A 144,179-nucleotide genomic window follows, 5' to 3' on the forward strand; every position below is an offset into this window, starting at 1 on the left:
CAAATATTTTTTTATTTTGTTACATTAAATATTAGTTCATAAGAATTATGCATAAACTTGCCTTTTTTTTTAAATTTTGTGTTTCTGCGATGCATTTTACTGTCAAAAAATTGGGGTGTTCATTATATATATAAAGATATTATAATTATATTTGAAAACTAAAAATTTTATCTAGATATAGACTAAAAAATACTGAATTTGCAACTTTTTTGTCGAATAAAATCCTTTAATTTAGTTTTATTCTTATTTAACGCATGGGATATATATAAGAAACAATCGTACATATAATTTTTCGTTTTCAATAAAAATATATATACAAACTGCATAGAAAAAGTTTGATTGGTTATTATCGTTCTACAAATGCGGACAATGATATTTTTTCGATTTTCTAAACCATTAAGACTTCTCATATAAAATTACTTTTATACACGTGAAGAAGATAAACCTTACCTTACATTATATGATAAGATTATGACCCATATACGAATATATTTATTTTATATTAGGTTACACGTTTTTTTTTCAAGATTGAAAACGTTAAAATACGTTCACTCATTGTAAAGTTATATTTTATTGTATATTACTTTTTTGTTTAACTGAAGATTGATCCACACTAAAAGCTTCTTTATACAATGTTGAAGCCAAAAAAAAATATCAGAAAATTTTCTTGCTAATGCGATATAATAAAGAAAGGGGAGTATTCAACTATGGAGTGTACAAACACGTAAATATTGTCTTAAAAACCCAAGAATAAATTCTATTCTAATCTGATATTTTTTATTCAACCATCATGAACTTCCGATAACTCTAATTGATATAAATGTTTAGAAAAATCAAATATTCGATCAATAAAAAAAGCGGGTAAATTTCTTGTTTAATTAAAGAATATTTACGTTTTCAAATATAAAATAAAAAAATGTATGTCACATCGAGTGTTTCAATTGAAAATGTATTTTATTAACATATGAATAATTCGATAAAATTAGGTGCACAATTTGATTAAATTTTAAATGGTAATATTATATTTATATAGAGTTTATTTTAACGGAGTAAACTTAGAATTGTAGTAGCCCCAACAACAGGCTTTCCTTGCCGACCCGTATTACAGTAGCCATAAAATCACTAAACCTTTAGTTAATTATTTCTGGCTTAATCACAAGAGGAACAAATACATTTCCATTAAAAACAATAATACTATTGACGACCAAAGAAGGTAAAATGATCATATAACATGCATGTATCTTATTAATTATACGGTTCTTCTTCTGGATCCACACATGCTTGTTTATCAATAAGTATTTCTTGATTAATATGACTTCTATTGGTGAAAAAACACACTTAAAATGTTGTCTTAACAATGATGATAGAAGATCTGTAAACGTTAATTTTGTAAAAATTTGAATCTCTTTAAGATCAATTGCTCAGTAACTGTATTTTCCAAATACTCGGCGTTGTTCATCCAAATTATTTGACATTTTGGTAAGGGCTCTAAAAATAGAAAGTATAGATTCAAATATCGTAAAGAAAATAACAAATATTTTAGAGATTAAACGACCAGAAGTTACAGTTTATGCTTTTAATTTACATATTAAATGTATGCTTAACTGTTATTCGCACAACTCATTTTAATTTTTCTTTTTTCTGAAGTATTATTAATCTGAGTTGTAAATAATTTATATTTAGAACACTGCGGTATTTAATTTAAGTACAAGAAACCAACACAAAATTATATAATATTCTTCGAAAATTCGCTGTAAAACATCTTAAAAAAATTATTCTTCTGATTTTATAATACACAACGAATCGCCGTAAAATTAAATATAATGATAGAAAACAAATGCGATATTAAATATTAATCTTCGCAAAAAACAATGTAAACATTGAAGGCATTATTCTTTTATTTATATAATTTAAAGATGAAACTGATGTATTAAAACTTATCATGTAAAATTAAATATGGTTTTTACAAAAAAAAGATTAAAAAACTCAGAAGAAACTATCTTTTCGCCTATAAGATGTATGATATGAAAAATCTATCTAAAGAAATCACAAGGAATATAGTTGAAATCATATAATATAATTAAAATAGGTGGTAAAAAAATCTTTATGCTAAGTTTTTATTTATTGGATATAAATATATTCTTCGAACCATCAAAAGTCAAGTATTCGCCTGCTAGAAATTACATGAATTGGACCCCACAATCTATCGCAATTTACATATTAAAATAATAGAAGATCAAAAATATATTGTATTTAAAAAATATGCTATTTAAAACCAATAAAATCCGAAACAATGCTCTACTAAAAATAAATCGATTTGCAAGTACCATAACTTTTAGAATCAGAATGCTTTAAAATCACATATAAAAATATATCTGCAATCTGAAGTTCTATTATGAAGGTTTAGCTGTTTACGAGAGAAAGTGATAACACCAAAAAAGAGGATAACAGTATTTGCCTTGCATGAAGCCATCTATTTACATGGATTTTCTTCATATTTATAATCCAGAAAAGAGAAAATATTACATTAGACACCAAGCCATGACATAAATTTGAATCTATAACTATGTAGTATACTAATTGATAGCTGAGATATATTCCAATCATTAATTTCCAAAATAAAATTATCGATTTTATGCTAGGTTATATTTATCAGGGGCTAAAAATATTAAAAACACTTATAAGCCTTAAAATAAGCCTATACTGTACTTACTATACATTTAAATCCCCATAACATTTACATGCATCTTGATTTATATAAAATTTTTATCAAGTTTTGTATTTTATTCCACTATTTATAATTCATTTTGTTTCTACAGGTTCCACCCGATCATATACATTTTTACTTGTGCTTAACTTTCACCTTATAGTGTACATTAAATTTATATTGGCGTATCTTAAAAAGTTTTCTCGTATATTTGAATATTTATTTATAGCTAGAAAAAAGGCTATTTCTATAGCCTATGTTAAAATTAGGAATATCAATATATAATATTTTTACAAGTATATTTTATAAATATTTATCTTTGAATGATATAAACAAAAATAAAATAATTCACTATATTACAGATCATAAAATATTGTCATTTATTATGATCCTCAATAGAAACAATTAGAAATATCTATGCGCGAAGCCATATAATAGACAAAACATTATAAATAAGATTTTTTTTGTCGTGATTTACCATAGGTGTATATTAAGAATCTAGGAAGAAGCGAAAGATACACAATTAGAATAAAACAAATAAAAGACTTGAATAAATAAGTCTTGCAAGAAGATTCATTCGGGAGATCGTAAATATGATGTGCATTAGGAATTATTAAGCTATTTATGTAATTATATAAAAATCAATATTGTTGCTAAAGAAAAGTAAAATAACATAAAATAAAATTAATCTATGAATAAAAATTAGCACTGCATGCCATATTTAAGGATAGATTTAACAGAAAAGTGAATATTTCATATTTATAAATTAATACATATCAAATAATGATAAATATCTTAATATTTATTGTTTTGACATTATTAACATTGTTCTACTGTTTTTAAATGTATTTGAATTAATTTATAAAAATCATCCGGCCATAATAAAGATAATTTATTTTTTCCAAGTATTAAAACTCAGGCTTATAAATATCTAGAGAAAATTTTAATCATGAAAAAATTATAGTATAATCATTAAAAAAAAGATTTATTTTTAAATTTTTAGCGTTTTTCCGTCTTAAGGCACCTGGAGGGTAGAAAATTGAAAACTTACAATTAGAGTAACCTTTCATAATCTAGTGCTGAGGTGCAACAGGCCAATCATAAGTTTCAGGTTTAAAAACTAGGCTGCAAAAAAGTTTTATTTACAATAAAAAAGATAGGTTAAAGAATGAACTACAAAATCAAAAATTGCAAATCTATGATTTAAACAGTAAATTATATAACAAAAAAAATTTCATGGGTTTTTTTACACTTATATAATTACATTAGAGAGAGAATATTTTATATTTTTATTGTGATCTTTGTGCATAAAGTTGACCATTTATCCTTTTATATATTTATTATCTAAATTTATAAAATCTTTTTTATCGATCTATATATAAGTTATAAATATTCATACACACAAAAAATTATTTAATTTATTTTAAAATTGAATTTTAGTTTATACAAAAGATTTATCTGGAATTAAAATTTTTAATCAATCAACCAAACCCAGTATAATTATATTGTTTTTTAACAGTCAATTTTTATAGACAAAATACTATTATGATCCTTTATTAATATGATACTCCTGTACATATATCTTAATTTTGTGTAAAACATGCTTGTGAACCACTTATGGACTAAATATGCATTCATCCTTTGTTAAAAAGTAGAGACTGCTATGCTAGCTCAAATTCAATATCCATTAGTAGATTATCATAACTTGAATCTGACGCATATTATACATCCATTAGGTGATCGGTATCCATTTAGGTTTTTTTGATGTCAGAATTATAGCTAAATCTTATGGCACGAATTTAAAAATCAAATCAGGGCTATCAGAGTGTTTTTTTATTATATGTTTTAACTATACACCATAAAGTACACGCACGAATATTTCTCGAAACAAAATTATATTAGCATCTAAAATACCTTATTAATAAAAATAAAGTCGAAAACTTATATAAATGATTCTTGGTTTATTTTTTATTTTAAAATACAAAAAAAAACTTTGAAATACGATTGATTCGTAGCAACATAAATGCATTCATGCACACGAATCAGCCATAAAAAACCATCAAAAATAGTAAAAAAATTAAATATGAATAATATTAATTTATTATCGAATTAATATTCACATATTCTTATATGTGTTAACTTACGTTTTGAAACATTCCTGGAGATTCGGGACTTGCTTATAATTGTATATTTTTAGACAAATAAAATAGTATGTAAACTTAAACTTAAACTTAAAATTTTATGTTACTTCTAACATAGTGAATGTGTATATATTCACATATAGTGATATCAAAAGATCTAATAATATCAAAAAAAAATTCAATAATTTTTTAGATGCCTATTAACTTCATCTTATTTTAAAACAAATTATTTAATTAATAAAAAAAATTCGATTGTATGTTTTAAAATTATAAAAAATTACTTTAGTTGAAAAATTGGAAAATAATAGTGTATATACTGAAAATCTGCTTTAGAATTAAATTTATTTTTATTGAATTTGATTTCTATCCTTTTAAATATATATTTTATATTATGTATCCCCAAAAAATGTTTATTACTATTACAGACCACCATAGTCAAATTATAAGAATCCGATTATTATTGAAACATCCCAAAATTTGACTTTTTTATCCTTTTTCTATCACATATTATCCAGGAAAAATATGCAGATTTTTGATTTTCAAACAGAAAGAATTCATGGTATAGTAACGTTTGAATAGATATATATTCAAACATGCAATACAGTGATACAGTTGGTTTAGAAACACTTATAGGATAAACTTGTGATATAACCGCAAAGAAATGTGAATTCATATAAATTTACTCATAACGAGCAATAGCAGCGAAAATGCGGTCTGTCAAAACAGAAAGTATACTCTGAAAAACCCGATAACCGATAATAAATTAAATATTTTGTGTAAGACGCCCAAAGCTAGCAATTGCATCATATGAAAACTACTACTTCAGCAAGGATATGGGTAATTGGAGAGTGGTGGTGGTATCATAATCAAACTGTGACGAAAAGTAGATAAAATACCGTTCCCTTCCAAAATAAAATACCGCATTAAACAGAACTAATATACGGAGAATTGAATGGTAATGGGAAATGTGAAAATCTACATGTGGAGGAGAGTTGGCTAATCAAAAATTTCTAAAAGTCATAAATGAAATTCCTGAAAAGAATATATGTACGAGTAAATACGAAATAAAGTGAATTCACCTGGAATTTCAAAATAATTTGTTTTGGAATACTTCTAAGTATTGGATTACGCACAAACAATAAGATCTAGGAAGACACTCGAAATAATAAATATTAAGATGAGAAGATGAATTGAAAAAGAAGGTGAAGATGATATAACAGAATTAAGTATCAGTCAAGTATATTCCAATGAGCATTATAAAGTTTTCTACGAGCATTATTAAAAAGCTAAACATTAAATAAACTTATAAATAATAATTTTTTTATATCATCCTTATCTGAAATATTATAGGATTTTACTCTGATTCACAAATAAAATTTATATAGCGACATGTCAAAATATTTCAGTCGGGTGTCGTTGATTATTATCTCCTATAAACATATTAATTTGTGCTTCTTAATATCCACATTTTTTTATTTTTTCTTTTCATTGGCATATAAACAGCTTAAAGTCTGGAACGCATAAAGTTATTTAATGAATCTATATGTTCATTCTTTCCCAATAAATAGATCAATTAAAAAAATAAAATTCGCTTCGATCTGGATTTAGAATAATATTCTGATCACATAAATTTAATAATTTTGAGTACAATATAGATCTGTATTTTTTGTCAATATCAATAAATTATTTGCATGGTTTGTTATTAATACAGCTTTAAACTATTTTATTTAATTTAAGAATTCATTATTTATCACAACATCCATAAATTACCCTTGGTAAAACCTGAACAGCAGAAAAAATCGTTTCTTCATTTTTTACCTTATTACAATCAATTATTAATGCATCAATTCCAAGTAAAGCGAAGCCATTCTATCCTTAAACAAGGATATTTGTTCGTGGTTACTATCAGATATCACATATATATATTTTTAAAAAAGCTATATTTATCGGAAAACCTAATTCCAAAAACTTAAAGCGACACACTAAAAGAAATGTTTCATGATGCAATGCAGAGTATCCAATTACTCTATTTTTTATATTGATGCAAATATGAAACCTTCTTTTTCCCCATATTATTGGTAATTATAGCTTTATAGTATAATTTATGTTTTAAAGGTAACAAATTAACGTAAGTCAGATGATAATGTATAAAATCGTCAAATAGTTTTAGAAACTCAAATGAGCAAAATATAACAGAAAAAAACCATAAAAAATGTTTAAAAATCAAAATACTACCGTAAAAAAATATTGCTGTAATTATAGATAGTGCTTAAATTTTTCTATAGTTGTATAGATAAATATAAATCAAGAAAATGTCCAACTCTTTATACAATGAACTTAAATCCATAAAATAATATTTAGAAATAATATAAGAATCCTAACCATCTATGTATTTAACTAAAAGACTTTTTATTCATGTGTGGTATGATATTTTTTAGGTGTATTGTTCAAAAATAAAATTAGTGTATTTGAAAATTATTTTGGCATATAGAATATGTTTTAAGTTCAAAAGGATTTCTAAAGAATTATGAGAAAGATAGTATAAAGAAGAATGTAGTTTGAGTCAATTAATTATATTTTACACTAGTTTTTTAAAATTATATAACTTTCTCTGTGCATTCTATAATGGCATATTTTTATGGGGGTTATGATAAAAAATGAATTGAGCTTTAGATATCATTTAATATATTCTGTATTTTATACCACTCTTTTATAAATTAAAATGAATAATTGCTTAGGCTCTAAAAAATTTGATAATTCTACAAGATTATTTATATTGAGAATACTTATTTTATATGATATGGAATAAAGCTAATTTTCGAAATATTATATTAAATGGCTAAATTCGTTTACAAAACACAATTTATCAAGATTTTACAAATTTAAGCAATTGTATTTTTATTATATTTGATCATATGCAGTTTTTCTTTTAAATACATTTAACTTAATATATCATTTTTTTAATCGAATATTTCTGCTACTATATTTTAAAAAACACTTAATTTATCAAATATATATGTTTTTTATATTATATTTGCCTCACGCTATTTAAAGTTTGCTTTTTAAAATAAAAATCATTGATCATTGTTGGCAACATTAAAAAGCAAAAAAATGGCATGTCTACAATCAAAAAAATAGATCAGATTTACATGATTTAATTTTTATCATTTAACCTATTCTGTAATTTTCATAATTCAAGGATTTAATTGTTGCAAATCGCTTCATTTGTTATTTACCATAGAATATTTTTGATTTATTAAGCAAGTAGTTGAATATAGATGAAAATAATACCACATGTTCATAAATTGTTTTTATACTATATTTCAATATATGACATACAAAGCTTTCTACTATCGCCATCATCAAATTATCACTAGGGTATGTATAGAAACACTTTTTATCGAATGTAATCTATATATTTTTTAATTAAGAAAAGCAATTATTTTGATTTTTCATATATTCATGAGAATAAATTTGATCTTAAAACAGATTCGAACTGAATGAATATAATATACATGAATGAAAAATATGATAGATAAGAAATTTCAATAAATAAGGTACGGAGGAATATAAATTCGAATAAAAAATAAAGAAAATGCATATGTTTTTGTATATAGAAAATATTTCTTGCTATTGTAGTAAATTTGTATAATATAATTATTGGATCTATCAAAAAGAAAAATTTACTGTAAAACCGAACTAAAATCCCTTAATCGGTCTATAACAAATTCAATGTATATATCATCTAAGTCAAGTTTTTGATGTTAAAGATTCAATTTATATTTTTCTTAATGTTGCCCGCATTTTCATGATAAAAATAAAAATAGATATATATTTTTTTTTCAAATGTTTTACTAAATTACAAACTCATTATATGCAATCGTAGTAACATTAAGAGAATTATATTGAAAAAAAAACTAGCCTGTTCTTTGTGTTATAAACCAAACAGAAATGTACCCAAGATGGAAAAGTGATCAAATATAAATATAATATGTCAAATAAAATAAAAAAGACTCAATGGCTAAACACTATCTTGAAAATCACATATATCATTATATCTTTATTTAAAATAATAAATCGAGCTGTAAAATTACAAAAACCCAAAATAATAATTTCATTAAAATTCTAATAAAGTCTTTATGTACATGTGAAGCCTCTGAAAATAGTCTGTTTAAAATTTAGTTGCTCAAAAAGCCAATTTGATTGAGCTAAGCATGTTCAAAGTTTTTTGGTTGTTTGAATTATAAAATTTGTGCTGCCAAAATTAGATAAGTCATGTCGAAAATAACAATTTTTCAGATTATGAAAAAAATCAAAAATAAAATTTATGTCATGCAATATTCAAAATTACCTTAACAGTATATTATATCGAAAAAATCTGTGAAAGGTATCACACCTAAAAAAATATAGAGTACTAAACTAATCTTGTTACTATTTTTGTTTCTTATGTATTTTTATAAATAGAGAATCTAGAATTTTGCCAAGTTATGGTTCAAAGACTATTTTTTTAAATAAATTTACTTGTTTGGTTTATAAAATTAAATACCATAAAAATTTTATCTATCATATTCATTTAAAGATATATTGAAGAAGAAAATTTAGTTAATTTTTTTTATAATTCAATGATCAATATATTGTGCAGGTATAAATTGCTCCAAAGTAAATCACATCATGATTAAGAATATAAATTTCATGACTATATTACGCAAGTAAAAGATAAAAAGTAAATTTTATAATACCGCTATACAAAAAAGCAAATTTATTATAAAAAAACAAGAATTAAATAAGCTTGACAAAGGAACTTCATCTTTTAATTTACAATCATACGAATTTATTTGATTTTGTGTAACAATAAAAATCTTAATATTTTTTTTTAAGATCTAATTTTACTATTGCTAGAAAATAAATATAAATTTTTATTTTTGATTTGCATATATGTACATCTGAAATACTGCTACTCTTTTTTGTTGCTTGAGTAATTGGAAATAAAGTTTATAATGCATAATTCAGCGTATATAGGCTGTGTAAATATGTTTCTAATAGTAGCGTGTTTTATTCGTGAATAAAAATATACATGGGAATTACTTTTTGGATTTCTAATACTCAATAAATTTTCAGACTATCTTAAGTGCTGTCTCATGATACTATAATCACACGAATCTAGATTTCAGGTTATGATAACTAAAAGTATACAATTATCACATTATTATTCCAATCTACTATTTTATATGTACTTTAAATCAGACTAAGGTTCGCAAGGTAGGATAATTTAATTTTGAAGGATACCAAAGATCATTTTAAATATAGAGAATATTTAAAAAAATACAAGTCACAGGAAATATCTATATTTATGATTTACAAAAATTGTATAACATAGGTATAAAAAGTTTATTTATTATATATTTATATTATGCCGCAAAGTGGAATTTAGAAATTTATAAGATAGATAGTGCGACTGTGCTGAAATACACCCTATATTGCAAAAAAAATAAAAAAATGCATTCTTTGTATATGTAAACATCATCTGAGTGCAATATAAGATTTTAAAATATTTTTTTTTTTACATTTAAATCACAATTGACATATAAGCATGAATAAAAGAAAACAAAAAATATATTTTTTTACTTATAAATATTCTTTTTATAACAATAACTTGTAAGTTTCACTTCTAGTATTTTATTTTTTAATAATTTATTAATCTCAAAAATTGTTTTTGTATTTTAAATATACAAATTGAAATATAAAAGTGTTATCCATATTAAAATAGAAAAACGTGCTGCAATTCTAGGAAATTCTTTAAAAAATTATGTTACGCAATTCTATATATATTAAAAGCGATATTTTTATTTTCTATGCATACGTTTGACACCATGGGAACACTTATATGCTTTGTGTGCATATAGCTATATAAATAGCACGAAATCCATCTAATATTATATATTAAAGATAGAAATTATGCAAAAAAAATCTTAATGGTTGAATCCTATAATCTTTATACTTTCTATTTTTAATTGCAGCTAGGTTCTATCGTCACTGGTTATAATATTATTTGGAACAAAAAATACAAAAAAAACAAGCAACTGCTTACATATATCCGTACAATGTTTCTTTCTCATGGTTTTTATGGCATTTGAATATAAAGATATAATAATTACTACATGATTTCTCGATAATTGTTTTTTTTTAATCTAAAATTATCCATTTACATCAAAAATCATATATTTATATTTATAATTAGTAGATTGTAGTTTAAGTGTCATTTTTTTATGCTTTACAATATATTTTAAAACTTTTTCTAGCAGCTTATGGACGGTTATTGTCTGTTTAGACGATGGCCTAAATGAGATTCGTATTTTAATATGATTGGCAAGCCCTGATTTTATATACGATTATCGTTTTTACGGCAATGGCTTGACTTACATCTGCAAATCAATTATATGATCTTTATTTTTAAAATGTAATTTATTTTTCATGTGTTTTATTCTATTTTTCAGGTACTCTTTAGTTATCATAGAAGCAACAAAAAAAGATCGAAAATTTTCACCTTATACTGTTATGAATTGGTAATTATTCAATGCTTTGGATATAGAAGACAGTATTTATTACACACATATTTTCTAAAATTAAACCTAGACAATATTTATTCTTCTTTCTATCAATTTATCATTTCAAATTTCAGCTAACTATAAAATTATCTTCAACGATATAAATTCACTTTTTCTTTTTAAAAATGTATTGGTGATATTTATGTGTGTAATAGCACTATAATCAAGTATAATTGTTTTAAAAAAATAGTCGGAATCGAACGAATGTTTCTGATTGCGATTTTATGTTATCTTAAAATAAATAAAAAAAAGTCAAAGCTTAATCAACTAAATTTAATTAGTTCAACTTAATAGTAAAATTTTTCGAAAAATATATGATTTTCATTTACTATTGGAATGAAAAAAATTCCATTAGTGCAAAGAATACAATTTTAAAAACCCAGACAATTTGCAAATAATTCACAATAAATTTTATTAAACTATTTAATGTAATTAAAAGAAATGAGCTAGTATTTCGACATCAAATTGTATCTATATAGAAAAATATAAAGATAAAGCTGTAATAAATCGTTCCAGTTAGAATTTTATAAGACAGGAAAGCTATGAGAATCATGAAATAATATATTTTCGTGGCGTTTAGATGCAAAAAAAATATTTTTTTCTTTTCTCCGGTAATTTTTTATTAAGTATTTTATTTGCTAGTTGATTTAATTAATATGTACGTTTACAATATAAATTAAAACATGATAATTTTCCTACAAAAGTGAAAAAGGTATTTCATCTTTTTATGGTGAAGTCGAACATGTGATAATAATTATAATAAAAAATGTATCGAAATATTTTAGCCGTTTTATTTTTGCAAGTGAAATTATATTAGCGATGTTCCAATCAAAATGCATAAATACGCTTCTATTTAAAACATATTTGTGACACATAGAAGTGTAAGAGAAGCGATACATTGACATAAGAATTTCATTCTATAAAAACCAGAATAAATACACATTCAATAAATTTCTCTTATATGGGCTGATTTGATGCTTATCTCCATATGTGTTTCTAAGATATTTATTACTCAAAATATTAACAGAAGATCATTTTTATTCAATGTTTAGGCCGAAAATACATATTTAATATATCATTTCGCAATATCAGAAAACAAAATTAAATTCAATTCACACAGAAACACTCGTAAAAACAGAAAATAGTTCTATATATATGAAAGCTGCCACTTATACTAATAAAATAATATCGGAGTCTACAAAAAATGTGTGATTTTATTTGAAATTTTGTAGCGTTGCAAGTAAAAGGCCTTAAATGAATTTGAGTTAGTATACTATATTAACTTGAAATTATGAACCGTGTAAAACCTATGAAGTCTAAGCGAATCAAGCCTATTTCATCTAAATTTTCAGTAAAAAAAGGAATTTTAAGGATGTGGAAGAAAAAGTTTTGCGGGAATGTTATTATTTTTGGCTGTAGAAAACCATATAATTAAATGAATAAACGCTTTTTGCGTTTTTAAGATAGTATAGACTTTTTTTATGAAAATTTTATGAAGATATTTTTTTATCCACCCTGATAATCTTTTTTTTAAATACACTTCGATCAGTTCTAAGAGTATCAGAAAGCTTGAAAATTAAAACTGCTTTATAATTTCATTTATTTTTTGTCCCTATGATTTAATGATTTCCCGATGCTACATTGCTTTTAAAATAGAATTAGTGAAGATAAACCATAGCATATAAATCTTTTCAATTTTTTATAATGTTTTTAAAATGTAAATTATAACATTGTCTAATATAAACTGTTATTGAACTTGAATTTATATTTCATATCAAATTCTTTGACTATAGAATTTTGACTATATATAATTATACGTAAAAAAGATCTGTTACAAGAGAAATAATTTATTATCGATATTACAGCGTTATATTTACTAAAAACAATGATGAAAATCAATATGAATCGGAAGTATCTATTGCTTCTTTTTAGATTGAGCAATGCGTAAAAAATACAAATATAATAAACAACTTACGGGTATTTCTTGCATATTAACTGAAAATATACAAATTTAAAACCTCGAATTACGTCATTGAAGACTTAACAAATTTGAATAATATTTATAATCTAAAAATGTAGGTACTACTGGTTGATTTAAAAAAATGAAAACTTATGATTTTCTGATGATTATTAAGAAATAGGATTTTATCAAAAGCAAAAATACAGCTTAAAATGAATTCGTATTTTACTACAATAAAATCATATTAATGTATTTATAAACAATAGAATTGCTTATCTTAATAAATAGAATATCCTAATTGAAACCGAGCCACAGTTTATTTTGCATTAAATAAATATAAAAAACTATAAATAAGTTGTTTTAATAAATCATTTATTTTTATTGTCGAAAATAAGAATCAAACTATACGATAATATGTCATTAAATCGAATTTTTTTCATGCAAAAAAAATTAAATTTTTGCAGGTATTACAAATTTCTCGATTTATAAAATTTTCTTGTATACAGTTCAATTTAATTAAAAATATTTTGCACAGGAATTTTTAATTATCAGTATAATGATTGAATTGATATAAATACCAGAAAAAAATTGTTAAATTTTTTTTTTTATTGATAAATTATCCATTTGACTTAAGCATAGCCTAGGAAAAACTCGGTTCTTAAGATATGATACTTATAGATTGATTGTCGTAAGATACCTCATAAGTAACGGATAATTGTTTATAAACAAAGCAATAATATGAAATATACAAGCATAAAATCACATGTTGTATAAAAACAAGTGTTATTAAATAAATGGATCATTCATATACTTTGTAATAATTTTGCACTTTAAATTTGTTTCAGTTGATGAGTAAGATTATAACTATATAAAAATTCTGGATTATATAACTAACAATAAAACAATTATGCATATGTATTTAATGCTAAATGCAAAATATACAATTCATCTGTTGATTGTGAAATATTATGAAAATTTCTTTTTATGGACTTGCAAATTAATCTAGAGCTCTAAGCTGATCTAATTTACCATCCTTTTTTTGCAATGCAAACTTAAATTTAATTTTAATAAATTTAGCTATTAAATATAAATTTATGATAGAAATTTTATAAAATTTCAGAATTTCATTTTTAAGCAGTAATAATGTTCTATTGGGCAAAATGATAAAATTTATATACATTTGGTGGATTGTATTTATTGCTTTATTTGCCCTTTAGTTATATAAAAGCGTCCAATGCAATTTTAAGATTTAATTCATACAGTAAGGATCATAACTTCTATCAGACACATCATATTTTGTCTTAATCAATCTATATGTTCAATCAAAATATTTATTTTCATTTTTTTCTTAATCCTATTGTTTTAGTTCGGCATTGGCTATAGCTTGGATTTTTACATTGGTGCTTTTAATTTTTATTGATTATAAAACAAACATTCAACATATCACCATATAATGTTCTTGATTGTCTATGTTCGTTTAATTGTTTTTGTCTTATTAATTCATGCTATAATCAAACTTTCATACAGTTAAAAACATTAAATTCATATATAAAAATTTTAAATCATAGATTTTATTTATTATGCGCAACCTGCACACGTAAATTTGGACGGACCAAAACTTATTGTCTACCCCTACTACGTAAACAATATCTTTTACTATAATACTCAAATTATTTTCATATTTTTCTAATTCATAGGCGTAGTGTGAATTATTAGAAAATAAATGTTTGCGACAAAACAATTAATTGTAATTGCCAATCATAATGTTTTGTGTGTTTATATGGATATCTTAAATTAATAGTTTTTCAATAAAAAGCTTTATTTAGTTGATAAATGTTGATATATTTTTCATTCTTCAAAACTTACACGTAAGCATGATAAAGTGTATAAATTTATCGATTTGTTTTCAATTGAATATTATCTTGATTTAGCATACTTTTAAATACCCATTATTATAGTTATAGTCTACTATTTACATTCCTTCTTGGCCCCATTGATTGTGTATAGTAACATATAATAAATATCAAAAGCTGGTGATTGGTTTCTAATCTTATATTATAAATTTTTAAGGTATGTGTAGTGTCGAAGTAAACACAATCCTATTCAATAATTTAGGGTTAAATATAGTATTTGCAAATTCCAGCACATGTTCTGTTAATTAAATCTTGAATTTTCTCTTTCCCATGCTCTATTGCTATAGATATTTTATGTATTAAATACAAGATAGCCGATACGTTTAATTTTGACCAGATGTTTTCATCTAAATAGCCACATTACGTCTTTAAAATATTTCATCTATTTGTAAACTTTTTAATAATTAATATGATCAAATGTGTCTTCAAGCAATCTTTTGCAATATAAAAATTTAATTTTATAGATCAAAATGATATTAAAGCTTATGCAATGTTTTGATTTTTTATATTATAAAAAATTTAAATAAATACGTTTTATCGATTTATTTTATTTAATTAAATAATGTTTTAAATAAACAAAAATACATATTCGCTTCAAACATTTCTTAAATTAAATATCAAAGCCTGATAAACCCGCCAAAGAAATAATTGCATAATATCATCAAAGTATATTTGACCATGATAGAAACCAAAATACAGTGAATATAATTATCTGATAAATTTTTCTTATGTTTATTAATAAAAAATTTAATATAGTAAGGTTTAGTGATAGTATACAATTAAGAAACATATAGCATATTTGTTTTATAATGAAAATTTGTTCATTGTATCTTTTTCATTGTTAGAATACAAAAAAAATTGTGAGTGTTTGCATCTAGATTGTTTTAAAAATTTTAATACAGATAGGGAAAAAAGGATGTTGTATGAAGCTCCATAGTTATAGTTTTTACGTTAAGATTGAAGTTTACACGCAACAACATTTGATTGATTGATATTAGGTTAAATAAGATTTTTTTACTAAAATAATAATGATAACAATAAAATTTGAACTAGATAAATAGATATCTATAAAACATGACAAAATTAATATTTGGTTTTTCACTATCATGCATTTATTATACACGGAGATAAAGCATGTTTTAAATGTAAAATTGATATTTATAATTTTCCTAGATTGTTTTAGTTAAGGTTTAATCTTTTTATGAATTTTCATTTATAATAATTTAATTTGTATTTTCAAAATTAATTCAGCAAACCTAAAATTATTGCAGCCACGTAAGATTTTTTTCTTACAATTAAAAATTTATTGGATTGCTATCTTACGTTTTCAAGGATACATTTTATGTCTAGCTATAATTCTTTTTTACAATCCAAATTAAAAGCGAATCTTTGTTTTACGCGTCTATTATATGTAGATTCCCTTGAATATTACATATTGGTGATATTAATTTTTGTAAAAATACGTTATTTCTATTTAATATTGGTCTTGTACACAGTTCTAGTTTTAAATTATTCATAGATTTAAAATCAAGATTCCTTCGCATTTTAAAAGCCTTTGATATCTAAAAACAATTGATTTTACAATATTCCATTAAATATAAAAAATTGTGATAATCACTGCAAAATGTGGCTATTTAAATCTATATTTGTATTTTTCTGCTCTTTTACAGTAAATTCAAAGCTTAAAAAAATAATAATTATTGGATAATAAGTGAGCAGAATCGCTGCACAGAAGGACTTATTCACAATAATAATGCTTTGTAACAAAAAAATGAAGAAAATCCCGTTGCCTAATATAAAGTTTTGCCTTAAACAGGATCGCATCAAGATTTAACTGCCAATCACAGTGTTTATAGTCCGAATTTAGTATCGCAAGATATAACTACAAAATTCTATTAATATATGCTAACGATTATGATCTATGTATAAATAAATCGTTTGAAACATATTATCAACATGAAATGATATTCATTTATAATAAAACAAATCTTTGGGTATAGCATATATTGATATGCGACTAAATGATAGCATTAAAAAAGTAAATTGTGAAAGTTTTGCATATTATGCTGGAAATTTCGATCTTTAATCTTATTACACCATACGAAGATTTATTATATTATGATAGTGCTCCATTTTGTAAAATAATATATAGCCCATCTTTGAATTTTAAATTACATGATTTTTATATATTTTCGGATACCATATAATGCATTTCTGTATGAATTTTATACAAAAATTGTTTTTAGTATAGTGGAAGTAATTTTAGGATATGATGAAATAAATGTAAGATTTTTATCCAAATAAAATTACAAATTCCATCTACATTATCAAATTTCAAGGTTTGAAAACAAGAATAAAGTATTTACATCCAAAAATCTCCATTCCTAAAGTAACGTTTATTTGGTTGATTTCTTATATATTAATAGATGTAAAATAATTTTTTTTTATCGTTTCACTGCAAATTTATATTGAAATATAATTTTATTAAATAAAAAATTTGTATTTATTTTACTAAATAGAGAAGATAGAAATTCTTATTATTTTCATAAGGAAAATTATGCACATATTCTACATATTTTTTTCGAATCATATGAAAATGTTACGATTTTAAAACTAGTTTATTTGTGTTGAATTACTGTAATATAATACCCTATCTTATGTTTATATTGCAAAAACTGGAAAATCTAGAATACGATAAATTACTCGTATTTAAAATAAAAAGCTTAAAAAATACTTTATGTATTATAAATCCGCTTGATATTCTATCTTAAAAAAAAATTTTTTTTAGGTCACTAGATAGAAAGATTTCGATTATTTTCGGCATAGCTGTATTACAAAATGTATAAGAAATATATTTTCGGGATATAATATACAAATAATAAATGTCCTATTGCATCAATATATGCAAAAAGATTTTAGAACTTACTAGATGGGTTTATATTATGTCCATTGCAGTTAAATATGTTTTACTTTTTGTATCAAGTGTATTTTCTTCAGCTAAAATAAGTTTTTAACGCCCGATGAAGACGAAATTCTATCTTAATGATTTGAGTCTAATTATACCAAAGTATACTATTTTGCTTTGAAAGGACTTACGAAATAAATATACTAAAATAAGTGAAATTCTACGATTACAGAGGCTTTATGGGAAATTAAATTTTTCCTGGATAGTAAATTTTTGTTTATTAGTTGATTTTTATGCAATTAAGCTATTTAAAATGCAAATTACAGACTTTATGTTCATAAATGAAATAAATATGCACATAAAAAGAAGATAAGTGTATTAAAAAAAAGCAATAATAAGCGTTTCTCTGCAATAACAGCTTGATAAAACCTTTATATAATTATATAGATGATATATAAATATTTAAAGATGTTTTTTTTGTCATATAATCATGTCATTACCTAAAACTGTATATTTTGTTAAAGTAATCATTATAAACATTCTTTTTGTGTGTTAAATTTAAATTCCAGAAGCTCAATATTTCTTTGCTTGATATCGTTTTGTTATCCATGGTTTAATTTTAACCTAAAATAATTTAAAAAATAATTAAATCAAAAATTATTCCAAAACGGAAGATTGATAAATATATCAATTTCACAGCACTATTTATCCATAAAAGATTAATTTATGATTTATATAAAATATTTTTCCTTTTAGTTGTTAAAATTGAGATAATTTTTTATGTTTTTTTAAATTTTTTATGCAAATTCTGCCTAAAAAATAAGCTAGCTTACGCTTTGCACGGTTTTGAACTTCGAATATACTTTTGTTAAAGATCAGGTGCAAAATATATTTTTATATATTTTATGTCGATATTTTTATAGAGATATATCAATGTTTGTGATGAAATGTAGTATTATGATTCTAAGAATTTCTTGTGAGAAAAAAGTATTGACCCTGAAAATTTATATTATATAAAATCACTAATTTTATAATTTCTTAAAATTTTTTTTTAAAATTAAAAAAGCCACTTATCCTGAATATAAATAGTAAATATGATTGAAAGGTTTACAAGATTTCCAACTAAACATAATAATTATATAGAAAGTATATAAACACACATAAAATTTATAATCGATTGAAAATATTTTTATTTGAATTTTATTGCATCAAACTTCATAATTTTACTATCTTATTTTCTCTAAAATAGAAGACATTAATTGCATGGATCCATAAAAAAATAATTATTACATGAAAATAAATATTTAGTAAGATAAAGTAATCCATATTTTTATATAAATAATTTTTGAACTGTATTTTACATGTATTATTATATATAGCTTAAATATATATCTTTTTATAGTCTTTTTATATTAAATATACTATCAATTTTGAATTTATATATTGTTTATGCTGCAACCTCTTTATAGGAAAAATTATATATATGAAAATGTACAAAATTAATGTGTAGAAATCGTAACCTTGTATCCTAAAATTATAGAAATACAATATGATATTATCAAATTTACATATATTCTTGTATAAATCTAGGGAATGGGTATATTAGTTATTCCAAATGATCCGTGGTATAGTTTAATATGGTTTTTATTCTATAATAAATCATCGATTTTTCTTTATAAATTCAATTAATGATTTTTTCGACTCTTTGTTTGTATTTATTTGAGATTTTACTCCTTAAATGTGCTTATAAAACCCTATAATGAATCACAGATCTACAAATATGGGTAAAATATAACTTAAAATATAATTAAATATATATACACAAAATTATTATAAATTTTTTTTGGCTTCAGTCACCTTTTTATTGCAGTTAGAATATTTTATTTGTTGTATATTGAATTTATATAATCCTATTATTTTTTAATATTAAAAGCATTTATAAAAAATTCATAACGTTTATTGTTTGTATATTTAACGCGTACATTCTACAATGTCTAATATTGCAAGGATGTTACGACATGCTTTGATTATTTTACTAATAATTAAACATCTAAAACAACATATATTTGCATTTTAATTTCTAAAAACCCCAAAATACGATTTTATAAGTTGGTTAAGCTGTTTAGTATAAGAAATAACGCCATAGGTTAAAAAATATATTATTACGACTTCTCAAAAAAAATCGCCTATATTTATACACATTTAAAATAAAATCAACGTCTTTGCGCGTCTTCATATAATTCATTATTATTTTTTGAATAAAACTGAATAATTTGAAAAATATCTAGTTTATAAATTATATACGTAAAGATTGTGACATATCTCTTAAATATGTATTTTTTTTTACACTGCTATATTTTATATTCTTTAGTTTTATAGTTGTTATTGTTCAAACTTGCAATGCAATATAACTAATAATAGACTCTTTGATGTTTTTTAATTACTCGAAGTTCTGTTTTTTGTTTGGTGTTAAGAAAAATCACATACTTTATTGTGTCAAAATTTCGACCATTTTATATGTGCAATAGATATTTTACATGTAAATAACAATATTAAAGTTCAAAAATACACACTTTACAAAGTATATTTGTGTACTTTAATAAAAAAGACATGTTTTATATTTATTTGGATTCCTTTACATATAAAAACTAGATTATATCAGTTTCTTGTTCTATTTGATCTCATATTTAGCCAATATAATAATTTAAAAAAACCAAGAAACGTTTTTAGAGAAGAAAAAGGTTTTTGTTATAAGATAGGTGTATCTGACACGATTAAAATTAGAATTAAAGCTTCATTTTACATAAGTTATGAGCAGTATAGAAAAAAATATAGAATCCCGTGTTTATACAATATATAAGTAAAAACCAAGTTTCTGGCGCATTTTGTCATTTCATATTATATAATTATAGAAAAAATGTATGTCATCTATCTAAATCAATTTTTTTTTTAAAATTAACTAACCGTATATAAATGCTCTTACTATTTTTATTTCCTTTAAAATGCCGTGAAAATTAAACCTAAGATCAATCCAGGTCAACCAATGAATATGTTATGAATGATTTATGATGTATAGAATGTATTGAAAAAGCAGAACATACCAAGTTCACGAGAAAAATAGGCAAATTTACATAATTTTGATGAATACATTACTAAAATGGATTTTATAGGTATCCCTGTAAATCGATAACACCAAAAATATAAAATTGCATAGTTAAAACTATAAAACTGATTTATATGCATTTAAAATAAAGGATTGTTCATAAAAAAGAGATTTAGTAGAATTATCGTTTCGTGTATTGCATGTTTCATCAAATATTTTATTGCAATGAATTATGTTTTCAAAAAACTTGAAAAACAATATTTCTGATTAGATTCTACTAACAAAATGTCTCTTTAGATATTTTTATAGTGACATATGTGAAATAGAAAATATCTTTTTATATTTGTAAAATATTTAATTTAAACAGATATTTAAAACCCTTATTCTATTTTTCAAGAATCATAAAACAAGATATTGTATCTATGTGTGAGAAAGAATTCTATTTGATACATTCTAGCTGTAATCTGACATGCGATATTTTTATCTATCTTTATAAGAGAAAAATATATTGCTTGATTCTAATTCATTCGATAAAGAAAGATTTGATGCTGACATCACGTTATATGTTCTCTTGAAATGATATTCCTACATAAAAATTCAAAAGCTTTTTTTGCAAATGTTATAAGGTAATCATGTAATAATTTACGTTGATTTACTTAGATTGATAGAGTTACTAATATCTATATTTGATGTTCTGACATAAATTTCATCTGAAAGCATCTGAATTCAATTGTAAAAGATTCCTTGATTTTTAAGAATTAAATATATAAGATATTTTATTACAAAGTACCATTGTATAATTTGATATTGTTGTTTGATTCTTAATTGATAGATATTTTATTAGATAGAAATGTTGAACCAAAAAACATGCTTGATCGTGAACTTTTGCACATCAAAAAAGAAAGTACTACAAAAAAAATTTAACAGAACATTATGATCCATATAATTTCTTATTTGTGGTTTTTAAAAGTTATGAAAACATATATAAACGAAAACTATAGATATAAGACATAGAGTTACAAGAAAAAATTGAAATCTTATTAGATTGTCGGTTAGTTTAAAATATTCAACCTAGTATTATCAATGACTTAATTTAAATCTGAAAAAAACATATGAATAAATATTAACCTTAAAGACACAATAATAGTAATGATAGATGATTGAATAATATTGCCATTCTATATCAATCTAGAGTTAGTATTATTCACGTATTTTTTTTCCAAAAAATAAATCACGATATTAGATAAAATAAAAAAATAATAGAAGATGTCATTTATGTATAAATTTTATTAAATATATATATTTTTTTTATTAGTAATTCACCGGTTTTATCATATCGCCTAAAAAAGCATTAACAGTCGCCAAATACATTAATATAAGTGATATGATGCTACGAAATTGATGTAAACGTGTGTGGCAAAATATAAATTTTCGCACAAATAAAAATATATGAATCATTGAAAAACTTTGAAATAAAATAATAAAATAAATTTATCCGAAAATTGGGAAATAAATATCTAGATGAAATAGAAATTAAAAAGTAACTAACTAGCATTTTTCTAAGATAATATTGCTTTAATATGTATCAATTGAACATAAGACTTCTTGGTAAAAGAAAATTTCGAATTCGAACTCCAATGCATGTATTAATTAAGTTTGATATATTTTATATGATAATATTTAGAAATGAAGATAATAGAATCTCATTGGAACTATAAACACAGATATATTAAATTTGCCTTATTCAACAAAAAAGGCTTTTACAAGCAATAAAACTTTATAGATTTAAGAAAACAACGTTTGATTTGGTCTTTTAAACATAAAAGTCAATATTAAATCGCGTTCGATTTTTGTCTAATAGATTTTTTTATATTCTATATAATTATCAAGGAACCAATTTTTTAAATTTTATGATCATTATCAATGAACTAATTATTAATATTGTTATCTTACTGCTAAGAGAACAATAAAAAAACAAAAATTTAAGATTTTTAGATAACCATATAATTTCGTAAAATTATTTTTTCCAAACTATAAAAAATTAATATACTGTATTTTTTACATTTAATCATATACTCTAGTGGTAAAAATTATTAAATCACAATATTTTTACCCAATATGTAAGTAAATTAACAAACAAATTAAAACAATCCTATTATAAGTCTTTAATCAAAATTAAACCCAATATAAGAATATTTTTTTTATAGTTTGTACTTATAATGTGCATTAGCTCAAAAGAAAATTAAACTAATAGGATCAAAAGTTATAGCTCGAGAATTTATAAAAAATAACTTTTTATTTTTTTATTATAAAATAGAGAAAAAGTTTACATATAACACATAAAAAATTCAAAACAATTATATATCGAAAGAATTGCATTATAAATTAAAAAGTAAAATAAATATTCATCGCCAAGCTTCATAAATATAGTATATCAAAATATATAACTTTTCAAATAAAATTTTGAAAATTCTCTACGAACTTGATGACTTTTTTTTTGTTTTTTATTGTTCGTATTAGTGCATGAATGATTGAATATAGCATAGGAGCTAAAAATATGAAAAATTTTTGCTTGTTTTCTTATAGATTAATTCATTTACAATAAAAAAAATAAAATTAGAATACAATTTATAACGAAAAGCAAAAACCTAAAACATTAGATATATTGTTACTTTCTATAACAAAACAATTGTTTTTATATGATTGAAATTTTTACGTTATGACAAAATTTCTATAGATTTATAGTTTTCATAAATGGGGTATGTAACTTCTATATTTAAATTCCACCTGCTGAGACATAGAAAGCCTACAAGAATATTGCACAACTCTAAAATGCCTCCCTGGCCCTTCCCCTCTAATCTTTCTTGACCGATTCTCTTCTTCTAGCAGTGGATATTTATTAAAGTGCCTTAAAAAGTATGAATTTTTATAGATATGATAGATTAAAGTTAAATATATAACATTTAGATACAATTTGTTTGTAATTTACATGACGCATTGTATATCAAGATAAAGAAGTTACATGAATGAATTATTATGACTATTTCATCATATGAATAACTGAATAAAATGGATGCTTTTGCCTTTTTGTTGTATTATAAGCGTAAAAAGATTCATTTTGTAGCTTTTTAATATAAAATAATATCTTTTACTTATATTCTTCTTCACTATAATTTATTTTAATTTAATTTGAAGTCTCATATTATTACTATAAATAATTTTTTTTTTGATTATTTAAAATGTGTATTTTTTGTATTAAATTAGTGTGTTCTATAAATGTTAGTTGTTTTAAGATATAAAAAAGTTTAAATGTTACGCACCAATTATTATCAATATTTTCGTATATCAAAAGTTTGTTTAAAAGAACCTTTATGGTTTAAATATACGTTTACTTATAATATAATTTAAAGAATGATGGGTTATTATGTATTTTACGGTTTTTATTTTATCTTAATATATATCGTATGGATGTGTACGTTTATAATTTTGTTTCGTTTATTTATTATATTTTTAACCTATATAATTTTTAAATACGATATTTATGTTTGATTTGCTACAAAACTACCAGAATTAGATTCCATGCTATTTTAAATTAAATTAAAACTGACCATATATATTTTACAAGCGTACTTCAAATAAAGAGGAATAAATATGGCACAAGAGGAGAGTGTATAGATAAAAAAAAAGTTAAATTTCATATAACTAACATCATATGTGTGAAATCGAAACGCGATACCACGTTTCCATATACTATCAAACGAGTCATGTATCACACTCGATGTAACAGAAAATAGAAACACATAGGATTGATCAATAGATTCTTGTGATGGAGAACTAAATTCTAAAAATATTCCAAAGGATCTTGTAAAGTACGGGTAAGATTTCTTTGGAGGCAAGAATGTTATTTAGTTTGCAAAACAAGAATTATCCATTTAAATCATTATCATAAAATTTTTGAAGACAATGACTGGTACATAGAGAACGGTCATATATTTTAATGAGCAATAAAAGTAAAATAAGCTCGAGTATATATATAAAAAAATCCAAATGTATTTAGTGATCCTGGAGAATCTATAAAAAACGATAAAGAAATAATATTTAACCATAGAAAAATGTCGTTATCTTACCAAGCAATAATATCCTATGAGCTAGAATATCACAAATTATGTAATAAATTATATATAATTTATGTATTCAATTTCATTTTGTTATGCCTGAGTATTATTTTTAGATTATTACAAGTTCTTTAAAAAAGTTATTTCTGTCATGTAGCAAAAGTCAGCACAAATTAAAAACTAAAAATATTGCAATTTAAAGAGAGAAAAGCATGAAGAAAATATATACCAAAATTAAATAACATCATATGGTCTAGTTTTTGGAAAATATATGGAGAAAGAATTTAGAGAAAAATAATAACGCTGACTATATAATCAAAGATAAAAAAAGAGCATACCAGCTAAAAATGTAGAGAGGAGAATACTTGAAACCAACGTAACATATAGATTAAACCGATAGTTATTTTTATCGATTTAATGTTTCATTTCAACATCTGAATATTTTACAACATCAAGGATGAAACTCAACTAGCCTTTGGCAGAAGGAAATACAAAGTCAGTTTTTTTTTGTTTGAATTTTCTAATAAAACAAAAAAAACTTGGCAAAAAGATAAATAAAAGCGAAATTGCTACGAAATTTATATGTTTGCAATAGCTGCATCATAAAACAAAGTCTTTCGAGATGCTAAACAATTTATAAGATTTAAGACATTTTTTTAAACGATATATATGAATAATTTTAAAATAAAATACTTTTACACTCACCGATGATTACCATTAAGCCATATGCAATGGCATAAAAATGATGTCGAACTTTACCGGTTATATTCTAGCATAACTTATGCTGTTTTAAAATAATTATAAATTAGCCGAATTCATGAGCGCTAACTATTAAAAAACCATTGAAGTGATATCTATTCTCCAGCAATTTATCAAAGCTAATATGGGTATTTTTATTCTTTTCTTATTTGCTATATGTAAAATTTGCAGCTATATAGCCATGATTACGTTGAGTTGAAACGGAATGCATAACATAAAAGTCAGTGAATTGGTGAAAAAAGTATAAAAAGAGCAATTTTTGTTTTTTTGTTGGCGAATAGCATTGCCTTATTTCAAATTTAATTTATATGAGCCATATCAAATATGAATTGCCGGCTACCAGATACAGTAAAAATGGTATAAAATCACAAACTAAAATATTTTGTTGGTCTAGTGCATTATACATATAGTCTCTGGTAAATATTTTATCAAAATAAAAAGAAAGTTTAAAGTATTGCTCATATAATACAAGTTAGGCGCCTAAGTTGAATTTTTTTTTTAAGGAAATATACGTAAATCTGATAATACTAACTTCATATTTCTAAGGATAACAAAAGAAAAAGCTTACAATAATTTTCAAATCAAAATTATAGTGATTAAAACGCTATAAATTACAAGAATAAACATTGAGACTATTTGTTAAACAATTTTATTTTCAAATTTTCAATAGCACAAGAATTATATATTTCGTAATAACGTTAATGGAGCGATAATAAATCACTTAGGTTCTCTTGATACTATTAAAATATGCTTGTGGAAATATAAAATTTTCAAGCAATAGGATTATATATAACCACATTTTTTTAATCATATGATGAAGACATATGGGGGATGGAAATGTAAAAAAATATTTTAAATATGATAAAAATGGCTTTTTATACAGTACAATTAAATAATTCGATTTTTGTAGGGGAATAATACGTCATAAGAAAAGAATTGTATATAAAGAAAATTTAAAATTATATTTAGAATTTACAAACATAGCATTTTAAAAAAGCAAAAACTGATGATGCATTATGTTCTATACATGCAAGCAAGCAAAAAAATATTTACTCCGTAAGCAGATGTTTATATTGAATAAATTGATCTATGAATAATTTCATTAGGAATATGTTTGATTTTCTGAATTTATTTGAATATTTATTTGCTAAAAAATGCAATTGAATGATTCAAGAATGAATTTAAGAAATAAAGCATTTTACAATACTAAGGAATATATCATTAGATATGATTTTGTATCTAATAAAAAAGAATTGATTATAGTTTTCTAAGTGATATAAAAATTGCATATAGCAATAGAAAATATTAAATGAACGTTAATAATCACTAGATCAGGGGAGGGTAAACTTTTTGGCCCTTAGCACGTTTCTTGTTTTGAAGAAGTCGCGAAGCCACATTATAAGATAATTTATAAACAAAAAAATATAAATTACCTGAACATATAAAAAATGCAAAAAATTTTCTAAGAACATTTTATTAAGTGCGTTAGTCGGTATTGCTTTTTATATATCTATCTCAAATTCACACATTTATTATCTTAATTAATCTTCGTGTAAATTATTCTCAATTGTTTTCTTAGTCGACCTTAAATTTAAGTATAGTGAAAATAGTAAGACCTACATTACGTACTTTAAAAACATTAGAATAAACGAAAAAGGTTTTTTGAAATAGAGATACACCATTATATTTTTTTAGATATATAATGGATCTGTCTTATTGCTGTGGCGTGATTTAGTTATATCATCTTCTGTTAATGTAGGTAGCTCAAATGAAATCTCACCAGGTACCAGCATTATAACCTAAAGATGGGGATACGCAAGATGCATGCTTATCACATGTTCTAAAAGAATCTTAAATCTTTTATCACATTTAGTTTCAGAAACAAAATCTATAGAATATCTTCCCATATCCGCTATTTTCGTATATTCTGAAATAGTTTGGAATTTATTTCTTAGATCTTTCACACTAAAATGATATCCCCTAAAAATCATATTTTTTTCGAAAAACTTTATATTTTTCCACATATAAAATTTTTTATTATTATTTCCTAATAGCGACAAATTGTGTTCATTTTGTTTATATTTAAATCACAAAAAAAGCAAGGTCGTGACGGAATTATTCATCTTTCAATCGACAAGGCTGATCCATTTTACTTACAAACAATATAATGTTTTCTTGTAGCTCAAAAACTTACTGATAACATACACCCTTACGATTGCAAACAAATTTTTAAAATGATAGGTAAGATAAAACCCCTTGTTTCTTTTCTTCTAAAAGTAGAAATTTTTAAAAATAAACGTTTTGTGCTCACTTTTTATGATATAATTTACGATTTTAACACCGTCTTTTATATATTTAATTATATATATTTTTTCATATCACAAATAACATTTTCATTTAAAATGCAATGGAATATAAACAGATTATATATCAAGATTCTTTTTTTTTACGCATGCAATATATCCCTTATTTTTGCCTTTCAGTGCAGGTGCTACATCAGTACGTTTACCTATAAATATAATATACTAATATATGATTATTACATCATCTCCTTGTCTTTAAAAAAATTAAACATCCGTGTTCTCCAAAAAAAATCTATTGGACAAAAAAATTTCACAAGGGGAGATTCTTTAGTAATTATGCTTACAAAATAAAGAATCTGACACAATATACATTTTCAGCCCGTCCATCGACAAAAGTGAAAAATTGATATCAAGATTATACAAAATATAAACTAATGATTTTTTAAGATATATTGAAATTTCATCTGTCTTTTGGTAATGGTACCATATAAAAATGTGGCATAGCTAGCCTTCAAACTAAATCAGAATTAATGTATTTTACTGTTTTTGTTGTCCATCCTGATTAGCTTAATATTGCTGACTAGTTTACCCTGTCTTTTTCTAGACTAGCTACTCAGATATTCGCGATTGTAGAATTTTTACTATTCCTAACAAAGTAAATATATAGCTTGGTTTGCTAGCGTTTGTCTAATAAATTTTAACAGCTTATGTTTACATACTCTCCTACTAACGCAAAGTCTTTATGTTCTTTATAGGAAGCATAAAATATATTTGTATTTTGCTTCTTTAACGTAGAGCGAATACTACCAAAATCAAATGTTCCATCTTATCTTGTACTGCTACGATAAAATAGAAAGTATCAATCAATTTTAAAATTATCTTTTTAGTAAATATATAGTATAGGGGGAGTTATATTTTTTTTAATTTTTTATGTAAATCAAAATAAACTGAATAAGCTCATGAGGCCACAAAATTTACCTCTAAAGGCATTCTTTACCTAAATGCCCCAGGTCGCGCACACCTAGTTTATTCTAAGATAAAATTATACATTGGTATATGTCTAATATCACCAGAACATAAAAAATTACAATATTATAAAAACAGTATAAAAATCTGTTACAATTGTATGTTTTTTTGCCAAGCTTACTTTAAACTGTATAAAACATATGGCAAGATTAGATATTCTTGTAGGTTTTATGATTGTAAAATAAAAAACTTGAAAAAAAATCACAAATTAAAATCGATTTGACAAATTATTGCGGTTTTAAGGTTGAATAAAAAAAAGTTTAGCAACTGTATGCTGCATTGTGTTTATTTTAGATGCTTATTCTCTGTAGAAGTTTTTAATATGCATAATTAATGTAAATTATGATTGAATTTGCGTTTACGGAAAAAAAACAGATAAAAAGATAATTATAAATAATAAATTACCACAGTTATTAATGTTTTTCTATTAAATAGCAAAATCATGTATGCAAAACAACCAAATTTTGGTTATCACAAAAAATGTGTTATTCTATTTACAAAAAAGCAATAATAATGATCAATTTTATCGGTTCTGTTTCCAAAGATATGAATTAAATTTTTTGTAAACTTTTGGTTATAAATTTATAAATTAATATGAATCGCATATTATTCATAATAAATACAAAACACAAAAACAATTATTCATGATGTATATAAAAAATTTTAGAATCAATGCAGGATTTAAGCAGTAAATTTAAAAAGAACATGCAGATTTTTTTATAGTGAAATGAAACTAAGTTATAGGTAGTCAACTTGGTATTAAACAATATAAAGGGATGTATTAAGGCATAAAATTCCTGGTTTAAAGTTACTCAAACCTGATTATTATCTATAAATCCCGATAATATGACATACTACATGTATTTTTTGCTTCTCATAATGTGTAAATATTTTTAAAAGAAAATTTAATAGAAAAGAAATAAATTATGATTAATCTTAATTTTTTCGTAGATTTATAAAAATTGTTCAGTTTGTTCTCAAAAAGAATTTTAATTATCTTTTAAAAAATGTCATTATATCTTTGGAAGATTGACATCGCTACAATTACATCAGAAATATTAAAGTGTTAGACAATCATATCATAGTAATTTCGCCAAAAATAAATGTTTTAAAACATTGGAAAAATTCCCATATGTTTAAAAGCATATGTATTTTACTCCTTTTTTTTCGAGGGTTAAATCTTTTATTTATAGAATCTAATTATTTTTATTATGATATTTTTAAATTTGCGTGGTTTTTCATCCTCATATAAATACATATACTATCTCTAAAAAAAACCTTTTTATTTTCCGTAAATGAAAGGATTTCGGCATACTTTAATATCCATTTTACAGATTGAAATTAATGCAATTATGCTCGTGTTTTAATCTGAACATTTACACTTATTCGGTAAGAAATTTTATTTTTTTTATAATTATAAATCACTATACCAAACCTTAATATAAATTAATTTTTGATATTTACATCCATCGTGTCTCTTGGTTTTAAATATTATTCAACGTAGAGTATTACAAGTCTTTTTTTTTATCATTTATCAATTTTTTCTTCCGGAAATTTATTTTAAATTTACAGTAATTTTTGTATATTCGTTTATTATGCAGTTATATATGTTTCTGTAATTAAAATATTTTACACAAGCATATAATTGTCGCTTCTAATCTGAATTTTTGCATTTTTGTCTATCCTATGCTATAATATTTGGTGATTTAACTGATCGTTTGTAATATAAGATAATTAGACGATAATAATCTGATCGCTTATCATCTTAAATATATTTTAGATGTTTTAGCGGCTCAAAAGAATAACAAAGGTTTGTAGACATTGGCCATACAAATGAATTAATGCGTTCGATTGCTATTATATAAGCAACTAAGTAAATAACGGTTTTGATAAATGTTTTCATATTTATTCATCATTTATCATTTATTTGATCATGGTTAAGCTAATCGCTTATACAGTTATTTCTAACAAATTTTAAGAAATATAATAATACAGCATCAAAAAAAAATTAAATGTGCGATTTATTTGTAATGCATTTGTGGATCTGTGCATTGATGAAAAAAAATAATAATAATATGTTTAAATTTTACATGTATAGCTTAAATATGTTTTTATGCAAAGATGAGAAGAAATTTCGCCTTGCATAATTAATTTGTGTGTATTTTTATATTAAAACAGAGCAACAAACTGCATCTCTATTAATTTCCGTTTTCACACATATTTGTCACAAGATATGTCTTTTAGATCCCCAATAAAACGTCAATTGTATATTATTAGATCATGATAAAAATCATGCAATATTTTCACATATTTTTTTTCACATTTTTAACATTTTTAACATTTTCAAAAATCTAAATATTACCACATACAAAAAAAATATCCCAGTTTATAATAATTCTGATACGTATATAGCTACTTTCTCATGCGATAGTTCGTAATATATAGAATAAAAAATTAAATAATAGTTTAGGTCAATATTTTACAGAATCTCTTAGTGATATCAGAGTCTGAAATCAACAATGCATAATTCAGAAATCCATTAAAAAAGTATATACGAAATTTGGCTTCTCAAATTTAGCTATCATGTAAAATATTGATATAAACACAATTTAGCTTCTTAAAATATTGATATAAAAACAATTTAGCTCCTTAAAATATTGATTTGCGAGCACATTTTTTTCTACTATCGTTTCTAGGAACCAGTCTATATTTTTTTATGAACTTATATATCTTTTATTCTTTCTAAAATTATTATTATACGATTACGTTGAACACTTTTTTAATTTATCACAATATATCTTATATATTATAATCGTATGTGGTGTGTATTCTCATGTTTAGATGTTATATCCGTAATAAAAAAAACATATCACCTTATTAACAAGCTTCCACTCATAACTTAAACCACAAATTTTCATAAACAAGTAAGTTATATAGAGGATACTAATTTATGATGTTTGATCAGATCCATCTACTATTGTTTATAAGTTTTCCGCACCTGAAATCATGTTAATATTCTAATTTAATCATTTTTACGATGTTGCATGTTGATAATTTGAAATCCAATATTTATGCTATAAATATAAAGGATAGATTTAATTATATAGCGTCTAATTCATGAGAGAAAGCAAAATTCAAGATTAAATATCTGGAATCAAATAATGATATTTTTTCGGAATATGTTGACGTTTTTAAATTTCTATCGGTTTTAATATTTTTTCACCCACTAGTTTGAGCTTTTTAAATTCGTGTAGATTTCGAAATATCCATATTTGCAAAAATATGTTTTTGATTATTATCAATGCCATCTTTATATTTATATTTTATGCATTGGATTTCTTTTAATCAATTGAATAAAAAACAATATTCCTGTTTTATTCATGTATAGTTTATTGAACAAATCAAAACTTGAAACCAGGTTTATCTTAATATTGGGAAAATTATTATATTTATTTGCTACTTTAAAGTAAATGGTACATTAATTAATTCTAAAGCATAAAACCTAGGCATAGAATTACATTTAAAAGATGATCGTGAAAGATCTATTTTATATGGTAGTTGCATATATGATCACATCTAAAAACCAAAATAATTATTTTTACTGTACGCTTCGGCCACTATTTTATGTTATTATATAATAAACTCAGTAAATAATTGATCTTAGCTTTTATATTAATCTTGGTGTTTATTTTATGCTACTGGTCTCATTCGATGTTAAAAGCATAAGAACATCCAAAATTCAATTAAATCAAAGTGATGTCTTGATTTTATTATCGAGTCAAAGTAATTTTTTTATTATAAAACTTTCGTACAAATAATTTAGCTCTTAGGTACAAAAATAAATCATCATATTTTAAAAAAGTTTTACTTTGAATAAGCTTAGGTCTATGTATAAATATTCAGGTAGAAAGCAATAAAATATATTATAACGGAAGTAAGATCGTAAATAAAGTTGATATTAATATATTAAACAGTTACTTCTAAAGACATATATTCGCAAACTTCATATGTTTTGTAGTAGAGCCTTTGTTCAATTCATTTTTAGGTTATATAAATAGTATCCGAGTATATTATCATCAAGGCACATTCAAAATGCAAATACACAAAAAAAAAGAATATCGATGAAATAAATATTTGTTTTTTTTAGATATTATAAGATAATTTGATGGAATAAAAAAGATCTGGAGGGTTTAAATTTAAGCAAACTAACAATTAAAAAGCTGATCTTCATTTTTCTAACTGATATTATTAGAGATTTTAAATAATATAAAAAATAGATTAGAATAAATATTCTCTTCTAGCTTGTTCAAACTTATTTTTTTAAAACAAATTGTTCAAAAATAATCAATTTAATAAATTTTTTTTATTATTAGTCTTAAAAGATGTAACATAAAATTAAAATAATTATAATTTTTTTATAAAATCACCAGAAAGTATAGTTCATCTATTTTTTCTTCAAAAAATCTGATATTTTAATATTGGATGATATATTTGTTATTTTAAATATTATAGAATTTTATTAATCACCTATTAATATATCATTTTTATCGGCATATGTTAGTTCAATCTATGGCATAAAAAACAAGCAATGGAAAAAAGATATCAATCCTCTGGAAATATTATTATTTGTCTATAATTTTAAATTCAAATTAAATGGTATTATAATCAATAATATATTTTTAATAATATATATTGATTGCTATATATACTTTAAATTCAAGCTAATTTATATTGTAAATATTTTGTGCAAACAATAATTAAAATCCTTTAAACCCGTAATTATTACCATAAAACCTTTTAGGTTTAAACTATGTATTTTATGCTATTGTGTTGGTTTTAAATTATACCAAAAATCTTGGGTATACAAATTGAAATTATATTATATCTAGAATTTATTTATACGCTCATTATAATGCATTTAGTTTTTCTATTATTTTATTCACATAAAGACGGAAATTTTTTTCTTTTCATAAATCCTAGCTTGATCAAATACAAAATAAATAAACAAAATTTTTTAGATATAATTACATTCATTTTCATCCTTATGTGATGGCTTGGGATGGGTGGTCACAAAATATCGTACAAAATATGTTAAGAGTTAAAAATCCCGGACTAAGTATTGGCACACATGCAACTCTCACACACCGCAAGGCACTTAACTCGTCTCATTTGAGAGAAGGAAGGCAGTGATGAAGATGAATCAGGGGACGGTGTCAAAACTGGCATCAAGGAGTTGAAATATTCCAAACCCACTGACCACGTCTAACTGCATAAAATCTATAAAAAGAAAGATAACCATTAATAAATATTAATATTTCTATCTTTTTCGTTAGTTCAAAAGTATATCTTATATCTATTTTATTTTTCATGCTTTAAAAATTTAAAATTCTAATCGAATTTACTTTATTTATTTATGTTTTACTTCTATTGCTTTTTAGGAAGTTCGCTTTATATACATAGGAACTATTGCTTAACTGCTGCGTCTCCCCATGGGACTCCTCCAGCACTTCTTGTCACGCGTAATCACCGTGGATTGGGCCCTTTCTCATAGGTGGCAGTCATTATGTGGAGGGAATGAGATTCTATCTACTGTTCGTCACTACAAGTTACAAGCTACAACCACACTCTACACTTACCTATATCCTTGCTGAACAATGTAGGATCTTTTTCAATACTGAAGGCACAGTTTAACGGGTTACACAGCAACCTCCTTTTTCTCATGGCTTGTCAGTGCTTTATGGTTCACTGGCCGCCCCCTTGGGTATTTATCTTTAGAGTAAATGTGTTTCGAAATTAGTGGAGTGGGTGGAAATGGAACCCGCGACCCCTGACCTAGGGGTCAGACTTGTAAACCACACAACCATACCACCCCTTTCATGCTTTAAATATATATATAAAAATATTTAAAGGATTAACTTATGAAAATATTTATTTATACAAATACTTTACTTGCGTGATATTTATATTAAAATTTGACTCTATTTACAATCACAAGTTGCTCTTCAATGTTGCTTAAGGCCATTATAATTTTTTGTGTATTTTTATTAAGCAAAATAAGTTAGATTTCTTTTTTTAAAAACAAGATGTTAGATATAAATTGAAATTTTTAGAACTTTAATCGTTCGTGGGAAAGAAAATTCAATCACATAATTAGTTTTGTAAAATATAATGCTGGTGATAAATAAGAAATATAAATTATGCTTATATTATTTAAAAAAGATTTCGCAAATACATTATAATGAATCATAAAAAGTTTAAACGGCTTGGAATGTAATAATTTGTCATATGTTTTAAATAGAAATTTTATCGATCTCTTTCTTTTACATTATTGACATAAATATAATTGCTAATAAGTGTGGATGTGTTTTAAATTACACAACGTACACTTATATGTTGTTGCATTTAATTTTGTATTCTTTACCGATTTTTACATCTAATCATAGCACATTTATTTTATAATTTGAATACTTGTGTTATTAAATTATATTATTTACTTTTGTAGCGTATTCGAAAAGCAACAGTAAAATTTTATTGTTACAGCAGAATTTAACGATTAACCATTAAATTTTAATTGATACTTATTTTGGAAAATTAAAGAGGCGAAATCCAGACTATTGAAAAAACGAACGTTATATATACTCTTCTCAAGACTTAAGAAAAAGATTTTGTGCTGTATATAACTTTTAAAAAATTAGCATCATTTCAAAATAAAAAACCCAATTAATTAAATGGATACAAAATATCAATTTTACAGCTCTTAGGAATTAAGAAAAAACAAAATTTCCTATAAATAAATTTAAAATCATAAATTATTATATTAAAAAGTCTTCTATTTTAATTTATTCATTTACGTGATACACTATGATAAATAAAACAAAAAAACAATCAATAATATTTGCCAATTAGAGGTTTCTATTGAAATATATGAAGATCTTTATATTTATAGATAAATTTTAGACAAGTATATAATTTCAAAGAAATATAGACATAGATATTAACACCTTGTAGATGCTAAAAGTTATTTTTGATATAAAATTCTTAATTGGTCGAACAATGTTTTTTACTGATAAAATTACTATCTGTTATATTTTCATTACTAGCTCAAATATTGCATAAAGTTATTTGTCTTTTTTTAGTTTCGAATTGATCAAGAAATATATTATATTTGAATTCAATGCATCAAATAAAAGTTACCCTTTGTGCTATATTTCAGCCCAATAAATTTTCCAAAAAATATGGAAATATACCATACGTCACAGTATCAATTTATTATGATGTTGTTCTGCGTTGATGCCCGGATTCTATTTTGACACATTTAAAGTTCAAAGATGCTATAGAGTTTTAATAATTTTAATTGTATTAAAAAGCAAAGATATATAGATAAATACGAAACATTATATATATAACTAAACTTTGCGTTAGTAGATATTTCGAAGCATGAAAGACGTTATATAGTTATATCTAGCTAGGTGTGTGTAATTTAAACATCTGAATACAGTTTTTCTGTTTACAGATAAAAATAAAATAAAAACATCAATAAATTCTAGTTTACAGTGTTGTTTTATTTATTCAGTTGGTTTATAAGCTATTAGATAGTCAATTTAACGATTAAACATAAGACATATTTTTTTTACCTATTATTGTTAATATTCATTTCATCATATAGAAGAATCGATTTATATTCTTGAGTTATATGTATTATATGGATTAAATATTACTTTACTTTTAAATAATCATTAATATATATTTTATAACAAATTATAATTATTTCTTACATGGAAGCTGGTTGTCATACATATCGAAGCAAAAATAAATATCCAGTATGAAATATTTTCGAATCTGTGAAGAATAGCTATAGATACAGCATATAATTAAACATTTATGTGTATAAAAAAGAATAGAATATATTCCACTCCCATAGATTGACCGTGAATCGTATGACGTATCATTTAAAAAAGCATATAGAATTTTGAGATGCAAAGAATCCAAATTTAACTTCTTGTTTAGTAAAAACCGCTCATCATACAGTGTAATTCTATTTCCCCCCTAATTTATATAATATATGCATATTTTTAACGATGTTTGTGACTATAAAAATTTCGTTTATGTATTTAAATTATAACAATCGATAGTGCAATGAATTGATTCTTTCTTTATGCCAGCAGTATAGTTTAAATTGGCAAGTGCAACAAAAAGGTATAAATGCCCTCTATACCATATTTAAAATGATGACACATTATTTTTTGATGTTTATTTTATGAAATTTCACTTATGGTTTTTTGAAGAAAAAATTACGGATATATGTTAGAAGCTTTGTAAAAAACGAAATATATAGATGTGGATGAAAAATTATTTGATCGTATAAAAAACATCTATTAAAACGTAAAAGCGCTATGGACATCAACTCAATTTTTTTTTCCTATAATAAAAAAATATCAACTAATTTATATTAGGAACTTCAGATCAAAGTAATGACGCATGTTCAAAGTTTGAAAAAATCTATCTATTATCAAAAAATTGAATTTCAACGTAGTATAGTTATTTTCTTTTCAAATTTAAATGATTTTACAAAGGTTTTTAAAAATAAATATAGTTTTATGTGTCAAAACATATATATCTAGGATATTACGATGATAAAGGAATTTTTATTATGATTTCTTGCACGGATTTTAACATAAGATATAATGATATATTTATAGCAAATTTTTTTCTATTGCGATGAAACAACGAGATCAATAAATGTTACATATTTATGAAAATTTTGAAATTTAGTCATATTCTGAACTTATTAAGATAGAAAAAATTAATTGAATGAAGTATATGAAAATATTGTACGGTTTATTTATAGAATAGAAAAAGAATTGATTCTCGAATAGATTATTATTTCAATTAAACAAACTTGGCATATCGTAGGTTCGCAATATTATGACGCAAATAGCTTGAAACTGTTAAATCATTAAAGATGGGATTTTCATACTTTAGATTATAATACTAACAAAAAAAAGTGCAAAGATCACACAAAAATTTTATTTCAGATAAAATTATTTAGTCAAGTTATATATTCAAATTTAAAGTTTTTAGATCAAAACACTAGAAATAGGTTTTTTATAATAAAATAAAGCAAATCGCATAAGGACGCTACTCATCGATAAATATATTTATTTGGGGATAAAATGGATTTCAACCCAGAACTAAGTTAAAATGACTGCAGTATACTAAAAATAATGACAAAGTATTTATATTTTCTATAAGATATTGTATTTTTTTAGATACCAGGATAGTTTTTTCGTAAAGTATTTTTGTAAAATAAATATGGTGCCGTTTATTGAAGCTAGATATCCACAAAAAAAATTAACCTATGTTCTGTAGTTTATTCTAGAATTTGATTAAAGATTTGCAACAAAAAGTAAACTGTTGCTTTTCGAAAAAATCAAAAATTTCATAAATTTTAGGAAAAAACTGATTCAATTAAGATTTATGTGTGAAGTACTGGCATTATAAACTTTACATATAATCTATACTCATACCTTTATTAAGATAAAAACCTTCTATCTTTATTTCATTTTCTTATCTTTAATATATACATATATCAGACTTTATGTTTCTAAAATGGTATAAATTTATTTTTTCTTGCTCTTAATATTAAATAAAAACGTATATTATAGAAAAAAACAAATAATAATGATTTACAAGGAAAATAAACGTATGGTCTTAATTTTTTATATGTAATTTCAGAATTTAATATATGATTATAAATACGAAAATTTTTCGAGTTTATATAACAATAGTGTTTTTGATATGAAAATAAAAAATACTTTTACACATTTTACAATGCTTATGTTACATATAATTTTTTCTTAATTTTAATAATTCTCATTTTGCATATTTTCCCAAATGCACGATTATAAATATCATTTAAAATCTAAATTTATTGGTTTTTTGTCTATCACATTTATATTCTACATATAAAACACATATCTTGCTAATCTTTATAATAAGCAAAAATATTAAACCACATGTATTCACTTCTGTAATAAAGTCAATTGGTTTTTTAAAATCATTTTAGATATCATATTAATACTGCTTATGTAATTTTGTATGGATGCAATTTTATGAAAAACTTTGTGATGCTAAAATCATATCAATATATACTAAAATACACGATTTTCACACATATTTGATCATCCAAGAACTTTAAAATCTACCAATTAGTATAGCTTTGTGCGAGTACTGTTTAAAAATGTCGTTGCTATGTCATAAAAAAGTTCACAAACTATCGTGATAACATTTTTTTGCGCTGTCTTTTCTATTTTATTGCATAATTTGCAATATTATATCGATACATTTGCAAATGTAAAAATAAAAATAAATAACCTTTCATTATTTTTATTCTCTTTGTTACATCCAAATCAACTGTATTTTCTAATTTTTTTGCGCCAAAAAATATCCAGATATGTACTATATTTATATTTTCATAAAATTTTTTTTCGTATCAAATCCGATTATTGATTTAAATTTATTTAAATCTGGCATGAAATGTTTTAAATGTGTTTTAAATAAAAAAGAACCGAAAGACACCAATAAATAAGTCTAACATACATCTTAGAATGCTTGCTTTAAGATATTTTTAGATAAGTGTTACTTTTTTTACATTTTCTATAATTTTATTTAATAATAGACCCTAATCATTTAAATTGGTATAATGCAAATTAAATTAAAATTTCCTAAAATTCCAAATCTTCCAAAACAATGTTTCTTAATGCAATAATTTATTTTAGGAAATGTTCTTATTTAGAAATTTATCCATACTTAAAAAACACATTCTTGTTTTTGTTATAATCCTCGGCACCAAAAAGAGTTAAAAGTTTTATTTCAACTAAATTTTGTTGGGATATTTCACAGATTTAAACTCAAATCAAAATCTTAAAATTAATGGTAATTTTAATAATGATCAATAATGGCTGTTGAGTGAACAAAAGATTCTAATTAGTGGCCGCCAAGCGCAGTGATTTTTTTGTAATAGAATATTCGAATACGTAGGTACATGAAAAATAATTCAGTAAAAAATTTAGCTAGAATATTTGAGATTATTTATTGTTTAATGCAAACGAATTCCCAATTAGAAGAAAACAGATAAAAATTTCATAAATATACTAATTATACACAAAAATAAATTGAACTATTGAATAATTTGAGTAAATTTCTAAGAAGACATACATATCTGTATTATAAAAATAGCTTTATTAATTGCAGAACTAATTCAGAGACAAAGGGTACATAAAAAAAATTGTCAGCATTCAATAATTTACAAAATTATATTCTCTAACATCGCCAGAACTAACTTTTGTTATTAAAAGAATATTTTTTGAATATATTTATGACATATGAGGATTCCCGGCTATGTTTATTTTATAAATATATTAGATTTAGGTTATTAAATGGCTTTTCGATTTTTTTATTTTTCAATAACCCGCATTATTATGAAATATTGAGTTATATAGACTTTAAGTTTACCTAAGAAATATTATATTACATTTAAGATCAAAAAAAAGGATTCAAGTATATTACAAATAAAAGGTATACCAGATTTCTAATTATCATGCTTAGATTTTAGAAATAAGTGTCATTTTGAAGGTTTCTTATTTATAATAATATGTCAAGAGATACCATGGATATATATAGGCTTATATATTCTATATTTTTATAATATTGAAATCATAGAGAATAAAATACAAATGTGTTTTTCTGGTTTCCTTATTTAGCCGAAAAAATATATGATCATAAAAATAAAATTGCATTTCGAATCAAAATAATAAAGATGCACTTTCTTTTACAAAAATACCAGTTTAATAAATGAACATATATTGCAAAGCACTATGTATATAAATTTTTTTATGTCAGTATATACCAGAAAAATAAATATCATAAAAATGTTGACGAGAATAGAAGTTTTAAAGTTCGAAAAACATTAAAGCCTGTTAATTACTATTTTCTTATTATCTTTTTGTGAATTTTCACTCCATCCAAATCGATATAAAATCAGAATATTCAGTATTTTGATGGTTTAAAAGTAGTATACTAGGTCAATAAAATATATAAAATTCCAGTTAATTATGCCATATAAAAATATAAATTATTTCGATGCTATATTTTTATTTGTACGATAATATGTGATAATAATTTATAAAGTTGAGATTTCATATATAAGAATTGGTAACTAACTAAAAAATATGAAACTTATTCAAACAAATTTAACATTTTTTATAAATCTTATTATCAAAAACATTTTTTAAATCATTTAGCACCACTGGTTCATTTCTTTTATTTTTAAAGTAAAATTTTAAAGTTTAAATTTATTTTATATCGTTATATATGCATTGTCTGCAAAAAAAAATGTTACTTTAAAATCGTATTTATTACCTTTTTCTTTATATATCTATTTTTTTAAGCTGAATTTTTCTGTAATCGCGCTGGCTACTGTACAAAAATCAATAAATATCAATAGATTCATAATTTAATATAAAAAATAGATAATTTTCTATTTCCAGATATTATATAAGCATCGCCTTTATAATATAAAAATAAGGGGAATATACTTATCATTGATCACAAATTATGATTTTTTTTATTTACTTTACGATATATATATTATAATGAATCTTTAAAAATATGACTATGTTACTATAATATCAACAATTTATATGTTCAGTTCTGAACAATATGTTAATAATTCCAAATATAATATTTTATATTTATGAGTTAAGTTTCTTTTTATCAATTTAATCTATTTAGACGTAGTCAGTCTATTGGGAACATTATACAATTCCTTGAACCAACACTTGAATCCTACCCCTGATCTATCAGCATAAGCGCTTGTGTTCTCTCGAATGGGATGAGTTCAAGTATCTTTAATTTTGTTATAAATTATTTTGAACTATAATTCAAAGCAATATAAACCCTACTATTATATTAATATTTATCTTTTAAGAGTTATCGAATTTATAGAAAATTGATTCAAAACGCCTAATTATTAGTGATTTTATAGGTTTGTGTGGTTTAAAATGGTTGAATAAGTTCTCTCAAATAATCTTACTATTCATTTATAAGAATTAATGGTATTTTAGACACATAAAAAAATTTGAATTAAATATTACTATCATATTTTATTTTAATGGAGATTTATTTATTATTTACAGTTTTTTATCAATAAATAATCTTCTAAAATATGAATTTTCAAATAAGAAAAGATTGATAGTTCACAGTCTCAGTCGTTTTATTATATTTCAAATATAATCTTTGTATAAAAAACGACTCTAAAAAATTATTGGTTGCATTTCGATGATTTTTTAAAAGTAATATCGGCATTTTTATTGTATAAAAATACAAAATTTATGATTTAGAGAAATACTAATCGTCGAATCATTGATGAACACTTTTCATTTCTCCATAATTAGAATTATAGCCTATGCTATATTTTTAACAAAAAATATGAAATATTATTTTATGGATATAATTATATACAAACATCTAAAAATACCAATATCCGTTTATATAGAAAATTAATTTCAATAAACAATTTATAATATTTTTTAGTTAACTGATAGTTGGCTAATTTATCTAGATTCTTATATTATCAAAAATATAGAGCTAATGAATCACATAAAAAACATACTTTCATAAAACTTATCAATAAAATAAATTTTTATAATTTTTAGTATTTTATTGTAATTATGCAGAGGTAAAATCACTAATATTAAAAAATTTAAAATCTTTATTCGTTACCCTTTCTGTACTCTAATTATGATCAATATGAATCAACCGTATAAAAATAATAAGAATAAATCTATGAAAAAAACCAAACATATAAAATCTTTTTTTGTGTTCATTATTAACTGTAGGTTTAAAGTTTTTTTTTAAAATGATATTTAAGGTTTTAATATATTTGATAACAAAAATATATTATATTTTTCATCTATTGTTTTGATGCACATAACTTTAGTTTTACATAGTTTACACATCATAAGTCCACAAAAATGTAATCGTGCTCTTTATTGGGTGAAATTTTGTTGCGAACATATAAAGGATATAAAAAAATACCGTAAATAGCCCCTATACTAGGAATAATATCAAAACAGTTTAATATAAATATTTGTTATATAATATAATAATATGATTTTGCTACATTTGATTACAATAATTTATTATTTATCATGAATAATGGCAGTTATGTTCTAGATATATTATAATAAACGTCAATTGAATATATTGTAAGATAACAGCTCAAAATCTGTTTTTTATGGCAAAGCAAATTTTATATTTAAAGGTGGTAAATATCTTATCTGCACATTTTCTGAAAATACAAGCCTAAAAATAAAAAATTTAAAGATATATCGGAACTAACTCTATAAATATTAATTTATATTATTTCACATTATCTTTCGGACGTATAGCATACTATTATAAAATAATATACATTTTAAATCGAGATCCGCTAGACATTAATTAGATCAGATCGATGTTAAAAAAATATGAATATATAAAATAAAGTAAGATTTGTTTTTAGTCTAAGAAAGAAATTTACTGATATGATGATTTAGGATTATATATTGCAATGTATATTTTTTTAAGATTAAATTTTTTAATACATTTTTAATTCACATTGGTATTTAATGATTATAAAGTTTTTAAAATAATCCAATTTTTTTATTTTAAATTTGTGATTCTTAAAAATCATGATCACATATCTTTTTCGTATGAAGTATAAAATTTTATCTATAAATAACTTTTTTTTTATCAGATCAAGAAATTTATTGGCACTTTATTTGGCTTATATTAAATAATGTCTTGATATAAATCTGATTCGGAGGATATAGAAAAAAGCATAAAGCAATAGGATATCTAGGAAGAACAATCGACTATTTATGTATCAATCTTACTTACATAAAAAGTGGATTTATATGTTCAAATATATTTAAATCTGTAAGTGGGTATTTTTAATTTTTTTTTTGCTAAGTATTTATATGATCAACTTTTATTTTGTATTACAGTTGGAATAAACATCTAAGCTGTAAATTAACTGTTTTTTGTAGACAGACTGTGTTAAGATATTTTTCTAGGTTGCTTATCAAAAAAAATTTTAATATACTTTTAGAATGCTATTTCCTAGTAATAGATAAATATAATTATATTCTTTCATTTTATGCCTTTGATTGCACTTCTGATTCAAAAGTTGGTACAATAAATAAATAAAAATTGCTATATTTATTTTATGCGAAAATAACACGCAGGTAGATCTAGGGGTAAATGTTATTGTCGATTTTTTCATATAAAATATTTTTTTTTATATTAAATAATTTTTTTTGTCTAAAGTTGATAATATATTTGATAATTTTTATTGGATTTTCTCGGCTCAAATAAAAATTATTTCATAAGCGACATACCGCTATTTTTATATTATGCGTTTATATATATATTTTCAATTTTCTCATGCATTTCTGTTTTTATCATAAATATAATGAAAAAAATTCATATTTCTTTGAAAGGATTTTTTTTATAAGCTAAATTCATGGTTATGATTTATGTTTAGTTTTGACCTAATATTTCTTGATTCCCTGCATGCACAGCGTTTTTATACTTTTAGTTATCTTCACTTTTTATCGTATTATTCAATATTTCACCTTTTTCAAGACCTATTCATACAACGGTTTTTCTCAATCCCAAGGTTTGTATATATGTCTCAACCTGGTTCGTGACGTCAAATCCTTCAGATATAGAAATTTTTTACATATAATAAATATAAATTAATGTAACATTTCTTAATTTTTAAAATATTTTTTATTACGATTTAAATATATATTTGATTCTAGAAACATTAATAAAATTATTTTTACGTTTTAAATCACCTTCCCCAAGCTTTGCTTCGATTATAATTTAGAGTTAGAATACTTCTATCTACTATTTAGCTAAAATGTCGTTAATAAATTATAAATAGATTTAACATTTATTTATATCTACATATCTAAAAATCATATTTTTGATATCAATCCCATTTCACAATCTATAAATTAAAGTGCATAATTTCACCATCTTTTGTCAGTTTTAATATTTTATTGCCCTATTATCATCACCATTGCTTGTGACTCTAATTTTAATTAAAGCAATACCTTTCAGTGTTTAGATAAAATATGTTTCCGGTTATTATTCGATATACCAAAATATATTAAAGATGATATATTTTTTTAGTTTTGATGAATTAATATTGTATAATTGACCATAAATTTATGATTAAAGATTGAACTTTCAGATATTCTTCGGTATGAGCATTTTCAAACCATCAAACAGCTATTCAATCCAGACCATCTGCAAGAATTAGAGCATACATCTGTAAACTGCCTCACAGCATATAGCATTTAATCCGTAACATGTATGTTTATCACGCCGAATAAATTTGACTCATTTATCATGCGCAAAAACACGTGATCTAAAACAATTTTTACGGTTAAATGGAAATTTCAGATGTGAAATTCCATGATTGTGAAAAGATATAAGATCATAGATCAATTTGCCAAAATTGGCCTGAAACAATTGGCTTAAAGATAAAAATCCCGAGACTTCAATTATTGCCTTTATAACGAATTAATCTTTTATTAATACCAATCCTGTTTTTATTAGAATTGTTTGTTATATATTACGTAAATATTTATATTTTATCGGTTTTAATATCATTTGACTTAATTTTTACCCTTTCATATAAAACAGAATAATTCTTGCTGTCCACGTGTTCAAATTACATTAAAATAGTAAATGTAAAATTAAAGTTATCAATCAAATTTTAAAAAATTAAAATAAACTTATTATTTTGAAAAATCACAATATACTTAACTGATCGAATATATAAATTTTAGATTTTATATCAAAATAAAGAACCATAGTTAATACCAAATTCCTCTTTATATCTATTGATCACACATAGAATCGTATTGTTATATTATCGAATTAAAATTTTCTGGCTACAGAATTATGATGAAAGTGAAAGTATACTTACATGAGATGCGAGTAATATAAACATGCAACATATCGTTTGTTAAATATTGTTTACAATTATATGTTGATTTTTACAGTTTTGTTTTAAAATACATTTTGTGTCTTTGTATGAGTATGTGACTGATTTATCGAATAAGTTTATATAAAATTTTAGAAAATCACTTAGAATAACGAGTTATCGAAAAAATTATTTTGGTTTATTTGCAATATATACACAAGAGTTTTAGAATAAAGTTGTAAATTTTTTTGAATGTGTTTACTAATGTATGTCTACAGGAATTTTTTTAATATAAATATGATAGAAATGTTTTTCATGCAAGACTTTATAAATTTATAGCTATAGTTACTTTTAATGATCTGTGTTCAGCGAATAATTCTCTTTTTATATATTTAAACGCTGTTTTATTTATTCTTTTTTCTATTCCAATATCACATTATGTTTTAGTAGAAATACATAGAGCATATCGTGGTTTATAAACACACGTGAGCTGTGCATATTTTACATGTCAAATGTCTATTCTTTCTGTCAATTCATATTTGATTGGCATGTTTTAAACGTTTCTTATGTATTTAATGCACATGCATAGCATAATGTATCCAATATTAAGTTCAAAATCCTGGATTTTCTCAAATTAAAAAATCTAAATTATATAAGCAATAACGGTTCATATCACAATTTTAGATAGTTCACATGTATAGGGAATTTTCAATAATTAATTTTACAGCTCATAACACTGCTTCTATGTCTAGGAATGACTCAAAATTCATGCTGCTCAATAATATGCAAAGCTTACTTGAAAATCTTTCTGATAATATAGGTCACATACTCGGATTTTTTTTAGTTCCTTGCACATAAGCAGCATTTAAGAGATTTTTTCCATTTCTAGAATGCCCTTAAATTTGATCATTTATACCTTTGCATGTGTAAGAAAATATAATTCAGATATGTCATATTTATGCATGGTTAATTTTTGATTATTATAAATTTCGTAATGAGTACCAAAAAAGAATTTTGATGCTACTATTTTATCAAATGAAACACAGAAAAAATTAAAATTCATCAAATATACATTTTCTATTTTTAGGGTCTTATTAAATGTCAAATATACACAACATGTTGAAAAAAATTCAATGTCAACGGACAAAATATTTACATAATGTAAGTTAAATTTTATGGTCTAATGATATCTAGATATACTTTTTATTCAAGTTTTATACTTAAAATGTACTCATGTGCTTAGTAGTTGTGCGCGTGCATATTTCATGTAAATTTTTGTTGTTTTTATCGATATCGTGTATTACAACTGAAAGGACAGTCATAGCAAGTGAATTAATAAAATTTATAAGCTTTTGGACACATAACTTAGCCTTAAGTTATTAATAGATGTAATCATTTTTCTATTTTCAATGTTTGTAAAAACATTTCTTATTATTAACGACCCTTCGATATTATAATACACTTTATTATAAGGCACAATTTATTACAAAATTCATTTATATTATATCGGTTATAAATCAAGACTTATATTTTAAATCATATTTTTAACTTGATGAACTTTACAGAACCTTTATTTTTTATATACTAAATTTTTTAAAATATATTTCTGCTAATATATAGGCAAAAATATTATAAACAACCAAATTCATGGATTTCTAATTTGTAAATATAACTTATACGCCAAAGATACTAACATGAAATGGTAATAAAAGAATTATAACATAAATCTAAATTATATATCTTTTATTTTAGTTTTCTATATAAAATAATCGATATTTTTCTTAGTATATAAGAACATATTACATGTATCTTAATGAAATCTTGGTAATTTAAGATTTTAAAAGGCTTTTAATAATGTTAATCACACAAAAATCCGATTTTATATAATATTCGTCGAAAAAAAATACATTTTATCATTATAAAAAATTATTTTATGTTGATTTAGATTAAAAGAACATAACAAAGCATATTATATAATAAAATTAAATGTAAATAATTATAAAGGTATTAATTAGAATGCATATTTTTTTTAAAAAAAGTTAAAGAAGTTCACATTCAGATATTATTGGATCTTTTAAGTTAAATATTGTATTATAAGTTAGGCTCTAGGCTTTTAATTACAAAAAATTAAATTTGAATCTCACTAACATAAAAGAATCCATAAATACAATCCGTCAAAATATTATATTACTTAATATTTTTTACATTATACACAATTTTAAAAGATTGCATTGCTTTATACGAAGAGTTTGCATTGTCTAATTAAATTGTATGATAAAATCCATGCAATAATTACTGCATTCTAATATAATACCGAAAAAAAACATACATACAAAATTATTACCATAAATTAGTATATTTTGATAAAATACCAAGGTTCTATGGTAAAACCAAAAAAATAAAATTAAAAGAAATAAAACTTGTAATCAAATCTCGAGCGTGTTCAAAATTTTAATTTTGCAATTTATTTTTATGTGCTTAAAAATGCATAAATTGTTTTATATTATATATCTGGAGTGTAATTTCGAATTTAAAAATTAAAAAACAGCATTCAGAAAGATAGATGCAAGATTTAAACCAATAAATAAAGAAGCTATTTTATATGATAAAAAATAAATCATGTATATAATAAGTTCAAAAAAGCCCAGAAAATAAAATATTTTCTTTTTTATTTTTATTACTCTTGCCATGGCCTTCGATTTAATCAAAGTATGAAACCTTTTTCTTACGCAAATGAAATTATAATAAACTTGAAAAACTGATTCTGGCATAAAAATGGATATCATGGCTGTAAAGTATTAAAAAAAAATGTTATTACATAATATAGTTTTAATAACAATAATATTCTTATAAATAAAGAGACCAAATATGCGATTTTTGTGTCTATTTAGTTTTTATTTTACTTTAATATTTATTTTTATTGTTTTTGCATTTTTTATATTCGCTTTTTTATTTTCGAAGCTTGTATAGTATAACAAATTTTGCTCAACATATTATTGTTTGGAAATGTATAGAATTTTAGGATACTAAAGTGCTTATGGAAAAATTTTTGAAATTGGTAAATATTACTTATAATAACACGAGAAAGATTGTTGATCTATTTTTAATTGGAATTGCAATTTGAAATTTTATATTTTTAGGTATGATTGAATATTATACAAAAAGAGATATATTTCATATGTATCGCAGATAATTGTGGAGCTTTAATTATCGTCAAATGAATCATTCTGGAAACGTTCTGATTTTTACCGTGAAAAATATAATTTTAAGGAACGTTAAAATATACATAAAATCAAATTAAACATATAAGATAATTCTTATTCTTTTTACATGCATTCCCCATGATATAGACTTAGCGTAGCTCATAAAAAAATATCTATTCAAAGGGATTATAAAATTTACAAGCAATTTTTTTTCGCAACTTTAAACTTTATTAGTGCATAAAATAATAATTATTTTGATCTTAAAAGAATTTTAAACAAAATATATGTTTTAAAGCAAGTGTCATATTATCTATATTCTCTTTTACTAATATTTTCAATATGTTACAAATGCATGACATTCCGATGTTAATAAAAATTGACATAATTAACCCTAATATTCTGGATTTTTTTATTGAAAATAAAAAATAAAAAGCATAATTTGACAATATGTGTTTTAGAAAAATTTTCAAATGCGTTCAATCTTTCTATAGATAATGAAAATATTATAAAAATGTTTTGTTTAAAGCATATTATATGCATCATAGGTAATATCAAAGACAAATAAAAAAGGTCTATTTTATATTTGAAACTTAATAATCTACCAAATCAAACTGTGATATACAACCCGACTAAACAATCATTTGGGTATTAAATACAAATGCATACAAATAATTGTTCCGTAAAATATATTTTGAGCACCGAAAATATTATATCTTACTTGAAATTAGATTTTTTTTGCTTAGACTTCGTTTAACAATTATTTTAACACTTACGGGCATGACTTGCATACTAAGCATAGTTCTACTAGAAAAAATTATATTAGATAATTGTAAATTTATGCTAATATTCCTTATATAAATCTATTTTTTTATCGCGATGTCGTGTAAATACACATGAATTTTTATTTAATTTATATAAAATTCTCTTTATTTACCTTTGTTATCTAAGCTAATTTAAGATTAAACTCACCAAAAATCTACTAGTTTAAAATTTTCAACAATAAAAAAATTTGTTTTTTTTATCAAATTAAATGCAGCGATTATTTCAGAAATGATTTGCTTTATAGATATGCATGTGATTAGTAATACACTAAATTCTCATATTTGTTAACCCAATTTATAATAATAGTATATGACTTTATTGATAGTGTCTATTTGAATATCTTCTATGTATTATATATAAGTATAAACATAAAAATTAATTTTTTTTTAATACCTCATAAGAATTCTTACTTTAAATGTGTGTTCACATAAAATATATTCAAAAATAAAAACACTATTTTGAGTGTTAAATTATTATTATCGTAAGAAGTATATTGTTTAATTTTGTATAAAATACGGCATGAATAATGATATCTATTCAATAGTTGTTATATATATGCAGTTTACATATTAGATCTAGTATAAAGCATATATTTTAACTAAAACTTGCACATGGAATACATAGAATTTATGCTTAATAAGATGTGCTGTTTATATCAACGCGTTTTTATTATAAGTTTATTGGTGGGACCTGTAATAGTTCTGTTCATATCAATATACTTATACATCCTTATAAAAAATTCGGAAGAATACACATAAAAACCGCAAATTTTAATGTTAAGAAAAGAAGAATAAAGCTACGTATTTTTAATGGTATATATTTTTATATTAAAGCACACATACCTTAAAGTTCTAATATAAAATATGGAACATATTTATTAACAAAAAAAATATATTTTTACGTGACTATGACAGTAAAACATATGCACTGGAAATCTTAGATTAATAAAAAACTAACTAAATTGTTATGTTAATATTCTTAAAAGCAGAAAGAAGTTTTGCATAAAAATTGAAGTTTATTGCACGGATATAAGTTGTATGGTTTAAATATGAAATAACTTGACTATTACATCTGAACTTTTCGTGGAATAGCTATAATGTCTATAATATAGTTGTACCTATACCAACAGTGAATTTTTTTTCTAATATATCAGCAAAAATAAAAAACGGTTTTATAAATTAGATATCAGTATCCGAAATCGCTTAAATATAAACATTTCATTTTATAAGCCCTCTTACAAGATTTCAATGCTTGATTACATCATATTTAAAATCCACTGCAGATAATAAGTTAGATTAAGAAACCAATAAGCAAACGTTGCCGTAACATATAAGAACAATATAACAATCTGGGTGCATTTTTTAAGCGATTAGACAATGATTAGCTTAAAATTTCCCATCATCGAGAAAAAGAGTTAAACAATAATACTTAATTCACAATTATTGTAGAATCAAGTGAAAAAGATGTCTTAGGATTAGATTCAGTTCTTATTATCACAAACTAAAACTACAAATAAGAATTCTATTTGAAAAGTATCACAAAAGGATACTTAATGTACATACGAATGAGAAGACTAAGAAAAAGAATCATCAACCGACTCCAACATTATAAAATCACGGAAAAAATATATTTTATACTAGATTTTTCGCACCATGACAGCGTATTCAGCCACACAAAAGCAAGCTTAAGTAAAGCCTTTTAATCTACAAGATGATTGAAAAACAAAATGGTTAAAATCAAAAGATGCTATAATTCAGATTATAATACAAGTTAGGCTGTATTTATGTTCGCTCGACCTTATTAAATATGAAAATATAATTTATATTACTTTACATATCACATAAATTTATAACTATAAACATATGTTTTTATTCTAAGCTTGCATAAATTTAATTTGATTTAAATTAATTAAATCGACCGATCTGATTTTCTGTGGATCTAATATGTTTATGTGACGTATCATCCTGACGACTATTTTTTTCGTATATAGCTTTAAGACTGAATAGAAATTATAAGTTCACAGTGTTTAAGCTATGATAAAATCAATTATTATCTTAAAATTTATCTTTACGTGATTTGAATTCATATTGCATTATTTAACATATGAAATAAATTTTCAAAAAAAGATAATTAAATACCAAGTGAACCATTAGAATAGACAAATTGAAATATAAATATTGGAACATTACAGCAAATAATTAATTTTTTAATCCAGATTTATGAAAAATAAATTTATGTGTAGATTTAATGCTACTTTTTCCATATAAGTGCATAAAAAAAATATATTTTTTGCAGATGATAATGTTTATTCTACTTTAAAAAGCCTTTATTGGCATACAATATAATATAAAACAAATAAATAAATTAAAGGATATAATATTTATATGCTAAATCGTTTACTTTATTTATGCAAATTCCAATATGGATTATAAAATATTTCTTAGTAAGTTTAATAGGCTATTCAAGATACGACATTATACATAAATGAGTCGATTGGGAATTTTACATTAATAAAAAAATTTATCTTTATTTAAAAAGTATAAATAAGTGGGAATTCAATAGTTTTATTGCAATTATGTCCAATTGATATAGATACAGCATCTTAACAGTCATATCTGGAACGGTATTTCATGTATTAAAATCTTGAATAAATCCACTTAGATGATTGGTAAACTTGCATATTAATATACGATGAACTATTTTAACAGAAAGAGTTGAATATTTAAAACATTAATAAATTTTATTGAACTTTCCTCGATATTCATGAGGCCCATAAACGCATTGCAAAATTTTGTTTATAAAAATCAATTGATGGAATTACTGTACGATTATGATATCGAAAGATAAAAAAAATATATCTTTTGAGCGTTATAACGCTAAGATACCCAATAAACATTATTTATCATATAATCAACGAGATTTTAACGCCTCAAATCAAATAAAAAAAAGATTAATCGACATTATTTGAATCCATTTATTTTAAAAATGACATCAAGATTTTATCTAAAATTTTAATTTATTTTTTATACTCTTCAATCTGGCCTTTTTATGAAACCATTTCTTATGCATTATCGATTTACATGAACAATTACTGTTAAAAAAGTTACAAAATTGCGTGCACTTTTTAAATTTGTTTTATATTCATAGAGGGCAAAAAGTTATGGGTTAAATAAAAAAAAATAATGATATAAATTTGACCCTTGAAAACTATAATTTTTTACCATTATCTATAATATGTTAATAAGATAATAGGCAACATAAAGTACATGAATTAATCAGAAAGTATAGCTGTTAAAGTCTAAAAAGTAATATTAAAGATATGTTCGGGCAATAAAAGATATGTTTAGAGAAATCGTGTAGTTTTAAGATCGAATATGTATTTTCATGTCGTAAAAATATAAATATACAGCCCAAATTCTGCATAAAATTCAAATATTATATAATTATTGTCCTATTATTGACCATTTATATGATGACTAGAAAATATCTGAATTATAAGTTTAGTCTATCTGATAGAACGAAAAAAACGTTTCTGTCCAAAAAAATATGTAGCTTTAGACAGATCACTTATATTATAGGACTTTTCTTATGTAAAATTAAAAATTAGAATATGAATTTTATGATAATAGAGTTGTCATTTTGGATGCATATTGTATAAATTATTATAGATATAAAAAAAAGTAAAATTTTATGAGCTTAGATAGCTTCGTTAAAATTATATTCTAACCCATAGAAGCGCAAAAAAATTAAAATAAAATCTTCATTGTGGATAAGACTACAAATTGACACGAAGATGGGCATCATTAATATAAATAATCATATAAAAGTATAAAAACGAAATAGACCTGATATTTTTCTATACGATAAAAAAGAAAATATGATTACGCTGATCGAAATAGGTATAACGAGCCTTGATAACTTGACTGAAGTTGAGAATGAAAAATATAGAAAATATGACATCTTGGCGAATGAACTTGGTTTAATTTACAAATGCAAAACAAGAATAATACCATATGGGATGACTTGGGATGGGGTGGTCACAAAATATCATAAAAAATATGTTAAGGAGTTAAAAATACCGGACGAAGTAGAAGCATACATGCAAGCTCTCACACTCCGCAAGACACTTGAACTCATCTCATTTGAGAGAAGAAGAGCAGTTGATGAAGATAGATTAGAGGGGGGTGTCAAAAGATGCATCAAGGAGTTGTGCAATATTCCCAACACGCTGAACACGTCTAAATAGATATTATCGATAAAAAGAAAATTAACCCATAAATAAATAATAATTCATTGCGTAAAAGTATAAAAATGCATGTTTATATATTTATAAATAATAGAAAATCAAAATTAACTAAATTTGTATATCTATTATAAAAATGACTTTTATAGAGTCTACTATATGAATTCTTATGTGACGACTAAATCTGTTTTATTTAAAATTTACCTGCATGAACATTTGATTTTGTAATATTTTAAGATTAACATATAATAAAAATATAGGATTTATTATATGATCATATAAGTAAATTTTTCTATTTATATTGTATTTTTGCTTGTATTATCAAGCTGGATCTTAATCACACACTGTCTAATATTATAAAACATTATCTAGTTAACATAAAAAGACTATACAAGCATAATTATGATTTTTTAAAAAAAAACTACCTGCTAACATAATTACGATAGCCCAAATTATATCTTATGACTTAAAAAAAACCATATTATTTATAATAATAGCGCATTGTGAATCTATATGAGTTGAGCTTTAAATTTTCCACCAAAAATGCAAAATCTCTGAATTTCTGATATATAATATTCGTATTATGTATCTCATATTTATCCATTATACTTTATATATTTTTTTGTTTTTCTTTAAAATTTGTAATTATTTATGCATAAATACGGTCCAATTGAAGTGTAAGTAAGATTTATTTTTATGCCTACCAAACCATTTTTAATCCTAATACTAATTTTTTGTAAAATTTCAAATTAGTAAATATGAAAAAAAAAACTATATATGACGTATTCTTGTCATTTTTTATTTATAGAAAGAGTATAAGATAATAAATGTATTTACCAAAATTAATCCGCCATAATAAAATAAAACCCGCATATAAATAGCATAAAACAATTTTATATACAGGAAAATATTGATATCTTATTAGATTCAGTTTTATTGCAAAAACAATTTTTTTATAAATTAGAAAAAGAAAATTACATTGGGATAATATAAAATTAAAACCTGCAATCACCTTAAAATTTTACGAAATTTACAATTGTATTGCCATAAGTATTACATTTTATTGCAGGCACTTGGACATATCTCATTCGAGAGAATAGAGCTGTTGATGAAGATAGATCAGGGGAAGGTGTCAAAGGATACATCAAGAAGTTGTGCAAAGTTCACAATAAACTTACTATGTCTCAATCTACGTAAATGATAAAAGAAAATTGATCCATTAATAAAAAATAATTTTAAAATTTAGCCCATGAATAAGAAATCTGCAAGTTTTGGAAACGACACACATAGATTCAGGTATGCCAATGGGACTTTTAATTCCAAAAAATTAAGTTTGAATAATTAGCTTAATATATTGCAGCACAGGGAATATAGCTTTTATCAAAAGACATTTATATAAATGTATTTTTCACATTGAAAAGATTTAATATAATATTGAGAGCCCTTAAATTAAAAAAACACATACAAATATTTGTTCTGTTTTATATTTTTTTTTGAATCTAAACCCCAAAGATCGGAATATATGGCTAAGATATCTTATTGGTAAACTAGATAAATATATACATTTGATTTCATAATTTTTACATAAAAATTGTACCTTAAAACCCTGTATATTCTAGTTTTTTATTTTAAGTATAAAACACAATTTACATGCATCTTAAAATTATATGTTATATAATATCATGTCATATTATGATCAAAAAGTACTACAAACATCATATTATCGCAACTAAAATGCATTGATATGCAGTCATATAAATCTAACCGTGTTAGAATAAATATAGAAAATAGCTTTTATTAACACATCTATATATGAGAATCATAAGATAAATGAAAAGTATAGCATATTCATAAAAAAATGCTTTTTAATATGTTTATATGTTCTGATGGCAAAATTAGAATACTAAGGATTAAAAAGCAGCATTTATGATCTATAGATATTCATATAAAAATAATTGTAATTTTTTGATTTTATGCGAAAATCAACTCCATGGAAAATAGATATTGATGGTTGATTTGAGTGTTTAGCCTATAAAAGAATTTAGAATGCATTCTTATACATGTTATACGAACTAAAAATACCAAGCCTATTAAATTCATTATAGCATACTTGTTGGGAATACATACGCAAGTATTTATGAAATATAAGTAGATTCAATTTTTCGTTGAAACACATTTTTTATAGCTTATTTTACTTGCCTTAAATGGTAATGTTTATGATTCACGATCTCTTAAAAATTTGTATTTATATAAATTATTGAAAATCAAGTGAAATAGAAAAAAATACATATTCTCAGTTTACTTCAGAGTAAAATAAAAAATAAAAAATTTTATATTTTATATTTTACGTTTATGAACTAATATCAAAATTAAAAATTCGAAATACAAAATTAAATTTGCCTCAAATTACATTTTACCTTCATTTTCAGAGTATTTCTATTAAATTTAACATCATGTCTTAGCATAGAAAAATATCAAATTTTCGTTCTGTCATTTTATATAGATTTTTATATATGATATATTTATAAGTTTGTTTTAATTATTCAAATTTGCTTTTTATATTTAAGAATTTTGCTTATCATATAAATAATTATATACTTAACAAAAAAATAATTTAGAATATTTATTATGCTTAATAATATAAAATGCCATTTTAATGTTGTTTTTAATTGCAAAGTAAACCTTTTACACCTATATAGTTGTGAAGAAAAATATTTTAGAACTATTATCCATTTAGTTACTACAATGGCATAAATTAATTACAGATTCTAATTGTTAACTAAGAATCTTATATAGAACCAAGGAATCTTTTTGATAATATGATTTATATCATAAAATATAAATTCAGAATATGATACATATTGTACTAGATATCAATATATCTTCAGGTGATTGTCAAACCAAGGAAGGTCGTCTATATATTATGTATATGAAAAATATTTGGCCAAGTTATTGGTAAATTTACAGAAATATTTTGCACTATATACGAAGTTTTGACAACTATACAGATTAATGTATAAAAAAAGAATATATTCATGCATTTTTTAGGAATATATAAATAAACCTACAAAAGTCACATAAAAACTAAAACCAGGCAGTGAAAAAATACCTTTACCAAGAAAGCATCAAAATTATCCTCAAAAAATATAGAATATTCTCATAAGCAGAAATTATAAAATCCGAAATTTTCTTGCTGATTTCGTTCTTTAAATAATTTAATTTTTATCCATAATTCCAGAAGAATTAATTATAAAATTTTACTAAATGTAATCATACATTTGCTTCAATTATTTTGAATAAAAACATTGTTTGGTGTACAAATAATCTGATTTATTGTAGTTATATTTACAAATTCAATGTTTTGTAGTTTATATAGAGTCTAAACACTCGTACGAACCGTCTTTGTTTCTTTGCATTATATATAATTAAGTATTTTATAACTATTAACGATATAATTTACATTTATTATATTAATTGATACTTTTATATATCTTGAAAGATTAAATATCGAAGGATTTTAACAGATGCGATAACAAGAACATGTGAACACAAAGAAAAAATGCGCGGCTTTATTAACTAGAAAATTAGCTTTATTCTTATATAACCTTTTGTTATTGCCAGAACATTAATATAATCTGTTCTTAAACTTTTTTAACAATCATATAGGTACTTTGGAATTTTAGCGTATTTATCTATGAGTTTAAACGATTATTATGGTTTGATCTTGATCCTAGGTGTTTTATGGCAATAATTCAGTCGCAAGTTACGATGAAGATGTATTTACGGACCTCTTGTAAAATTACGATTTAATTGTTCTATTATATTATTATCAAGTTATATGTTTTTTTCTACATATTTGATCTTTTTTTTATGCTTTGCTCCATAATTATCTATTACCTATTATATTCGTTATTTTTAAAATTTTCATAACATTTAAGAATCGATATATCTTCTATTACAAGTGATTATTAAATATTTCTTATTTACCTTAATTAATACTAAAGTATTTTTTTCTTTTAAGTTTTCATTATAATTAATATTATGTATTTAAAACAAGACTTTTTTATTTAATATGCGTAGATCAATCCATTGTAAATTTCACAACCAAAAGGGAACTCTTTGAATTCATTCACAGAGTTAATTTTTTAAATGATCATTTAAATATGTTTGTAGTTCCATAATACAAATTTATATATACGTGCTAAATTCGTTTTTATTGCTTGCAACCTTATCCAAATAACCATAGTTTGTTATCCTGACATCTGTATGTGGAAATATTTGTACTATGGTGGGAAATAACCATATTGCTTTGTGCTAATAACTTTGCAGATAATTCCAATATTATCAGTTGAGTAAGTATAAATTTTTGAATAGTTATAGTCTTTTTTATTTTGGCCAAACTTTCTTTCTTTAAATCATAAAATATATAATCTGGATCTTCTTTAACATATTAAACTTTTTGTGCTTATCACTCTTTCTATTTTATGTTAATTTGATAATCTTGAGTGGCAATATATTTTGAAATCTTGTGTCAACATTTAATATAAATAGAATATTTCGATGTTTCTTGTATTGAACAATATCTATTTTATTTTACGATGCCATCTTATTGATATTAAAATAAAAAGTCACTGTTGCAGTTTACACAATTTAATCCTTCAGGTTATACTTATTCTCATAGATACTTCAAAAAACAGCTATAGATATAGTATTTTGTATCTTTATTATGAAAAGATAGCAATTCTGGTTATAACCCGATGGCACGAAAATTTCTTTAAAATGACAACAAGATTGATTTGGCATTTTATGCAATATACCAAATGCCAAGACATCCCTAAACCTTTTTCAATATAAATTTATATATTGCGGTTTTAAACACGAGAAAAATTTTATTTCTTCAAATTGCATTTTTTATAAAAGAATATTTCAATATGATGGGTTTTTATATTTAAAAGTTTATAGGTTTAATTTATGACACTGGAACTCATCATATTTGAGATAAGAAGAGTAATTGGCGAAGATAGATCAGATGAAGGTGTCAAAAGATGCAATAAGAAGTTGTGAAATATTTCCGATGGGCTGAAAACGTATAAATAGATAAAATGATAAAAAGAAAATCAAACCCATAAATAATATATACATGTGATTTATTATATTTTATACTTTAAAAAAGAACATAAAAAAATATGTATCCGAAATATAGGAAGAATTCATAAAGGTGATTTATTAAAATAAAAATATGTTCATTAAGGGAAAATGTGTATAAAAATGCAGACATGAGTAAATATAAGTAATAAGTCTATAATTGCACCCAGTATAATACCATAAATTCAAAATAAATGAAAAAACGTTATAAAGATATTTTTTAGCATATTATAGAATAATTTAGTAACTTGCATTTATTTACTATATATTATTTTATTCTAGAGCCACAAGTTACGTATATTAGAAAATCGAATTCGACTCAACATATCTTTTTTTATATTTCCTATATTGCTTGGTTTTAAGAAATTGCCCTCAATACGACCCCGATAAAGATAAATACAAATGTTTTTCTTTACACTTATATATGTAAGCATTTACCAGTATACGTAAAATAAACTGGTCTTTGATGGTTCTCTTATATTAATTCGGTTGTGATTTCTCTTTTTCAAGTCATATAATAGATAGACTTAGATGGGTTTTATAAATTTTTCAAAATCGTAATCTCGACACGAAATTTCATTTTTTCTACTTTTCTTATCGTAGACCGCATATTTTGGACTGCCTTAGTTATCTATATTCCTTGTTTGCGTTTACACGTTCGTCGTCATCACCAAAGATTTAAAATGGGGTATAGGTAAATAATAATAGGATTACATAAGAACTGAAGACACGATATTTCTAGAACTAATTTTTTTACATTTTTTAGTGGTATATTATTTAATATTTAGATTAAATAATTTTATAAAGAGAAATAAGTTTAAGAAGATCAACGAAGGCTAGACTGTAAAATAATACTTTATATAATATACATCACCATATGGAACATTTATTCTGTGCATTTCAAGTTTAAGATAATATAAGTACAAGAAATTTATTTTTTTAATATTTCTTCAATTCAATGTTCTGATTAAGAATATGTAGAGCTTGAATTAAATTCAATTTATATTTATTAAATAACAGCTTCTATAAATACAATACAAAATATCTTATTTTTTTTATTATCATCTTAATACAAAAACAAGATCAATTATACATCGAAATAAGAAACTGATATTTATATTACATTAACTTTTTCTAAAAGTAAATTTTTATATGCTGCTAACGGGTGAAGGAATGTATAAAATGTCGTCTAATATTGTTTTAAAATATTTACCTACCGAAGACTGATGTGCAATTTATATGTTAAAAAAACTTTCACAGGTTTTTAAAATATTTATCACTTGAATTGCTATCTCTATACAAGTAAAGAAAGGGATAAAATTATTAAGCTTTGAAACAATTCATGGTGAGCGAAATGCTTTTATAGCTAATTATAAATGATTTATCTCATTAAAAGGACTTCTTTGACGTTGATAGGCTGTAAATAATATCATTTTTTCGTAATGAGACAGAGATCTAATGTTTTTCTTAAAAATCTCCTGATATTATAAATAATTGATCATGGGGTGCGATATAAATAATTCAACTTGTTTTTATCCTAATAAAAAAGCACTTCAATATTGATATAATAACATTTAGAACCATAATCTGATCTTTTATATATATAAAAAAATTCACGAAATCAACACACGAAAAATATATAGATCTCAGGTATTCCTACAGTATTTATTGTTTTTTAGTATTTTTATTTTATCTTTAGTTTTTTTTTCTGTCAATTAAAGACACATAAAAGTACTTTTTCCTAACAAAATTATTACAGGAGCTCATTTTAGACATATACTAAATATGGCAATAATAAGAATTTATTTTGGTCATGTCAAGTAGATTTAATTTCATATTTCTCTCTATGTAAAGTTCAAGCAATCTAAGCAACACAGGCTTAATTTTAATCATTTTTAAAGTACCCTTTGTTATGGTTGCAATGCAATTACTCAGACACATATGTTACAGATGCACAGAGAATGATATTTGTAATACATATGACAGAGTTTAATAACCTAAAGATGATGCTTACATCATCTGCCTCCCCACTTTGAATTAACAACAGCTTTTGCACTTCTTTCCAAAATTTAAGGGTGGTTTCATGAGAGGTATTTAATATCCGACTATTTTTTAATTTAATTAAGACAATACATATATCGCCATAAATTTAAAATTTATAATTTAATAGAATTTCAGCTATTAAAAATAATAACCAAGATTTACGATAATAAAAGCACCCATCACTTGCTGTATTTGTGTGGAATCAAACATTTACATTTACATAAAATTCAATTTTTATGAGTTTAGAGACAGATTATCTCAGATTAAAATTAAAGTTTAAAATTATGGGCATTATAAGCTATGAATAATTAGAACAAACCATAGAAACTAACTAAAAATTTTAGAGCTAAATTCTAATCTAAAATCGCATGAAATTATTAGAAACAATATTTAAAATTGACCTTTAGGGTGGTAACGATTTTTTAGATCCAAAGAAATGAATTTAAGAAACAATATTTTTTTATTAACAGAATTGAATAAAAATAAACCATGAGAAAATTCAATAAGATGACGATGAAATTTTTTATTGTGAATTGAACTCATATATAAGTACTTTTTCGCGTATTTATCCTTCCATTTTAAAATTTTAAATATTTTTAAGAAAGATGTTTATTATATACATGGAATTTTTAATAAATAATAAAAATATGTGTGGTTATACCAAAAGATGATTTAGAGTGCATAGTGATAATTATGTTCATATAAAATAGAACTATGAACCCGTAACCAGTTAATTCTTTTATAGTATTGATAAAACCAGAATAGTGTTATATAGTGCCGCAAAAAGCTTTTTTCATTATAAATATGTAAATATATATTTTAGAAAAAACGGGAGAATCAGAATTTGTAAAGATATAACGATTGTCATTTGTAAAGCTTAATCTGGTATTTATATTTTGAATGATCTACTTTATGGTTATAAGAATAGATTTTTTTTAAATATTTAATATTTTATATGCAACTTAATGCGATTCCCAGACACAAAGAATCAACCCTATTTATGAATTTGTATGAAAAATATATTAATGCTACAATTTTCACATATTTTTGACATTTTCGTACATGAAAATCAAACAATCTGGATATTTTTTTTACAAATGGTGTACAAAATATATAGACGTGATTAACATTTATTTGACTTATATGTAACATGTTTTTAAATATAAATATAACAAGAATATTTTATGTGTAAGTGAAGTTTTTGTCAGATGATTAGCTTATTTTTGCAACAAATTACATAAAAAGTGTTTAACTGTACACAGTGCATTTGAATTTTTAAATTTATTTATGCTAATTGCATTGTGATTTATTATTTCAAATCTTTTATTTTCTGCGTGAAATTATCAACATTCGCCCTTTTACTCTTCGGTATTTTTTTCATACAATATAATTTCTAAATTTGAATAATTAACTTATTGTAACAGCATTTAGAATTCGATAAAAATTCCTTCAATATTATTATTTTGCCTGATAATTTGTTTATAGTTGGATATTTTTTATAGTAAAAAAAAAATAACTACAAAGGTAAAACATCTAATGGGTTTAATGCTAATTGATGTTGGATTTTTTTTATCTTTCTAAATATACATTAGAAAAATATATATTATATTATCTTTTGCGAATAATAATAATAAATCTTTTTATCGATATAGATTGAGTTTTTAAATCTCAACATTGAATATTAAGAGGCTTTTATTTTGTAAATAGAACAGATAAAAGCGTTTTAGTTTGATTCCCGCTTTATTTACATTTTTTTTAACTTATTAATAGCCCGTCATTTTAATTCAAGTGTTTTCTTAATGAAATTGCTGTACGTAGAATTCTGCATATGAGTTATGTTAAAATCACCATTTTGGAGCCATTAGTGTTTGTCACCAAAGATTTTTTTATTTGTTTTTATACTATTATTAACTGCTAACATAGTGATATGATGCAATTTTAGCCAATAACTTAATTTTTTTATTTACTTACATTAATTAAAACTGAAAATATTCACCGTAGTATAGAAAAAACCATTTCGATAGTATCCTTTAGAGTCTCAAATAATCTTTATATCAGGATACACACCAGAACAGCAACAAAATTGGTTGAGGATAATATTAAATTTAAATATATTAATAAATATAGACATAACTTTACAAAATAAATCGTCATATTGATAATTAGATGGCTGTTTTTATATTGGTAATTTTTGATACAATTATAATAAATTTTTACCAATTTACTACTTAAATTAAATTTCAAACATTTATGATGACCGACAGTGCATCGGGTTAAACTGATGATAACAAAATACATATTTCGATCTATATTTTCCCGAAAATAACTCGTTAAGTGTTCCTACCAGTGTCCTATGTATAAACATTGAAATATAGATAGACTACAGAATATATAGGTTTCTTTAAGAAGAGATGTGTTGATACAGTCTTCGAAGAGAAAAAATAGCCGAAAGTATAAATATGCAGTATACACTGAATAATCAAGCAAGTTTTGCCTTTTGGGAAATACTAGTATAATTGCATATGAATTATAGCAATATAGATTTAATCATTAAAACTGCATAGTTTGATAACATTATGAATTTTTTAAATGATGTTTTATACTATTTTTATTTTTATATATTTAGTCCATGTTGTTTTGTATTCTTACATTGAACAGATAGCATAGATTTCCGATGACACTGGTAAATTTATAATAAATTACAACTCTGCTTCACTTTCCAGATTCAAAAAAAGTTAATTTTTTCATTACCCATTCTGTTTGCTTCTAAGATTCAGCTATTTTTAATATAAGACAATTAAAAATAAACTTAAGTTATTTATTGATCCAATCATTATCTTAGTGAAATGCTGAAATTCAGAACTTTAAACTTATAAATGTCTTGTTGAAAAATCCAAAATATCAAACGAAATGAGTTCAATATAAATTCACATATATATCAATTCTATAGAGACTTATATTTCGATGTCGATGTTAAGTATTTTAAGTTTTCTGTAAATCGAAAATTATACCAAATACTCTTTAATGTATGAATTTAAAAATGCATAAGATGCAAAATAGCTCTAAAAATTAAATAACAGCTAAAAATAAATTATTAAAGTCTTAAAGGAATGATTTTATTTTTAATGACAATTTTAGTTCAAGAAATAAAATCAAAATAAAATTTTGCATTTCCATATTGTTCAAAAGATTCCTGCCACTTTATTAAACAATTATACTCGAGTTTAGAGCATTTTATATATATTTACTAAGATGAAAGGATATGATTCTATCTATAATGAATGCATGAAGAAATAAATTTTTAATACTGATTGATATACGATATTGTATCTGAATTTTTAAATAAGTTAAATAGTAAATTCACTATAAAACTTTCTTGAATGATGCTTTAGAAAAATAGGTTTTATATACAAATCCAAAAAATGCATTTTCATAATAAGACTTATACATATAGTCGTCATAAAATGCAGTAAAATACAAGTTTAATATTTGAAACTCTTATTATTAGAAAAAAATATAAGATCATTTTTTCTATCAAAGATTGTCAAAATCATACCTTTTTCAATACCTTGTTCAATACCTTAGGACGAATATTTTATATTTTTTTGTATCTCCTTGACAAAATTTAATCTATAAAAGATTTAAAGAACAAAATTATAGGTTAATCACATTTAAAACCCACATACAAACATTATAATAATGCATTGTTCCACGAAGTATATGGAGATTTACTAAAATTACACCATAACAAGCGATATCTGTTTATGATTATAAGAATTCAAGCGTAATTTTGTAAACAGAAATTTAACATCTTTTTAAACACACATTTAACATTTAATTGTCATTTTTGATTTTATGGTACATCAAATCATCCATTTTATTTATATAGACATATTTATTCACATATGCAATCTGAAATTGTAGAAAAATGTGAGCTTGATGGTTCTAAAAATCTTAATAAGCTAGAAATATAAAAAATATGATATCTGCATACATATCATAAACATTTTTAAATACATGTTGAAGGTTATATGTTAGATTTCTATTAATACCCAATTAAGAAAATTAAATTTTATTTATACGAGTATATAATCAAAATTGTAAGAAGAAAAAAATTACTTTTTATAAATCATCTTTACTATATTTTTATAGATAACCACGCAGAACAAATAAAAACTATTTACCCTAATTACTTATTCATAGTCTACTTGCTCTTTAGATAAAATATCAACATCATAAATACCAAAATAAGATATGACAATATCTTTCTAATATTAAACATTTTAGATAAGCAAAAGCTTTGTTTCAATTAGTTTTTGGCAATTTCTTATATAATTTCAGGAGATTCCTAAGTAAAGAAGCAAAATACGCCATAAAATCACATTTAAAATATTCTTTAATATGCTATATAGCCATTTTTGCATAAAAATTATTTTAATTGTAATAAAAGTATCAATATTTATTTCTTTATAGTCAATCTATTGACATTACAGCGCATTTTTAAATATATGAGCACAAAAACTCTTAAAAAACGCATTCTTAGTTCGTAAATTGGTGATAAAAAATCACATTTATTGAAAATGTAAATTTATTAGATATTTTATATGCTTTATGTTTTATGTTTTGATTTTGCTCATATTTTTTTTAATTTCCATAAATCAATAAGGTACTATAGTTTTATTTCCATCATATCGAATATTCGTAGCATCGAACAATTTTTGCAATATTTATGTAAAACATAAATTGTTTATTAATCAATTCAATAAATTTTAAATTTTAGAATATAATGTATTTTATACTGTATTAATCTCTATAAAATGAAATTTTGACTTTTTTAACTGAGGCTTTAAATGAATAGGGCTAGTGAAAAGCATTTTTATCGTGATTTTCGTTACTTTTTAATACAATAATTTCATATAATATACAATGAAATATGTAATCTAGAAACATACATTAATGAAAATGCTACAAAACGCATCATATAAAGAAATAAGTCTGTTTATTTAGATATGATAAAATAACATAGATCAGAACAGATCTTAAAAAGGAAAAACAAAAATTTTGTTGATCTATAAATAAATATAAATTGGTTTTATACCTATTTATTTAATATAATCAATGAGAATGCCTAATATTAGGATCATTATGACTAAAGTGATGTACCAAAAACTGTAAAAGTTCTTTCTATTTACGAAGGAGGCAGAATCTTTAACAGAATATACATATTTTAGAGCTGGAATCGATTCAGGAGGTGTGACAATAACTTATAACTTTTTATTGAGCTTATATGCCATATATGTGTTTATAGGCTTCTAAGAAATACATTTGAAAAAATAAAAATATATAACATTTAGGATAAAAGACAACCTTTAATACTACTAAAAAAACTTAAACTGCTTTAATAAAATTGTAAGATGTCAGTTTCTTATTCACGAAGCATATACAAATTGCATATTTGATCGTAAATGAACACTTAGGGTAATTCTTTTGTAAATTCAGTTAAAAAAAGTATATTCTGAGTAATTACGAGTAAATATTTTATTCTTATAATTTTATTCTTCAATCTGTAAATTTACTAAATGAAAGTTCGTGTGAACCAATAAATAACATTTTCAATATTATATATGGATATCTGCTCGTCTTGTATGTTTTTCTAAATAAGTATGTATAAATATTGCTTCTTAGTTTGTATTTTTATAGTGTTTATGCAACAGAAAAGCTAGAAAGCTTTCTATCTATACTTTTTATAAATTTTTCATGTATTATACAAACATTTTGTTACATTTCATGGAAAAATCTATGTTTAAATATATTATTAAGATTGTCTATTTTCTGTGGTTAAAAGCTGTTTTCCCTTGTTAAAATATTATAAAAAAACAATACTTAAACTGTTTCTTTTTTGTACATGAATTTGGTTTCAGAAAATGAATTCTATGACCCTTTTTACAAATGAGGATTGAGTTATATTTTTTATCTCCATTAGTTTGTTTTCACAGGAAAAAATATTATTTTAATAACAATAACTAATATTTGCTATAGATTAATTTTAATTATCTTTAAAATACACACATTTATGAATTAAAAAAAGTAAATTAAGTTCTAATGCCACTTTTATCCAGAAAATATTCCACAAAAAATACTGCTATAATCATAGTTTATTGAACAGTAATCATTTATAGTAGAAGTTCTATATAAAATTTAACTTTTTATTGATAAATTTATATTGAAAAATGTCACGATATAGGTTTATATGTCATATAATTATATCAGGCAATATTTTATTTAACAGCGTATTTGAACAAAAGAAAGAGAATATGCCATTACATTTACCAATAATTATACGATCATATGTGATTTACAATGAAATAAATACACAATAAAACAAAATTGTAAGATACACAAATTTTAAAGGTCGTTCTTTTACAAAACTGGGTTGTAATGCACGATAAAATGCAATAAATGACAAAGAAATTATTTTAAATTTTTATACGCACCGAACACAATTTTTTTGCTTATTGTTTGTTTTTAACATAACTTTTTTATGTCAATATTAGATATTAGAATTATTGTATGGATTCAAGAAATTTTAATTAAAAATGCTGTACTGAGATTCTATATTTATAGTCAAACAAATTAGCTTGCCAAGCAGATAATTTAACACATAAAAAAATAGGCATCTTTATTTTTAAAAACGAAGAATTTCATATAATCAAAATTCATAGATATCCGAAGATTCTAAGATAAATACATAAAAATTCGCACTTTTCATAACCAAAATTGATAGATTTTACTTTATGCACAATTGCCATTTACATTTAGTTGTAAACGGTAGATGATTTATTTATTGCATATTTACATATTTTAATACATAATGGTATTTACATAGATCATAATATTTTTTTTGGCACATGGCGCAATAAAATTCATCAAAACTATTGAATAATATAATAACGCCTTTTCGACTTTTTATAAGCATAAAGATAAAATAAAACAATATTTCATGTAATATTTTTTATATATAATATAAGCGTAAAAATATTTTGTCACTAACATCTTTTGACTTGGATAACTAATTTCTAAATAGTTCAAATTTTGTAGATTATAGAATTTATATACGGAAAATAAAAGTTTGCGAAAGGCTTTTTTTATTCTGTAACATCTTTGCTATATATCCTAAACATTCTAATTATTCAATGCTTAGTTGTTCATTTGTTTTTCATATTGAAAAAATTTGTGCATGTGTTTTTACTAGCTTTCTATGTATTGTTCTTCGAGTATTTATTTTCATAGATGATATACTTATTATGAAAAGTGAAAGTTTGAACGCATATATATTTTTCTGATGATTGGAATCTGCACGCAGTATTTATGAGTGTCAAAGCTATGAACTTATAATTTATACTGTTCTAACTATATAATTACAATTTTAAATCTAACACGAGCTATAAAGATGAATACAAAAACAAGATAATATCTTTTATATAGAATTAATTGTTGAAACCAGATAATTCAATATCAAAACGTCGGATTTAATCTTAAATGCATAATCTATGTGGTATATATTATATAGGCAATATATGATAAATGTAGGATGCCCGTATAAATAAATAAAAAGATGAAAAATCATTTCAAATAAATCCAGCTAAATTTCATGTAATTTGTTTTAAGCTTAAAATATCGATCGGAATCGCATCCGAGATAATAATAATATACGCTAAATATAGGTTTATATAAAATAGAGTTTTAATTTATGCACGAATTACTTCAATCGTTAGTTGCTGGATTATTATTTTTGTAATATTATTACATTTTTTAAAAAAATAAAAATAAATTTCTATTAATTTTAATATATTAATAATTTATTTTTAATTTCGTATGTTATTAGCTAAAGCTATTTAATCTCTATCTTTGAAAGTTTCGGTTTATTTATTCGGATATAGTATTTATGTAGAAAATTATGTCTATCATATATATTAATAGCTTTTTATCTGATATTATGTGTTTTGTATATAACATGTTAAAATTAAAGACACAATTTTAGCCTTAAAAGTTTCTTTTAAAATCCCGTGAAAATAAATAAATTTCGTATAAATCATATAAGTCAAGTGTAGTATACATATTGGCAACAGAAATAATATTAATTCATTCATTATAAAAGAATATTATAATATAAAGACCTTTTTTTTTGGTATTGAATAATTATGATATTACAATAAGTAATGTGTAAAATTTATATGTTTTTGAATGATAAAACCCTTATATTATCACACGAATAAAACAAATTTTTATGTGTTACCGAAGTTTGTTTTCATACAATTGATATTTTTTTTAAGAAATACACCCAATCAAGCTTATTACCTTCTTAATTATTTTTAATAAGATTTTATTGAAATTCATTGAATTTTAATTATAAATGATTCAGATACAGATTAAAATATATACAATTTTTTCTATATCAATAAAATAGGTTTAAAGGTTTCTTAGAATTCATAATATAAAAAAAAGTATTATATTTACGATTTAACCTATATGCTTTATATCTTAATTGAAATTTTTCTAAAAAAATTAAGTTTTTTAACCCTTAAGTTCTTCTGATTGATTTAATATGTTGATTTTAAGCGTAATAAATATACACGAAGCTATATTTCACATATAATTACTATTAACTTTAGGGCTATTTTTATACAATCACTACAATATATAAACCTTAAAAATAAATAGAAATAACATAAGATAAAAATACATAAAAATTTATTGTAAGCAAACAATATTATGCTGAATTCTTTGTTAAATTACATTTTATTTAGCATATTATATGAAAACGGATTTCTTTCGATTAACATAATTTTTTTATCAGTGAATCCATTTTTTATTTCGCATTTTATGTAGATTCGATCTTATTTTTGTACATATATAAATAAGCGTTTACTATAAGAATAACAATCTACAGTCATATGTAATTGATCAAAATATATTTTTATTGATTATCAAAGATTATAATAACAAGAAAACTAAAAAATTATGTAATAAAATTTAAAGATAAAAAAATTACGTGATAAAAGATATAAAATAACAAAATGACATAAATTATTAGACCTTTTTTTGTTTTTATTTGTAAATCATTTCAAAATCTTGTTGGTGAATTCTTTTTGTAACTTAGCTTATATTTACTAAACTTTTTTTGCTAAAAAGAATTTAATATTTTTTAGTTTCTGTAAAAATCGCAAAACTATTTACATTGTTTATCTATTTCTTGATAAAATACTTTCATCTCATTATATTAACAAAAATTAAATATCAAGAAATATATTTCAAGGATAATCCTGACTCTAATACACATAAAAAGTATGGTTCTTATATGATTTTAGTAAAATTTTATCACCAAAATAATTTAAGAATTCATAAATTACTAACTCTATATTTATTTATGTTCGCATGGCGATATTCAATCAAAAAAGTACCTATTAGCACTATAACTATTTTTCTACCATAATACTGTTATAAACACTAAATATTTACTACAATATTTGTAATATTTAAATAAATTGTGTTATTTCATCTTTTTTTGTTTACATAAACTTTTTTTTACAAAAAAAACACAATGCTGTGCGATACTTATGCGCATTGAATGTTTTTTATCCTTTTTTTTACGTAGTACATTTCCCTACTTGACAATTTAATATCGTATTTTGTTTTTATTTTATTGGGTATAATACATAATCTATTATGTAGATTGCAGGATTTTTTTATCAAAACCATTTAATAACATTATTTGGACTTTATATTTTATTGGCCTGAAATTTTCCCATTGAATTATCGGCATATCTTCTATTTCTAGAACACACGGCCGTAAGGAATAATCTAAATTTATATAAGCTCTTTGTATATGTTGATTTCAATATAATTTAGCAATATTTAAATGATATAAGATATAAGATAAAATTCGTGTAGTAGTATATCAAAAAATATATGTTTTTTTTTCTATAAACAATTCATATTAATCCATTATCATACATATAATACTATATCTCGGATATATTTTTTAGGAATCTAAATATTTGATAAAATAGTAGTTACAAGATCACAAACAAATAATATCTTCTATATGTAATAATATCAATTTATTACATCATAAAAACAATAAAACATAGATTTTTAGTTTTAAATATCTTCTTTTTTTGCTTGAAAAAATTTATTATTATTACAATATAGCATATTTTATTTATTTATGGGTTAAGTTTCTTTATATCGATTTTATCTATTTAGACGTAGTCAGCGAGTTGGAATATTGCAAAACTCCTTGATGCATCTTTTGACACCCTCCTCTGATCTATCTTCAATAACTGCTCTTCTTCTCTCAAATGAGATGAGTTCAAGTGTCTTGCGGAGTGTGCGAGCTTGCGTGTATGCTTCTACTTCGTCCGGTATTTTTAACTCCTTAACATATTTTTTATGATATTTTGTGACCACCCCATCCCAAGTCATCACATGTGGTATTATTCTTGTTTTACATTTGTAAATTAAACCAAGTTCATTTGCTAAGATGTCATATTTCCTATATTTTTCATTCTCAACTTCAGTCAAGTTATCAAGGCTCGTTATACCTATTTCGATCAGCGTAATCATATTTTTTTTTAATATAGAAAAATATCAGGTCTATTTTGTTTGATTAAAATATCTGTTTTAATTATTACAATATAGAATTATTATTTTTATATAATACTAGCGCATGGGTTTTTAGAATTTATGCTTGGATATTGACACTAAGAGGAGCAGCGTCTAAAAGAGCCCTAGAATACACAAAAAAAATTGAAATAAATTGTGATAATCAATTTGCGAAAAAGAATCAAGCTATTTCTTCCAAAGAATCATATAATTTAGTTTTTAATTAATTTTTAAAATTTATTTAAAAATACGATTCATTGTATACACTCTATTTACAATATTGCGAACCAAAATATTCTACAAATAGTTTTTCTTTTGACTATTGTTTTATTTTCGTACTAAAACCGCAAAAAAAATATAAATCTTACAAAATAAAGGTTTTTAAGCGTTTCAAATATAAAAATTACTCTCAAAAAGTATTTCTGGAAAATTGTAATCGAAAATATTTGTATGATCTAGTTTTTATGTTAATCTTTTAGTGAAACCAGCAAATACGCATCAATTGGATCATTATTTTTTTAACATGATTGTCATGATATGAGTGCATAACGCTGGAATATCAATATATTAAATCTAAAAGTAAATATATACAAAAAAATACCATCTCTATTTGTTAGAATTAATATATAAAAATGGCTTAGATTAGCGCTGCTCATAAATCGGCATATATGGAATTTCCATAATGCCACCTACACCTTTCAAAATGAAAGAAAATATAATGAAAATTAACATGTGTTTGAATGTTCTACAGACAAAATATGACACTCTAAGTATTGTAAAATCTGATTTCTATATTCATAGATAATATTATAAAAAAATAGTTTTAACGATAGATTGCAAAAAAAAGGAGGAATAGAAAATAGTTATTGTGGTTTATTTGTGTATTGCATCTATGATAGAATATAAAATTCATTTGTATATATGATATACGCAGCAGAAAGATCAAACTTATCTAATCAATATAGTATACTTGTTGAGAATGAAGGGCAAATTTCTATACAAATACAAGTTTATGCGCAATTTTATGTTTAAACATATTTTATAGCTTTTTAAAACATCGCTAAAATGGCAAGTTCATGATTCACAATTTCTCAATTGTTTTATTTTATCATAAATTAAAAAAACAGCGAACATAAAAGTTCGGTGTGCTAAAATGTAATATAATATATATGAAATTATATATTTTACGTTTATAGATAAAATTTTTTGCAATAAATATATAATGTTCCTATACATGTACCATAAATTACATTTTTTCTTTTTTTTCTACAGAAAGTCTATTGAATTCGACCATATGAAGATGATTAATATGTTAACGTGCCAGAAAAAATCAGATTTTAAAAACTAAATACAATGCCTTAGCATGAAAAAGCATTTAAAATAAATCTATTTGTATATAAAGATTTTGTAATAATGAAGACACATAGTTTTGTTGAAAATATTTCGGATTTTCTTTGCTTATATCAGAGTAGCGCTTAATTCAAAAATAAAAAAAAAGTTGGATCTAATATAAAAAACCTTTTTTTATAATTATAATTTGCGTAAGAACAGACAATGAAGTTTTAAGTGCTATTAATCATGTGATAACAATTGAATTTACGTATGAGGTTGGTAATTACGCTTCACCGAATCTCGCTTCCAGTATACTATGCAAAGGGTGCAATTGAATATCTGTTTAAATTTTAAATGTGAATATATTTATTGCTAAGAGATCTTTTTTGATAACCTGATACATACTAAAAAATATAAATTAAGCATAAAACCGTATAATTAAAGATATAAATTGATATTCAGGTGGTTTGTGAATAGGTAAAGCTGGCTAATATAATATGTGCATATGAAATATTTGACTATTTTGATAGTAAATAATATACAGATTTTATATATCGTGTATGGTTTTTCAACTTTACAGATTCTATTGCAAGAATATATATTAAATTTTCGGGAATATATAAACATATAATTTCATAAAGTCTAAAATGGAATATATCTAAGTCCAATAAAATCTCTTTACAAAAAAATACTAAATATATCTCCGATAAATAAGAACAGATTATAAAAAGAAATTATAAAATTTATAATTTCTTCTGAAATTTGTTCTGAACAATATTTCAGATAATAAATATATAATCGTCTTGAGAATGCATTATCAAATTGTAGGAAAAAGGTATTTACTCATTCGCATTAATTATTTCAAATAAAAAATCCATTTTTCTAAAAATATCGATTTAATTGCAGTATTTTGCACAAATTCATGGTTTTGTTGTTTAAATATTTTCTAAACACACATAAAAACTGTATTTTTTCAATCCTATATAATAAAGAATTTTAGAACTTTTATAAGTTTATTATTATATTATTTATATGTATTGATACTTATAGATAGTTTATATAAATTTATTCGGATGGAACAACTGATTCGGTAACTAGAATTAAGTGAATACACAAAATAATTATGACCATGCAATATAAACCTTTAAATTAGCTTGTTTTATATATTAATATCTTTTTGTACCATTAGATTCTGAAAATTGATCATTGACTATTTTTAAAAGTTGTATAAGTGCTTTGTGATCATCTCGTATTTATATATAGAATATAGACGATTATTAAAGTTTGATCCTGGTTTCTTAGAGTTTTAAACCAAGAATTTGGCAACATACTAAAATAAAAATAAAAATAAAATATGTTTAGACCTCTTCAAAACTTTTAGACTTTATTATCTTTGTATATTATGTTAAACAGTTTTATTTTATTTAAAATAGTAGAATATTTATTTGAGCTATGTTCTATGGCAATATATATTCTTATTTAAATGCGATATTAAAACATTTTAATAACATATTATCATCGTACGATCTTCTATGTCTAGTGATTTAAAATTTTTCTTATTTATCTTAATTAATGCTAAAACATAAATTTCTTTTGAGCTTTCGTTATTATTATAAATATAAAAAACACAATTTTGTTTATAATGCGTAAACTAATTCATTGTAAATTTGATTGAAAATATGACTCTGTGAGTAAATCACAGATTTATTTTTTAGATGTGTTTAAAATTGGATAATAAATGTTTAAAATATGAACCAAATTCGTTTTTGAAGCTTGAAATCAAATCCAAATAGCAATAGCATTATATTTTGAAATTTCTGTGCGGAAATATTTATACTATGGTGAGAAGTAATCATATAGCTTTGTGCTGATAACCATGTACATGATTTCAATATTTTCATTTGAGTAAGTACAGATATTTGAATAAATTTATATCTTTATATTTCGATGATTATTTCTTTCTTTAAATCAAAAAATATATAATCTGGGCCTTCTTTGGCTTTCCAATCTTTTATTGCCCAAGACGCTTTCTATGGTATATTAATTTCATAATCTGAGCCGCAATATATTCTCGTATTAAAACATCATATATTTTATTTTACATAGTCATTTTATCTATATTAAAATATAAACATCACTATTGCTGTTATCTGAATTTTATGCTTTAATTTATTTATTTTGCAATAAATACTTCAAAAGCAGTCATAATCCAGTATTACATGCATTTTCTATAGAAAAAAAAGATACCTGATTATAATCCGAATGCAGAAATTTGTCTTTAAAATATAAAACAAGATTAACTATTAATTTTTGGTAGCTTTCAATTCACGAATACAAATCCGTACTATTCTTGCACTATATTTCTGTTTAGTTCATTAACAAGCCAAAAAATATTTTTACCTTACATCACATTTTTGTCGTAAGAATAGCTAATTATAATGGATTTTATACGTGTTTATGTTTATGGGTTTAATTTATGCCTTATACTATAAAGTTGATATAATGCTACGCTAATAATTTTATTCTTAAATTTTACGTCTTATAAATATAGAAGATATGAAAAAAATGAAAGTAGGCTTAACTTTTTTGTTTAAATATAAATATACTACATTTCTTAAAGTAATAGGAAGTATTACATCTTGGCGAATGAACCTGGAGTAATTTACAAATGTAAAACAAGAATACACCATATGTGATAACTTGGGATTTGTCGGCATAAAATTTCATAAAAAACATGTTAAGGAGTCTAAAATCCCAGACGAAGTAGAAGCATTCATGTAAGCTCTCACACTCCGCAAGACACTTGAACTCATCACATTTGAGAGAAGAAGAGCAGTTGATAAAGATAGAATAGGGGAAGGTGTCAAAATAAGTATCAAGAGTTGTGTAATATACTCAACACGCTGACCACGTCTAAATAGATAAAATCGATAAAAAGAAAATTAACCCATAAATAAATATTAAATTCTTCCTATATACAAATTAAGGCAATAAAAAACGTTTCAGACTTAAATGTATACTATACAAAGTCTAACCACTAAAAAAACCAGTCCTATAAATGTTCGAAATAAATTGTGTAAAAATATTATTTTTCATCAAATTTTATATGATTTATGCCAGCTTTTTTAAATCAAAACAATTTTAATGTTTTTCGATGCTAGTAGATACTAAACATTAAGAAAAAAAGTATCAAATTTTATATATTACGAATTAAATTTTGAAACGAACATATCGACTATTTCAATAAAAAAAACAGACTAATCATATCATAGCTTTAAATAGTGTAGAAAATCCCTTATAATCTTAATTGAAAAGCAAAAAAAAATTACAGGTTTCATTTATGTAAATTAGAATCTATTTATAACGCATATAATAAAAAGTAGTGGTGCTTTCACCCAATTAGAAGCCGGTTGAATATAAAAAAAAATATTCGACATTCTATCTTACAAGAGATGTTTCTACGGCTATTTTTATAAATAGAAAGTATTTTATTTCAGCCTAGAATATGTGTGATAAAACAAATTCGCATTATAATTACATCCAGGTGTATATTGAATTTAAAAAATAAATGTTTTCTTCTGCCCATTTATCTAACGTCAAAAAAATATCTAATAATGTTATGTTTAAATGAAACAAAAATACATAGACTAATGTTTTAGTTGCTTTTTTTAAACACTAATATAATAATGAGCTAAAAATAATCTTCTAATTATAATAGAATGCAGAGACACTTCAAATAAGATTTTCGATATGTTCTTGGTATATTATCCAACATAAAAAAAAATATCAATATTATATATATGAAAGAAAGATATATAGAATAATTTAAAAAACATTTGATTGTAGAAATATATACTGACACATTAAAAAAAATCATTTTAGGAAGTATAATGAGTTATTTTTTTATATACATAATTAAAATATGACATAAAAAAGGGGTAAAAAAAATACAGGAACACCTTCAGTGAAATACGCCGATAATAAAATTCAAAATTTATTAGTAATTTATAAAAATCAAGAAATCATAATCTTAACAATAATTAATAATTAAAGCCACAGACAAATTGAATAGCAGCAGAACTTGGATTATTTCGAGTTGTTCAACGGTATCCAGTAAATCAATTTCATGAAGATAGAAAAAATGAGAAAGAAAACAATTTTTTTTATGGAAGCTTTCAAAATTTATAAAATTTTAGTATTTCAAAAATAATTGCTAAGATGGTATCTCTAACGTGTTTAGCAAATTTAGTTGATTCTACGTTTATTATAAATAATTAAGAACGAATAGGCAAAATAAAGAGCTAAAAATAAAAGGTGTTAAAAAAATAGAACAGAATCAAAAGATCAAAGATCAAATATATCTGATTGCATATGTATTCTATTTAAAATATAATCGGCCCTTTAATTATTATTTCGTTATACCGAATTATCTTTATAAATTTATGGCTTAATTTCTTTTTCAATATTTTTATCTATTTCGACAGCTGAGTTATATCTGTAAATTTGCAGACTATATTATATTATATATAAGTTTACCAAGCATCGATAATACTCTCTATACAAATTTAAAAAAAACAATTTCAATTGACTTTAAAAATATATTTTATCAATTTCGTCGTGTAAATAGGTCCTTGTTATGATTCAAAAAATAAATTAGACCAGAAAAAATAAAACATAAAAATTATTCTTATTGATTAGATAAATCTAAAAAAATTGCTGCGAGAAAATGATATAAAGAAATAAAAATCGTTCCATAGTGTTTTTTTCATGTATATAAGCATAAATTTAATATTTGCATATATAAGTCTTAAATATTTTTCAAATAAACTGCCTCCTTCCACTTTTAATGGTTATATCATCAACGTGTTTTTATAGCGCAAAAATGTATAATAGAATTTCTATTGGTAAGATATAAAAAAATACAATCTTACAAAATATTAATCGTAGGAATGGATATAAATAGGTTAATATATTTCTTTTAATAAATATTTTGTTTCCTTGATTTTTTATAAATTGAAACAAGAAACAACAATAATTTTACATACTTTTTACTATATGATCAAGCACTATATTTTCATTGCATTTTTAATTTAAAAAATTAATTTTTTCTTTTATGCATTTAATTAAGACAAAAATAAAATTTTTATCTTTATTTACTGTTTTTCACACCATCAAAAATTTATCTACAGGGTTTTTATAAATTTTTTATATTTTTATTTGACCTAGCTTTTTGGATTTGATCTGTAATATGTTTTAAAGAAATTGTATAATTTTTTAAAAATTTTCACATGAATTTTGCTAGTAATTCATCATCTTAATTGTATCTTGAATGCTTACTTTATAATTTTTTCTTAGAAAAAAAGGCACAGATCGTTAGCTCTCTTTAAAAAATATAAATAATATGCGAAATAAACTATAAAAAAGTTCTAATTTATATTTTTGATACAATTTAGAATCTTATTAACATTTTGACACCTCAAATTTGCTTGTATACTTATTATTATACTATTTGCACTGTTCGATTTACTTATATGCTGATTCTAGTTTTCCGAGGTTTCGTACCTATAAAAGCATAAATTTTCATGACTATACCATTAACGTTAAATTATACTTTCTATAAAAAAATCAAATGTTTTGATTTTTAGTGTAAAGGGTTTGGTATACAAAAGTACACATAAAAGAAAAGGTGAATAAAATTACATAATACAATATTTAATTCTTGCATGTATAATCTATATGGCATATGTGTATAAATTCTATACTTAAACTAATTTTTTATCTAAAATAACAATAACACTTACTTTTATATTATTTTTATCGTATTTGGTGTCTTACAAAGAATAATCTGACTTTTAATTGTTAAAAAAACTTTCAATAAACAAAAGATATAAAAATTTTAAAGTCTTAATGCCCTGTAATTTATCACATCTTACTGAATCTGATTGTGGTTTAAGAAAAAAGACCTATCATATTATTACATTTGCAATATTTAGAATGATATTTAGTACATCTAAAAACATTAAAATGTGCAAATCCAATGCCTAAAACCTTTTAAAATATATTCTTTTGTTAATATACCGCTTTTTTAACTTTCTATTTCATAGTTTGAATTTATAAAAAATTGTAGGCATTTAATGTGTAAAATTTAATTCATAAAAAAAAATATATAAATTCTTGCTATTTAAATTTTGTATTATACAAGCTTTTTTTGCTAACAATCTCAGAAAGTTTTCCAAACAAAATTATAATGCCATGGTGAACAAATACACAAAAAACGCTATTAAAACACTTATATCTATGAACTAAGGAAGGAAACATAGCAGATAAATGATAAAATAAGCCTAATTTGTATAATATATACCAAATTCTTCTAAGTAGTAATCAATTGTATTCCAGTATAAAAAAAGCATATAAATTTCATACTCTATTAAAAAAATCATTCTAGTGATATATTAAATCAAGACCAAGTGATTTTAGGTCTAATAAAAATGATTGTATAATTGCGCAAAAAATCTAACAAAAAAGTCTGCTGGCATATTTATACAAAACCTTTGTATATAACAGGCTTCTATGAGCATCTAAAAGACTTTCATAAATCAATTATAATATTGATTTATTTCATTAAATTTATGAATGCATAATATGATTGGATTTTATTATGTTTATATACATATGTACAAAATTTTCGTTCTCATATAATCTGGCTTAATTTATAGTATCATTAATATGCAGTAGATATTAATTTATTTTATGCAAGAAAAAAAAGGAATATGTCAAAATTATGAAATGAATATTTTACTATTATCGAAAAAAATCTTCAAATAAGAGAATGTAATATTTTTTTGTTTTTTCGGCAATCTAATATTTCTAATTAGTAAAATCAAAAAAAAATTATTCAAAATTTTATATAAGATTATAAAACAAGATGTAATGAAGCAACAAAAAAGGTTTTATGCAAGGATGTCTAACTTTATGAATCTTTTAAAAAATTATAAACATTTTGTACAAAAATCGTTGATCTGATTGTTGCATGAAAAATACACACACAATTTTAATATTCAATGATCAAAGCATACGACTTGGCGGTAAATCGTGCGTTTTAAAAACACAAAAGCTTAGAATTTTAGTGATAAATTGCTATTTGATGATTAAATTAGAATAATTAAAGGTTTTATTTAAACATAAATGCCCATATCTTTTTTTGATGCATCTTTGAGATTGAAATTATGGCATACAAATTTAAAATTATGAAGGTAATAGCATTGATTTTATGCTGTAATTTTGTTAATGATCATAAAAATTTTTAATATTTTTCGCTTTTGTAGCGGACAATAAACTTAATGGGGATTTATATACTATTAGAATCTAGTAATAGTATTTAAAAGATTATTATTTTTATATAGACGAAAAGCTTATATAATTTCTATATATTATAATTTTTTAGCATTGAATAAATTGGAATTTTTATGTACAATGAATGTAGAAAATTTTTACCCAACTACAAAATATGCCTAAAAGTCATTGGTTATTTTTAGTGAAAAAGGAAACAAAATGCTACCAAAAGCAAAATATACGCAAAAAATGAAGTTTTTTGACCCCTGGAGTAATTTAAAATATAAAATGTTTTAATCGTGCAGAAAGCAACACCTGTATTATTCAACCGCCTCAATAGATATAACAACCTCATTATCATTCAAAAAACAAAATATCCAAAAAATGAAAGATCATAAATTTTATAGCACATTTTGTAAAATAAAAATTTAATTTACACAATAAACCATCATTTTACAATCTAAGAAGTAATTGTTAATTTTCACAAATCTACGAACAATTGATAGATGTACATCACTAGATTTTGTATCTATGTTTAAAGTATTTATATGTAAAATATTGCTTCCATATATTTATCAGCTAATTAATTTAGTCCGGAATTTATTATATATAAATCATAAGATTGGTAATTTTTTTTATATTGTACATAAAATAAATATTAGCATCATTGATTATCTATCCAAAGCGTATATATCATGTCTATTATTATTATAGAAAAGGAAAAATCAGTCAATCAATATTTTTTATTCTTACAATGGAATTGCGCAAGGTTTAATATAATATATTCTTGCTTTAGAGAAATAAATTTCGCGCTTGAATTTATTTATTTGCTCATTATATATTTATTGCAAGACAAAACCGCTTTATTTTATTATATTATATTTCGACAGATTAAAAATTTTCATATAAATGTTAAGAACAAATAATAGCAAAACTATTCTTTTAAGATACCAAATTTTTAATTCAATATTCTTTAAATAAGTCGCATATTTTCTAATTGCTATAGTTTAGCACTAAATATATAATAAAAGATGTCTTGATATTTATGCAACTAGTTTATTTTTAAGTTAAAATTTATGCGTCCTAAAATCACAAAAATAACATTTTAGGCATTATAAAAAATTATTTACGTATACATAGGATACCGATGAAATTCTATGCAAGAAAAAATAATATCATTCACATTACGACAAAGCAATATTCTTTTGGAAATTATTAGAATAATTTTTATTAGATACTCTAAACAGAAATTTATATCATTCAAATAATATAAATGCATCTTTGTACATTCCTGTTCTTCAATTATAAATTTTTACATCTATTTATTTTTTTGAAATCATTAAATCTTCTTTTAAAAGCATATTTTTTTTAATGCTTTTAAAATATATATTTTTTATCTAGACTATTTGAATATTGCATTTCAACTTATTATACAAAATTTACACGATAAAACTACAAGTTAAACATATAGGTTACCTATTCTCTATATTTTGACAAACACAGAATTTATTCCAAACTTATTCGATCGAACATAAAATTTACTAGTTTGTTAACACCTAGATTTCGCTGAATATAACATGCTCTTATTATTTGAAGATTAAGCAAAACTTTTTTTGCATAGAATAAGAATTATAATATACTTTACAGCGGTAGAATGCATCTTTATCTAAGATACAATTTATAATAATTGTATGTTTTATATAAAAAATAACTTAAATAAGCTTTTTGAGTTAAAATAACAATCACAATTTATTTGTAGTTCTTAATCACTAAAAATCAACAAAATTGAAGCTCCATGTTGCAATGGCTTATTAAATACAAAATAATTGTAAATATTTATATATACACGATGAAAAATGTCTAAAAAATCGCATGATAAGATATAAATGTTCAAAAATATCTTAAAACTGTTTTTATATTGAAAGTACAATTCAATAGATATATAATGAATTGTACAATTGATATTTAATTTATATACATTTCCCTGCTTATAAAAAAACAACATGATCATAAATTTAAGATAATCTTCATAATTAAATATTAAATATTGAAAAATTTGAAATATAGAAATGATACACAAAATACTGATAATTCTATGCCTAAAAAAATTATAGCGTAAATCTGATTTCCTATAATAAGTGCAATAATTTTAACGATAGCTATAAATTCTGTAAAGTTTTTTTGATCTTTTTATATTTTTTCTCTATTATATCACATGAGTATATAAAAACGTCATAATTCAAATAAAACAATATATTGTAGTTGCATTTAGTTTGAAATAACATAGAAAGAACAATATTTATTGTTACTTTAGTTTTTACATCGCCCTATGTGGATATTTAAACACAAAATCATGAGAAAACAAAAGTGATATGCATACTTGATGAAAGTTAAACACAGAGCAATAATATGTTTATCTATATGTTCCCAATACTAATAGTATAATATTTTTCATTGGTAAATGTGATATTTAAATTATATACCAAACGTTGAGGTATAAAGGTTTTCTTTCATTTTTATATGGTACATTATAATATTAATGTAACTAATACCACATGATTTTATGTACCCATAAAAACATGCATAGCACCTTAAATATAAATTAAACCCGATCATTGCACATTGTGAGTGTTTAAGAACTATATAAGTAAAATTTGAGTTTTTTACAATAAAGCCTATTTTTAAACACAGCTAACGTTTAACTAGGCCTGAAGCCCATTCATTTCTATTGAAAATTATTTATACAAATGTAAGTTATTTATATTTATTTATTACAAATTAAAACCATTATTTATATAATTTAGATACCTTAAAGAACACAATTGCTGATTTTCTCTAAAAAGATTTGGATATTTAGATAATTATACAAATCCATTCGTTTTTCAACCACAAAGATTTAATTTGTGGATATTAGAAAGAGATGATCGTAAAATTATCTCCTTTTAAACTATATTTTCTCGTTAGTATGAAATGTCAATATACTTGATATTAAATTTTGTTTTAACCTGATAATATTCAAATTACGATCCTATTGGATAAATTGATCGTATTTTACATACAAGCTTGTAAATTGAAAACCATCAATATATTTACTAAATTGTATGTTCAATATCATCGGTTCTGGTAGAGGATAGTGTCAATATTAAACAGAAGATATAAAAAAGAATTGATCGATGTGTTATTCAAACTTTCTTATTCCAGCGAATCGTCGTCAGATAAGAAAAGATGGCAGCCCATTTCGGTCAATGTGTGCATTGCTTAAAAAAATCTGAACCTCAAGATTTTGTCAGAAAATCGGGAATAGCTTAGTCATCTTTTTGAGCATAAAGACTTGGAAGCAGTATCATACTTTTCGGTTATAACCGGACAGAAGCCTTATTTACCATCCACTGCAGAAAAAATGATGTTAAGATGTATATTTAATTAGAATTATATACTTGTCTTGGCAAATTTGGTTTTATAATAAAATTTTTATATACAGCTAAAAATCAGTTTTGGAATCTGTTGATCTCTTGTGTTTAAGAAAAGCTCTATTCTAAAAAATATCTAAAATACCCTTGAGCGATATAAATATAGATTTTAATGATCTGAAAATAAGAAAACGAAATTGTATACATAATATCGTAGATTGAATATGAAATATATGGATAGATGTTTCTTGTAGAGCAGGTTTGTAACATTAAATTAGATTTTGCCTTGATTAAAAAAATGAGAAATATTAGGGTATCTACTTAGCAAATAAATGAAAGGCTTTTTAGAAATTTCTGCACTACAAAAAATTATTTAAAAAATTAATATATATCACAGAGATCATTAATTTAAAAATATAAGTTTGTAAATGAAAAAAAATACCAAATAAATTTTTTTCTCTATTTATAGCAGTACAAGTGAATCCCATGTATATCTCAAAATTGTAGATTTAATGAAAAACAAACAAAAAGGTAAAAATATCTCAATAAAATTGCAAATATGTTATAAGTTAATTCAAATTCTGTTCCTACAACTTGAATTGTAATTTAAAATGGTCAAAAATATTTAATATAACAGATGCAGTTTATGTTTATTTGATAATTACATCCATTAAAATTAATTTAATTGTTTCTCATTTAAAAAGGAAATTAATTTATCAATTAATGAAACGCATCAAAATATGATAATCGTAGAAAAAAATATAAAAAAAGATATCTTATTTTCAGATTTGAATTTATAATAATTTACATTTTTTTATTAAAAAGACAATTTTTTTTGTAAAATAAATTATAAATTATATTTATTACTTCTGTACATCAATCAATTTATTGCATATCCAATGATAAAATTTAAAAACAAGATAAAAATATATATAAAAAGGGAAACGTATATATCTAAACTTTTTAAAAGGCGGATGATCTTATATAGTTTCTTTTTAATAAAAAAAAAATCGATTGATAAAAAAGCCGTTCTAAATAATATCTACTTACATGCATTCATACTACATTCAAAAATTATATAATAGACAAAAAACATAGGTTTATGTTGCATTTCATAAATAAAAATATAATAATTAAAATAAAAATGTTAAACACTAGAAATCCAATGTCGGTATTAAATTAATATGACGCCTTATGATATTTTAGCCATACCTTATTCGTAAATTCAAAAGAAAGCTATCATATATATCAGTACAGTTTAATTGATTGTACATAAAAAATACACATTAAAACCATAAAAATATCGAAAAAATCGATACATGTATTAATAAGGTGTTGTATACTTACAGCGAATTTTATCTAGCTTAATATAATAGTAAGTATCACAGAAAGATTTGTATATAATACTTCTGTAGCTTAATTAAAATTTAAAAATATATAAATAACTTTAGAAGCAAATAAAACATAAATCATGTGCTTTGATATTTTATATGTAATAAAAAACATGTTTTTAATTTTTCACCAAGTGCCAGAGTTAAGGGGCTTTTATAAAGATGTTTTTGAATCGTATGGTGAGTATTAATTTGTCATAAATTGACTTTTTCTGTTAATAAATACATAAAATATATACACTATTGTATAGCAAGGTTATTTTGTATAATATTACATATTTAAGCACTCGGTATATATTAGTTTATTTTATATAGATATAATCGATATTTGGATTATTTTGCTTAAAACTTATACCATTTTTTTCTATAATGCGATGATATGGTTGCTGTTTTCTATCGTTTAGGTACGTTTTTTTTTACAAATCACATCGCTTATGATATTGGACGTGCCAAATATTTAGCATTTTTAAAGCACAGAATATACATACATATTTAACGAAATATACTTATTTTGATACCTAATTAAAAATCGGTTCTTTTTGTGCCAAAATTATCGGTTAATGGATGATATAACTTATATTATTAGAAATACGGATAATTCGTTTTTATAGATTGTAAAATATATGTTTGTAACATTTCTCCCTTATTAAAATTTTACTTATAAAATTTGTTGCAAAATATCTTATAATTTTAATCCACATTAGTCGTTAGGGGTAAAAATAGTGTTTTAAATACTATAAAAATTTAGTCTTCCAGAAAATTATCTATTTACTGCATTCTTTGTTGTACCCGAATCATTTATGTGTCGCAATATTTTATCATTAGCTAATAAAGATTTACTTAATTACAATTAAACTGAACATGGTCGGAACGGATTACAGATAAACTTTTTAAATGGAAGGAAAAAAGCGAAACTGTTTGAGTCACAACATTTCCACATATTGAATCGCATAAGAAAATTTCAATCTATTTGCATTTTTATTTCATAATAATGATAAGAGGGATGATATTTGCTCTTCTTAAAGATCCTATTTCCAATTTTTTTGATTCTCTTTTATTCATGATTATTTATCGGCGTTTCATTTTTAATCGTTCGTTCATGGATCACATTTAAAAAAAATAGTCCTTTTCGCCTAAATAATATTCTAGATGAATATCAACCGAAAATTATAAAATATTTATTGAGTATTTAAATATTGTGTGTATAATATAGCCGATTATATGGTCTTTTTTCCATGAATGTATATATTTTATCACTGTTAGCTTTAAAAAAATCGAAAGAGTTTGATTTTAAGCAAATAATTTTACTTTTGTATTATTAGCTGTCAAAAGATAGATCAAAGAATAATTTGAATTGTAGGAATTATTTTTTTTATATTTATAACATCATATAAATTTTTAGATGATAAAAAAGTAGATATACGTAAAGATAGCAATAATTTTATTGACTCTTGTAAGAATAACAATAATGCTTTTCGATTTTTTGTTTTATGTACCATTTAATATTATTTTACACGTTTTCAAAATGTTGATTTTTTATTTGTAAAAAATCTCTGCTGTATCGAGTCACAAATCAAACTCCTGATTTATTTAAGACCCTTGAAATTAATTTTCTAGCAGAATAAGAGGAATTCATCATGATTTAGCAATCAATGTGATAATATAATGAATTTATAAAGCACTTTCTAATGATTGAAAAACAAATTATGTTACTCTGCAATTGTAGTCAAATAAAAGCTAGTCTGTATTTTAATTTTAATCTTGAATGTATAAATTTATCCCATCTGATTAAAAGATTGTGCTAAAAAAACACACTCAATGCAAGATAAAACAAAAAAATTTACCATCCGTTCATAGATTTTGTTGTCTATACTTTTCTATTGTGTATAGAATTTTAAAACATCTAGAAAACAACATTAAAGATGATCCTATGATAGAGCAATAAAAAAAATACTTTATAAAGAAAACAAAGATTTTTCTGATGATGTTTGACTACTAATAAAACAATATAATCAACCCATCAAATATAAAAAGGATTTTATTGAGCCAAGATGCTGGAATAAGAATGTAAAAAAATGTTATTAAGTATTTATCTAATGTTCTATGTCTATTTCCATTGACCCAAAAAAAAGTAAAAAATATGCTTGTTAACTTAATTCGTAATTGATGACATAATAAGATCGTTGTCGTATATAAAAATACACTGATTCAAATATAATTCTAGATCTTTTTAGTGTAAAAGATAATTTTTATCATGAATCCTATTATAAAAAAATATCGATCAGATATATGTGTTTATATGAAAATCAAGCGAAAGAGTTATATTTTTATAATTTCTTATAATGTAAAAATTGACAAAAATGTTATTTAGATCAACCTCGTTCGTTTACCTTAAAAAATATTATTACAAAAGCTGCTTCAAAAATTAACCATAAATAATGGAGATACATCTATCTATTTTCGAAAACTGATACGCAATTTAAATAAAGGTTTAATAAATAAAATACATGCTATTTTAAATTTCAATTATCTATAGAACGTCTGAATATTCTAAATTAAACTTAGAATATTGAAAGTAATCATTCCACACGCGAAGATACACTTTCACCGGCATAATTTTACGTAATACTTACAAATTTCTACATAAAATTAATTTTTAATTCTTTATAAAACACGTAAATACACTACTTTGTCTTCTTCTGAAGTAAAGAAATCTTAAAAAAATTTATAAATGCTAACATACTGTTTGGAGAAAGCCTGTTTCTGTTCTTTGTTATTTGTATTTATAAGTTGTAGTATAAACACAGTGGATGCAATTAGTGGGTAGGCGCAGTAAAAAAAATAAAAACATCATGCGAAAAAATATAAATTTTGATTATAAATGAACTCGAACTTATGATTAATACTGCGTAATTGCTTAAGCATACGACGTATTTTACGTCACACATAAAATACAATAGACCTTTATATTTACAAAAATAAATTAGCCCCTAACAATACAATATGCGAAGATGAGGGAAATTTTATTGAGGCACTGGCCGCATATGATCATTTTAAGTAATTAAGTGTAACAAAATGACGTAAAACTAGAACTTGTTATTTTATAAAAATTAAATGATAAAAGATTAAGAAATTGATCTAAACTAAACAAATGTAAAAATTTATTTAAGTTTTCATATTAACATGCATAACTGCTTATAAATGTTATAAAAGAAAAACCTAATAAAAACCGTTTGTATACAATCGACTGTATCATAAGAACAAAAATGTTGTCAAAAAATTGTTATCTTCTCCAGCCTAGTTAAATATCTAAAAAAAATTAATTGGATCTTATCTATGTAATATTGAATTGTAAACGAAGAAAATTTTCTAGAAGCTAAATATAACTGACTTAAATGAGTGAAAACAGTCTGGTGAATATATCTAACAGAAAAATTAAATGAAAACAGCTCTCATAATGTAAAAATGTCTTTTTAACTAATTTTATATCGACATAATCGACTAAGGAACTGAAAAAAAGCTACAAGAAATGACATTTAGTGTAAAAAAAGAGAGAAATTATATGAAAAACTTTTTATAACTGAGAATAATTTGCCTTATTGTCTTTGATTTGATTAGATGGAAATAGAATGGATCAAAAAAATAAAAGATGTAGCCAATGTTGTTTTAGACAGATGGAAATGAATTCTTTGTTGATAGGAAAGTGTTCATTTTGCTACGAAGCAATGATAAAATAGATAATCTGGCATAAAAATACACTGGAATATTGGTCTCTGATTACATACGAATGTAAAAAATCGTTGTATGTATAAAATTTTTCCTTGCAAGATGCGTGAACTTTAAGAAAACGTTTAGGTTTAGAAACAACATAATATAAGAGATTTTCTTAAATAAAATGAAGAAATAAAATAGATCTAAAAATATGTACATATTTATCTACTTAACAGAATAGACTTTTTAGGTTATCATACGCTATAATTAAAAATTTATTGCGTTGATTAAAATAAGTATAGCCTATAAAACTTAATTGAATCTGAGAATAGAAAATATACAAAGTATGAAAATAATACAAAAGTACTTGGTTAAATTTTTACTTTTAAAACTAAAAAAATACAATTTGCTATGTCTAAGACATGGTTGATCTAAAATTTCATAAAAAAAATTACTAGGAGCTCAAAATCCCAGTGAAGTAGAAGCATGCATACAATCTTCAAACTAGTTTAGAAAATTGAACTCAAAACATACAAAAGAAGAACAGCAAGTAAGGTTTCAAAATATGCGATAAATAGGCGTGTAATATTATTGTTATACTATCTATTTTACCATATGATTACATTAAAAGCAGAAACCTAACATCAAAAATGAAAAAAAATATCACAATTGTGGCTTTCATATATAAACAAAAAATATAATAAGAAATCGTAGAAAAAAATGAATATTATATGTTTATAACCATAGACTTTAAAAATTTTATTTAAATATATATAGATTTATAGAGACTCGAATCAAGATGTTATCAATATCTCTGTCATAAAAAAAAGTGAATTCCGTATTTTTAAATGATGTGTGGTTAATTGTGATTGTGGTGTAATAAAATTCGCATTTTAGTATTTTCATTGTGCTAAAAGCATTAATTGAGAGCTACTAAAAATAAAATTCTGAAACTTTTACTATATTTTAATTATTAAAATGTATTCCACTGTATTTTACTTTTATCGGATTTTAAAATTTTTATTTTTTGTAGTTTAATCTTGTAACACATACAAAACATCAAATTTTGTATTTTGATGGTTCTAGTAAATAATATCTGATATCAATTAACAATTTTTCTTTTAAGAAATTATAATTCTTGCATATGTAATTTTAACAATAATTTTATCTATTCCTTCATTTTACTTAGAATTATTACAGTTAAAACTTTAAAATAAATATGTAAAACATGTTAAATTCAATTATAATGCGTATTAATACCCCTTATAATTTTCATTTTGACCATCATATTGTTTGTAGACCACGAACAATATTTTACAATAAAAATATAGCCGTGTATATAGTTACAAGATCTAAATCAAATCTATTCCAAATTCATTTCGAAGCGTAGAATAAAATTAGTATAACCTTCATATTACAATTTAAATTTCGAGCTTTATTTAATGATCTTTTCCTATAAACATATGTAATTTTCTTTGTAATGCTTACAATATATAATATTAGCAATTATAATTGCTAATAAGCAATATTTTAATGGGACCCATGAATATTATAGATTAAAAAATTTAAATTCGACACATATACTCTCTATGACCATTGAACATATAATGTAAACTGTTCTTTGATCTTTCAGTCTTTCTGACCGCTGTTATTTCCGTCGTAGAATTGTGAAAGTATTATGATCCGATATATAGTTAAAGGCTCGTTCCTATATATGTATATTGTTGTACAGATGAAACACACATTTTTAATAACTTTACAGCCACATCGGAAACTGTAAATTAGAGTATATAACGGACCAATGTATCAATTTATAGCATTTTTTGACACCTTATTTCCATTTTAGTTTAAAATGAATTTGATGTAATGCAATACTTTTATTACTTTTGGAAAGAATATTTCAGCCAGGTTATCACTCTTTATTAGACAAAAATTATAAAAAACACAAAAGCCATGCCAATTTAGTAAGATTTTATTTTATTAACTATATATATTAAAATGATTTTTTTTTGTTTTGAATACTTGTACTTAGTTACATGAATCTAATACAAATGGGCAATGAATATTCTCCAACACCAAGCAATATACCAAAAATGGTGTACTATAACCAAGTGGAATATTTTTTTTGGATCAACACAGACAGTAGTGATTTCTCAGAAGTATCTTTCCCGTTTTTAAAACTCAAATTTAATCAATCAAAGCCTTTATTGCGATGATATGAATATTTATCCTAAGAAACACTCCAGCGAATGGTCAAATTTAAACTATAAATCACAATATTGAGTTTTTGTGAATATAACGGCTCATCAAAATGAATTAGTATTCAGGCTTTTGTTATAATAAAATTGAGATTTCGTAAAACGAAGATAAAAGATGAATCCCTATTTTACAGGCATCTCACGTAAACTTAATAAAATAAAAAATATAGATTCTTTTAGAAATTTCTTTCATATGTGTTTTTTTTTGCCATTTAAAAAAATAATTATATCATATCTTATATCCCATATTAAATAAATTTGTCAAAGAATTTAGAGACGAATTTACATCTAGAATGCTTAAAGATACGATATCACAGTTAAAAACATTCATACTGTGTGTATCATTTAATCATTTTTTTAAACTTCTTCCCCTAAAAGAAAAAACTAATCTGTCAGTCTATGTTATAAAGATAAACATAATGAATAAATAAATTATAAATTATTTTATTTATTTATGAGTTTATTTTTATTTTTTTCATTTTATATATTTAGATTGGTCAGAACATTGGGAATATTGTACAACTTCTTGTTGTATCTTTTGACACCTTTCCCTAACTCAGTATCATAAACTACTCTTCTTCTCTAAAATGCAATCTTATCAAGTGTCTTGTAGAGTCTGCGAGCGTGATGCATGCCATCCCCTTCTTGCGGGATTTTTAACACCTTAACATATTTTTAAAAAAACTTTGTGACAAAAACATTAATGAAAAATTTATTTTTATATATTTTGCAGAAATAATCGCAAAAAAATATATAAAACAACATTCGTAAGTAGTGCATGTAAATAAAAGCAAACATATTGGTTTAAAATTCGACAACTTCTTAATTTTTAGTTAATAAGTAAAATTAAGTGATTTTTAATGCTATGCAGTTATATAAAAATTTTTGAACTATATAATATGGCTAATACTATTTGATATATGAACATCCACGAACTTTTGTGAATTTTGTTTTATTATAAAAATTAAATAGCATCTATTTATCGCTTTTTATCCTCAAATACTACTATGGATGTCTAAAAAACCTGATAAAAAATTAAAGTGAACTTATAAAATCTTAAAACAATATATTTATGTCAACATTTTCAAATAACTTTTTATAATCTTTTCAAAAAAAAAAGTTGACCGTTATTTTTTTTTATGTCTGTTATTCATAGATTATATTTTAAATTTTAGTATCATACATTTTCTGAATATTCAAACATTTAGTTTTCTGCTAATTATTTCATATGACGAAATATAATATATATTTCTGATTTTTAAGTCTGTCTTTTTTATTCGATATCTTGAGGTCTGTGTGAATTCACATGCTTTTTGTAATATGTTTCTCGGATTTATATGTTAGTCTATTTTTATATTTTCTGTATCCGATAAATTTATTATAATATATGTGTCATTGTTGTCTGTCATTTTATACTCGTAAGGCGTGTAATAATAATATATGATCATTATCACTACACCGGATTCCCAAAAAAAATCCATAAATGCACGCTCTATATCTATTATGTAAATTCGAAATTTAAACCAAGTATATAAATAACACACCTATATCAATTCTGATTTTTTATGCCTTATAAAATTTGTATTTATCGTTTTTTTACAGTGAATTTAAGAATTCAATGTCTCTTCTCTGTCATTTATTCGTATTTTTATGCGATTTGAATATCGTAGATCTATAAATATTGCATTTTTCGTATCTGTAAATGCATAATACTTTCATAGCATTCAATTTTATATGCAGTATATAGCTTGCGGAGCAGCTCTTAGTTCGTTTTCATTCTGCAAAAGCGTATGAAATGATTGTTATGTTTTTGTTAGTAGAAATTATAACTCTTTTAAACAACCCATTATGTTATGTGGGACTGATGAATCAGTTTTTATATAGTTTATGATGTGACAATTAAATATCTTCAATAGATTTTTATTGTGAATTCAGACCGCTATCTGTTAATTTTATATCGGGGGTCTAAATTGCGTCAACAAAGTGGTTTTTAAGGCATAAAATATGATCTTCTGTATTATAGTTTATAAGCTTGTATAAATATATTTTTGGCAATATCTTCAGCCAAGAAATAAATATGCATTATATACACTAAGGGACAATTTCTCTATAAATTACATTTCTAGTATTCTCTAGATTTGTTGATGCAAAGATTAATTTATTTATGTATACATTTTAAGATATGTTTTTTGGAAGTATTACAGCTATTCTACTATTCTCTATTTCTTGTATGGTATTTGTCGAATTAGATTTTAAAAATACAAAGTAAAGAGTTTTATACCTCTGTTGTAAGTGTTAATATAAAAATTAATTTGCATGAAATTTTATATTTGCAGTTTTTGTCGAATTTGTTCTAATTGGTCGGCTTTACTTCCACTAAATTGCTTTCTCCGCTTCTTATCTTGGATAAAACTGTATGACTTATATCATCAACAATAAAATATATGAATGTGGTATATGTTTTTTGTTTCTACACGTTTGAAAATCCTTGTAGTCGTTATGAAAGCATATTTATTTTTGTTGATCAGCATCCAAATCCCTGATTACTTTCTAAGAAACTCTAAACTCGTTAAATAAATACTTCTAAGTCTTTTTGCGTGTTCAGTTTTAGCCTAAAGATCGCTAATCATTAAAAAAATATATTTTTTGCTTGTAATAGAACTGAAGGTATTGCAAAATTAGAGGGGTCAATAGTCAATATACATTTATATCGACGTTCGTTTGATTTATTTGTGTAATGTACAAAAAATGATTTTTTTTTTATAATTTAATCCTTTTATTACGGGTATTTTTTAAAAAAAAAATTTTACTTTGCTTAGTGTTAAAAGTGATCGTGGTATCGCGAGTATTAATATAGTACAGTTTTTAAAATACTTATAACGCAGTTAATTTGCCTTTCCATAGCTTATTTGGGCTAGATGTAGTATAATATTGCTGTGATTTTAAATAGATTCAGTTAGCTAAGCCATCTAAGACAAATTTTTCTATTCATAAATATTTTGATTTTAGTCATAATAGATCTAAATTTTCTAAAAAAATGGTTGTTATATAAGTTAAATGAAAATATTTGAAGAGTCCCTTGTCTGTTGCTTGAGGATTCATAAAATTTAATTTAACCATCTAAGTATAGCATTTCATATATAATTTTTTTTTTATTTTTTTAAAATGTTTTAGTAGGGCATTGAGCGTGTTTTAAAAGTAAATAATTCTTTAAATACCCAAATAGACCATTTTTTGGAATAAAAACGGTTTTTATGGTGACATTCTCCGCGATTGCAATATATAAAAATCCGATTGTGTATTTTAAATCATATATACATTTACTTCTATAGATAATCTTAATTTCGTCTACATTTTAAATAAAATGAAATTTTTATGGTCTTTTTTTTACAACACTCTTTAGTCGCTGTAGAATCAAAAGCTAGAATCTGGTTTACGAATAGGCAATATTTGTGATCTGAATGGTCTTTCATATGTGTTGGATTATATAGTCATACGTTTTTTTATATTTAAGTCGCCAACGAATCATAATTCCTACCATTTTTCTTGAAGGAGAATTAAGCCTAAATTTATTTTATGGCTAGTTACAAAATATTTGGATTTATGATCTATTTAGAATGTTAAAAATAGTTTTATGCTATTTGTTTCCTGTATATCCTCTTTTTTTATTTATGTAGTTCTTTTGCGCATGTGTATTTACTGTTTTTGTACTAGATTGCCACGTTGTGACAGTAAATTTAATTTGGTTGGAATTAGATCTTATACCTAATATTTATTGTTCTGATTTATAGAGGTTAAATATGTAATATTGATTTTTTTTTATTTATATGTATATTTTTGTGATGTCTCTATTTGATTCTGCACCTTTATACATCAAAGCTAAAATTTGTTTATTGTTGATATTGACCTTAATTAAAAAAATGTCTAAAAAGAAATTTTTATATAAACAGAAAAGATGTTACTAACTTTGTTTGTGAAAAGGTTTTGGACATATTTCGGATTCTATAGTGCTAGGGCGCGCATTGTTTTGAAGGTTTTGGATACTCTTTCTTGAAATATTAATATAATTTAAACTTGTAGGTGTCAATATTAAATATATAAGTGTATATTTCGGAATTTTAAGTAGGTTTTTATACAATCCTTATTCTGAAATATTATAGTTTAGTTTCAGGCTATTGATTAGATAAATTTGCTGCATCGGTAATTTTTAGTATTATAAAGTAGTACTGTGAATCCATTTTGCGTTGCACTTATCTTGCCGGTTATATTAAGATAAGCTATTTTAGAAAAGCCAATGTAGTTCAGATGGGCTCTTACTATTACAATAACATTGGATGATTACATTTAAATACATTTTTTTTATCTAAAAATTGGCTAAATTCTATGAACATTGTACAAATTCAGCTTTTTTATCATCCTATATTTTAAAAATTTTTAATCGTATCATATAAAACTTTTTTGATGTTAAATAGCATATGTTTTTTTATCTAAGGTTGCTTGTATAGCAGTTTTAGCGCATCTTCGTAATTAAAGTGTTCCACGCTTGTGCAGTGCATCGTATTTGGTAAGAAAATAAATTTGTTTATTTTATATTTAGACTAGTGGCTATGCATAAAAATATGAAACTTCGTATCCAAAGCCCCGAATCAGAGTTTTCTGTTAAATATAACTCGCATTTTGCACCTGCTGCAGTCACTATGTAAATCAGATATCTGCTAATCTATTAAAAATGTCTTTAATGCATAATGTTTGTTTATTCATAGGCTTATATTAAAATAGATGCGTATTGTTACTACATATAAATTTTGAAGTTATATCTTGACTTTTATATCGAAGAAAGAACCTAGGGATCACATTAGTTCATAGAATGATGTACATAAAAGCATATATAAGTCTTTTTGAGGCGATAATACTAAATTAATATAGGTATTGTATTTTTTATAAAATGTTCATTATAAATTTACCAATAAAAAAAATAATTTATTCTTAGGATAAGATGAACGATAATCCATTATATTCTATAGATTCTGGCATGAAATTCTGATATACGATAATATATAGCTTTTTTTTCGAGAAGCTCATGATTATAATAAGAGTAAAAAAACAGCTTCTTATTAGCCATAAAACACTATAAATTGTATAATATAAATTCACCATATAAATATTTTGTTTTCTAAAACCATTTGACCTATTTTCTGCATTGCATACCATTTATTTATACTAGAAGTAGATACAGTAAACCATTAAAAAGATATATAAAATATAAAATCTATTGATTTGTTAGTAAAATGTACATATCATAAAAAAAATTTTTGTATTGTACAACAATATCTTTTTTTTTGCTCTAGATTTTAGACTTCAATATAGAATATTCTGATTGATATATATTATGATGATTATACGTGTAATTTTATTTTGATAGAAAATGTATAAACTTAGTTTATTTTGCATTTTACATGTCTAAAACCAGAATACTGTTGTAAATAAATTTGATTATTATTAAAATTTGAAGATTACCTGTACTTAAAACCAATAAAACAAAAAAATTAATGCAAAAATATGAAGGGTGAATTCGTATAATTTTAGCTCTTATCTCGCGATGATATATATTTAAAAAGACTTCTTTATTTTATACTTGCATTTTTTGTCTGAGAAAGATGATACACTGTAGAACTAATCGGCGAGAGAAAAGACACTTTTATTCTGGTTGAATAATTTCAATCTATCGAAACGAAGCTTTTATAGCTTTAAATCATCATTTCAGCCCCTTTCGTCGTATTATACACATGTTTTTAAAAATATTCCACAGTGTATTTAAAAAACGAATGTTGAAAAAAAAATGAGTATGATCTATTTTAATACATTTGAAAATACAAAAACCTCTGTCTTAACATGAAAATTTTTTTCGATTTTTTTTTGGCTTTAGTTTATAGAAGCATAAAAGTAAATCTAAAGTGATTAATAAAATAATTATGAAATTATGAATCAGCGTAAAATACTAAATTTTTTATAGCAAAGTTTGATGTTTTTTTGTTTTTTTCTGTGATAAAAAACACTCTAAATAAAGTTATATAGGATTAATTTTATTAACAGGCTTCAAAGTAAAAACAAAATAGAAAAAAAAAAGAATTTGATTTCATTTTTTTTTATATATAAAATGATTATAAAATATTATTTTTTTTTATGTTTAAAAAAAAATGGAATGTTTACTATAGATTTAAAATGAAATCATTGATATTTTCGTCTTTATAATGCAGCACTATAAATTGTGATACTAAGTATATGAAATACATGTCATTTTCATTGAAAACTTTTTATCGGCTATCTTTGGTTATCGGGTTTATATTTTTGAACCTGATAGGACTTTTTAGCGTCTTTACCACTAAATTTGCTATAATTAATGCTAAAAAGATTAAAGAAAATAGTTTTAAGCATTTTACAAAATCTAGCTACTTCTAAAATATTATGATATTGTTTAAATATAAGCATAAATTTAAATGATAGTTTTAAAGTATAATATGCACCATAAACTAGCAACATATCAAAATCCCAAGTATTGCTAGTGTTAAGGTATTTCTAGACTATTATGGATATTAGGTTATTTTTTATGCAATCAAAACGATTACCTTATATAAAGTAATATAAGCAAGGCTAATTTTTGTAAAAAATAACAAATGACGCTTCAATTTTAATATAGAAGACTGTAGATAGATTAGTGGGAGACATAGTTTTTACATTAAAAAGATCTAAATCTAATATTAAGGTGTAGTTTTAAATGCGGTAGGTTATTTTATACATTACTTGTGAATGTATAAATATTAATCTATATTAGTTTGCTTTATTATAATGCCTTCTCATGTCTCTTATTTTTATATTTTTTAAAAAGGTTTTAGGCTGATTTTTAGCGGGAAGAAAAAATATATTCAATAACATATAAATGTTGAGATGTTTTTAGAAAACTTAGATTGTTTACTAAATTTTGCTAATATAAATTCAAATAAAAATCATATATTTGTTGTTCAGGGATATAATGAAAGGATTGTTTTCTAGTCTTAATTATTTTAGGTTCTATAGTTATTTATTAACATTATAAATCATATTATAAAAATTAGAAAAGATAATTTCATAATATTTTTTGCATATTCATAAAAATCATTTTTGTAAGGAATGTATAACGATCACTGATATATTTTGCAATTGTGAAAGTTCAAAATATAAAATGCCTTTTTAAACACCTATAATTTGGTTGTATAATACTAAATTTTGGCTTATTTTCTGAATAATATATTAAATTGATATACAGAAGAAACAATTTAATAATTTGTAATTCTACAAATCAATAAATATTTCATTCGCGATACTATATATATATAAATTTTATTTGAACAGCTAAAATCTCTTACGAAATAGAAGCATACAAACAAGCTCCCGCACTTCACAAGACATTGAACTCATCTTATTTGAGAGAAGAATTGCAATTGATGAAGATATATCAAGGTAAGGTGTCAAAAGATGCATCAAGAAGTTGTTTAATATTCCCAATGGGATGACCACGTTCAAATAGATAAAAATAAACTTAACCATATTAGAAAATGAAAACCATATATACAGCTTACCCGTTATTATGTAATTTTGAAAAAATAGATATTTAATGGTAGCAGAATTAATAAACATTATACATTAGATGAATATTTACCCAGATATTTTAATGTAAATTAAGTTTAATATACATAAATTTGTAGATTAAAATGATCACATTGATTTTTTAATGGATGATGTTATATTATTAGCGTTTATTTTAAAAGAAATCATTAAGATGGTCTTAAAGAAATCACATTGAATTTTACTACTTGAAAGAAGGCGAATTGTGGAAGAATGTAAAGATTAAATAAATTGATCTTTATCAAACAAATTTCTTATATATGAGATATCATAATTTTTACAAAACATGCATCAAATAGCTAAGATTTAGATCAACCAAAAAAAATTAATATATTTATAAAATTAAATGTAATTTGCAAAACAAGCATCATAAAGTATCAAAGAAAATGTCTTTGATTTAATCATAAATAAATTGAATTTTAATCTGAATAGAAATTGAGATTAAGAAATTTTTTTGAAAAATATAACTAGCGGTATATCAAATCAGAAAGTGGAACCTTAAGCATTTAGAAGCTAGGAATTCGGCAATATATTTTAACGAAATATTATATTAAAAAATAAGAAAATGCGCCAGTGTATTTAAATAGCTCCTACACCACTTTTTTTATTAAATAACTTAGTTTATGTTACAAAATAATATATTAAGTTTAATTTTTGCTTCTTCGGATATAATAGCCTTTCGATATACTGTTTGATATAAATCTTTATGAAAAACTATTTATTTTGAACAATAAAAATTATAAAAAAATATAAATAATTGTATTAATTTAAAATTATTAAATATTATTCAGGTAACGATTCTTAGTGTCTCTTTAAATTAATTGAACAACACGAATTGTATACCTAGTGAAAATTTACAAAAAACTAGTATATCATATGGGTATATTACAACAGAAGAAATTATTAAATATATCTCAAGTGATTTATTGGCCTTTTAAATAAAATCTGCATTCTGAAAAAAAAATCCGATTATATGTATTATTTTGATTTACAGTAAAATTTACGTTTTCTAGACTATAATAAACATAGGCTAAATTTAAATAATGGAAAACATCGAATTTTATACTCGCTATATTTCTGAAAAACATTAAATTTAGAATTTCATGGATTAAATGACAGAAAAAAGATTTTTGGATGTTATATAGTTTTTTTATACATCATTAATAAATAACAAAAATCTTTTATATGCAATATTTCCTGAAAATAAAAATCCGCGATCATATATCGGTACTTCATTATCTTTGGGAAAAAAATATATATAATATTTAAATTTTATCGTTCCGATTTTAATTTTTACTTTTTAAAATATAATTTAAGATTTCTTAATGATTGTATTAAAATCTTTGTTAAAGGATGTAATTTAAGGCTCAATTTTAGCATCATGGGTTTTATATAATAATGATGTACTAATATTACCCTTTTAATTACAAATACATGTTAATACTTTCGATTCACACGTTTTATCTATCCTGAGATATAATTATGCCTATAATATGCAAATGATCGTATAAGAAAATAGAATTTATTTACTAATATTACCTAAATCCATAACCAACTGTGAAATGAGGTCAAGTGATTACCTATAATGTTGTTGTTAAATATTTTCATCAAATATATGTGGACTTTTAAAATAATATAAGGTCAAAAGGTAATAAAAAAACTTATACACTTTTTGGCTAGAAATTCCTTGTTTACATATATTGCATCAGGAAATAAAACTGTAAAAATGTCTTATTCAAGAATATTATTTGTGATATATAAAAGTTTTCATGGTAATATAGATAGAAAATCAATAATTTTAGAATTTCTAGCAAAATCTTAATTTATTTACATATTTAAATCAAGAAAATGTGTAATTATACTTATAAATATTTTAGGAAGGTAGCTTTGAAATACATCGAGTTTTCTATTTATCGCTAGAAATAATTTTTTTTTAGAAACTCATTAGATGTCTGTGTATAAATAATTATACTGTATACACATATATGAATCGAGTTTAATATTCTTAATATTTCACATTACAGGTTTTTATATTTAATAAACGAAATAAACCTGATTACATTAGTTAAAAAAAATCAACATAATAAAGCTGTAAATATATCGTAAATCAAAGTAATCGATGTAAATCTATCATATAATAGATCTTTTTCTAGATATATTTTAATATAAATATAAATAACGACGATTATATATATTTTATATTGCCATGGTATTTTTTAAAGTTTATATATATTAAAGTAGAAAATTTATTGGTAGTAATTAGAAATTTACAAATTCAAACAGAATTTAAGGTGTAAATTTGTAATTACGACAAGCTTAAATTAAGTTTTACTGATAATAAATTTTATTTACTAACGTATATTCTTTTTTAAGAATTGTGTGTGTTACTATCCATCTATATCTTTTTTTGCTGTATTTTAAATTACTAAACATTTAAAGGTATAAGATTGTTTACCATGTAAAATTCTCACTTGTAAACTTAATATTAAGTATAATATATATATATTTAGAATGGTTGTGAGATCTATGCAATTAAAAAAAAATCATAATATTCAAGAAAAATTTTAATGCACTTTGTATCTTTCCAGATTTCGTCACCAATAGATGTATTTTTGCATTTTACACTCAAGACGTGTAAATTATATATAAAAAAACGTCGACTAGTCAGCTTCAAATATTTCATTTTCCATCAAAATAATATAGACTAGAATATTGTAAAATGCGAATGGTTTAAAAAAAATTTTCAAGACCACAACTGTATGGATCTAAAATAAATTTCAAAATATAAATGTAAGCAAATCTCGAATTTTTATAGTAAAAAAGATTAAAATTATTTTACTGTTATTTTTTTATAAAAGGTTTGCAAAATGCATGATCATCTGTTAAAATTACTTAAGCTTTATTCATTTCTTTTATTACATAATTAAAAATAATGTTTACATACGACAAATGAAATCGAGACGATGTGAATTTTACAAATATAAAGTTGATTGTATAAATCAATGTGATCTGACTTGTTGCCATAAATCAGTAAATGGTCTATACACGACTTAAAAATATAGATATATTCAAATAAATCCATTAGTTTCTATTCATCAAAGAAATATTGTGTATCTAAGCTAAGCATATAAATTAATTAAGAATACACAGAAATTTCTATATATGTGTCAAAACTTGGTTCTATATAGAATGATATTCTATTTTTTTGTGATATCAAAATAATTACTTATATTCTTAGTTAATTAAAGCTCGTGATATATTCCCACTGAAAATACCAATATTAGATTTTATTTAGAAATCTATTTAGTTATATCCAACGTTGGCAGAAATATTTGACGTTCATGATAAGTTATTGCGTGAAATAAAGATCTGCGACACATCGATTTTGTATCCAATTTTGATTTTATAGACCCCATAATTTTTAAAGTTGAGTGGTTGACAAGAATGTTATCAAGATCAATATATTTACAAAAAACATTCCCTACATTTTTACTCGCCGAAGCAAGCAAAATGTTGAAATGAAGACGATAAATTTACGTATGAAAATTTACAACATCAAAACTGGATTGTGTTTTAATTGCATATTATGATCAATGCTCTTATAGCGCCTGCTCATTATCTATTGCAGTCTGACCATTTCAGGACATAATAAAAGTGAGTGCACACTTGCTTGTGCATCTTATGATAAATGGAGCATGTAGACCTTTCGATTAACAATGAAAAAATTTTCTATCATTAAACGGTGGTTTTTAAAATGCAGTAACTTTTTATGCTATCACTTTTTACAGTATGTTAATTCATAGTAATGCATTTATTAATTTCTTGTGATTTTTTCAAACTTTTTTTAGAATCTTGACTTTGAAAAAGATTTTATTGAGAAAGAAATTGAAATAATCGATTCTGAATTACATTTTTGCCTCATGAAATATGATTAATCTGCCACTGGATTATTATTTAATTATTTTTTAAAGGATGGATTAAAGGCTTTAAGTGTGGTAATAAATATACACAAACGTATATTTATTTGAAAGAATTGATGATTTTGTTTTGGAGAACTAATTATTAAAAAAAAATGAAACTTGACGTTTATTGTCAAAATATAAATGTGATAGATACGATAGAAGAATGTTTTTATTGTCATTCAGATGTGCAAAGGTTACATTTCTCTTGAAGATAAGAATAAACATCGGTTTTCACATACCAATTTTAAATCTTCTAAATGCGATGATAAGATTATTCAGAGACACAATAGTAATATCAGCAATAAATTTTATATGGACATTTTTGATAAAAATTTCCTCAATAAAAGGATGTTAATTATATCCATACATAAAATAAGTAAACCAATCGAGATCCTAATGCTTCAAAGTATACGCTCAAAACTATCACTATATTTTATCGGTTTTTTGATGACCTTCACTGCATAAATTCTTTGATTTGGATTTTAAAGATGAATAATCTAATCATTTGCTTAGAGACAAGTATATATGAAACAATTTCGCTTATAGTATTTCGGATGTCAATATAGTGTACACCACTGGGTTGCAAACCCAAAGAAATTATATTGTGCATTTTAGAGAAATATTTACTATTCATCTAAAGCGTTGATGATGAAGACAGAAAAAAAAGAGTCACTGCATACTATATATATTTTAAAGATTGGCACAATAAAAAAATTGAAAAAGGCAAAACAGAAAAGTCTTATAAAGACGCTTATATGGCTTCTCTTTTAATGCAAATTTATCCAGTTGAAAATATTTTTTGCTATGAATATATAAACTATGAATTCGTTTCTCAAATCTTTATGTCAACGATCGATATTTTAAAGAAAAGAAAATTTTGGAACGTTATGTATATAGCAGCAAATCGAGAAGATGAAAGGATTTTATTGTCGGAAAACACCAATATAAAGGCTTTTAATATATGGTTTCTAATGATTTTATTTTAAATATTAAAGAAGATGAAATAAATTTTTTATTGGAATATAAATTACTATTGAATCTCGGATTATAAGTTAAATTATAATGAATGTGTCCATTTATTCTATAGTAATAACTAGGTTGATAATATAAATAGACCTGATATAAATGAATATAAAAATTTATATAGTGAAAGAATTTCATTTATAAACAAAATAGAGGATATTAATAATGTAACAAGGCGTCAAAATAATAATCTGAAAAACTACGCGATTATTATTGTAAATCCTACAATTATAACTTCCCAAAAATCATACATATCTATTAAAATGAACAATCCTGGGTCCAACAAAGATTATTACGTAAAGAAAGTATATTTAGATATCGTAAGACCTATGATAAATATCCATATTTGCTTTCAAGTTCCGAATCGTTGTCATTTAGATACAAAAATACCAAGATCTGGCATCTAACTAAATTTCTCGGCCCAACATGAGGTGATAATGAAATTTATTATAATTATATCTTTATTTTATATGACTTATTATTTTTATTATATAAAAAACCCCTTTCAGATAATCTCTTATATCTATTAAGACAAGCTAAAGTAATCGCGAGTAAAACACATTTTATGAATGAATATAAATACAGTATCGGCGATGTAAGCTCTCTTTTATAGAGTTACTATACAAAGATCAAAGAGTTTGACCATGAATTAATAGACAAACTGGATCTGAAAACATAAAAATTCAAGAAAACTGTTGCTTGTGTATAATAATGTTAACGACATAGACTCACATCGAATTCAAAATGCCTCTTTCAATTTTTGGCGATATACTCAATTCATCAATCAAATATAATCTTAAAAATAAACTGTACTAAAAAACAAACAATAAAGAACTTTTATCTATTGCAAAAGAAGAAAATAATATCGATAAGATGAACACTTACTCGAATCCTTTACATGTATCAGCAACAAATATAGACAAAAAAAAGAACTATTTAAAGCAAAGAAACAAATCTGGTGAGTGCAAGTCTTAATGCAAAACACAAACATGTGAAAAACGAACAAAAAATTAAAGAAGAACGAACAGAATACGTAAATTATAGTGTAGAACCAAAAAGTAAATGTGTTACTGTATTTTTAAAAATTGAACCACGATATGTTGGAATAAATAATATATATCACACAGATAATTAAATTATAGCGCCTAAATTTTATGAAGAACATAGAATCAAAAAAATGATTGGTTACGCCTGTATATTATGTTATACGTATATTTAAAGGAAACCTTTTTAACCGTTTTCTGGATATATATAATAGATTATCAAATAAAATCATTAAAAACAAATTCTTGAAATACATACAATGTTTAAGAAATTGCCTGACTCATATTATAAAACTCGATGCTTCTATGCACGCTTCGGTATAAATGTCGAAGAAAGAAACAGAAATAGCAAATAAAAGGCAGGGAAAAGAAAATATATCTACATTAATTTATAATAACAAATAAATACAGGAAAATGGTGATTATTGTGACATTTCAAAAGAAAAATTAGAAGAAATAACCACGATTCTTTATTACGAAATATTATACCAAAAAGGGGATTATAAATCAAAATCTACATTTCACAGCGATAAAGTTGAAGATTGTCAATATTTTTACCGATAATATAATTTTTTTGACTCAAGTACATTGAATTACAATGGAAATATCATATCTTTTTTACAATACATGAATATGAGCATTTTATAACTGAATTTTGAAGAAATGATAGTTGAAAGTTAGAAAGTAACATCGAATATTATTGTAAATATCTTATATTTTAAAATGTATTTTTAGAATTATTGTAATTTTTAAAGACAATTCAAAGGAAGATAAAATTTCGATTGGAGAGCCATCTTAAATTGTTCAAAGATTTGTAATAAAAATAAATTATTTGTTGTATATCTTTTTTTCTTTCTTCATGAAAGAACAATTTATATTTCCTCAATAAATTATTCATTATTTTGCGTTTGTGCTCTATTATCTTATTCATATTTTTTCTTTCATTACAATCTGAAATTATCACAAATAAAAATGAATCACAGACTACTCGAATAGATTTTTTGGCAACAATCTATTAAAGAATTATGATGCAAATTTATACAATCTAAAACTCAAAAATTACTTTGGTAGGTAAAACATAAAAATATTTTTAAAATTATTTCTTCTTTAAAATTCATAGGCCCACTAGTGACAATAAAGCTGATTTTTTGACTAGGTTAAACTACATCAAACCAAAAGTTCTAAATCAACCACAAAGAAATCAAAGTTTTTTTGTTAACATAATTATGCATATGGCCATTATAGCAACTAAGAAAGGTTTTTTTTTCTGTTCAACTAGATAAGACTAAATGTCATAATAATTTTATTGTCATAAGGTGCTAAACTAGAAACCACATAGTAGACGTAAGCTAACTAACAAAAAGGCTTTTTAGCCACTTCAATATGTCAAAAATTGCAACATATCACATGAAAAAGCGACAGAATCAGTTATGTGTATCATCTATAACACGCTAGTTGTGCATCTAACTGTTCGATAATTCATAATAAAATAAATTTTTTTCTCTAACTCTAAAGTTGTCTTTGTTTAATCTATAGGATTTATCATATGAAAAGACAAACTTTTTTTTCTCAGTCATAATCAAATGCGCAAGCTGCTAAAATTAACTTTAAAAGTACATTTTTCATGTATTTATGACGCTTAAGTTCTTGAAGTACTATGGAAAATCAATCTTTAAATATTTTTAAGTTTTTGTTATAACACAGAAAGCATTAAAGCACCTTACAAATATGCTGTGGTTTAACAAAAATTTTTAATTTTATTTTAAAAAAATTTACAGTTTCTGTGTCAGAAAAGCCCTAAAATGGCGCAATAAATTTACTAAATAAGACATTTCTGTTATTTTATTATAGTTAAGATGATACATACGTTTTTTGCAGTAGTTTTATATACCCAATAAAATGCATGTTTCAAATTTATCGCTTTACGGCATTTTTAGATATTTTAAATGTGCTAGAAGATGTTCGCGCTTTCATCTAACTTTATAATGAATGTTTTATTGTTAATATATTCATGCATATTGTAAGGTTCAAAATAATTTTACAAATCTAACAAATATTTTATAAAACTAGAAGTTTAAACAAACACAAAATTATGTTTTCACAATTTAATAAAAAAGTTTAAAACCTTAACTGTCATTTTTACGTTATATAAATCGTTTAATGGATTTTTGCGCTAATAAGCTACGAAAAAAAAAATATTTGATTTATTAAAAACTAGATATTACAAGTTGAATGAACGTTTTTCAAGAATAAAGAAGACAAATAGTAACTTATAATGTAACTTCTATAATGCACGAGTAGTTCTAATGCTATTTTTTTATATTTAAATTACCAATTTACATAATGGAAGATAATTCTTTTTTTTATGCCATGGTTTTTTTCGTTAAAAAATATTTTACCATATTTAACACGCTTAATTAACAATAAACATAGATTTTAAAATATAAATTATATATTTTTTAGCTTGTGAATCAATCATTATTATGTTGAAAAAAAGAGCCAAGTTTTAAATATATATTTAATATTTTTTTCATTCACTAATATGCGCGTAATCATAAATAAAATATATTTTTAATGTTATATACGTCATTTAAAAATAAAAATCCTGTAACATTTAATTTTAATAAATATATACAAATATTTGTTTCAAAAGTAAGTTCAGATAATATTAGATGGCCTGTAATCCATCATGAAGATATATATGAGAAACTCTGTTGTGTATTGTGGAAAAAAACTCAAATTTTTTCTGAAAATGTTTTATATCTTAAAAAATAAAATTTTAATCAGGAATATATTCATATTAAGCATCTGTGCTAATATATTGCAGATTTAAATATTAAACACATAAAAATAACAATTTTTAATGCGTTTATTAGACGTTAATACTGTTATTATACATATAAGGCTCAAAAAAACATACTTTAATTCAAATAAAATTTTAAAATTAAATGCTTTCATACGTCTCTTTTTTAGTTAGTAGTTTAGATATATGAGAACTTTTGTATTAAATAAATATATTCCATTACTCTTATTGCGTTCAAAGTGAACAATTCGTTTCTCAGACAATAATGTTTACAACTTGATCTTCTATGAAATTACACCTTTGTGGCGGGAAATGTCTACGGTTTTATATGGATTTTGTAATATATGAAAGAATTTTAAAACCCTTCAAAATATTCATTCAGCTTCGTAAACATTCAATGTAAATTTTAACAAACTTCCATATAAATATATGCCTTACATATGAAAAATATATTTAATTTTTTTTATAATATATAAGTTGTTAAAAATCCTTAGAATTCACTTGAGAATTATTGATAAATTCTATAATACCGCATGATCTTTCCGATATTTAAAAATAATTTTCCTTTTTAAAGGATTAGTTTTCTAGTTTATTTATTTTATTAAATTTTTGTAAATTCTTTGTTAAAGCAAAATATCTAATTTTGTTATATATGACATATTGGATTTAGGAGTAAACCTTCTTATTCATTGATGTATGGCACTCTCATGTTTTTATTTTTAGGTTTATTGTTTTTTGGAGTGTATTTATTTTCTCACTTTTATAACATGCATCTGTTTACTGCTTTTTCTTTTTTTTTTCTATATTTTTATAACATTTGAATCTTCATACTGGACTAAAAGGTATTTTTGCCGAAAAATAATGTTATCATTTAGCGTCTATTTTTTTTTATAAGGTTGGTTCTAAATATATTCTTGGAAGCATTTTTTTAGATCGTTTAGCATAAATATTCTAAGATAAAAAGTTGTTTGGTCTTAAAATTTTGAGATTTCCCATGTTTTTTGATGCCAAGTAGGTATATCATACTATTAATAAGCAATAAAAAGCTCTTTACGTTTATAATAAGAGTTGTTACTACGATTTCCAAAAAAAATTATTGCACATAGCATGAAAAGTAGCTCGATCGCACGACCTAATATCTCAGTTTCGTTATCCTTGATTATCAGAGCATTAAAATAAATAAGATAAAAAAGACTAGAACATTCTGCATAAATTGAAAATCCATACTTTCAATATAATATATTGTATAAAGATGTGGATCGTAACATACACTTATATTTAGAGATTTTTGATGCATGATAATTGAATTTATAAAAGATTTAAATTGAATTTTCATATTATGACAATATTTTTACCATTATAAATTCTTTTTTTCAATATAACTAGCTAATTAAAATAGTCGATCAGAAAATAGTATATAAGAAATGTTTAAAAAATCAGTGAGAATACTTTTTATTATATATAATAAAAATATATTACTAAATTTGTATGCAAATCTAAGCTCATAATGAATTTTCATCCGTAAAATTGCTCTAGTAAAATATTTATTTAATTTCTTATAGCTATATTAACCTTCAAGAATAATACATTTTTCAAATATCTATCAAATAATTGACAGATTACTATTGTATAATATTTGCAAATTTTCTGATGGTTTGTATATTTTTAGTGATCCTTTGCATTTTTTATGCCAAAACCTAGTTTTTTCAAAAAACGAGGCAGATTTATATATTGTTTTCGATAAAATAATCTTATAATCGAAAATTCTTACTCTTTGCAAAAAAAAATCCAAACAATATATTTTATATATCTTTGTGTTAGAGTGTGTTAAATCCGTATATATGTGCCCTATGTACTACATATATAAATAGTAGTATTTGTTATTGAATCTTGGATTTTAAAATTAAAGGTAAATACTTAACTGTAAGTTTTATTTCGCAAACTCTTCTACTAGAACGTTTTCTGTGAAAATTTCTTGTATTGACACATTAGACTATTGTATATTATAAAATTAAGCATAAGAAACTTTATTTTTTTGTTAATTCATACGCTTTTAAAATTTAGATAATATTAAATGGATATTAGAATTCTAGTATAAGTCATTAATTGCGAAAAATTTTGTCCATTTATGTTTTTTTATTACCGATCTATCTAAAATAAAAGCAAGGTAATAAATGGTATATCACAAAGAAAGTAAGCGTATATACGAAGCAGAAAAACACAAAATCTCGTTGTAAAAGATGTAAAATAAGTAAAACATATTAAATATTCACTTAATTCCACATTTTTGTTACATGAAAAATTTCACATAATTCCCAGCAAAAAATTGCGATCAGCCCGCCATATTATAGCATTAAAACATAGAAATGTTTAAAAATTTATTGTGGAATTACTAATATAAAGTAAAAAATAAGACGATAATCTAAGTTAAGTCAACAGAAAAAAGATTGGGCTATTTTATTAAGTAGTAAAGGATATAAAAAATAAGCAAAATTTTATAAATTTCTTCCGGAATATTTTTTTGAAAATAATATTTATTAAACCATAAGAGAGTACTTTTCCTGCTGTAAAAAATGATTTTTTGTTACATACTGTAAGTATTATATGGTCTTAATAAAGTTAGCTGACTTTTTTTATATAAAAAGTTTAATAAAAGTATCTAAATAATAAAATCTATGGCTGATATATTTCATATGTAAAAAAATATAGAAAATAAAGAATGAATACATAAGGAATGTATTGTTGCTAGCTGCTTTCTTTATAAAAAATAAATTATTGGTTCATGGTTGAAAGTAAATACAAAAAAAGATATTCTAACTGAGTTGTTATGATAATCATAAAAAGAATAAAATAACATCTATTAGAAGTTTAAAATAGTATAAATTACATCTTATTTATCTTAAATAAATATAATTCATTCAGTAAAAAAACATAAAATAAAATATTTTTTGCGCCCAGAACTATAAAGTTTACGCTTTAATATTCTATATAGATAGTGTAAAAATTCATTTAACAGATTCAAATTTAAAACAGATAAATTGACAAATAATGCATTTACTATAAATTTCGTGCTAATATATCTAGTAAATATGCAAAATATTAATTTTTTGATAATGCGTGGGCAAAAAAATTACATGTAAATTCTATTAAAAAAATATATTAAGGCTTCGATATATGTACCTTATTTATGGGTCCGAATAAAATACGTAGTTTTTGCTTTTTAAAACATTCATGCACTCAAATATAATGAATGAATACAATGAGCTGGATAAAAAATAAAGATTAGATTTTATTTATCTTTTTAGAATTACTTCTTTTATGATTGACACATTTATTTTTTTTATAAACCAAATATTTTTTTGTTAAGCACAGAGATTTATAATTTCTTTTTTTAGATCATTTATATAGCCTTTTATGATATTTTTATATATTTTAAAATCGCTTTCTATGTAAAAAAATAAATTAAAAATGTTTTATCGTGTTATTTGGAATCATACGAAATTTAATCTGTTTTCTGATGATACAATGCGATGGAAATTATTTTTCATGCAGGCATTTTATTATTTATCTGCTTTTATGCGTTAAAAGAAATAGTTCAAGTAATAGAATGCACAAAAAAAAATTTATCTTATATATGTGTGTATAGGTGCTATATTCTTTATAAAAGTTGACTTTTAATTTCCTTTGACATATGTTTCCACAGCCTTAAAAATTATCAACAGCTATGTATATTCATGAACTATACTGACGATTGATTTGACTCCTAAAATCCACATTAATACCTGTATATATATATAATTTTTCAGGTTTGGGTATTTGAACCATCTCAATATCTGGCTGATGGTAGAAAAGGGGTATTTCTGTTACGAAATCTATATATGCAAATATACGATATTAAAAGATATCGTAAGATCAAATAGCCAAAAAATTTGTCAAAATAAAATAATTATATTCTAAAAGTTTATAAATTAGGTTACTCGGTTTATATAGCATTTTTGTATGTGATAATGTTTAGAAAATGTATAATAATCATATAATTTCCTGTTTATTTTTGATTATTATTCAAATTTATAAATTTTTTGTTTATACTTTAAATTATTACTGTAATATAAAAATTATTAAATATGGTTCAAGCCCAATATTTTATCAGATAAGCTATTTAAATTTTATTTATAGAATATTGTGCTGATTTCCTTTTTTATTGTTGTGATGACATAAAAAACACCTCTAATTAGATTGTATATCAATTTATTTGTTTGAAGAAAAATAATAAATCGAATCGATTCATATAAGGAGAATATTGTTATTGTCTAATAAAAATAAATATACCCCATAATTCATTACAAAAACATATTAAATTTTGACAATGAAAGAATTTTAGCTTCTTCAGTGATTTTATAGGCAGATAATATTTATAAATATAAATTTTACATTATTATGACGCATTTGAACTAAAATATCACACACGAAGGTTTGGTTATAATGAGTAAAGTTTAAATAAGTCTTGTATATTGTTTTAAATGCTTTTTAATACCAGAATATCACCTCTGTAATATATTGACTTTGCCTCATATAATCAAATCGATATCACGAGTTGAAAATGCATAAAAACGAACCCAATGTTGTTAATTACTTTAAGTCTTTTTTTATGATCCCAAATAAGTAATTTACAGATTTGATGTATGGAGGACTGTAATTTTAATTTCGTGCATGTTTATGATACACCTATATTCACCAACAAAAATGTTAAATTATATGTGCTTGAAACAATTAAGCCCTCAAATTATTATTGAAGTGCTGTAATGTGAATTGAGAAATACGTGTAAATTTCAATTATTTTATTGAATTTATAATAACTCTACTATCCATGATATGAATTTTACTTATTTATAGTCTTATGTTTTATTCTAAGAATCATAATTATTTATCATTCATTTGTTATAATTTTTTGTCTTTATAAGTTTTATTCTTAAATATTAACTGTTTGCATCTTAGATAAAATGATTTATTAAAAAAATATCATTTATTAATAAACTTTATAACGTTATTTACATAATTATTGCAGCCTTAATATATGTTTTTTTGGTTTTATTTACATGAAATCGTGCAAAAATGTATAATCTTGTGTATTATAAATTTATTTTTCATTCTGTCTATAATGATTAGCCTAAAATGATAGAAAATATTACAATGATCAAAAATAAGGGTACTATAAGCGATTTTTTATGTACAAAGATGTTCATTTCATTGTTTCTTAACATAATTTATACCTTGGGTGGTATAAAACGGAGAAAATATGGAATATATTTAGAAAAATATTAAAATGTCAACAACTAAATTAAAAATATACAAGAAAAATTTGAGACTCCTGTAGTATATAAACATTTTCTAAGATTTAACATATATAAAATATTAAATTATTGTTATATCCGTTTTGTTTTATATTAAGTAAATAACTCATTTGATATATTAGTATCGGATAGAGTGTACGGAACCTATAATATATCAGATTTTAATTTTTTATAGATTATTTAAAATTTTTTAGGCAACAAACCCCGATGGGGGGCTTTTTCATATATATGCAGTATAAAAAGGCAAATGTAACACAAAATGTCTGCTTTCTTTTCTTTTGTTGTAAAATAGCAAATTAGATATTTTAAATGCCTGAAACGAGACTAATATAATGTATGATTCTTTCCGAGTATAAATTTTATAAAATAATATACATTATTTTGCAGATAATATGTGAAATATTTTTAATTGGTTACGAACTATGCATATATTGTAGGTACACAAATTCGATTTAATGTTTTTGTCATATTTTCTCAAATCATCTAAACTACATAGTAAAATTATACCTACCGAAAAATATAATCTTAATTTTATATACGTATTCAAAAACAGTATATGTGATCTTGCGCTTCTTTTTCTATTTTGTGAAAAGAATTTATAAAGACGATAATATTTATAAAAAACTAAAATAAATTGATTTTATTAAATATTTCTTATATATTTAGATAGTTCTAAAACATTTACGTTTTTTTAAACAATTATAGTTCCTTTTAATGCAAAAAATGTTATTTTGACAAAAAACAGCATTTAATAGAAATATTTTGCAAAAAAATGTAAATTTTATATGCGATACGGCAATAATAAAAAGCTATATAAATTATTTATAGTTACATGTATTTAGAATCTGTATATGATCCAGATATATATAAAGAGCATTTAAAAACAATAAAAAGCATATAAAAATGCTTTTCAATTGTTTTAGAATAATTAAATGAGATCCCGAGAGGGGTTTATACATTTATTTCAATTGATCACTTGACGAAAAGGAAAAATATCGAAGTTATAAAAAAAACAAGTTTTTATTTTTTAATCTACATAATATTTTTGTAAGAAAAAATAAATGTGAACTAAAGTATGATTGTCAGACATGCTATATTTTTTTGCATGAATTAAAGTATATTCCATATAAAAAATGAATGCCAGCCATCAAAAAAAAATTTTTTGATAAATTAAGTGGAAAAAAACATAAAAAGGTTAAGTAATACGTATATCATATTGGATTTTTATGTGTATATTTGAAAATACATATTTTACATTAACTTGTATTGAAATTCTGCTTAATATGAATATTATACACATATAAAGATAGCATATTGCATAAAAAAATTTAGATATTTATTAATCTATTGCTGCATTTTATATTTTTTAGGCAAATATAACACGATAAAAAACATATTTTCTCAACATCCTTATATTCAAAACATAGTTTTTCAACGAATAAGTTTTGAATTTTTGTCAATATATTTAATTTAAATATATGATTAAAATGCTTAATCTTAACTTTGGGCATAATATAATGTATTAAATCTTGTTAAAATGAAATTACGTCCAGCAAGAGAATATTTTTTATAAAAGAATAAATATCTATGATAAATTAAAAAGATAAGAATTGTAGCATATTTATCCATATGTTTAATATAAACTTCTTTTTTTTAATTTACTTTTTTGCTAAAATTTTGTAAAAACCTTGTATTAAGAAACAAAAAATATATTATATGATATAATTTTACGCAATAAATGTCTTTAGTTAAAGATAATATTATATAAACCATAAAATTATGTAAGAATAAATTTCTTAAATCAAATACAACAATCTGGAGTCATTGATGCATATAGCGTAGTTGATTTTATTTTCTATTGAAGATATTATAAAGAACCACAATTGCTATATTTTCTACATGTTAATGCCGAAAAGAATTTATTCCTAGTTTTAGTAAATATTATTTATTTATACAATTATATTTTTCTACAATTTAAAAATAGCGTATAAAAATGTTTATATACTAAGCAAAAATAAAAAATGGTTTTCAGTGCAGTTTTTACTTCATATTTGTTTCGTGCGATATAAAATATTTTATATCTCAATGAGAACTATAAATATATATCCTGATGCCATTTTACTCTGATCATATCTGCGGACTGTTTTTAACATTTGATACGCTTATTTATCTATAAGTTTTTACATTGTAATTTAAGTGCTTTTATATAATGAAAAAAATAGATGATAAATAATTTTTTAACCTGCTTCAATCATTTTAAGTTAAAATCCAAAAATAAAATTTAAATATATTAATACTCTGTTTCTAAAACTCAAAAAAGCTAAATTTCAAGAAATATATATTCCGCTATAAAAAACAGAATTTTATTTTTTCAAGTAACAATGACAATTATTTTTTCAGCGTAGAATCAAAAATATTATCCTTGATATGATGATTTTTGAATCTTGCGCGATTTAGGTGCACCATCTATGGTAAATATGTCTCATATAACTAGAGTATTGAATAACGGATTCTAGAAATATGAGTAAAACTCTTTATTGTTGAGCTAAAAAATATTTTACGTTTAAACTAAAAGCATATAACCTGGATTATGTAATAAAATTAATTTTAGAAATTTGAATAAAAAAAATTATTCAACAAATCAGTCTTAAAAAGTTAAATGTGATAAAATCTTATTAAAATAGAAACTTACCAACAATTATCAATTGTGAATTATTAAAATAACGGAGCACATATTTTTTTTACGGTATAATAGAAGCTCAATGTATTAATTAGTATATATTGGAATCTATTAAACTACAGCTTTGAAGATGACAATCAGCAGTATATAAATACAATATAACTAAATTTATTCCATGTCATTGATAAAAGAAATTAGTGATCTTATTTTAATAATATGTATGTTTATTGGGAAACCCCAAGAAATTATGAACAAGAATTAGAATTGCAAGCCAATATAAAGACAGAACAAGATAATAAATATTATTCCACAAATGAAGAAAATATAAGAAAACAAGATATAAAGATGCTTAAAAATTCAGAAAAGCTAATAAATATTATTATTTGCAGAACAAAGAAATATCGTTTTTTTGAATATTTAGAATACAATGATGAGCTAAAGACTTAGATTAAAGGCCATGAAACAAGATGAAATGAAAAACATTTTATTATGAATTTAATTTGCAATGAATCATATGATATTTAAGATCGAGCCACTTCTGATTTTAAGACCATATAAAACACAATTGCCCATCTATTGGATCTTTATGACATACATAAAACCACAAGCTTATTTCTATGGAATTTGAAGCAAAATGCAACGAATACATATAATTTGAACATGAATAAGAACAGAAACATGAAGATTTTAATTAAATCCTTCTATTTAAGATTAATATAAATTAGTAGAAAATACAAAAAAAATTAGATCGTAAAACGGAAGTAACTCGCAGGGATTTGAACCCATATTCCCATCTTAACTAAATGTAAATAATAAATGCATAATTGATGCAGATCCACAACTTTTATAAATTTACATAATTGTATGTTTTTAATGCGCAGATTGGTCTTTTTTATTCCCCGAAATACAATAGAATTCATTTGTGCTAATCTATTTATTTGTTCATATTATTTTATAAGAATGGTACTTTTAAGCAGTAGATCGAGTGAAAAGTTATTCATATGACACTAATGAAAAATTAACTATCTTAAAATTATTCCAGAAACAAGGATATTGGGAATTTTGTTTCTTCAAGATTTATAGAATTCGATTGTTGCATGATTATATGCCAAAGAGCAATCAAACTACATAAAAATGTTTAATATTTCGGAAATGAAATAAATCCAATAGTTAATTTTTTTATGAATGAAAAAATATACAAAATCACAAATTAGACAGTCCTGATTGTTATATATAGCTAAAATACAATCTAATAACATTTTTTATGCTTGTTAATTTCTAATAGTTAATTTAAAATAATGTTTTTGTTGTTATATATATAAAAAACCGTCATAAAGTTTGAATGTTTAATTTTTACATATCGCTAATTATGTCTATAATTTAAAATTAAATTATTAAAAAAAGATTTATTTATATCCAATGTTACCATATTGGTCTATACTGCGACACAAAGATCGTTTTAATCAAATTTAAATAATTAAAAACTAAAAATAATATCAGCATAGATAAAAATGGGTTCCCTTTTAGTATAAAGATGGCATATTTCAAAAAATTGACTATTTTTAATTAAGCAATATTTATGGTATATTTTTGCATGTGTGAATTCTGTTTTGTAAAACTAGAAATATTGATTATAATAATTTTTATATTATTGATCATATCTGATATTTTTTTAAAAATATTTACAGCTATATTTTATCTTTTAAACCAATTTAAATGACAAAAATAATCTCAGTTGAAATTATAAATTTCATTTTTTTATATATAAAAAAGCAGTATTGTAAATAGAGTTTATTTTCAATTTTTATGAAATTTATTGTTTTTTATATAGGGAAGCAAATAAAATAAGAGAAACTATTAGCATAAGTTAGAAATGAACAGAAATCGAAGATGATTCATAGAAAATGGCTAGATGTTTTTCACGGTAAAATAATATACGGAGGATACAAAATATAAATAATATCCATTTGTTGTCTGTCAATAATTTTTTGTTGATCACCTTTAATTTTATCAATAAAATTTATTTTATTTTCATGAAAAAGCGATTCACAATGAGTTATTTATATGCATAAATATTGCAAAAATAAACTGTTTTACTTTTGGTTTTAATCTTTATTGCTTTTTTTCTTGATAATCTTGCACAAGGTTATATTTAACATTTATCTATTGGTCAGAAAACCTATTATAAAAGCCTAAGCCTTTATTCTTTACCGAAAAATAATAATAATAAAATTCGATCTGTTAAATAATAAAACTACTAACTATACTCTAATTCTGGCCTTCATCTATTTTTTAATAAAAAAACGTTTCGAATAAAAAATATTAATTATGATAAATAGTACTAGACTATAATATAATATAACAGCGAAAAAAAAAACAAAATTATTAGTTTCAAAACCCCAGTCTATTTCCATATTTAATTATGTTATATTTGAAGGTGTATATCCAGAATTATTTATATTCTAAGAATAATATATTTAAAATCTTAAATATTTGTATATTTTATATGTTGTGATTATTATCAACATGAAATTTATATTTATTTCAATATTAAATAATTTTATTTTTTTCTTATGGATTTATTTTTAGATCGCTTAAAAGAATGATGAATTATGAACTATGAATTTTTTAATATTTAAGCTGGTTTTTGTAATAGTTTCTCTGATTCAATCCTAGCTAATACTGAAAATAATTTATTTACGACGAATTTACTTTTTTTTAAGAAAAATTTATAGAAAAGTTATTATCTTTAACGTAATTCTTATATATTTAATATAAAAATGTAATTTATTTATACAACATGATTTTAATAAACCTTTAAAATAATAAATTTGTATCTGAGAGCATTTATTTGTGCCATGACAGATAAATAATATTGGATGGTTTTATCTAATAAATCGCGGGATATTATTATATAAATTATTACTATTAAAATTGACAGAATAAATTATTTTTTTACATTTAGCAACATAATAAAAAAAAATCTTAAAATAAAATTGAATCCATACTTTTCTGATAATGAAATCAGTTGCAAACTGAATATTTTTCCGTATAAATTAAACAATTGATATTATAAAAAAGGTATTCGTTAAAACCAGCTTGAAAAGACCACATTTTTATTCAATAAAAATTTTTTTGTGTATTTTTCAAATTAAATGTTATATATCAAATTTACAAACAACATATATTCATTTTTTTTAAGATGTGACTTTTGTTTTGAAATTAAATAATTAGAAATTTATTGGATAATTATAATCAGATTAATGATAAAAAGTAAGTTTGAAAGAAGCATAGAGTAAATAAGATGTATCAGTATATTTTTTTTTAAAAAATTCAAGATTAAATTATAAATTTATTTAAAGATATGAGAAAATGATGAACATGCTCTGACATTTTTTTGCATCGCCTTAGTCGTATAAAAAAACTTAAAAATTTACTTTCGATTATCAGCATGATGTAACACCACATTTTCTATATCAAAGCATATCATTCATTTTATCAATTCACCTGGTGAGAGGTCTTTAATCCCTGGCCAATGCCATCTTACAGCATCAGGAAAGTATTTCACGGGGATATCCTATTTATTAACCTCGACAGGTTTATAGTTATTTATTATTCTTTAAGAAATATTTTTACACTCTTGTCGTTCATTCTTGAAAGATTGGATTTTAAAAAATACAAGGGTGTGTGATAAAGATTTCTAAAATGCAAAGAGCCCTTAATTGTTATTGCAAACTAATTAAAGTAGATAATCATTTTAAGTAATATATTTAAAACAGAAGGCTAAAATATTTGATGAAATACATGTAATTTCTGATCGTAGTAAGCTTATAAACATATTCAATTACACAAGAAAAATCCAATTGAAAAGGTTGGTCTAAAATTAAAATTTAAATATAATGCAATTGGATTGTGGAAATGTTTATATAAAATGTTATGAAAATTATCGAAAACAAAAATGGAACAGTCTTTGATTATAATAGAAAATTTATATGTGAAAGTTTATCTTAAATAATCTAAAATATATCCAGAGGATAAAAGAACAAAAACTATATAAAATAAATTCGACTATCAAAAAAGTTCCTATGTGATATAATTGTATAATCCACAAATAAAATAAAACTCAAATTCTGCAGCTTTATATGGAAAAATCAAAATGTACTAAGCTAAAAAGATGATAAAAGATAAATATTGGTTACTTTAAATATTTCAATCGGACTAATAGTAACTTTCATGCCATATAAATGTATTCCAAGTCCTAAAAAGGGTATTTATTTTCATTATAATTACTTTATTATTCATATAAACAATACTATAAAATATATAATAGACATTCTTTAGCAATTTTATATAATTATATATAAAAAAACATTACCCTTATCTATGCACAGAAAGAACCTAGATGATATTAGGTTGGCACATAAACATAGTTAATTATAATTTTAATGATAATTTTTTTTTAATTATTTCTAAGAATTTAGGTTCTATACACTTTACTGGCTATACGAACGCAATTTCATTTGGGTGTTATATATTCAACAAATAAAATGATCACTTTCAGACCAAATCATGTGCATATGTAATTAACGCTTCAGAAAAACATCTAATATCAATCCGTTTTCACATTTAAACAGAGAGGAATGACAGAATAGATTTAAACATCCACAATAATCTAATAATCGATTGATTGGAACAACCCTACCCGGTTACTCGAAGTAAATATATATAAAAAATGTGGATATATTCCAACATAACTATATTACAAAAACTAAAAAATAAATTTATCGCCGAATTTTTTTATTCTTGTATAATGTATGTCATCATTGATGCTACGGAATATCGCAAGATTTTACATTCGTTGTATGTTTTATAAGAACAACATACCCCTTTTTTAAAAGAAAATAAAAATTTGAAGAATATTCTAGATTTTTTTAATCTAAGGATGATACTTATTAAAAAAAATTTAACCATTAGAATCATCAAATATTAATGTGCTTTTAATGAGATAAGACTTTAACTGTAACAAAAATAAAGGGCCAAAAAAATACCAATGCGGGTTGGGACTAGGGGCTTAGGGTTCGTTAACCATATTCGTTGATTAAACTATGGGAATACTCAAATATAATTGGCGTATTAGAAATAAAAAGAAAACTACGGGAATACTCGAATCTGATTGATCTACTATGGCCAGGCTCAAGAAAACTACGGGAATACTCGAATCTGATTGATCTACTATGGCCAGGCAAAAGAAAACTACGGGAATACTCGAATCTGATTGATCTACATGGCCAGGCTCAAGAAAACTACGGGAATACTCGAATCTGATTGATCTACTATGGCCAGGCAAAAGAAAACTACGGGAATACTCGAATCTGATTGATCTACTATGGCCAGGCAAAGGAAAACTAGTTAATTCAGTTATTCTATTGGCTTACTAGAGGTATACTTGGGTTTTTTGACCTACTTGGGGTAGGCTGGATAAACTATACTTTGTTTATTCTAATCCTATAGTTATATGCCATATATAGTATATTATATGTGCATTGGCTACCTTAGATTTGAAGCTATTTAAGGTATTATGTAGACCTTAAATTCAAGTTCCTGGTTAATGTAGTCTGTTTCGCTGACGCTTTAAAAACCTTAAAAACGATTTTTTAAGTTTGATAAAATGTTTTTGATTGCTCGTATAAATAAATTGCACCTAATTATAACTTTTAAGGATAATTCTAAAGAAAAATCTTATATTTCAGGCTTTAAACATTGTTATATAAACTAGCATGTATATATTTTCTAAATATAGATATAGATTGTATAAATCTGTTATTACTTTATTTACCAGTATATAAATCAGCTGGCGTATTTCTAAAACCTTAAAATACATAAAAATTATACTCTATCTCCCATATAAACCTTTACTTGCATTAAACTGCGCTAGCACTTTTTGTAGACCTTAAAATACAGATAAATTATACTCTATCTCTTAAAAAACCTTTACTTGCATTAAACTGCGCTAGCACTTTTTGTAGACCTTAAAATACAGATAAATTATACTCTATCTCTTAAAAAACCTTTACTTGCATTAAACTGCGCTAGCACTTTTTGTAGACCTTAAAATACAGATAAATTATACTCTATCTCTTAAAAAACCCTTACTTGATCTAAACTGTGCTAGCGTATTCTACAAACCTTAAAATACATAAAAATGCTACTCTATCTCTTAAAAAAACCCTTACTTGTATATAAATGTGCTAGCGTATTTTGTAAACCTATAAATATGTAGAAATTATAAAGGGGGAAAAAAATACCATCTAGGGTAGGCCTAGGGCTTAGGGTTTAGGGGGGACATTCCAAAGGGGACATTCCAAAGGGGACATTTCCAAAGGGGACATTCCAAAGGGGACATCCAAAGGGGACATTTTCAAAGGGGACATCCAAAGGGGACACTAATAGTCGCATGCGATATTGTACCCCTTGTACCATGCTATATATTCATGAAATTATGATTTTACCTGGTATTTCTATAATAAGAAATATTTTATACTAATATCAGGTATATATTACCATCTGACTAAAATATTTTCATTTCCCAGTAATTATATACAAAATATATTTTTTCTAGATTTTTTTATGAGTACCAGTATACATTTTTTATTTTTTTTTTTATTTTTTTATATTTCTATTTTCCTAAAAGGGAAAAATAAAGGGGGAAAAAAATACCATCTAGGGTTGGGCTAGGGCTTAGGGCTTAGGGGTGCTATAAAACATAGGGACACTTTTCCTAAGGGACATTTCCTAAGGGACATTTCCTAAGGGACACTTTTTTCCCCTAAGGGACACTTTTTCATTCCAAAGGGGACACTAATAGTCGCATGCGATATTGTACCCCTTGTACCATGCTATATATTCATGAAATTATCATTTTACCTGGTATTTCTATAATAAGAAATATTTTATACTAATATCAGGTATATATTACCATCTGACTAAAATATTTTCATTTCCCAGTAATTATATACAAAATATATTTTTTCTAGATTTTTTTATAAAGGGGGAAAAAAATACCATCTAGGGTAGGCCTAGGGCTTAGGGTTTAGGGGGGACATTCCAAAGGGGACATTCCAAAGGGGACATTTCCAAAGGGGACATTCCAAAGGGGACATCCAAAGGGGACATTTTCAAAGGGGACATCCAAAGGGGACACTAATAGTCGCATGCGATATTGTACCCCTTGTACCATGCTATATATTCATGAAATTATGATTTTACCTGGTATTTCTATAATAAGAAATATTTTATACTAATATCAGGTATATATTACCATCTGACTAAAATATTTTCATTTCCCAGTAATTATATACAAAATATATTTTTTCTAGATTTTTTTATGAGTACCAGTATACATTTTTTATTTTTTTTTTTATTTTTTTATATTTCTATTTTCCTAAAAGGGAAAAATAAAGGGGGAAAAAAATACCATCTAGGGTTGGGCTAGGGCTTAGGGCTTAGGGGTGCTATAAAACATAGGGACACTTTTCCTAAGGGACATTTCCTAAGGGACATTTCCTAAGGGACACTTTTTTCCCCTAAGGGACACTTTTTCATTCCAAAGGGGACACTAATAGTCGCATGCGATATTGTACCCCTTGTACCATGCTATATATTCATGAAATTATCATTTTACCTGGTATTTCTATAATAAGAAATATTTTATACTAATATCAGGTATATATTACCATCTGACTAAAATATTTTCATTTCCCAGTAATTATATACAAAATATATTTTTTCTAGATTTTTTTATAAAGGGGGAAAAAAATACCATCTAGGGTAGGCCTAGGGCTTAGGGTTTAGGGGGGACATTCCAAAGGGGACATTCCAAAGGGGACATTTCCAAAGGGGACATTCCAAAGGGGACATCCAAAGGGGACATTTTCAAAGGGGACATCCAAAGGGGACACTAATAGTCGCATGCGATATTGTACCCCTTGTACCATGCTATATATTCATGAAATTATGATTTTACCTGGTATTTCTATAATAAGAAATATTTTATACTAATATCAGGTATATATTACCATCTGACTAAAATATTTTCATTTCCCAGTAATTATATACAAAATATATTTTTTCTAGATTTTTTTATGAGTACCAGTATACATTTTTTATTTTTTTTTTTATTTTTTTATATTTCTATTTTCCTAAAAGGGAAAAATAAAGGGGGAAAAAAATACCATCTAGGGTTGGGCTAGGGCTTAGGGCTTAGGGGTGCTATAAAACATAGGGACACTTTTCCTAAGGGACATTTCCTAAGGGACATTTCCTAAGGGACACTTTTTTCCCCTAAGGGACACTTTTTCATTCCAAAGGGGACACTAATAGTCGCATGCGATATTGTACCCCTTGTACCATGCTATATATTCATGAAATTATCATTTTACCTGGTATTTCTATAATAAGAAATATTTTATACTAATATCAGGTATATATTACCATCTGACTAAAATATTTTCATTTCCCAGTAATTATATACAAAATATATTTTTTCTAGATTTTTTTATAAAGGGGGAAAAAAATACCATCTAGGGTAGGCCTAGGGCTTAGGGTTTAGGGGGGACATTCCAAAGGGGACATTCCAAAGGGGACATTTCCAAAGGGGACATTCCAAAGGGGACATCCAAAGGGGACATTTTCAAAGGGGACATCCAAAGGGGACACTAATAGTCGCATGCGATATTGTACCCCTTGTACCATGCTATATATTCATGAAATTATGATTTTACCTGGTATTTCTATAATAAGAAATATTTTATACTAATATCAGGTATATATTACCATCTGACTAAAATATTTTCATTTCCCAGTAATTATATACAAAATATATTTTTTCTAGATTTTTTTATGAGTACCAGTATACATTTTTTATTTTTTTTTTATTTTTTTATATTTCTATTTTCCTAAAAGGGAAAAATAAAGGGGGAAAAAAATACCATCTAGGGTTGGGCTAGGGCTTAGGGCTTAGGGGTGCTATAAAACATAGGGACACTTTTCCTAAGGGACATTTCCTAAGGGACATTTCCTAAGGGACACTTTTTTCCCCTAAGGGACACTTTTTCATTCCAAAGGGGACACTAATAGTCGCATGCGATATTGTACCCCTTGTACCATGCTATATATTCATGAAATTATCATTTTACCTGGTATTTCTATAATAAGAAATATTTTATACTAATATCAGGTATATATTACCATCTGACTAAAATATTTTCATTTCCCAGTAATTATATACAAAATATATTTTTTCTAGATTTTTTTATAAAGGGGGAAAAAAATACCATCTAGGGTAGGCCTAGGGCTTAGGGTTTAGGGGGGACATTCCAAAGGGGACATTCCAAAGGGGACATTTCCAAAGGGGACATTCCAAAGGGGACATCCAAAGGGGACATTTTCAAAGGGGACATCCAAAGGGGACACTAATAGTCGCATGCGATATTGTACCCCTTGTACCATGCTATATATTCATGAAATTATGATTTTACCTGGTATTTCTATAATAAGAAATATTTTATACTAATATCAGGTATATATTACCATCTGACTAAAATATTTTCATTTCCCAGTAATTATATACAAAATATATTTTTTCTAGATTTTTTTATGAGTACCAGTATACATTTTTTATTTTTTTTTTTATTTTTTTATATTTCTATTTTCCTAAAAGGGAAAAATAAAGGGGGAAAAAAATACCATCTAGGGTTGGGCTAGGGCTTAGGGCTTAGGGGTGCTATAAAACATAGGGACACTTTTCCTAAGGGACATTTCCTAAGGGACATTTCCTAAGGGACACTTTTTTCCCCTAAGGGACACTTTTTCATTCCAAAGGGGACACTAATAGTCGCATGCGATATTGTACCCCTTGTACCATGCTATATATTCATGAAATTATCATTTTACCTGGTATTTCTATAATAAGAAATATTTTATACTAATATCAGGTATATATTACCATCTGACTAAAATATTTTCATTTCCCAGTAATTATATACAAAATATATTTTTTCTAGATTTTTTTATAAAGGGGGAAAAAAATACCATCTAGGGTAGGCCTAGGGCTTAGGGTTTAGGGGGGACATTCCAAAGGGGACATTCCAAAGGGGACATTTCCAAAGGGGACATTCCAAAGGGGACATCCAAAGGGGACATTTTCAAAGGGGACATCCAAAGGGGACACTAATAGTCGCATGCGATATTGTACCCCTTGTACCATGCTATATATTCATGAAATTATGATTTTACCTGGTATTTCTATAATAAGAAATATTTTATACTAATATCAGGTATATATTACCATCTGACTAAAATATTTTCATTTCCCAGTAATTATATACAAAATATATTTTTTCTAGATTTTTTTATGAGTACCAGTATACATTTTTTATTTTTTTTTTTATTTTTTTATATTTCTATTTTCCTAAAAGGGAAAAATAAAGGGGGAAAAAAATACCATCTAGGGTTGGGCTAGGGCTTAGGGCTTAGGGGTGCTATAAAACATAGGGACACTTTTCCTAAGGGACATTTCCTAAGGGACATTTCCTAAGGGACACTTTTTTCCCCTAAGGGACACTTTTTCATTCCAAAGGGGACACTAATAGTCGCATGCGATATTGTACCCCTTGTACCATGCTATATATTCATGAAATTATCATTTTACCTGGTATTTCTATAATAAGAAATATTTTATACTAATATCAGGTATATATTACCATCTGACTAAAATATTTTCATTTCCCAGTAATTATATACAAAATATATTTTTTCTAGATTTTTTTATAAAGGGGGAAAAAAATACCATCTAGGGTAGGCCTAGGGCTTAGGGTTTAGGGGGGACATTCCAAAGGGGACATTCCAAAGGGGACATTTCCAAAGGGGACATTCCAAAGGGGACATCCAAAGGGGACATTTTCAAAGGGGACATCCAAAGGGGACACTAATAGTCGCATGCGATATTGTACCCCTTGTACCATGCTATATATTCATGAAATTATGATTTTACCTGGTATTTCTATAATAAGAAATATTTTATACTAATATCAGGTATATATTACCATCTGACTAAAATATTTTCATTTCCCAGTAATTATATACAAAATATATTTTTTCTAGATTTTTTTATGAGTACCAGTATACATTTTTTATTTTTTTTTTTATTTTTTTATATTTCTATTTTCCTAAAAGGGAAAAATAAAGGGGGAAAAAAATACCATCTAGGGTTGGGCTAGGGCTTAGGGCTTAGGGGTGCTATAAAACATAGGGACACTTTTCCTAAGGGACATTTCCTAAGGGACATTTCCTAAGGGACACTTTTTTCCCCTAAGGGACACTTTTTCATTCCAAAGGGGACACTAATAGTCGCATGCGATATTGTACCCCTTGTACCATGCTATATATTCATGAAATTATCATTTTACCTGGTATTTCTATAATAAGAAATATTTTATACTAATATCAGGTATATATTACCATCTGACTAAAATATTTTCATTTCCCAGTAATTATATACAAAATATATTTTTTCTAGATTTTTTTATAAAGGGGGAAAAAAATACCATCTAGGGTAGGCCTAGGGCTTAGGGTTTAGGGGGGACATTCCAAAGGGGACATTCCAAAGGGGACATTTCCAAAGGGGACATTCCAAAGGGGACATCCAAAGGGGACATTTTCAAAGGGGACATCCAAAGGGGACACTAATAGTCGCATGCGATATTGTACCCCTTGTACCATGCTATATATTCATGAAATTATGATTTTACCTGGTATTTCTATAATAAGAAATATTTTATACTAATATCAGGTATATATTACCATCTGACTAAAATATTTTCATTTCCCAGTAATTATATACAAAATATATTTTTTCTAGATTTTTTTATGAGTACCAGTATACATTTTTTATTTTTTTTTTTATTTTTTTATATTTCTATTTTCCTAAAAGGGAAAAATAAAGGGGGAAAAAAATACCATCTAGGGTTGGGCTAGGGCTTAGGGCTTAGGGGTGCTATAAAACATAGGGACACTTTTCCTAAGGGACATTTCCTAAGGGACATTTCCTAAGGGACACTTTTTTCCCCTAAGGGACACTTTTTCATTCCAAAGGGGACACTAATAGTCGCATGCGATATTGTACCCCTTGTACCATGCTATATATTCATGAAATTATCATTTTACCTGGTATTTCTATAATAAGAAATATTTTATACTAATATCAGGTATATATTACCATCTGACTAAAATATTTTCATTTCCCAGTAATTATATACAAAATATATTTTTTCTAGATTTTTTTATAAAGGGGGAAAAAAATACCATCTAGGGTAGGCCTAGGGCTTAGGGTTTAGGGGGGACATTCCAAAGGGGACATTCCAAAGGGGACATTTCCAAAGGGGACATTCCAAAGGGGACATCCAAAGGGGACATTTTCAAAGGGGACATCCAAAGGGGACACTAATAGTCGCATGCGATATTGTACCCCTTGTACCATGCTATATATTCATGAAATTATGATTTTACCTGGTATTTCTATAATAAGAAATATTTTATACTAATATCAGGTATATATTACCATCTGACTAAAATATTTTCATTTCCCAGTAATTATATACAAAATATATTTTTTCTAGATTTTTTTATGAGTACCAGTATACATTTTTTATTTTTTTTTTTATTTTTTTATATTTCTATTTTCCTAAAAGGGAAAAATAAAGGGGGAAAAAAATACCATCTAGGGTTGGGCTAGGGCTTAGGGCTTAGGGGTGCTATAAAACATAGGGACACTTTTCCTAAGGGACATTTCCTAAGGGACATTTCCTAAGGGACACTTTTTTCCCCTAAGGGACACTTTTTCATTCCAAAGGGGACACTAATAGTCGCATGCGATATTGTACCCCTTGTACCATGCTATATATTCATGAAATTATCATTTTACCTGGTATTTCTATAATAAGAAATATTTTATACTAATATCAGGTATATATTACCATCTGACTAAAATATTTTCATTTCCCAGTAATTATATACAAAATATATTTTTTCTAGATTTTTTTATAAAGGGGGAAAAAAATACCATCTAGGGTAGGCCTAGGGCTTAGGGTTTAGGGGGGACATTCCAAAGGGGACATTCCAAAGGGGACATTTCCAAAGGGGACATTCCAAAGGGGACATCCAAAGGGGACATTTTCAAAGGGGACATCCAAAGGGGACACTAATAGTCGCATGCGATATTGTACCCCTTGTACCATGCTATATATTCATGAAATTATGATTTTACCTGGTATTTCTATAATAAGAAATATTTTATACTAATATCAGGTATATATTACCATCTGACTAAAATATTTTCATTTCCCAGTAATTATATACAAAATATATTTTTTCTAGATTTTTTTATGAGTACCAGTATACATTTTTTATTTTTTTTTTTATTTTTTTATATTTCTATTTTCCTAAAAGGGAAAAATAAAGGGGGAAAAAAATACCATCTAGGGTTGGGCTAGGGCTTAGGGCTTAGGGGTGCTATAAAACATAGGGACACTTTTCCTAAGGGACATTTCCTAAGGGACATTTCCTAAGGGACACTTTTTTCCCCTAAGGGACACTTTTTCATTCCAAAGGGGACACTAATAGTCGCATGCGATATTGTACCCCTTGTACCATGCTATATATTCATGAAATTATCATTTTACCTGGTATTTCTATAATAAGAAATATTTTATACTAATATCAGGTATATATTACCATCTGACTAAAATATTTTCATTTCCCAGTAATTATATACAAAATATATTTTTTCTAGATTTTTTTATAAAGGGGGAAAAAAATACCATCTAGGGTAGGCCTAGGGCTTAGGGTTTAGGGGGGACATTCCAAAGGGGACATTCCAAAGGGGACATTCCAAAGGGGACATTTCCAAAGGGGACATTCCAAAGGGGACATCCAAAGGGGACATTTTCAAAGGGGACATCCAAAGGGGACACTAATAGTCGCATGCGATATTGTACCCCTTGTACCATGCTATATATTCATGAAATTATGATTTTACCTGGTATTTCTATAATAAGAAATATTTTATACTAATATCAGGTATATATTACCATCTGACTAAAATATTTTCATTTCCCAGTAATTATATACAAAATATATTTTTTCTAGATTTTTTTATGAGTACCAGTATACATTTTTTATTTTTTTTTTTATTTTTTTATATTTCTATTTTCCTAAAAGGGAAAAATAAAGGGGGAAAAAAATACCATCTAGGGTTGGGCTAGGGCTTAGGGCTTAGGGGTGCTATAAAACATAGGGACACTTTTCCTAAGGGACATTTCCTAAGGGACATTTCCTAAGGGACACTTTTTTCCCCTAAGGGACACTTTTTCATTCCAAAGGGGACACTAATAGTCGCATGCGATATTGTACCCCTTGTACCATGCTATATATTCATGAAATTATCATTTTACCTGGTATTTCTATAATAAGAAATATTTTATACTAATATCAGGTATATATTACCATCTGACTAAAATATTTTCATTTCCCAGTAATTATATACAAAATATATTTTTTCTAGATTTTTTTATAAAGGGGGAAAAAAATACCATCTAGGGTAGGCCTAGGGCTTAGGGTTTAGGGGGGACATTCCAAAGGGGACATTCCAAAGGGGACATTTCCAAAGGGGACATTCCAAAGGGGACATCCAAAGGGGACATTTTCAAAGGGGACATCCAAAGGGGACACTAATAGTCGCATGCGATATTGTACCCCTTGTACCATGCTATATATTCATGAAATTATGATTTTACCTGGTATTTCTATAATAAGAAATATTTTATACTAATATCAGGTATATATTACCATCTGACTAAAATATTTTCATTTCCCAGTAATTATATACAAAATATATTTTTTCTAGATTTTTTTATGAGTACCAGTATACATTTTTTATTTTTTTTTTTATTTTTTTATATTTCTATTTTCCTAAAAGGGAAAAATAAAGGGGGAAAAAAATACCATCTAGGGTTGGGCTAGGGCTTAGGGCTTAGGGGTGCTATAAAACATAGGGACACTTTTCCTAAGGGACATTTCCTAAGGGACATTTCCTAAGGGACACTTTTTTCCCCTAAGGGACACTTTTTCATTCCAAAGGGGACACTAATAGTCGCATGCGATATTGTACCCCTTGTACCATGCTATATATTCATGAAATTATCATTTTACCTGGTATTTCTATAATAAGAAATATTTTATACTAATATCAGGTATATATTACCATCTGACTAAAATATTTTCATTTCCCAGTAATTATATACAAAATATATTTTTTCTAGATTTTTTTATAAAGGGGGAAAAAAATACCATCTAGGGTAGGCCTAGGGCTTAGGGTTTAGGGGGGACATTCCAAAGGGGACATTCCAAAGGGGACATTTCCAAAGGGGACATTCCAAAGGGGACATCCAAAGGGGACATTTTCAAAGGGGACATCCAAAGGGGACACTAATAGTCGCATGCGATATTGTACCCCTTGTACCATGCTATATATTCATGAAATTATGATTTTACCTGGTATTTCTATAATAAGAAATATTTTATACTAATATCAGGTATATATTACCATCTGACTAAAATATTTTCATTTCCCAGTAATTATATACAAAATATATTTTTTCTAGATTTTTTTATGAGTACCAGTATACATTTTTTATTTTTTTTTTTATTTTTTTATATTTCTATTTTCCTAAAAGGGAAAAATAAAGGGGGAAAAAAATACCATCTAGGGTTGGGCTAGGGCTTAGGGCTTAGGGGTGCTATAAAACATAGGGACACTTTTCCTAAGGGACATTTCCTAAGGGACATTTCCTAAGGGACACTTTTTTCCCCTAAGGGACACTTTTTCATTCCAAAGGGGACACTAATAGTCGCATGCGATATTGTACCCCTTGTACCATGCTATATATTCATGAAATTATCATTTTACCTGGTATTTCTATAATAAGAAATATTTTATACTAATATCAGGTATATATTACCATCTGACTAAAATATTTTCATTTCCCAGTAATTATATACAAAATATATTTTTTCTAGATTTTTTTATAAAGGGGGAAAAAAATACCATCTAGGGTAGGCCTAGGGCTTAGGGTTTAGGGGGGACATTCCAAAGGGGACATTCCAAAGGGGACATTTCCAAAGGGGACATTCCAAAGGGGACATCCAAAGGGGACATTTTCAAAGGGGACATCCAAAGGGGACACTAATAGTCGCATGCGATATTGTACCCCTTGTACCATGCTATATATTCATGAAATTATGATTTTACCTGGTATTTCTATAATAAGAAATATTTTATACTAATATCAGGTATATATTACCATCTGACTAAAATATTTTCATTTCCCAGTAATTATATACAAAATATATTTTTTCTAGATTTTTTTATGAGTACCAGTATACATTTTTTATTTTTTTTTTTATTTTTTTATATTTCTATTTTCCTAAAAGGGAAAAATAAAGGGGGAAAAAAATACCATCTAGGGTTGGGCTAGGGCTTAGGGCTTAGGGGTGCTATAAAACATAGGGACACTTTTCCTAAGGGACATTTCCTAAGGGACATTTCCTAAGGGACACTTTTTTCCCCTAAGGGACACTTTTTCATTCCAAAGGGGACACTAATAGTCGCATGCGATATTGTACCCCTTGTACCATGCTATATATTCATGAAATTATCATTTTACCTGGTATTTCTATAATAAGAAATATTTTATACTAATATCAGGTATATATTACCATCTGACTAAAATATTTTCATTTCCCAGTAATTATATACAAAATATATTTTTTCTAGATTTTTTTATAAAGGGGGAAAAAAATACCATCTAGGGTAGGCCTAGGGCTTAGGGTTTAGGGGGGACATTCCAAAGGGGACATTCCAAAGGGGACATTTCCAAAGGGGACATTCCAAAGGGGACATCCAAAGGGGACATTTTCAAAGGGGACATCCAAAGGGGACACTAATAGTCGCATGCGATATTGTACCCCTTGTACCATGCTATATATTCATGAAATTATGATTTTACCTGGTATTTCTATAATAAGAAATATTTTATACTAATATCAGGTATATATTACCATCTGACTAAAATATTTTCATTTCCCAGTAATTATATACAAAATATATTTTTTCTAGATTTTTTTATGAGTACCAGTATACATTTTTTATTTTTTTTTTTATTTTTTTATATTTCTATTTTCCTAAAAGGGAAAAATAAAGGGGGAAAAAAATACCATCTAGGGTTGGGCTAGGGCTTAGGGCTTAGGGGTGCTATAAAACATAGGGACACTTTTCCTAAGGGACATTTCCTAAGGGACATTTCCTAAGGGACACTTTTTTCCCCTAAGGGACACTTTTTCATTCCAAAGGGGACACTAATAGTCGCATGCGATATTGTACCCCTTGTACCATGCTATATATTCATGAAATTATCATTTTACCTGGTATTTCTATAATAAGAAATATTTTATACTAATATCAGGTATATATTACCATCTGACTAAAATATTTTCATTTCCCAGTAATTATATACAAAATATATTTTTTCTAGATTTTTTTATAAAGGGGGAAAAAAATACCATCTAGGGTAGGCCTAGGGCTTAGGGTTTAGGGGGGACATTCCAAAGGGGACATTCCAAAGGGGACATTCCAAAGGGGACATTTCCAAAGGGGACATTCCAAAGGGGACATCCAAAGGGGACATTTTCAAAGGGGACATCCAAAGGGGACACTAATAGTCGCATGCGATATTGTACCCCTTGTACCATGCTATATATTCATGAAATTATGATTTTACCTGGTATTTCTATAATAAGAAATATTTTATACTAATATCAGGTATATATTACCATCTGACTAAAATATTTTCATTTCCCAGTAATTATATACAAAATATATTTTTTCTAGATTTTTTTATGAGTACCAGTATACATTTTTTATTTTTTTTTTTATTTTTTTATATTTCTATTTTCCTAAAAGGGAAAAATAAAGGGGGAAAAAAATACCATCTAGGGTTGGGCTAGGGCTTAGGGCTTAGGGGTGCTATAAAACATAGGGACACTTTTCCTAAGGGACATTTCCTAAGGGACATTTCCTAAGGGACACTTTTTTCCCCTAAGGGACACTTTTTCATTCCAAAGGGGACACTAATAGTCGCATGCGATATTGTACCCCTTGTACCATGCTATATATTCATGAAATTATCATTTTACCTGGTATTTCTATAATAAGAAATATTTTATACTAATATCAGGTATATATTACCATCTGACTAAAATATTTTCATTTCCCAGTAATTATATACAAAATATATTTTTTCTAGATTTTTTTATAAAGGGGGAAAAAAATACCATCTAGGGTAGGCCTAGGGCTTAGGGTTTAGGGGGGACATTCCAAAGGGGACATTCCAAAGGGGACATTTCCAAAGGGGACATTCCAAAGGGGACATCCAAAGGGGACATTTTCAAAGGGGACATCCAAAGGGGACACTAATAGTCGCATGCGATATTGTACCCCTTGTACCATGCTATATATTCATGAAATTATGATTTTACCTGGTATTTCTATAATAAGAAATATTTTATACTAATATCAGGTATATATTACCATCTGACTAAAATATTTTCATTTCCCAGTAATTATATACAAAATATATTTTTTCTAGATTTTTTTATGAGTACCAGTATACATTTTTTATTTTTTTTTTTATTTTTTTATATTTCTATTTTCCTAAAAGGGAAAAATAAAGGGGGAAAAAAATACCATCTAGGGTTGGGCTAGGGCTTAGGGCTTAGGGGTGCTATAAAACATAGGGACACTTTTCCTAAGGGACATTTCCTAAGGGACATTTCCTAAGGGACACTTTTTTCCCCTAAGGGACACTTTTTCATTCCAAAGGGGACACTAATAGTCGCATGCGATATTGTACCCCTTGTACCATGCTATATATTCATGAAATTATCATTTTACCTGGTATTTCTATAATAAGAAATATTTTATACTAATATCAGGTATATATTACCATCTGACTAAAATATTTTCATTTCCCAGTAATTATATACAAAATATATTTTTTCTAGATTTTTTTATAAAGGGGGAAAAAAATACCATCTAGGGTAGGCCTAGGGCTTAGGGTTTAGGGGGGACATTCCAAAGGGGACATTCCAAAGGGGACATTTCCAAAGGGGACATTCCAAAGGGGACATCCAAAGGGGACATTTTCAAAGGGGACATCCAAAGGGGACACTAATAGTCGCATGCGATATTGTACCCCTTGTACCATGCTATATATTCATGAAATTATGATTTTACCTGGTATTTCTATAATAAGAAATATTTTATACTAATATCAGGTATATATTACCATCTGACTAAAATATTTTCATTTCCCAGTAATTATATACAAAATATATTTTTTCTAGATTTTTTTATGAGTACCAGTATACATTTTTTATTTTTTTTTTTATTTTTTTATATTTCTATTTTCCTAAAAGGGAAAAATAAAGGGGGAAAAAAATACCATCTAGGGTTGGGCTAGGGCTTAGGGCTTAGGGGTGCTATAAAACATAGGGACACTTTTCCTAAGGGACATTTCCTAAGGGACATTTCCTAAGGGACACTTTTTTCCCCTAAGGGACACTTTTTCATTCCAAAGGGGACACTAATAGTCGCATGCGATATTGTACCCCTTGTACCATGCTATATATTCATGAAATTATCATTTTACCTGGTATTTCTATAATAAGAAATATTTTATACTAATATCAGGTATATATTACCATCTGACTAAAATATTTTCATTTCCCAGTAATTATATACAAAATATATTTTTTCTAGATTTTTTTATAAAGGGGGAAAAAAATACCATCTAGGGTAGGCCTAGGGCTTAGGGTTTAGGGGGGACATTCCAAAGGGGACATTCCAAAGGGGACATTTCCAAAGGGGACATTCCAAAGGGGACATCCAAAGGGGACATTTTCAAAGGGGACATCCAAAGGGGACACTAATAGTCGCATGCGATATTGTACCCCTTGTACCATGCTATATATTCATGAAATTATGATTTTACCTGGTATTTCTATAATAAGAAATATTTTATACTAATATCAGGTATATATTACCATCTGACTAAAATATTTTCATTTCCCAGTAATTATATACAAAATATATTTTTTCTAGATTTTTTTATGAGTACCAGTATACATTTTTTATTTTTTTTTTTATTTTTTTATATTTCTATTTTCCTAAAAGGGAAAAATAAAGGGGGAAAAAAATACCATCTAGGGTTGGGCTAGGGCTTAGGGCTTAGGGGTGCTATAAAACATAGGGACACTTTTCCTAAGGGACATTTCCTAAGGGACATTTCCTAAGGGACACTTTTTTCCCCTAAGGGACACTTTTTCATTCCAAAGGGGACACTAATAGTCGCATGCGATATTGTACCCCTTGTACCATGCTATATATTCATGAAATTATCATTTTACCTGGTATTTCTATAATAAGAAATATTTTATACTAATATCAGGTATATATTACCATCTGACTAAAATATTTTCATTTCCCAGTAATTATATACAAAATATATTTTTTCTAGATTTTTTTATAAAGGGGGAAAAAAATACCATCTAGGGTAGGCCTAGGGCTTAGGGTTTAGGGGGGACATTCCAAAGGGGACATTCCAAAGGGGACATTTCCAAAGGGGACATTCCAAAGGGGACATCCAAAGGGGACATTTTCAAAGGGGACATCCAAAGGGGACACTAATAGTCGCATGCGATATTGTACCCCTTGTACCATGCTATATATTCATGAAATTATGATTTTACCTGGTATTTCTATAATAAGAAATATTTTATACTAATATCAGGTATATATTACCATCTGACTAAAATATTTTCATTTCCCAGTAATTATATACAAAATATATTTTTTCTAGATTTTTTTATAAAGGGGGAAAAAAATACCATCTAGGGTAGGCCTAGGGCTTAGGGTTTAGGGGGGACATTCCAAAGGGGACATTCCAAAGGGGACATTTCCAAAGGGGACATTCCAAAGGGGACATCCAAAGGGGACATTTTCAAAGGGGACATCCAAAGGGGACACTAATAGTCGCATGCGATATTGTACCCCTTGTACCATGCTATATATTCATGAAATTATGATTTTACCTGGTATTTCTATAATAAGAAATATTTTATACTAATATCAGGTATATATTACCATCTGACTAAAATATTTTCATTTCCCAGTAATTATATACAAAATATATTTTTTCTAGATTTTTTTATGAGTACCAGTATACATTTTTTATTTTTTTTTTTATTTTTTTATATTTCTATTTTCCTAAAAGGGAAAAATAAAGGGGGAAAAAAATACCATCTAGGGTTGGGCTAGGGCTTAGGGCTTAGGGGTGCTATAAAACATAGGGACACTTTTCCTAAGGGACATTTCCTAAGGGACATTTCCTAAGGGACACTTTTTTCCCCTAAGGGACACTTTTTCATTCCAAAGGGGACACTAATAGTCGCATGCGATATTGTACCCCTTGTACCATGCTATATATTCATGAAATTATCATTTTACCTGGTATTTCTATAATAAGAAATATTTTATACTAATATCAGGTATATATTACCATCTGACTAAAATATTTTCATTTCCCAGTAATTATATACAAAATATATTTTTTCTAGATTTTTTTATAAAGGGGGAAAAAAATACCATCTAGGGTAGGCCTAGGGCTTAGGGTTTAGGGGGGACATTCCAAAGGGGACATTCCAAAGGGGACATTTCCAAAGGGGACATTCCAAAGGGGACATCCAAAGGGGACATTTTCAAAGGGGACATCCAAAGGGGACACTAATAGTCGCATGCGATATTGTACCCCTTGTACCATGCTATATATTCATGAAATTATGATTTTACCTGGTATTTCTATAATAAGAAATATTTTATACTAATATCAGGTATATATTACCATCTGACTAAAATATTTTCATTTCCCAGTAATTATATACAAAATATATTTTTTCTAGATTTTTTTATGAGTACCAGTATACATTTTTTATTTTTTTTTTTATTTTTTTATATTTCTATTTTCCTAAAAGGGAAAAATAAAGGGGGAAAAAAATACCATCTAGGGTTGGGCTAGGGCTTAGGGCTTAGGGGTGCTATAAAACATAGGGACACTTTTCCTAAGGGACATTTCCTAAGGGACATTTCCTAAGGGACACTTTTTTCCCCTAAGGGACACTTTTTCATTCCAAAGGGGACACTAATAGTCGCATGCGATATTGTACCCCTTGTACCATGCTATATATTCATGAAATTATCATTTTACCTGGTATTTCTATAATAAGAAATATTTTATACTAATATCAGGTATATATTACCATCTGACTAAAATATTTTCATTTCCCAGTAATTATATACAAAATATATTTTTTCTAGATTTTTTTATAAAGGGGGAAAAAAATACCATCTAGGGTAGGCCTAGGGCTTAGGGTTTAGGGGGGACATTCCAAAGGGGACATTCCAAAGGGGACATTTCCAAAGGGGACATTCCAAAGGGGACATCCAAAGGGGACATTTTCAAAGGGGACATCCAAAGGGGACACTAATAGTCGCATGCGATATTGTACCCCTTGTACCATGCTATATATTCATGAAATTATGATTTTACCTGGTATTTCTATAATAAGAAATATTTTATACTAATATCAGGTATATATTACCATCTGACTAAAATATTTTCATTTCCCAGTAATTATATACAAAATATATTTTTTCTAGATTTTTTTATGAGTACCAGTATACATTTTTTATTTTTTTTTTTATTTTTTTATATTTCTATTTTCCTAAAAGGGAAAAATAAAGGGGGAAAAAAATACCATCTAGGGTTGGGCTAGGGCTTAGGGCTTAGGGGTGCTATAAAACATAGGGACACTTTTCCTAAGGGACATTTCCTAAGGGACATTTCCTAAGGGACACTTTTTTCCCCTAAGGGACACTTTTTCATTCCAAAGGGGACACTAATAGTCGCATGCGATATTGTACCCCTTGTACCATGCTATATATTCATGAAATTATCATTTTACCTGGTATTTCTATAATAAGAAATATTTTATACTAATATCAGGTATATATTACCATCTGACTAAAATATTTTCATTTCCCAGTAATTATATACAAAATATATTTTTTCTAGATTTTTTTATAAAGGGGGAAAAAAATACCATCTAGGGTAGGCCTAGGGCTTAGGGTTTAGGGGGGACATTCCAAAGGGGACATTCCAAAGGGGACATTTCCAAAGGGGACATTCCAAAGGGGACATCCAAAGGGGACATTTTCAAAGGGGACATCCAAAGGGGACACTAATAGTCGCATGCGATATTGTACCCCTTGTACCATGCTATATATTCATGAAATTATGATTTTACCTGGTATTTCTATAATAAACTATATTTTATACTAATATCAGGTATATATTACCATCTGACTAAAATATTTTCATTTCCCAGTAATTATATACAAAATATATTTTTTCTAGATTTTTTTATGAGTACCAGTATACATTTTTTATTTTTTTTTTTATTTTTTTATATTTCTATTTTCCTAAAAGGGAAAAATAAAGGGGGAAAAAAATACCATCTAGGGTTGGGCTAGGGCTTAGGGCTTAGGGGTGCTATAAAACATAGGGACACTTTTCCTAAGGGACATTTCCTAAGGGACATTTCCTAAGGGACACTTTTTTCCCCTAAGGGACACTTTTTCATTCCAAAGGGGACACTAATAGTCGCATGCGATATTGTACCCCTTGTACCATGCTATATATTCATGAAATTATCATTTTACCTGGTATTTCTATAATAAGAAATATTTTATACTAATATCAGGTATATATTACCATCTGACTAAAATATTTTCATTTCCCAGTAATTATATACAAAATATATTTTTTCTAGATTTTTTTATAAAGGGGGAAAAAAATACCATCTAGGGTAGGCCTAGGGCTTAGGGTTTAGGGGGGACATTCCAAAGGGGACATTCCAAAGGGGACATTTCCAAAGGGGACATTCCAAAGGGGACATCCAAAGGGGACATTTTCAAAGGGGACATCCAAAGGGGACACTAATAGTCGCATGCGATATTGTACCCCTTGTACCATGCTATATATTCATGAAATTATGATTTTACCTGGTATTTCTATAATAAGAAATATTTTATACTAATATCAGGTATATATTACCATCTGACTAAAATATTTTCATTTCCCAGTAATTATATACAAAATATATTTTTTCTAGATTTTTTTATGAGTACCAGTATACATTTTTTATTTTTTTTTTTATTTTTTTATATTTCTATTTTCCTAAAAGGGAAAAATAAAGGGGGAAAAAAATACCATCTAGGGTTGGGCTAGGGCTTAGGGCTTAGGGGTGCTATAAAACATAGGGACACTTTTCCTAAGGGACATTTCCTAAGGGACATTTCCTAAGGGACACTTTTTTCCCCTAAGGGACACTTTTTCATTCCAAAGGGGACACTAATAGTCGCATGCGATATTGTACCCCTTGTACCATGCTATATATTCATGAAATTATCATTTTACCTGGTATTTCTATAATAAGAAATATTTTATACTAATATCAGGTATATATTACCATCTGACTAAAATATTTTCATTTCCCAGTAATTATATACAAAATATATTTTTTCTAGATTTTTTTATAAAGGGGGAAAAAAATACCATCTAGGGTAGGCCTAGGGCTTAGGGTTTAGGGGGGACATTCCAAAGGGGACATTCCAAAGGGGACATTTCCAAAGGGGACATTCCAAAGGGGACATCCAAAGGGGACATTTTCAAAGGGGACATCCAAAGGGGACACTAATAGTCGCATGCGATATTGTACCCCTTGTACCATGCTATATATTCATGAAATTATGATTTTACCTGGTATTTCTATAATAAGAAATATTTTATACTAATATCAGGTATATATTACCATCTGACTAAAATATTTTCATTTCCCAGTAATTATATACAAAATATATTTTTTCTAGATTTTTTTATGAGTACCAGTATACATTTTTTATTTTTTTTTTTATTTTTTTATATTTCTATTTTCCTAAAAGGGAAAAATAAAGGGGGAAAAAAATACCATCTAGGGTTGGGCTAGGGCTTAGGGCTTAGGGGTGCTATAAAACATAGGGACACTTTTCCTAAGGGACATTTCCTAAGGGACATTTCCTAAGGGACACTTTTTTCCCCTAAGGGACACTTTTTCATTCCAAAGGGGACACTAATAGTCGCATGCGATATTGTACCCCTTGTACCATGCTATATATTCATGAAATTATCATTTTACCTGGTATTTCTATAATAAGAAATATTTTATACTAATATCAGGTATATATTACCATCTGACTAAAATATTTTCATTTCCCAGTAATTATATACAAAATATATTTTTTCTAGATTTTTTTATAAAGGGGGAAAAAAATACCATCTAGGGTAGGCCTAGGGCTTAGGGTTTAGGGGGGACATTCCAAAGGGGACATTCCAAAGGGGACATTTCCAAAGGGGACATTCCAAAGGGGACATCCAAAGGGGACATTTTCAAAGGGGACATCCAAAGGGGACACTAATAGTCGCATGCGATATTGTACCCCTTGTACCATGCTATATATTCATGAAATTATGATTTTACCTGGTATTTCTATAATAAGAAATATTTTATACTAATATCAGGTATATATTACCATCTGACTAAAATATTTTCATTTCCCAGTAATTATATACAAAATATATTTTTTCTAGATTTTTTTATGAGTACCAGTATACATTTTTTATTTTTTTTTTTATTTTTTTATATTTCTATTTTCCTAAAAGGGAAAAATAAAGGGGGAAAAAAATACCATCTAGGGTTGGGCTAGGGCTTAGGGCTTAGGGGTGCTATAAAACATAGGGACACTTTTCCTAAGGGACATTTCCTAAGGGACATTTCCTAAGGGACACTTTTTTCCCCTAAGGGACACTTTTTCATTCCAAAGGGGACACTAATAGTCGCATGCGATATTGTACCCCTTGTACCATGCTATATATTCATGAAATTATCATTTTACCTGGTATTTCTATAATAAGAAATATTTTATACTAATATCAGGTATATATTACCATCTGACTAAAATATTTTCATTTCCCAGTAATTATATACAAAATATATTTTTTCTAGATTTTTTTATAAAGGGGGAAAAAAATACCATCTAGGGTAGGCCTAGGGCTTAGGGTTTAGGGGGGACATTCCAAAGGGGACATTCCAAAGGGGACATTTCCAAAGGGGACATTCCAAAGGGGACATCCAAAGGGGACATTTTCAAAGGGGACATCCAAAGGGGACACTAATAGTCGCATGCGATATTGTACCCCTTGTACCATGCTATATATTCATGAAATTATGATTTTACCTGGTATTTCTATAATAAGAAATATTTTATACTAATATCAGGTATATATTACCATCTGACTAAAATATTTTCATTTCCCAGTAATTATATACAAAATATATTTTTTCTAGATTTTTTTATGAGTACCAGTATACATTTTTTATTTTTTTTTTTATTTTTTTATATTTCTATTTTCCTAAAAGGGAAAAATAAAGGGGGAAAAAAATACCATCTAGGGTTGGGCTAGGGCTTAGGGCTTAGGGGTGCTATAAAACATAGGGACACTTTTCCTAAGGGACATTTCCTAAGGGACATTTCCTAAGGGACACTTTTTTCCCCTAAGGGACACTTTTTCATTCCAAAGGGGACACTAATAGTCGCATGCGATATTGTACCCCTTGTACCATGCTATATATTCATGAAATTATCATTTTACCTGGTATTTCTATAATAAGAAATATTTTATACTAATATCAGGTATATATTACCATCTGACTAAAATATTTTCATTTCCCAGTAATTATATACAAAATATATTTTTTCTAGATTTTTTTATAAAGGGGGAAAAAAATACCATCTAGGGTAGGCCTAGGGCTTAGGGTTTAGGGGGGACATTCCAAAGGGGACATTCCAAAGGGGACATTTCCAAAGGGGACATTCCAAAGGGGACATCCAAAGGGGACATTTTCAAAGGGGACATCCAAAGGGGACACTAATAGTCGCATGCGATATTGTACCCCTTGTACCATGCTATATATTCATGAAATTATGATTTTACCTGGTATTTCTATAATAAGAAATATTTTATACTAATATCAGGTATATATTACCATCTGACTAAAATATTTTCATTTCCCAGTAATTATATACAAAATATATTTTTTCTAGATTTTTTTATGAGTACCAGTATACATTTTTTATTTTTTTTTTTATTTTTTTATATTTCTATTTTCCTAAAAGGGAAAAATAAAGGGGGAAAAAAA

Source organism: Rhyacophila brunnea, unplaced genomic scaffold (assembly GCF_057557595.1).
Source record: "Rhyacophila brunnea isolate RB1 unplaced genomic scaffold, BYU_Rbru_1.0 scaffold_34, whole genome shotgun sequence".
Lineage (NCBI taxonomy): Eukaryota > Metazoa > Arthropoda > Insecta > Trichoptera > Rhyacophilidae > Rhyacophila > Rhyacophila brunnea.